At 41.2% G+C, this 133,569-nt stretch overlaps 5 protein-coding genes across 5 annotated transcripts in view; 2 read left to right on the top strand and 3 right to left on the bottom strand.

Annotated features, from left to right (window-relative positions):
- Positions 1 to 1,353: 1,353 nt before the first annotated feature.
- On the bottom strand, positions 1,354 to 3,170 carry LOC133971005 (uncharacterized). The gene is made up of 2 exons (XM_062408176.1): positions 3,131 to 3,170; positions 1,354 to 2,980 (listed from the first exon to the last, which is right to left on the bottom strand). Exons 1-2 carry the CDS (start codon positions 3,168 to 3,170, stop codon positions 2,049 to 2,051), a joined length of 972 nt encoding a protein of 323 aa, XP_062264160.1. The 3' UTR covers positions 1,354 to 2,048.
- Positions 3,171 to 9,883: 6,713 nt separating this feature from the next.
- On the top strand, positions 9,884 to 11,374 carry LOC133971003 (cilia- and flagella-associated protein 45-like). Its single transcript, XM_062408170.1, has one exon. The coding sequence runs from the start codon at positions 9,884 to 9,886 to the stop codon at positions 11,372 to 11,374; it is 1,491 nt and encodes a 496-aa protein (XP_062264154.1).
- Positions 11,375 to 38,917: 27,543 nt separating this feature from the next.
- LOC133971593 (transmembrane ascorbate-dependent reductase CYB561) lies at positions 38,918 to 46,404 on the top strand. The gene is made up of 6 exons (XM_062409012.1): positions 38,918 to 38,991; positions 39,865 to 40,072; positions 43,889 to 43,987; positions 44,085 to 44,188; positions 44,594 to 44,751; positions 44,884 to 46,404. Exons 2-6 carry the CDS (start codon positions 39,868 to 39,870, stop codon positions 45,074 to 45,076), a joined length of 759 nt encoding a protein of 252 aa, XP_062264996.1. The 5' UTR covers positions 38,918 to 38,991; positions 39,865 to 39,867; the 3' UTR covers positions 45,077 to 46,404.
- Positions 46,405 to 50,607: 4,203 nt separating this feature from the next.
- On the bottom strand, positions 50,608 to 111,994 carry LOC133970827 (protein TANC2-like). Its single transcript, XM_062407886.1, has 28 exons — positions 111,745 to 111,994; positions 94,504 to 94,608; positions 94,227 to 94,334; positions 84,501 to 84,640; positions 83,803 to 83,971; positions 83,371 to 83,700; positions 82,004 to 82,129; positions 81,656 to 81,922; positions 81,039 to 81,178; positions 80,488 to 80,719; positions 80,223 to 80,395; positions 79,386 to 79,466; positions 79,103 to 79,303; positions 78,779 to 78,913; positions 77,892 to 78,197; positions 76,535 to 76,657; positions 75,777 to 75,914; positions 75,540 to 75,638; positions 74,983 to 75,174; positions 74,494 to 74,587; positions 73,592 to 73,725; positions 73,366 to 73,489; positions 72,953 to 73,128; positions 72,676 to 72,808; positions 57,248 to 57,339; positions 56,980 to 57,114; positions 56,666 to 56,766; positions 50,608 to 53,856 (listed from the first exon to the last, which is right to left on the bottom strand). The coding sequence occupies exons 2-28, from the start codon at positions 94,559 to 94,561 to the stop codon at positions 51,990 to 51,992; spliced, it is 5,874 nt and encodes a 1,957-aa protein (XP_062263870.1). The 5' UTR covers positions 94,562 to 94,608; positions 111,745 to 111,994; the 3' UTR covers positions 50,608 to 51,989.
- Positions 111,995 to 124,489: 12,495 nt separating this feature from the next.
- The window catches only part of rarab (retinoic acid receptor, alpha b), a 17,382-nt gene continuing 8,302 nt past the window's right edge, over positions 124,490 to 133,569 (bottom strand). The window contains exons 2-9 of the mRNA XM_062408251.1: positions 131,816 to 131,970; positions 131,256 to 131,397; positions 130,172 to 130,332; positions 129,827 to 130,003; positions 129,469 to 129,673; positions 129,261 to 129,328; positions 128,268 to 128,358; positions 124,490 to 127,541 (exon numbers count right to left, since the gene is read on the bottom strand). Coding sequence (XP_062264235.1) covers positions 127,300 to 127,541; positions 128,268 to 128,358; positions 129,261 to 129,328; positions 129,469 to 129,673; positions 129,827 to 130,003; positions 130,172 to 130,332; positions 131,256 to 131,397; positions 131,816 to 131,970 — 1,241 coding nt within the window. The 3' untranslated portion in view covers positions 124,490 to 127,299. The remainder of the gene's footprint in view (positions 127,542 to 128,267; positions 128,359 to 129,260; positions 129,329 to 129,468; positions 129,674 to 129,826; positions 130,004 to 130,171; positions 130,333 to 131,255; positions 131,398 to 131,815; positions 131,971 to 133,569) is intronic.

Below are 133,569 nucleotides of genomic sequence, written 5' to 3'. Positions count from 1 at the left end.
AAGTCTTTTTATAGTACTTTAAAATATCCAGAAATTACCTACTTGAAGCTACAAATGTGTGACTTTTATTTAGTGAAATCTCTTCATTGATACAGTAAAAATGCTATTCATAATAATGACACAGGTAAGACGATATATACTTCTTCTGAAAATAATCCAATACATTTTACTTTCAATTATGCATTTTTATAGGCTCCAAGTCAACAGTTTATTTTGAAAAACGGACGTAGGCCCACATGTGTTCTTCCTCTAACTTCGAGTACTCAGCTGCCATTCCCTGTCTTGGCGTTTACCATAAATGTCAGTATATGAGTGCAGTAGAATTTCTGTGTCGGCTGATTTGACCACAAAGACGCGAGTGTCGGTTGGCTTGATCGCAGTCGCTGACTGGTGTCCTCCGCTGCGCCGAATCTGTTCTCCGTCTCTTCCGCCTTCTGTTCAAGTTTCTCCATCCTTTGCTTTAGATCCGTTACCGATGTTTCCAGTCTAGACAGCAAGGCTTTGGTGTCGGTAAACGATTCCTGATTTTCTTTCCTTAATTCTTTCAGTTCTCGAAGTATCTCTGCCATGTTCATTGCTTCAACTCCTCCACTAGCTTCAATTGGGGCAACGTTAGACAGCGGCCCTTTTTTACCTTTTGACTCTTCTTGACATTTTTGCTGCTTCCCTGCGTTTTCTTGTATCTCTGGAGGTGCTCATGTCTTCCACTAGGACTAAACTTAACCCATTAATCATCTGAATATTATAATAATCTCGCAAACAGCGAAGCCACACCGAAACAAACACCTAGCTACATATAATAACAATGCTTGATCTCAGTCACACCAAGCTGAAATGTTAGCAACCAATATATACTATGCTCCATTATTTGTAAATTATTAAACAAATACAGCATATTAAGATATTATTCAATGCTTAAATCCTAATATTCATCATTGTGTTAGGTTTAGGTGAATGAAGATGGACCCAGGATGCAGAGGTTGTAACAAAAAGAGTATTTAATAAAAAAAAGACAATAACCAAACAAACACTACGGGGTGACAGTGAAGACAAGAACTACTCTGATGAAGTAAAAGCTGAGCAGCAAGGCGCACAGGGAACACGGAGGATAAGGACAGGAAAGCTTGACGAGACAGCGAGACACGAAAACCCATAAATGACCACGAGTGAAACGAGTACAACAACCAGTACGAACCGACAAAAGGCAATGGGGAACACAGAAGCTTAAATAGAGACACAGGGAAGGCCGGGGTAATAAGCCACGGGTGCAACACATGAGGGCAGGGGAAGACAATCACCAAGACAGGTAGTGACAGACCCGAGAATCTGGAACAACACACAAGGAATCAATCAATCAATCAATCAAATTTTATTTGTATAGCCCATATTCACAAATTACAATTCATCTCATAGGGCTTTAACAGGGTGTGACATCCTCTGTCCTTAACCCTCAGCAAGAGTAAGGAAAAACTACAAAAAACCCTTTTAACAGGGTAAAAATATGTAGAAACCTCAGAGAGAGCCACATGTGAGGGATCCCTCTCCCAGGACGGACAGAAGTGCAATAGATGCCACGTGCAGGAGAACATCAGCAATAATCAAAGTCTCTAGCAGCATTGATGAAGCACAGTCCATGCTCAGCAACCATCTAGACCACGATCCACCATCCAGACCAGACGCCACTTCAGTCCTCAGTCACCGTCCACCGCCGCCCACCAGGAGGACCCATCACAAGCCACCACTGCGGTCCTGGTCCACCGCCCGTGCCCAATGCCAACGCGACACAGGGTCCGCCACCAGCACCACGATCAGCCCACATGACTCAGAATCCGCCACACTGGATCCAACACCGCGACCCCCGGTGCGCGATCCACAAACCGTAATCCATGGTGCGGCCACAGAGGCCCTGGATCTGCGGGTGATAAAGCAAAGGGATTCCGGGGAAGGGGGATAGGGATGGAGAAGAGGAAGGAGAAGCTGGAAAGAGAAGCTCCGTGTGTCATGTGTCATAAAATAGAACAAGTAACGTTCTGGCGCACTAATTAGCTCTAACTATAAGCTTTATCAAAAAGAAAGGTTTTGAGCCTACTTTTAAACGAACAGATGGTGACTGCCTCCCGAACTGAAAGTGGTAGATTATTCCACAGCCGAGGGGCTTGATGGCTAAAAGCTCTGGCTCCTACTCTACTTTTAGAGAATTTAGGGACGACAAGTAGGCTTGAATTCTGGGAGCGGAGTGCTCTAGTGGGTTTATAAGGTATTAACAGCTCTTTAAGGTATAAAGGCGCTATATTATTAAGGGCCTTGAAGGTGAGGAGGAGAATTTTAAATTCTATTCTAGATTTAACTGGAAGCCAGTGTAGCGATGCTAATATTGGAGAAATGTGCTCTCTTCTCTTTGTTCTCGTCAGGACACGTGCTGCAGCATTTTGGACAAGCTGTAGAGTCTTTAACGACTTCCTGCTGGAGCCTGATAATAATGAATTACAATAGTCCAGTCTCGATGTAACAAAGGCGTGGACTAGTTTTTCTGCATCTTTTTGTGAAAGGACATGTCTAATTTTTGAAATATTACGCAAGTGGAAAAAAGCGGTCCTAGAAATTTGTTTTAAGTGACTATTAAAGGATAAATCAGGATCGAAGATCACTCCCAAGTTCCTGACTGTTTCATTGGAAGCAAGGGCAATGTCGTCTAGCGCAGCTATATCATTAGATAATGCATCTCTAAGGTGTTTGGGGCCAAGTATTATAACCTCTGTTTTGTCTGAGTTTAATAAGAGAAAATTGCGGGTCATCCAGGTTTTTATGTCCTTGAGACATGTTCGAAGTTTAGTTAATTGATTACTTTGTTCAGGTTTTATTGACAAATATAACTGGGTGTCATCCGCATAGCAGTGGAAATTTACCGAGTGTGTCCTGATAATGTTTCCTAGTGGAAGCATATATAATGAGAATAAAATTGGGCCGAGCACAGAGTAGTCTCACAGGAAAGCGAGACTACAAAGTAAAACAGGAAACACAAAACACAAAGAGACCGAAATCTACAAACTAAGGTGACAGAACGTCACAGTCACCCCCCCCCCCCCCCCCCCCTTCATGTACTGGATCCCAGACGATCCAAAACGTGAACCGAGACAGGAAGGAGGAGGGGGGAACTGGAGGAGGGACATCGGGACGTGCCCAGGGTCTCGGGCCGATGGCTCCGTGGCCGCTCAGGGACAGAGTAAAGAGTCTCGTGCTGACAGCACCGTGGCTGCCTAGGAACCGGGAACAAGAGCTCCGACGGGCGGCGCTGTGGCCGCTCAAGGACAGAGTTCTGAGGCTCGGGAGGGCGGCCACGACGCCGCTTAAGGTCAGAGTGCTGAGGCTCAGGAGGGCGGCAACGTGGCCGCTCAAAGGCAGAGTGCTGAGGCTCGGGAGGGCGGCCACGGCGCCACTCAAGGTCAGAGTTCTGAGGCTCGGGAGGGCGACGCCGTGGTCGCTCAAGGGCAGAGTTCTGAGGATCTGGAGGACGGCACCGTGGCCGCTCAAGGGCAGCTCAAAAGGGCTCAGGCCTCTGCCCTGGACGTGGAGCAGGATCCGTAGTCGCAGCCAGAGCAGGGCTCAGAATCTGCACTGCGAGGACCTCCGACACCTGAACAGGAGGGACCTCAGCGGGGACTCTTCGGCGCGGGACAAGGACTGGAGCAGACTGCGCAGGGGCCTCTGACGCCTGAACAGGAGGGACGTCAGCCTGGATATACACAGACATCACCTGCACACTTTTTTTTATACTTACAGCATATGCTCAATCAGCCCTGCTGTTTAAACAGGGAGTTTCCCTGTATTCTGGTTATATTCTACTTCTTGAAATTGCTATAAAATAATATCAGGGCTCTAAGGCTGTTGTTCTTTTGTGTTGTATTAATGCCCGTGTTTCCATAGGCCTAATAGTGCGTGCGTGGCTGTGCGCAACATTATATAACACATCCAGGGTTTGTGGGGGTCGCCAGTCTCTGGCACCGTTATTTAGGGGGTCGCGGGCTGAAAAGTTTGGGAACCCCTGCCTTAATAAAAGCATGTGTTAATGTCTGTGTTGGCTCAAGAGAGAAATGGTCGCACTCTGGAAACATCTAACATCTGCTGGCCAACACAAAGCAGCGGCAATACACTCAAACATACCAAAATAAGACTCAATCTCAGACTCATGGAACACAAGTACCAAATAAATATTATTACTGACTGTGGAGGCGAGGGGGCTAAATTTGGGGAATTATCCAATTGAGGTTGTGCTACGATAAAAAATACTAACCAGCTTATTGGTTGCTTCTAATGCTAATATATATCAGAATGGACTACATGTGACGAAGGTGTATTATGTAATTAGCAGATTTCCGTTTGTTGCGTTTTTGCTACATCAGGCAGTAATGGCTGGAAATGAATACTGTTTTATTTAGGTTCAACTGCAAATAAAATCGAATTCCTGTGCATATACTTCAAATGTTTAAGTCTCATTATATAATTGTAAATCTGATGTTTGGTTCATTGAATATTTATAATATATACAATAATGTATAATACCTAGGGACTACGGATGAAAATTAGATTATAGCTAACTCTGGTACTGCTAAGGAGCTGTGCATTGTTCCTATCAAATAAAATAAAAATAAATATAACTATGCAGAAATACAGTCGATGTACAACCTTATGTGCAGAGTAAGTGTGCAACATGTGCAAAACAAAATAAAAATATAATGCTGGGATATAAAAGCAATTTCTGCCCTTTGTTGTTTGCCAGAACTAAATGGACGCATCAACTTTCTACGGGGCGAGCTGGTGGACTTCAAATAGGATTCCACCTGTCAAAAGTGATGACAGCTGTCTCAGTGACAATATCGATGAATTATGCCTAATGTCGCTAATTTGCCTCATACCTAAATGTATATCTATTGTATGCTATATTGAAATTAACAATCTCCACTTAATTTAGCATCTGCATGACAGCAAAAAACAATTGGAAAGCTAGTCTGCTTTGTGTGTGATTAAGTTTATGTGTGGTCATAATGTTAAAAAGCAACGCTTCCGTCTCTAGCTGTTTGTAGGAGAGCCCTGTGGCAAGGTCTCCTGCCACACTGACATTAAATAAGGCAGTAGAATGCGCTATTAACAGAGTACCAGCAGAGGTGCATCAGAATTCAAATCCAGCTCTTACTCACGCATCTTAAAAGCAGTCTCTGTCTCCAACTTTCACAACTCTAACTTCCTCCGGAGCTGAAGATCTCGCTCTCGCTCTTCCCTGTCTAATGAAGCGAGGCAGACCTTTAATCGAGCATCAAACCTAGAGCCAGAAGATGACTCCACAGACAAGGGATAGAACTTTGGCAAGGTGCCTGGGTTGGCTCCCGCTCCACTGCTCTGTCCAGCCGGATTAAAACGCACAGGCTGCTGCTAGGTCGTCTCCTTGTCCGGAGATACCGCTGCCACAGCCGCAGCCTCCGAGCCAGGAGACTCTCCAGGTGCCGGTAATTGAGAACACCAGTACGACACAAACTATTTCGTAGAACAGCTTTGAGTTCCCCTTTAGCAAGCAATCTCGAAACAGGGATACTACAAAACACCGTAATCTGCCGCAAATCCCTCTTTTTACACTTATCGAACTGAGTCAGAGAGGGATTAGCCATAAACTCCCCAAAAAGCAAGGGCTGCCGTACTGATCCTATAAAAAACACACAGCAAAACTAACCAACAGCTGGCAATGTTGCTAATGCTACAGCTAAGTCAACGCTTTTAGTCAAATTATCTCACCAGCCACAAACAACTTACACCTACCAGTGACTATCGTGATACATATCAGTGTTTCCCCTACCGTTCTACTAGGGGGGCGCCCCGCCCCGCCAACGGCACCTCCCGCCCCCCCTGGAAGATCAACTTAATTATTTATTTTATTTTTTATTTTGTAATAAAGCGCCAGATCGCCAGAGGAATGTTATGTCTGTCTACATAACATTCAGAGAGCATGCGTTTAGATGTCTGCTCTCTGTATCGCGCACGATGGAGTTCCATCCAGATGGGCGCACACACTGACACGTGCGCGCCCACACAGGTGAGCAACCTCCCACCAGCGGACAGAGAGCATCTGAGAACATGTCTCATGAACCACCTGAGAAGCAGCTAAAAACATCCGCGTTTTTTAGACGCTCGCAGGTTTATGATGGTAACAGCCACTCTCCCGCGAGTAGCAGCCGAAGGAGCTCTCCTGCTCCGGGTCCAAGTGCAGAGAAGAGCCCAAGTGCTGCACGCCCTGACAGGATTTGACCCACTTTGGCTGTTAGAGGGGAAATACTCCCCCTGGCTATACAAGACTGATCTCGGTAAGACGGCGAAGCGCAGCATGGCGAAATTCTCAAGCGCGCAGGCGCCTGGCTGTTAAAACGGGACGCGCATTTCTCAACGCCATTTAGCCCGCGATTCTGCTTTCTCCGCTTGTTGTATTTAACCATGAACGCACCATGCCTCCCCTCCATTGTTGCCAACTCCTCAGAAGGGAAAGTAGCTATTGGCTCTCCTAAAAGTCGCTGAGTGACGCCATCGCCTAATTTGCATAATGTAATGGTCGCTGTAGGCCATACAAAAAGTGAGAAAAAAATCACCTTAAATATGTTTAGAACTACAAATAAGCTTTATTCTACAGAAGAGTATTACATTCACTAAACTAAAAAATAATTCTGTTTTTCTGTTATAATTATCTCTGAAATTCCGAGATAAATTCCCAATGAACAAAAAATAAAAAATGAATGCAATACGCTTCCGTATTCTTCTGTTGATTCTTTTTTTTTATCTTGCCATTTAAATATGCCATCACTTCTCAAAATAACTTCATGACATTAATGCTGTATCTAGACCCACATATATAAATTAATTTTTTCCTGTATTATTAAATGTTAGAATAATAAATTGAATCAAAAGGCTGTTATGTTGGGTGGAACTGCTAGCTCTACGTCCAGCCCTCCTCCTTTATCCGGGCTTGGGACCAGCAAAATGATTCAAAAGAGACACTCTGGCAGAGCTAGTCTCCATAACACCAGAAAAAGTCGCTAGAGTTGTCGCTAGTATTTTTTCGCCATAAGAATTTAAAAAGTCGCCAGATTTAGCGACAAAGTTGCTAAATTGGCAACAATGCTCCCCTCGCAACCTCAGCCTGAACCCTTATTAACCCTGCTGCGTCTATTCATAATAGCAACAACATAAACCATATCGATGTTTTAAGAATCTGGTTAGGAAAGGGATGACATTACCAAGCAACACTTTAATCTATCACTGCTTAATCTATTCTCATCTGATCATTGTTCAAAACCGGCAAATCTTACGTGAAAAGATCTGTAATATAGATGGAAGTTTCAAAACGGTAACTTAACACAAACGAGGGTTATGGCGAAGTGCTCGATTCTAACTAGACCTGTTTGATTGCTGTGGTAACAGTGATTTCAGGTGGTAGAGAAGTCGTTCAGCTAGTAGGATCTCGACTTTCTTCTTCTTTCACTTCATGCGCATGCTCCATGTTGCTTTACATCGATTTGAACCACTCTGCTCCAGCGTTCCTGTGTTTTATTGACAGGACTTCGTGATAATTCTAGTTTAGTTCAATGTACAGTTCAAAATCATTAAAAGAAACACATTAACATCATGATTCCTTTAAGTTTTTGCGTCCGTGACTACTACCCCCGTCGCCCCCCCCTCCAAAGCTGTAAACCTAGGGGAAACACTGCATATTGATACCAGATGCCACACACACACAACCAGCAAACATTTGCATTAAGGCTGGTCTTAACAATAAACAACAAATTTCCCCAGATCCTAACTAATCAATCAAATTGTATTTGTATATTCACAAATCACAATTTGTCTCATAGGGCTTTAACATGTTGAGACATCCTCTGTCCTTAACCCTCAACAAGAATAAGGAAAAACTACTAAAAACCCTTTTAACAGGGTAAAAATATGTAGAAGGGTTAGAGAGAGCCACATGTGAGGGATCCTTCTCCCAGGACGGACAGACGAGCAATAGATGTCAAGTGCAGGAAAACGTCGTCAAGATAAAGGTTTTAGCAGCATTGATGAGGTTAAACATTTTGAAGGATAACTTCAATTCTATATATCAACCAGTCCTGATGCAATCATAGTCTATGGTCAGCAGCCAGCAAGATTATGATCCATCGTCAAGATCGGATCCACTATATCTAATAACTAATCAAAACGTTACCCCACTTTAACCCTGATCAGTGGCCAAAACCCTGAAACGCCAATACCCTTCGGGGATTTATCCCTACCCAGGATTATTCCCAAAACAAAAAAGGCAAAATAGTAACCGAGTACCCGAAAGAAAGACTGACTCGATCATTCAACATCCAGATGTCAACACTTACCGCCCCCGGAAACAATCTCAACACAAAGAAAACACGCTTATCAATTACTCGATCAGCTCTTTCGATCCCAGAGGAGCCCGAATGTTTTATGTTCCCTGATTAAAGCCCAGGGGCTGAGGGGAGTAACAATATAAAAAACCCAAGGAAAAAGCCTCTTGGACAATGAAAATAGTAACAATTAACTGAAAACAACTTTCTAAAAGGAAAGCCAAACTGACTAACAGCAGAAACAATTTCACTCAAAAGTAGGGATTGCGAAATGATGTTTCATGAAGCATTGACGCTTTCCATCCAATTGGTTCACTCGTGGGCCGAAGCTTCATGGTGCTTCATTTGCTCTACTGTGCCATCAAGTGGACAATAAATGTAAAACAGGCAGAGTGATTATAATGACACCATGGCTTTGGTTTGTGAAGCTTTGAATTGAATAAATGAATGAATGAAGCTGGGGAACAGAGAAAGGTAACAGCAAGTTTCCTGTCCTTCCCAATACTTTAGGTACTACGCTAGTAATTATTACTATGTGCATACCTTATTAGGAGAGATCAGCTCAAAAATGTTCCCAGACAGGGGAAAATCACCTCTTTCTTGCTGGTTCCATCGATAAAAAAGATAAACTTGAATAGATTGCAAACAAACACACAATAAAGTCCCAAGTCCACAATATGTGTGTGTGTGTGTGGGGGGGGGGGGGATCCATTGCGTTTCCCTGCTCCCAACACTCCCAACTTTAAAGCTGCCAATTGAACCACTGGGACTGGCTGTCTCCTTCTCGCTGCCTCTTAACCGCCATAGCCTTAATGGTGATTTAGGCCAGCCGTGTACACAGTGAACATAGAGATAGCAAAGAGAAAACATCAAACGGGATTTAACAGACATCTTTAAGATTTATTTTAAGTTTGTTTAGTGATGAGATGAATGCCACAAAAGTGATCACTATAATCACTATATTCCACTATATATATATAGCAACAAACTTAACTTTAGTTAGCAACAGGAAATCACCAGCCCAAATGGGAATCTTAAAGGAATTGTTATTCAGTTCAAATTAATTATATTCAGTTTATTTGTATGGTGCCAAATCGCAACATAAATAGTATGCATCACATAGAATAGTAAGGTTGACATGAGTAAGATCATTTGTTGAAAATGATTATTTTACTAATAACATTTTAAATAATCTATAAAAAAATTGTTTGACATCACAGGCGCCAAAATCAAATTATGTCTTTAGCAGAAAAGGCCTGATATTAATTATAATAAGACAAAGACAATGAAATGAGATGAGGTCATAGGCGTAAAACATTGGAGGTCAAGATCAAAAGAATGTGATAATAGTATAAAGCCATGATCAAAGGATTGACTATTTTATACTGCCAAAACCAACCCCACCATCACAAGGAAACTCCATGTTACAGTGCTCTCCACCATATAACACCCTTGTGATAGACAAAAAGCTCCATCAAGCTAAAAGAGCCGCCATGGCCAATAGTAATATAAAAGGAGCCTACTATCTTTCATCTGATGAGTATAGGATGTTCATCTCAACTGCCGAGGTTCTTACTGAGGAGAAGGAGGAGGCCTCAACTGAGGTTTATCAGAAGGGGCAAGAGAAACGTGATGCAGAAAAAATAACCCTCCAATTGGAGTGGGACAAGTTCTTGAAGATGGAGCAAGAGAGAGAAATTGCACAACTCAACATGAGGAAGAAAGAAAAAGCAAAAGCTGCAAAGAAAAAGAAGTGCCCATTGGAGCATGCCAAGGACTTGAGAATGGAAGACGAGTCAGAAATTCAAGAGTTCAACAGGCAGATTGTGAGTGCTATGTATTTCCCCATTCAAAAAGCCCAGCTGAGGGAAATTGAACAGATAAAGGCAAAGTTGTTAAAGGAGAAAAAGGATATGGACTCCATGCTTTATGCTGAGCACCAAAAGAACTGTAAGAGATTGGAAGAGAAAGATGAAAAGTACAGACAGAATGCTATCAAAGCAGCACAAGAAATTCAAAACCAAATCCAGCAAAATCTTGAGGTGAAGAAACTGAAAGACAACATGAAAAAGCTGGAGGCACAACAGGTGAAAGAAACTCTGGTGAAAATGACACAGGAAGACTTTACGGAACTACAGACGAAGAGGGAGAATGCACAGCGTTTTTTTCAGGAAAGCATGCAATCTAATAATGAAACCATACAGGCCCGGGAGCAGAAAAGAATGGGGGACAAGCTGGCTGAAAAGAATAAGCTGCAGAGTATGCAAAAAGAACTAGAGAGGGATGCTAAGTATGAAGAAGAGCAGACACGAATAAGGAAGGAAAAAGATTTTGAGTTGACAAAGATGTGGGGCCAGCAAAAAAAGAATATAGATAATTTGGCAGAGAAGCAGATACTTCGTGCACAGAACATTCAAAACGCTACAGCGATAGAATGGAGGAGAAAAGAGAAAGAGCTGTCTGAAAAGAGAGCAAAGGAAGAAGCAATGCTCAGAGAGGCTCGCTCTGAACAGATTCGCTGCAATGAGCACTGCTGTACACATGAGATTGGCCGGCAGAAAGAGGAATTTGACATATGTCTTGAAAAGCTATTGGAAGGAATCAAAGAAGAGAAGCAGAAGGAGAGGAAGCAGCATGAGGAAATGCAGCTTTGCTTAGAATGCCTCAAAGAACAGATAACGGAGCGTGAGCTCTTGGCTGAAGCCAAGCACAGACTGGAAATAGAGGACATCAATCGGATGATGGAAGAAAGGGAGCAGAGATCTATGTGCATTACTGAGTACAAAGAGAGGAAGCTAAGGGAAATTAGGGCTGCACGCCTCCCTGATCAATACATTTTTGGTTTAGCAAGTAAAGCAGGAGTCTCAGTAGAGAAGTGTCTGGAATGTCATGAAGGTACCAACAAGGACATGCCAACCTTCTTTCCACACATTGTCAAAGCAGCCGACAAACACTTACAAGCTGCATTGAATTCAACTGGATGAGGGTCTTGACAACAGACCTTAGGAATAATTATTGATGACCCCCAACTCCCCCTTTTCCTGCCTTGTCGCCCCACATTTCTCTTTTCTTTACCTTTGATTCATGATATGATTACCTTACTACCATAAACAGTAGATTTTCCTAGAAGTCTATTCAGTTTGGGTTACATGTGTGGGTTTACCCCAGGTGCTCTGGTGTGTCCCACGGTCAAATAAAGTTCAAATAAATAAGCAAAGAAAAATGTCAAATTATTCATTCATTAAAAACCAGTTGCATGTTCATTTCATTTATTAATACTAATGCAAGTTGGTGAGGCTACAAATCAGTTTTTGAAAAATATGCTTGTATAATAATAACTCAAATAATAAATATTTTCACCAATTTAAAGAAGAATAAATATAATCCAATTAAAGAGCAGAGTTCTAATACACTTTAACTCAGATCGTGTTTCATCTTAAATGAAAAGCACAAACTATGTTACAAGCCCCTCTGTTTACACCCTTTTTTGAATACCATATCAACACTTTAACTTTTAAATTCAGGGAAGACAGGTTTTTATTTTTGTTTTGTTTAATACATTATCTTAACATCAATACTTTGTTAAGCTCTACTTTTTTTTTTTTTTTCATAAAAGAAAAGTGTGGCAGAATGACTTATTTAATTTGTTTTGATCTGTTCAGCTGTCGACTCTGAAACTGTTGGTTGAATCTCATCTTTCTTACATTTCTCCTTTGTATGTGATACCTGTTTTACCCCAGGGCAGTTTGATGTCGAAAGCTTCTGAATTATCGTGTATAGAAGCAATTGGATCTTTCCAGCAGATAGTCTTGTTGAAGTCGATGTTTGAAGAGAGGAGACGCGGACCCAGTACTTACAAGTATAATGTTTATTACACAAGAGTATTACAGGTCAGGACGAGTTTCTAGAAAACTCGGAGATAACACACAGGCCGAATAGTGAAAATCCGCCTTGACTCTGCAAGGTAAGGCGTTTTATAGGGGAGTTGTTTACCACAAACCTAGAGATTTAATGACGTCACACAACCGGGCCTTCTGCCTAAATTTGGGAATGTGTCGTACCTTAAGATTTAAGGACCCGCTGAAAACCATCTCTCCTCTCATTATTCCATAGGCAGTTCAAGGATAGTTCAGACAAGGAGAAACACACTGAACACATCTGGAGAAAATACTTAAAGGCTTTGAACTTAAGATTCAAGGAGCCTTAAGATATTAACATGTCATTATGATCTATACTTATGCTAGAGAAACTCAGAAGCTGAATATTAACTTACCAATTATGGTTTGTAACTGTGCTATGGATATCTATTAGCTAAAGGAATACATTACATATTTCCCCCCTTCGAGACTTAATAAAGTCTCGAAAACTTACAGGTGTATAATTCGAATAATAAATCAACTGTGTGTAGGAGTGAGAGTGAAAAACCTGTCAGGCAGCTATCTTTCCTGAAAATCCATCAAACAATATAGACAGGAAAATTCTCTCACAGTCCCTCTGCCTCGGGCGACCATACATAGTATTCCTACACCACTGAAATTAGGAATCTTAACAAATTGTGTAAGGAAATGACTTTAAGCAAATACATATGGAACTCTCAGCAAATAAACACAAAATAATGTCCAAGGTCAGGCTGGTCGACCCATCGATCCCTCCAATGGACCTTTTCCTGCCTAACACCACTGTCCCTAACCAGCACGAAAAAGACAACATCTGAGGTCCCAGTATATTTACCTAATAACAGAAAATATCATTTTCCATGTAATTAACACACAGAATATAATTCACTTTCAATAATACTCATGCAATATATATTCAAGAGAAAACACAAAATATAGAACACTGCAGTCTCTCAGCTGCATTGACTCCCAGTTGTAGTATTGATGACGTGTTGAATCTGGATATTGTATCGTTGTTCAGAGTCCTTCAGTCCATTGGTGTTGTTCATGTTTGAAGTGTCCGAATCCATTCAACACATCGGAGTCCCTGAACATTCACCACTCTCATAGTTGTCTTCCCCCAATATGTTCTAGAATGAAAGAGAAGAAAAGAAAACCAGTATCTTTGCATACAAAACAGATACACATCAATACAGATTAACACTCTATAAGTAAATGTGAAATTATAAGTCACATTAATCCATTTCCCCCCTGGAAACACATCACTAATGTAATGAGAAACTTTGAACTTGCTAAAAGATTTTAAGTATTTGGAACAAATGAAGCACACTGTTGTGCTGCGACGTTGACAACTTAGAAATCTTGGATAAATCACAAATCATGTCATCCTCCTTTCTTTCTTTCACTGATGTTTCTTCAATATTCTCCTCCACCATAGTCTGTCCAGCTGTTGCAATCACAGGCAAACTGTCCACAAAACATTCTTCTAAATGCTGTTTAAAATTTGGATCGAACCTTCCTCTCCAGGTTTGCGCTTGATCAAAAGCTGACTCTTGGTAGGAGATGACTGGAGCCAGCGATGGTGGCTGGAACGATTGGAGCTGAACCTGGTTCAGCTGTGATTGTAGTAATGATTGATCCAGTGAAGCCTGATTCTGTAGAACTAGAGCTTGTTTATTAATTTTCTTATTATCCACCAGTTGTATTTGATGGAGTTTTCTAAGAACCTCTTGGTCTTGTTGTTTCTGATCATGCTCCTTTGTCCTATCCAGCACCACATGATGGGCTATATGATCTGTATAAAAACCTTTTTCCATGCTTCCCAGACCAACCCCCTCTGCCAGTTGGCTCCTCACTGTTAGGGGCAACCCCTTCTGTATTTTGGCTCTCAAAATTGACTGCTCCATTTGATTTAAATCGGGGTCATTTCCTGTGACATTTCTCCAAACTTGATGAGCTCTTGAAACATAGGCTCTCTGGTTTTCTTCCTGTCCCAGTGGTTCAATAAGAATGTTTTCAGGATGTAAGTTATTCGGAAAGGTCTCTTTCAGCGCTCTACACCATTGGCAAGTTGCTCTCCCACCATGGTCTCTTCCAACTTCGAAATCCAAGAATGTGCTCCATCTTGAAATATGGGTAACTTCTCAATTATGCTTGACATATCTGTATTCTGCCAAGGCTTATACTCCAAATTCTGCCCTCGGACGACCACAGGAAACATTTTCTTGAGTGTCAACTGTTTTCTTGGGTTTAGAGCAGGGGTCAGCAACCTTTTTCACAGCAAGTGCCAATGTGACATTTTTTTGTCAATTAGTGTGCCATATCAACATTATTTTTAACATTAGGTTTTATTATTGAACAACATTCATATATCAAACAGACATGACATTTTTTTCTATGCATATTGGCTATATATATATCAACACTTTAAATAATCTCTCTCATTAGGACAATAGGTTTGTCATTAACCCCACCAACCACAATCATGAGAATTGAGAATTTCCCCAGCCCATAACAGATTGCACTGACACCATTTCAAATCACTATGGCAGCAAGTATTGCATTGGAATTGTCCAAATTGGACAAAAGCAAATCAAACATAAATAACAGTAAAAGGTCTATACAAGAATGTGACCTCATGAAAAAACCAACAGCTGATTCAGAGAAAAAGAGGGGCACAACAGAAACATATGCAAACAAGTGTAGGCCCTGCAACAAATACAATGATGCCTATCAATCAGTGTGAGCCCTGATATATAATATCAGGGATCTGATATTATGTTATATTATAACAAAGTGTTTATATTTTTAAACACTTTATATTCAAACACTTTATAAGAGGCCACCATGTTTTTTTTACAGTAGCCCAGACTGGACAAAATAAACATATTTTGAGTTGCTATGCCAACTGAAGCTACCATAGGTCTGTCATTAACCCCACCAACCACACTCATATTCAGAATTTCCCCACCCAATAACAGATTGCACTTACACCATTTCAAAACATTGCTTTCAGTAAGTATTGCATTGGAAATTTCCAAAGTGGACAAAAGCAGATCAAACATAAATAACAGTACTAGGGCTATACAAGAATGTTACCTCATGAAAAAATCAACCGCTGAGTCAGAGAAAAAGAGGGGCACAACAGAAACATATGAAAACAAGTGTAGGCCCTGCAACAAATACAATAATGCCTATCAATCAGTGTGAGCCCTGACCTTGCTTTCCTTTGCTGAGCTCCATTATCTGGGGGATGTAGTTAGTGACTTTAAGTTGCACACATGCACTTCGGAGTGGTCCGTGGTCAAACGACTGCGGGAGGGGCTGAGCACACTCTTCATGTGTGAGAATATCTGCTCACACAGATACGTTGACCCGAAGACTGTCAGTAAAGCCAGTGCAACGTTCCGGAGACATTTGAACTTCTCCGTTAAAGATGTCCAGCAGGTGAAGATGAAGGTTCCGTGATCTTGCGCTGCTGTGGTTTCCAGCTGTTTCCGTAGCTCTGCAAACTTAGTCACCCACAGTGTTGAACTCCTCAGCTCAATCAGCTGCATTTCCATGCCCTCTGTATCCAACCAGTCTATCAGAGATAAATCAAATTCCTGTCCATGAAAGTTTTCAGGCTTGATCAAGAAAGAAAAAATAGGTCCATACTTCTGAAAGTCCCCAAACCGTGTTGTGAACTCCAGCCTGATCTCGCTCATGCATTTGCATATTTCAGCGGTATCGATGCTGCGCTGCGATGACAACTCCCTTACGTGTCTGAAGTAGCGGAAAGTGGAGTTATTAACGTCACTTGCAAATATTGCTAACTTGCCGACAAAAGCTGTCCATGTGTCGAACATGTCCAAAACAGTTTGCCCTGCACCTTGCAGCCGGAGATTGAGCTCGTTGAGATGTCCCGTAATATCCGTGAGAAACATGAGTTTCACAACCCACTTCTCGTCCTCAAGCTCTGGGTAGTCCTGGCCCTTCTCAGCCAGGAAGGCCTTGATGGCATCAAAGCAGCCAACAAACCGCTCCAAAACTTTTCCGCAGCTTAGCCAGCGAATCGCGGAATAGAGAGGGATGTCTCTGTGCGCGCAGTCCATTTCCTCGAGCAGCGACTGGAACTGTCGGTGCGTCAGTGAGGATCGCTTAACTATAAAATTAATAATTTTTGCCACCGTAGCCATTACCTCATTTAGATCTGACTTTAACATCTTTGCACAGAGATTTTCTTGGTGTATAATGCAGTGGAGTTTCATGATGGGGTGACCGACTTTTTCTTCAATTAGTCTGACTGCTCCTCTCTGTTTCCCGACCATGGCGGGGGCGCCATCTGTTGTTATCGCAAAAATCTTGCCGATGTCAATCCCTCGCTCCTCAAAATGTTCCATAAACACTCTGGATATGTCCTCACCTTTAGTTGTTTCGGCAAGTGGCTTTAGGCAGCAGAGTTCCTCTCTTACAGTCGAATCGCAGTATTTTGCCATGACTGCCAAGCGCGGTACATCGTTCACATCCACGCTCTCATCAAGTGCAACAGTAAACACCACGGCATGTTTTAACCCAGCTTTTTGCTGCGCCCAGACATTTTCTGCCATTTCTTCGATGCGTCGCTCAACACTTCGAGCTGATATGAGGATGTCTCTGATTCTTGATTTAATTGTCTCTTGGTTTGGTAGTCCTTCAAACAGAACCTCTGAGCTGGAGAGGAAAGCCTCCTTTATATATTCACCATCAGTAAATGGTTTTCCATGCTTCGCAATGCAGTGAGCAATGCGAAAGCTTGCTTCGGTCCCATGGTTTTTGGCGGTGGCAAATATTTTCAGAGAGTTGGCCTGCTTCCCATACCTGGACACAGCACGATGGATTCTCCCTTGTCTGCCGGGTCTTTTAAAAGTTTTTTCGTGCTTGGTCTCAAAGTGGCGCTTAACGCTGGACGTTCGGCAAACCACGTTTTCTAAACAAAAAGTGCATACAGCACGGTCCTTATTCAAAACGAAACCATAGTCTTCTTCCCATGAGGGCTGAAATGCCCGGGCCTTCAGTTTTTTAGACACGGGAAATGCCATCGCCATTACACCTGACTACGCACTTCGCAGAGATTCGTGCGGGAAAATGCTGGAGGCTTCTTCTTCTTATTTAATGGCGATTGGCATCCAGCCAATGGTGCAATACTGGCACCTAGCGGCTGGGAGGTATTAATACAGGCGGCGTGATGGAGAAACCTATGAAGATGTCTTTAATAGGAAAACGACTGCGTGCCAATGATTATGGCTCCGCGTGCCAATGATGGCACACGTGCCTACGGTTGCCGACCCCTGGTTTAGAGTATTTTTCATGACTAATAGTTTAGAGCCTTCTTTCTGCAGCTTTTCCCTCTGGGTCTGCAACTCCTTTACCTGTTTCTTCAGTGTTATTTGTCTTTTTGTTTGTCTCGTATTGTCTATGTCCCTAGCTTTCTTATCGTTTGCAGCTTTGATCAATTTCTGTCCCTCATTTTCAAACAACTGGAGAATGTCAAGCTCCAATTGTCTCTTTCTACTGCGTTTTTGCCCCTTTTTACCCCTCTTTTGCTCAGCCTTGTAAGGAGACACAAGTACTCGCACTATTCTGATTACATCTGGGTTCATAGTCCCCTCTACCGGCCATGGTCGGTCAATTTTAGGCCAGCGTTGATGCCATTTCTTTGATATCTTTGAAACGTTAGCGATGTCTTTAACTAAAGGATTATTTTTCTGTACCACATCAACAGGAGTAATTGGTTTTGGACTTTGAGTGTCCTTTTTCCACATAGTAGCAGCTTACTCTTGTTCCCCTTATTGTAAATTAAAGAATGATTGCTAAAATTGAAAGCTACTGAAAGCTGTTTGATATTTTTCGTTTAAACCAATTAACCAATCAGTCGTCAATCAATTAATTAATCAATTCAAAAATCAATCAAATCAATCAATCACTTAACCACTGTTGTGCAATAGTACGTAAAAAATGTTACCATAGAATGGTGTGCCTTTAGGCACTCAATAAATGTGGTTATCAAAATACAATATAAAACATTAATATCTAAAATATTAATATTAAATCATAACTTAATTGGTTAAAGTTCTCGCGGGGCACCACCCTTCATAGAAGGGAAAAGATAGCCAATTCATTGATTAAGATCAGTCTCATTTAGATCTAGTTCAATTAGAAATCTCAATATTTTACCATTAAAGATTATACAATGAACAATGAAGGTTATGGAGTTCTTAACAGTGTGACGGTTGGCAAAATTCACTTATGCAATATTAATGACAGAACATTTGTGAAAGAAGAACATTTATTATGAACATAATAAAGTATAAAAACACAAATTACTAAACAATCAAACTGACTAACAAGGAGGTGTGTGAGTGTGTGTGTGAATGTAAATTAGCATGCTTTAAAGAATGGTCCCTAAGATAAGAGCCCCCCCCTTCTTCTGAGGTTGCTTTACGGCAGTGTTAATTTCGTTGACGAAGACGATGACGGAATATATTCGTTAACGACCCTTTTTTCCATGACGAAGACGAGACGAAGACGTAACGAAAACGAATCTTTGAAAATAAAAACTATGACGAAATCTATTTTAATTTTTGTTGAGGAGACGAGACGAAAATGTTGGTGGATGACTAAGTCACAATAATTTTAAAACATCATCGTATCAGGCCATCATGAAGTATCAGGAGCGGGCGAGTGAGTGTGTCTGTGTGTGTCTGTGTGTGTGTGCGCCCCAGATAGAGCTCCACCCCCCGCCCCGCGCACTCGCTTAGAGAGACACAGTGAAAGCAGAGCGCGTTCTCGTGGAGCAGCCTCTCAGTGACCGACTGCTTCTTAACTATGGAAACAGTGAAAACACAGAGTTTCTCTGGTCTCAGCTGATCTGAGACCAGCGCTGCAGCTTTTTGATCAAAGCAGAAGCTGCAGTTGGTTTGTACCGATGTTCAGTTTCTGTGTTCGCCTCCAGTCTGACCTGCTCTCCCTTTTTGTTTTCACATTTAAAACTAAATATATATTTTTAAGCTATTAGGTTGCAGCTATATGTTTTTATAGAAAAGGAGTTTAATGTGGCTATTAAAGCTGACTAAAACTAGACTAAAACAAAGAAGGATAAAAATGACTAAATGTGACTAAAACTAGACTAAAATGGAATTCGTTTTCGTCGACTAAAACTAGACTAAAATGGAATTTGTTTTAGTCGACTAAAACTAGACTAAAACTAAGATCTAAAATGCATTTTCGTCAAAAGACTAAGACTAAATCAAAAATAGCTGCCAAAATTAACACTGCTTTACGGCCGTTGCTTTACGGCTGAGGGGGAAGGTTTAACTAGGTGAGATACTATGCGTGTCTGTGTGGATGTTAATCAGATAATGATAGTCAGGGACAAAGCCTGTGGCGAGCTTAACTATTAACCTTCAATTAACTTATGCCTACAACGTCACAGCATATATCAAACTTGTAAACACACCGAATGGAGTAAACGGTCTTGCTTAGCATGTATAATTATTAAGCCCAGATTATGTTACCAGTCTGAGGGAAAGAGGAAAAGAAAGTTGCTGTTCAGTTTGAAGTTCTGTGACGTCTCCTGGCTTTGTGGTCGTAGAGTTCTGCATTCGTGATTCTGTCGAGCCGTGTGCTCAGATGCTGGTTGAAGTTTTCCTGCAGGACATCGCGTCACTACGAGGAGTTTTGTAGAGCTTGAAGGGCGAGGAGATTTCCTTGAGAAGGGTGAGCTGGGAGCTGCAACTCTGACCTCCGGTTGTGGGTTGGATAGAGAAGGAAGTTGGATCAGAGCTTGAGCAGCCTTCCGCCCTCGGAGAGATGGAAGAAGAGAGGCTGTAGCAGCCTTCCGCCCTCGGGAGGATTGGAGAAAGAGAGGCTGGACAGCCTGCTGGCCTTCGAAGGATTGTAGAAAGAGGAAGATCTAGGGGAGACCTCTCCTTATATTGGCCCCGGTGACCTCACAGGTCTTGGACCAGAGTGACCAATAGGAGTTGACCCTGGTGGTTCTTGACACCTTTGTGTGACATTTTTCAGACCCCAGGACATACAGCATCCTGTTACATCCTCTGGGAGACTGAGTTCCTTGACTTTCTAAGATCAATGCAACCTGTGGCATCTTGGGGGATTGAGTCCACTCCAGCACATGCGGCATGTTTCTTTCAAGTTTGACTTAGAGGAGGCCTGTGGTTTGCACAAAAACCATGTCCCAACACCACCATATCAATCAATTCATAAATCAATTAAATCATAAAATCAATCAATCACGTGGTAAAGCCACTAATTCACCACAGCCAATAAAAAATAAAAAGTCGATTCAACAACTGCGAAGGAAACAAAAACAACACAAAAGTCCCCTTCTAATATTTGACAACAAGATCACGCACTCCCACAAGTGACTGGATGTCACCAACTGTGCTCTTAATTGCAGCAAGACAATCACCAAATATTCCTCTAAAAATTTCAAACAGTCACAATATTGAATCTCCAACACAGCCCCGATCAGAATAAACCACGCTCAAACAGTAAAACTTGCATTTGCAACTCTCAGTGGAGTTTAAACCAAACAATGCTATTCCGTTAATTAATTAAATGCTTTAACTGGTCAGTCTGTTGCCAATCCTCATATCTTGTTTTGACTGACTACAGCATGTAGTCTTTCATGTATGTGTATACAGATGAATGTGCTCAATTTATATTCTTATAATAGCACATAAATGAAAACAGTTTAAAATGTGTATCAGCAATAATAGCTTTACATGAGAACACATACAGATATATAAAATTCTGGTTTTTACTAAAGAGTTTGTGGATAAAACTGTACCGGCCTTGTTCAAACTGAAGACAGGGGCTGCACATGCAGTTGTCAGCAAGCCTCAGTCGGTGATGCACCGGGCAGTTGCCTTCTCGTCTCTCTACCTCAATTCCCACTCATGGTAAGGGAAAAGAAACAAACCATGATTTAGTATCTTATGAGCGATTCAATATGATTTGCACACACTTGCACACGTTATCTGCCAGCACACTTCTTTTTATTTTATTTTTTCAAATACCAGTTATAATTGCATACACCGCATCATCAATGTAAAATTTAGTTTATTTCATTCTTATAAAACTTTAAAGTTCTCAATAGTTTATTATTTATTCACGGCTGTACCAATAACTCAACAGTTTATTCGTAATGCAGTTTAACTGTTGGATTTTCATGTGCGGTCTGTGCACCGCACATGTGCCAATCCCAGTGAGGAAAAACAGACATGTTAATTTATAATTCATTTATATCAGCCCGTAGTGTAGAATATGGACACATTTAGTAAAAACATATCGGCAGTCAATAATCAATGTAAACAATTTCCTCACGTTATCACCTTAAAATAAATTCTGACTTATCTCTCCTCCTATCAAACTATCATTATCTAGTATATCAAGTTTAAAATGTCAAGTTAAACCCAATGTGTTCCCAAATTAAACCCTTAACTAAGTATTGTCGAATTTTAGTGAAAACCAAATGAGACAAAAAGTTCAAAAAGTTTACCACAAATAAACAAATAAACACATTAAAGAATTGTTTTTTTAAAACTCCTTTCTGTAAATGGCAGAGAGGAGACCTTGAAAGTTCCTCTTCATGCTTAGAGGATGTATACTCCCCCCTTTCTGATGCTTTCTCTCAGGAGAGCCGAGGAGAGGTCCGAGGAAAAACTCCTTTCAGTCCCTGCTCCCCCTCAGTGACACCCCTTTCAAGTCAAGCAAGAATCATATACTTCCCAATTTAAAACAGGAAAAACTCCACTCAGACCCTGTTCCCCTTCAGGGACTCCCCGTTCAATTGTCAAAGCTCCTTTTACACTTAAACAAATGTTAAAGTTGCCTTATCACTTTAAACAACTCTCTCTCCTCTGTTTTGAGAGTCTAATATGATCTCTATTGCAAATAGCATACATGTAGTTCCCATTATTTGTTTAAAGGAGTTCATAATTCTATGAACTCCTTTAAACAAACTTTTGCTCCAATAGGAGAGGTGCAGCGGGATATTCATGTAGACACAAAGACCCACACGCACCACAGCACTGAGGGCAAGCTCCCCCAGACAAACGCACACCAAACCTCACAGCACTTGGAAACACTGCAAACCGGTGTGGGAATGAAAGTTGTAGTTATATTAATTTAAGTCCTCCTAATGAGGCTCATAATTTTCTTACGTCTGCTATAAGGTCAGCTCATGAAAGATGTGGATATAAAAATGTAGTCCTCGATTGAGGTTCATCGTTTGATAACGTCACTTTGATGACCACTAGTTCGAGAGTCCCCTTAGTAGGAGCTCATTGTGTAATTACGAGGCTCATCATTTTTTCAGTCCTCTCATATATATATCAGTTACATCTATTCAATTCCCGACCGGGAGACAACAAAATACACACACACATCCAAAAAACACTGCTAACTGTTAAACCCTTTCCCCTTCGCAAAAATAAAGTCAAATTTAGCACGGATCATCTCTTCAGACATCAACACAACAAGAAACATCCCCAAAAACAGGTTTTTCTTAACAGTGTGACCACAGCAGACACAGAACAGCAACAATGAACAGCCAGCATTCAGTCAAAATGAGAAATGCTCACCGCATGAGGCTGTTGGAGGTGCAGCAGGTCACAGCTCGTCTCTGTCGTGACGCCAATCTATCGTATCTTTCCCGCAGTAGTGTCTTGTTGAAGTCGGTGTTCGAAGAGAGGAGACGCGGACCCAGTACTTACAAGTATAATGTTTATTACACAAGAGTATTATAGGTCAGGACGAGTTTCTAGAAAACTCGGAGATATCACAAAGGCCGAATAGTGAAAATCCGCCTTGACTCTGCAAGGTAAGGCGTTTTATAGGGGAGTTGTTTACCACAAACCTAGAGATTTAATGACGTCACACAACCGGGCCTTCTGCCTAAATTTGGGAATGTGTCGTACCTTAAGATTTAAGGACCCGTTGAAAACCATCTCTCCTCTCATTATTCCATAGGCAGTTCAAGGATAGTTCAGACAAGGAGAAACACACTGAACACATCTGGAGATAATACTTAAAGGCTTGAACTTAAGATTCAAGGCGCCTTAAGATATTAACATGTCATTATGATCTTTACTTATGCTATAGAAACTCAGAAGCTGAATATTAACTTACCATTTATGGTTTGTAACTGTGCTATGGATATCTATTAGCTAAAGGAATACACTACAACACCAACAGAACATACAGCCGATAAAGCAGGAACACAATATTCTTTACTCCAATGAAAACACCACTGACCTACAATCTGTCAGCTGTGTCAAGGCTGGTCAAGAAATGAACATTTTGCTTAGCAACTATCAGAGGAGGGGCGTGACTGGGAGTGGCTCCGTGTCACTTCCTGGATTCCATGACCAAGAGGCGTGGGACTAAGCCTGCGCACTATCGAGGAAGAACCAAGGAAGACGTCCCCTCATTATTGACCAATCCTGTTCTCTCTACTGTTAGTAGTGTGTTGGGTAACCATTGCTTTGCTGTTCATAACTTCCATCACTTTCTAAATAAATACTTGAATTAGACCAAACCGGCTCTGACCGATTTGATTTTTGAAACATTTATTCTCTAAATTTATACAAAACTACTGTCAATGTTTCAATGGATATGTACAGTATGTTTCAGAACAATACTAAAACCTACCTAGAAAGTAATATTAAATATTAAAACACCCTCAACAACAGAACATATTACATCATTAAAACTCCTCGTCCGCGGTGCCTCACGGCGTCGCAGTTGCGGGGGCTTTCCTTCTCTTGGGCTGCGGGGCGGTGTCCGTCGGCGGTGCGGAAGGCGGGGACCGCGTGTCGGTCGAGACGGGACGCTACGCTGGGGGAACACTCCGTTTGCGCGGGGGGGGGGGAACTGTTGGTATGAATGTAAATAATAAAGTAACTTGTAATCTAACTAAGTTACTTTTAAAATCAAGTAATCTGTAGTAAGTAACTGTGGCAACACTGGTTAGCGGCTCCTCTAAAAGCCAGTGTAGATAGTTTGTAGGTTCCAGCCTTTTCCATTTAAAAAGGTTCCATGTCTTAAAAAGTGACTGATAAAAGGAGATTATCCCTACAGTTAAAAAGCTTAAAATCCATTAAGAACAGTGGCATGTCTAAAACCAGCTCATTTGTCCCCCTAAGGATGCTGCTTGTCACTTGTCTCCAAACAACATCCTGTGGACCTGCAAGATACTTCTGAAAAAACTGTAATCTAAAAGTGGATATTCTACTACATATACATATACACACTAGGGCTCCCAGTGTAACCTGTCCCAAAAAAAGTATGTTAAAGTGGCTTGTTGTTTCTGTACTAATCCTTTCGGTGGTTCCAAGCATGCAAGCCGATGCAACAGAGCAGAAGCCACCAGGTTATTTATAATCAATGTTCTGCCTCTGTATGATAATTGTGGTTTCAGCCATTTCCACTTGTTGAGCCTCCCTTGCATTTTCTTAGCCACACCCTCCCAGTTCTTCTGAACTATGGACCCATTGCGGACATAAACCCCCAGGTATTTGAGACCGACTCTCCTCCACATCAACCCCCCTGGCAGACTGGGTAGACCCTCTTCCCACCTTCCAACTGCCAGCGCTCCACTTTTCCCCCAGTTCACTCTAGCAACTGACATGGTTTTAAAATCACTGACAATTTAATGTCCGTCAGTTTTTTTACAAAGACGATGATGTCGGATGCATATGCTGATAAAATGTAGCTTTTTCAAAAATCATCTAAAATCAACCCTTCAATATTAGCTCTTAGCTCTTATCTTGCTTAGCATGGGTTCAATAGAAAGTGCGTATAACATCCCTGAGAGCGAGCAGCCCTGTCTCACCCCCCTGTATACTTTAAAAGGTGCACTCAGGCCTCCATTGATCTTCAGTACACTCTCAATGTCCTGATACAACACCTTGATCATAGCTATGAGACATGGGTTGAGGCCAAACCTCGCTAGAGTCTTCCAGAGGTAAAGGTGCTCAAAGCGGTCAAAAGCCTTTTCCTGGTCCAGAGAAATGAGACCAGTTTTTATGCCTAATGAATTAGAGAAGTCCACAATATCCAGAATTAAGGACACATTGTCCAGGATAGACCTACCAGGCACACAGTAAGTCTGGTCTTGATGAATCACTTCCTCCATCAACTCCCTCAGACGGTTTGCCAGCGCTTTGGACAGTATCTTGTAGTCCGTGCATAGCAGTGACACCGGACGCCAGTTCTTGATCTCCTGAAGGTCTCCTTTCTTTGGCAGGAGAGTTATCACTGCCCTCCTGCAGCTTATCGGCAGCACCAAGTCTCTAAAACTCTCCCTAAAAAGAGTTAAAAGATCTTCCCCCATCTCGTTCCAGAACTCCTTAAAAAACTCTACTGGAATGCCGTCGATGCCCGGTGCCTTTCCTCCCGCCCTGCTCTGCAGGGCCGAGTAGAGTTCCTCCATCGACAGGGGGCTGTCCAACCCAGTATTCACGTCTTGAGGGACTTCGGGCAGCTCTTCACAGAAGGATTCATACAGGGAATTGTTCTCAGTGTATTCACTTTTGTATAGGTCTTTGTAAAAACTCAAGGCTCTCTTCCGGATATCCTTGCTGTCGCTGAGTTCCTCTCCTTCAGGAGATCGCAGAGTGTGGATGATTCTGTTGTGTATGTTCTTCTTTTCCAGTCCAAATTAGAATTTAGTCGGTGCATCCATGAGCGCTGCCGTCTGGAACCGTGACCTGACCAGCGCCCCCTGAGCCTTCGTGCCCAGTAGGTCTGTAAGAGCAGATTTTTTAGACTTGAGATCTTTAATATAATTGTGATTTCCAGTGGAATCTGTTAAATCCAGCACCACCACAATTTCCGTCTCTAGATCCTCCATAGATCTGGTAATGTCTCTTGTAACATTGAGGGTATACTGTTGACCGAGCTGCTTTATCACAACCTTACCACTGTCCCACCACAGTTTTAAAGAAAGAAAATCATTTTTTCTTTCTTTAAAACCGCTCCAAAAAAAACGGTTGGAGGGGAGCGGGTACGGTGATCGGCAGCAGCTACTCTGGACGCGTGTCGGTCTCTTCTCGCGGAGGAACGACGACCTCAGTATTCAATTGGCTCAGGCACCGAAATGAAGCACCGAAATCTGCGTTGCATTTCGGTCCAGGTAGGTACCGGTTGTATTGGAACCGCGGCCATATTGGAACCGGTTCTCGGTACCCAACACTAGTGAAGGCCCACGGTGGGTGTTGACAGGATGTGATTTCTGCCCAGTGCTCTGAATGTCAAAGGGAAGAAATGCAATGAAGCGCGGGTAAAAGGCGGAAGTAACTATTGGCACACAAAACAGGTCAATCTGAGGAGGGCTTTTTTAGACAGGGTAAAAAGGTTGTTGTATTTTGACCAAAATATGTTACAAACATTTCATTAAGGCCCCAAGGAACCATATCAACTGTGATAAAAAGGGCATATTATGTCTCCGTTAAATAAAGTTTAGTTAAATCAAAGATTGTTTCATGAATCTGATTCAATTTGGGCTCATTAAAAGATAAGAGTAATAAAGGGCTGAAATAATTTTAAATATTGCTTTTTAATACATTTAGAAACTATATTACAAACTATATGTATTAAATGTACTGTGTTGGGCCATGGAGTTGTCAGGCCTGGACTAGAATGAGGACTCAGATGCAGAGAAGTTCACGTACAGCACACTTTATTGCGTTCAGATCCTCTATGATGAGTGACAACTTACTTGGCCATGAAACACTTACTAAATCTTTCTAGGACCTGGCAAAATAAGCACTAGGAAAAGAACAAGGTTTATAAACATAAGTCGCTCCCGAAGGATGATAAACAAAAGGCTTGAGTAATAAAACAAAAGCGCTCCCGAGGGAGGAAAAACCAAGCTATGAAAAAAGGACAAAAGAAAAGGCTCACCTAAACAGGAGGCTCATCAAACTAACTAGAACTCACTAAACATAAATCGCTCCAAAAGGGAGGAAGAAGAACAGATTACCAAAGAACACAAAACGAAGCTAAACTAGAAACACTTTAACAAACAAAAAATCACTCTCAAAGAGGATACCGAAAACAACTTACGTGGTGTAGAAAAGATCAAGGCAAAACACGACTATGGCTATGGGCAAGCGCTTAGATGCACGAACAAGAACGAAACACTTCGGCACAAGACAAAGGGGAGACGCAGACTATAAGCACATGAGGGTGAAGGGAACAGGTGGAAACAATCCGGAATCAGTGACACATGAGGAAGGGCAAGTGACCTGAAACGAGAGGAGAGTTAGGATTTCAAAATAAAACAGGAAGTTAAGAGACAGAAACCCCAAGACAAGACAACCCTCACCGCGGTGTGACAGGAGTGTCATTTTGTGTAATTTTGGTTGGTGGTGTGCCCCAGGATTTTGCAAATGTAAAAAATGTGCCGCGGCTCAATAAAGGTTGAAAATCACTGCTCTAAATAATCCTGTTTTTCATCAGTCTCACAATTATAAAGAAAGTGGTTCAAACAGGCTCCTGGCTCCGCCCCTTTATCAGGATTCATGCCCAAATTTGATGAGTTTGAGGAAAAATCAATTTTTAGTTTTGTGGTGTAATTCTCCTAAAAACAATCAAACAAATGATAAGGAGTCAAAACAAAAGACCAAAAACATTTATTTACGAAATAATCATAAAATCATGTCACATAATAATTCATTATGCATGTTAAAACCACATTAATATCATGTATAAGACACGAGTCACGTGGTGTTACCACAGCCTCATAGGCTCAACACCAAGACGTCCAACATAGTTCAGAGGGTAACAGCAAAAAGAAAATATATTTATTGCAGAAAAGACAACAACTTCAACAAGAAGCCGGCAAAATGGACAAAAGAAGGAAAAGCCAACATACCAACCCACAAAGGGTCATAGGATCTGAGAATCCTCCTTCCATCTAAATCAACATCAGAACTAAAGCTCACAGAAATAAAGCTGCGAAAACTGGACACATCAGAAAAGACACAACATAATACTCTTGCTCTAAAGGTCATGGTGTACAAACTGCTGCTGCTGCAACCGGGGATGGAAAGAGAGAGACTTCCTGTTCCCTCCTAAATACTTTCAACCAATCACAGTGCACCTGAGGAGAAAAGAAAACAGGACACCATGAGGAGAAAGGAAATGTACGGGTGTATTCCTCTTTATTTAAAAGTGTGGTCTTTTAGTTTGAGAGCTGGACTTGCACGTTCTGATTTTGTAGTGTTTTTACTCAAAACCCTGTGCTTGCACTCACACAGCTCCTGCTGGTGCTTAGATTTGCTCACCATGTGCTCAAAATCTGCGCTTGCACGCAGATATTTTGTTGCTTACAGATTTCCTGTAATTAATAACTACACACTATGGTTTCTGTAAAACTCTCTTGTATGGATGTTCTCTGAAGTCGTCCAACTTGGTTCTGTTTGTCCAAGTGGCTCTGACCTGTGGCTTCACACCAGGCCTTCCTGCTCCTCTGTGTCTTCTGTCTGTGCTGCAGAAGCGACGTCGTCATGCTCAGGACAGTTGTGTGACTGATGAGGGAGAGATGATAAATATTAAGCCTCATTCAAAACTGTTATAGTTGCGCAACCTGTCCATTCGTTTGTTTGTTCATCAGCAGGATTACACAAAAACTGATGAACTGATTTCCACAAAACTTGGAGGAAGGACGGGACATGGGCATTTTTTTTCTTTTGTATTTATATAGCACTTTTCTAGTCTTGATGACCACTCAAAGCACTTTACAGTACAGTTTTACATTCACCCATACATTCATACAAAAACAAAAACAAACACAACATTTGACCATATGAACTTCATAACACTGAAACTAGTATTTGAAGAAGACAGTAAAAGAGCAGAGGGTGAACTGATGGATTTGTGTTGTTTTACCTCGTCCACAGAGTCCAAACAAGCACTGGAACCAGCACGACCACCAGAGAGTACCTAATGGCATTCATGACTTTCACTGACTTCCCTAGACAACAGCCGGGAGACATGAGCAGTGTGGTTAGACTGATGACTCAGTTTGACAGGTGATGCTGTTGGACAGTCAGTATTGTCCATGTGCAATATGATGGGCTTGATATACAGCTGTGACACATCTGGAAATCCTGAGTATTGGTGGTTTAAAGTTCTGATACAATGAAAAGGAGGCGGGTGGGGGGGGGGGGGGGGGGTGTAGGCTGTAAAGGTCAGAGTGCTAAAATCACCAGTCAGATGTAAGGTGGTGTTACTTCGTCCTTGTGTGTTCTGGGCCTCATACTGATACTTTCCACCATGGTCAGCTGTGATATAAGTGATGGTGAAAGCTGTATGGATGTTTTAACAGATGCTGGGTAGATTCCTCTTTGTGCTGCTAATGGTCTGACTGTGAATATTTATGGGGCAGACGTCAAACAACCCATTTCTGCACATTTAAAATGTAAAGGACAAAGAATGGGACAGATTCAATATCTCTTCACTTAATAACCTGTGTTTCACTCACGTGTCACAGTAATAAAGATATTTGCTGAACTCCTTCCCAGCTCATTCTCAGCTGTGCAGTAATACTCTCCAGAGTCTAAGGAGCGGATGGAGCTGAGGACAAATTGTGTCCCTTCACTGAGACGTTGAACTTGTTTATCTCCACTTCTCTTGTACCAGGTGTATTTAGCTGCTGGGTTAGCATCACTGCTGCAGGTCAGAGTCACCGAGCTGCCCTCCATGATCTCACCAGAGAGACTCACTGACACAGAGGGAGGCTTTGGAGCATCTGAAGGATAGTCTGCATTAACACACAGGAGGAGAATACAATCAAAACACTTTCTGTATTATTTTTGTTAAAGTTTAATTTAAATTATTTCCACATTATTGTAGCTTCATGAGGCGTAAACTCACCCAATGTAGGAGACGGGAAACGCTCCTGTCCCTCTATAGCACAGTGATAGCTGTCTTCAGCATCAAAGTTTCGGAGGTGAAAGTATTTTTTCCGTCCAACAGGTTTATTGTTATTGTACCAAACGTAGGAAAGATGATCAGGGAGCAGACACCTGCTGTTACAGGTAAGCTCTGTCCAGGTAGAATATGGATTGGCTGTTGATCTCCTCACATGTACATTGAGCTGAGGGTCTGTGAACAAACATGTGATTTTATTTTTAAATACACACAAACATTTCAAACTTACTCTAATGTAAATGTTACCTGTGACAGACAGAGTGACTCCAGCTGAACCAGTTAAACTCCCTCCAGGTAGGTTTGTTACGAACCTGAACTTGTAAACAGCTGAGTCGCTCTCTCTCTCAGGTTAGAGATTCTCAGAGTGCACTTCTTCTTTTCACAGAGATTCTCCACACGACCTGAATACTCCGGATCAGTCCTTAGATCAACGTAAATCCTCTTACTCTCTTTAACGAACCAGAACGTTTCCTGAACTGTACTATCAAGGTTCTTCCACCAGGATGGGTATGTGTAGGTACAGCTAATGTCCACTGTTGATCCTCTGACAGCACAGATCTCAGTAGAAGTGTAACTCACACCCCAGCGATTCAGACCCCTTACCACTGTAACACAGAGCACATCAGAGGATCAGCAAATTAACTTAACATTTATACAACTAACTCCATGTATTTTCCCTGGTGAATCACCAGTCGGCAAGTTTTAAATTTAAGATGATGACAATGCCAAAATGAGGTAACTTTCAGTTCACATAAAACACAGGGAAGTTCCCTTTAGACTTCAGAGTGAGGGAGAAACACATTGTTGGAGGTGAGGAACATGAGGGACCTTGTATAAGTTGCTCTTATAATGGAGCAAACGGGCCAATATGGAGGAAATGATCTGGTCCATGTCCTTCCCACTAACATGGAGGAGACAGTATGTATGTTCTATACTGCAGCCAGCCACCAGGGGGCGATCTCAATGCTTTGGCTTCACTTCTGGGGAGCAGTCATGTCTTCCATCTTTATTTACACATGCAGTATACTAGTGCTAGTACTACACTAGTTTGTCAGTACGGACAGTAGTATCCCAGAAGTTCAATGTGCCATGCAGAAAAAGTAATTTAAAGACGCTTGAAATTATGGTTCCATGCATTATCTCAAATAGTCCAGCAGATGGTGCTGTTAGTGAAATACTGTAGATTAAACTCACAGATTGATGGAGTGCGGAAATCCTCGTGTCCTTAAACAGCACAGAAAACTCTGTCTGCAGATTGAAAATAACCTGAATAAGATGCTCTTTCAATCTCCTTCTGTTGATTCTTGTACCAGACGTAGTTCAGATGATCAGGAAGATGACAACTGCTCTGACACCTGAGCTCTGCATCGTTGTAAGAGTTATACTTTGCTGATGTGCTCAGCTGCACATGCAAATCTGTGTGTGAGAATAAGGGATTCATTTTAGTCCAAACTTACAACACACACATGCATATAAAAGTGTAGAGATACACTCAAGTGAACCAAACAAGATGTAGGAAATAAATGAATGAATGCTCAGATGTAAATGTTACCTGTGACAGACAGAGTGACTCCAGCTGAACCAGTAAATCTCCCAGTAGGTTGGTTTGTTGAGAACATGAACTTGTACACAGTCGCTCTCTGTCAGGTTAGAGATTGTCAGAGTGCACATGTTGATTTCACAGAGATACTCCACACAACCTGAATACTCTGGATCAGTCCTTAGATCAACGTGAATCCCATTACTCTCTTTGATGAACCAGAACGTTTCCTGAACTGTTGTATCATGGTTATTAAATGTGGATGGGTATGTGTAGGTACAGGTAATGTCCACTGTGGATCTTCTGAGGGTACAGATCTCAGTAGAAGTGTAACTGACATCCCAGCCATTCTCACACTGTACCACTGTAACACAGAGAATCAGATTCAAAACGACACCAGAGAGCACTTAGTTTACTTTTTACTTTCTGTAGAAAAGAAACACATTTCCATGAGCAGCATTCCATAGCATTTCAACTAATGACTCCACACACTGCTGACAATTTCTGCATCAAGGAGAGGAACTCAGTCATGAGGATAATAATAATTATTATTATAATATTAATAATATTAATATTATTAATAATAACATGTTTCAGACTCTGTAATATTTTGAGCTCCTGACGATAGAAACTTCTAAACAAAGATACATAATAATACTGATGATAATTCCTTCATAGGTTTTCTTTCTGCATCACTTTACAGGTGGTGATCTGACAATGAATGAATGGTTCATTTATATCTTTACTTTCTCACTTCAGGTGAATCAGAAGTCTGAGTGTTAAATAGAGTGACAACATGAATGTAGGCGTAAAGTACCTGTCACAGTGAGAAGAAGGACAACAAATCCACTCGCTGCTGCAGTTACACTCATAGTAGCTGCTGCTCTTGTCTGTGACTTCAAACAAGAAAAAACGTCCACAGATAAATAATGTCCAAGAGATGAAACTCAGTCACAATTAAAGACACGTCTACCTCCAACACAGAAGAGTCTGAGAATAAAGACAGATTCTGTAAGAGAAAGATACATTTTAACTATTAAACACAACCAACTTCCTTCCCCTTCACCAGTAAATGCATGCTGAGCGCGATGGTGTTAGATTAAACCTAAAACAAGGAAGTAACCTGTGGTTTGTTCTACATTTTACAGAGTGTGAAAAACGACTTTAGTGGCACCAAACCTGAATCCTCCTCAACTTAAGCTCTAAGCAGTGTTGAACAGGCCAGCTCCCCACTTCGATCCAGCCAGTTGACCCAGCAGTTTACTCTTCTCAACAGTCCGACACTGCACGATTGAGAAAGATGCTAATTCCGGCGTGGAGTGTGCAGCTGTGTACCTGCTTCCTGTGTCCACTATGTGGCAGCGGAGAACACACCCTGCATGCACTATGCTGCTGTATATCAAGAGGAGAACACAACATGAACATTCCTTGTAAACCGAAGAGTAATTAACACAAGGGTTAGCTCCACTATCCAGTAGGGGGCACAATGACTGCGACTGAATATGAACGATTTAAAAAACACTTGCACCAGTGTGAGAAGAACTACCAAGAATGACAGGCACCATCTTTGAGAAAAAGGTATTTGATATGTTTACAGGCATGTTTAAGTTTGGTCTTTGTGCCTTTGAAGAGGCCGGGTTAATGACAAATACTGCGGCCAGCCACCAGGAGGTGACAGATATCATTTGGCTTCACTTTGGGGGGTCGCTGTCATGTTGTCCATCTTTATATTCAATATCAAACGTGAAGTATAGTGAAGTTAAGACGTTGCAAATTTGAGGTAAAACAAATTCCTATTTCATGGTGAAACACCATAGTTTGATATCACACCATTGAAAAGTGAATATATAACATGAAGCTTTTCTGTGGTCCTGGATGAACGGGTTTCACTTCTGCAACAATCTCATGTCAGACCTTCAAAATGTACTGATTATTAGCAATAAACTTGTTGACCTCGTTTTTATGTCAAGTGCTTCATGATTCTCAGCTGACAACCTCAAAAGTACTTTAAATATAATTATGTCATGATTCTTCTTTAGATGTTTAAATAGGACAAACCTATATATTTGTTGACTTGTGTACCTACCATTTTCCAAAATATTGTTGTTGAAACCCCCCTCCAGAAAATGATTATTGGTCACTCCCATTGATTGATGTAAAATATTTTAGCGGTTCTAATGTTAGTTACAACTAATTATAATTTATAATATTCAGAAGTTAATCCTATCATTAACCTCAATAAGCGAAGTGATGAAAATGTTCACATGTGGAGCTGCTCACCCTGTTGCACTTTCAAATCGAACAGCACTGTACTCAGCCTCTTCAGAATCAGAATCAGAATCAGGTTTATTGGCCAAGTAAGTTTTCACAAACAGGGAATTTGACTCGGTAAAGTGGCTCTCAGGTGCTTACACAGAATACACATCACAAAAACAAACATAACAAAACAAAACAAAACAATACAAACAGTCCGAACAGTGCGACGGTCTAAGAAAAGAAGTGCAGGTGTGCATATTACAATTATCCAGTGAGGGTCTCATCTCATTTTTGTCCGCTTATCCGGGGTCGGGTCGCGGGGGGAGCAGCTCAAGCCGGGGGCCCCAGACTTCCCTTTCCCGGGCCAGATTGACAAACTCTGACGGGGGGATCCCGAGGCGTTCCCAGGCCAGTGTTGAGATATAATCTCTCCACCTAGTTCTGGGTCTTCCCCGAGGTCTCCTCCCCACTGGACGTGCCTGAAACACCTCCCAAGGAAGGCGCCCAGTGGGCATCCTTACCAGATGCCCGAACCACCTCAGCTGACTCCTTTCTAAGTAAAGGAGCAGCGGCTCTAATCCGAGTTCCTCACGGATGGCTGAGCTTCTCACCCTATCCCTAAGGGAGACGCCAGCCACCCTTCTGAGAAAACTCATCTCGGCCGCTTGTACCCGCGATCTCGTCCTTTCGGTCATCACCCAGCCCTCATGACCATAGGTGAGGATAGGAACGAAGATCGACCGGTAGATCGAGAGCTTTGCCTTGCGGCTCAGCTCTCTTTTCGTTACAACGGTGCGGTAATGCGAACGCAATACCGCCCCCGCTGCTCCGATTCTCCGGCCAATCTCACGCTCCATAGTACCCTCACTCGCGAACAAGACCCCAAGGTACTTGAACTCCTTCACTTGGGCTAAGGACTCATTACTCATTACCCTCCAGTGAGGGTGAAATAAGTAAACATAATTAAATATAATTATAATATATATTATATTATATATAATATAATTCCGAGAACTTCCTTGTCTTTCTCGGTTTCTCTCTAGGGTTGAACTCGAGACAGAGAGGGAGAGAGAACCAATCAATCAATCAATCAAATTGTATTTGTATAGCCCATATTCACAAATTACAATTCATCTCATAGGGCTTCAACATGGTGTGACATCCTCAGCAAGAGTAAGGAAAAACTACTAAAAACCCTTTTAACAGGGTAAAAATACCTAGAAACCTCAGAGAGAGCCACATGTGAGGGATCCCTCTCCCAGGAAGGACAGAAATGCAATAGATGCCACGAGAAGGAGAGAGAGACAGAGAGATTGATTGATTTTTTAAACCTTATTTTCAAAACTTGTACAAAAACGGCGCCAACGTTTCACTGGTTATGTACAGTACGTTTCGGGACAAGACTAAAACCTACCTATAAAGTAAAATTAAATATTAAAACATCCTCAACAACAGAACATATTACATCATTAAAACTCCACTGTTTGATGAAGCCATCCATGTCCTTCATTTCTTTAAAAAACGTAAAATCTACCCAGACTCTTGCTTTCAGCGGCGAGATAAAAACAGGAAGAGCTTCTTGTCCTGTCCTGTCCTCCACTTTATTCTTCCTGCTGCTGTAAATTTACATTTTAGCTTCTCCTACAATCCAATTTAAAAGTTTCCATTTGCACTCATTTGTTTTCCTATACCATACTCCAAAAATGAAGGCCTTCTTACTCCATGCCTTCCCAAACTGTTTAAAAACGGAAACAGAGTCTTTCGCAATCATAAAAAAGCATGAAAAACTGTCTCTGCCTCTCCATAAAATGAGCAATTTTACATGACTGTTGGGTTGAGGATGGATATAAAACTGTTAAACGCAATGGCTCCGTGTAAAATCCTCCATTGCAGGTCACCACTCCTCTTCCTTAAAGGTGGTTTGTATAAAACCCTCCACACTGGTTTGACATGGCTGTCCAGATCCAGTCTCCTCCTCCACACCGTGTCAGGCCTCACATCCAGCTTGCTTCTATTCAGGGTTAAAACACAGCATTCATAGATGGCTCTTCCTTTTGCTGTGTACAGGTCAACTTGTTTCCAGTCCTGAGAGCCCATCCAGATTTGGGTTAAAACCTAGCTCCGGAAAAGGGTCGCTGTTGTCAGGGGTTTCCGCTCCATCAGAACAATCCTTCAGCATATTCACCTCCTCGTCCGTGAGTCTTTTAATCCATTTGTTTAAAATACGTTCTGTCTGTCGCCTGGACCTCTGCCCGATGAGGGTCACCACCGCCGGGATGTCTGTTAGTCCAGGACCTGCTGCATCGACGATCGCCCTCAGGGTCACAGCTCCGGCGGTGCACAGCATGCTGGTGAGGCCTGGTTTGGAGCTGCTCTGGACATCCAGCCTGGCTCCATTGATCAGCGGCTCTTCTAAAAGCCAGTGTAGAGAGTTTGTAGGTTCCAGCCTTTTCCATTTAAAAAGCTTCCATGTCTTAAAAGTGACTGATAAAAAGAAGATAATCCATACAGTTTAAAAAGCTTAAAATCCATTAAGAACAGTGGCATGTCTAAAACCAGCCCAGTTGCCCCCCTCAGGATGCTGCTTGTCACTTGTCTCCAAAAAACATCCTGTGGAACTACAAGATACTTCTGAAAAAACTGTAATCTAAAAGTGGATATTTTACCCTGAATGTGCACCAACCCTTGCCCCCCTCCTCCTTTGGTAAAAACAACACACACTGGGGCACCCAGTTTTACCTATCCCAAAAGAAGTCTGTTAAAATGGCTTGTAGTTTCTGTATGGTTCCAAGCATGCAAGCCGATGCCACAGAGCAGAAGCTAGCAGGTTATTAATAATCATTGTTCTGCCTCTGTAGGATAATTGTGGTTTCAGCCATTTCCACTTGCTGAGCCTCCCTTGCATTTTCTCGGCCACACCCTCCCAGTTCTTCTGGACCATGGACTCATTGCCGACATAAACCCCCAGGTATTTGAGACCGTCTCTTCTCCACATCAGACCGTCTCTTCTCCACATCAGACTGGGTAGACCCCCTTCCCACCTTCCAACTGCCAGCGCTTCACTTTCCCCCCAGTTCACTCTAGCAGCTGACATGGTTTTAAAATCATTGACAATTTTTCCAAGTTCCTGGACGTCCTCCTGATTTTTTACAAAAACGATAATGTCGTCCGCATATGCTGATAAAATGTGACTTTCTTTAAAATCACTTAAAATCAACCCTTCAATATTTGCTCTTATCTTCTTTAGCATGGGTTCAATAGAAAGTGCGTATAACATCCCTGAGAGCGAGCAGCCCTGTCTCACCCCCCTGTATACTTTAAAAGGTGCACTCAGGCCTCCATTGATCTTCAGTACACTCTCAATGTCCTGATACAAAGCCTTGATCATCGCTATGAGACCTGGGCTGAGGCCAAACCTCTCCAGGGTCTTCCAGAGGTACAGGTGCTCAACCCTGTCAAAAGCCTTTTCCTGGTCCAGAGAAATGAGACCAGTTTTTATTCCTAATGAACTAGAGAAGTCCACAATATCACGAATCAAGGACACATTGTCCAGGATAGACCTACCAGGCACACAGTAAGTCTGGTCCTGATGTATCACTTCATCCATCACCTCCCTCAGACGGTTTGCCAGCACTTTGGACAGTATCTGGTAGTCTGTGCATAGCAGCGACACCGGACGCCAGTTCTTGATCTCCTGAAGGTCTCCTTTCTTTGGCAGGAGAGTTATCACTGCCCTCCTGCAGCTTATCGGCAGCACCAAGTCTCTAAAACTCTCATTAAAAAGAGTTAAAAGATCTTCCCCCATCTCGATCCAGAACTCCTTAAAAAACTCTACTGGAATGCCATCGATGCCCGGGGCCTTTCCCCCCGCCCAGGGCAGAGTAGAGTTCCTCCATCGACAGGGGGCCATCCAACCCAGTATTCACGTGTTGAGGGACTTCGGGCAGCTCTTCACAGAAGGATTCTGAGAACAATTCACCAATTGTTCTCGGTGTATTCACTTTTGTATAGGTCTTTGCAAAAACTCAAGGCTCTCTTCCGGATATCCTTGCTGTCACTGAGTTCCTCTCCTTCAGGAGATCGCAGAGTGTGGATGATTCTGCTGTGTACGTTCTTCTTTTCCAGTCCAAATTAGAATTTAGTCGGTGCATCCATGAGCGCTGCTCATGCATGAATCAATTCAATTTGTGGTCATTAAAAGATAAGAGTAATAAAGGGCTGAAATAATTTTAAATAGTGCTTTTTAATACATTTAGAAACTATATTACTAACTATATGTATTAAATGTACTGTGTTGGGCCATGGAGTCTAATTTTGTGTAATTTTGGTTGGTGATGTGCCCCAGGATTTTGTAAATGTAAAAAATGTGCCGCGATTCAAAAAAGGTTGAAAATCACTGCTCTAAATGACCCTACTACTCCTCTAATGAGAAGCCGTGATTCATCGACAGACACTCCAGTCTTCCTTCTCCTCCTCCTTTTCCTCTTGAAATCTCCTCCTCCCCCACCCCTCTCCGCTGTTGTCAAGGCAACAAACCTTTAAACTGGATCTGTTAGTCATCAGAAACTCCACCTATTGTCATGTTAATTTGACGTTTGCCCACATCACGACTCCATTTCAGATCAAAAAATATTATAACATTATACTATTTTGGCTTGGGAAAATATTGTATATAAGATATAAGATGTATTTGTTTCATATCTTATAATATAATATAACCACTCAACAATTATAATGATGACGGTGTTGGTAGAGGTGGTGGTCATTGTTGATTAAGTTGTTTTCCAATGCCGGCACATGGGTTGGGCTTGTTCGGAAGGGCATTCAAAACACACACAGACACACAACACACCCACATCCAGTCAGAGGGAGGAGGCGGATCAAGACTCCAGGACTTCCTCAGTGGAGCGTAGCACTCAGCGCAGTGAGTATTTAACACCATCCGCTCTTTGTTATTCCTGCAGATTTTCCCACATGCGCATTGTGTTTTAATGTTAATGTCCCTGTCGTCTGAGCACATTTGAAATGCGCTCGTTGGAGTGAGAGTGTAATAGCGCCGGGCCATGGCGGGTCCTTACAGCGGGATGTAACAGGTGTGGGCGCTGAGACATCACATCAACCTGTAATTGCAACGTCAGGCTGTGGAAAACCCTGTAGTTATGGCGGTGTGTCACTGACGTGTGTTGGGCTGATTATTCTCTTCATTGCGGTTATGATAGTAGCTCCTCTGCGACAATGTGGCCGCAATTCCTGCCATGTCTTCGTAGGTTTATACTGTTTAAACTCCTCGAGACAAGAAATGTATCGTTAAAACAAAGTAAAAAATACGCTTTATATGTTGAAATATATGGTCTGTGATTCTTTATACATCGCTAAACTGTCAACAGTATGTAAACAAGTCAACATTATTTCCACCTGAACCAACAACATCTCAATGCGAAAAATGTGAATGTATTTATATTATGGTCTATAGTCTATAAACAAGATTAACCCATTAAATAACTGCATACTAATACAAACAGGGGAAAAGTGCAAGGTTAAATAAGTGCATGGACTATTACTGTTCCTGCATTTGTGCAGTTATCTATGTTACAGTAAAATAAATTTAAATATACTTATGCCCACAAAGACTGACATGAATCAAACTGCTGCAACAGTATAGAAGAGACAATATACCTATTCACCATAGCTTGATTTTTCTACCTCTGCTCTCTAATTGAATCAATTTAGATTAATTTCAGCAAATGATACAGCCCAAGGCATCAGTTGCACTGCTCTTTCTGTTTCTCTCCCTCAGATCATGGATGATTCTGCTCCATTTCCTGGTCACTCTATGTTTGGGTGGCTGGTGGGAGCATCACAGGTTCTGGGTCTGGCATCTGTGGTGCTGACCGGTGTGTGGATGGGTCATTACCATGGCGGCTTTGCTTGGGATGGCTCAGCCCAGGAGTTCAACCTGCACCCTCTTTGCATGGTGCTGGGTATGGTCTTCCTGCAAGGCGACGGTGAGTCCACATGCGTCACTCAACAGATTGAGATTTCCACCCTGAAAGTGCGGATTTGATTTATTGTCAATTGTAGGTTGCTTTTTAATAAACTTTGTTTTCATCAGCCAGTTATTTGCATGCTTACGTGACATTTCTGTGATGACGAGCAAGTGGTTGAGGCGGCGGTGCACAATTTGTTAGCTTTTAGTGGATTTTTCATCATTCTGGACAAGTTGAGCTCTCGACTTGTTTATGGCACTTCTTGTAAAGTTAGGGAATAACCAACGTTTTTATGATCCATATGATCAGTAGCTGATGGCTTATGACAGCTGAGCACAGGACTCTGTGTCCTGCATGAACTAATGCGATGCTTCATATGTCTAATACTTCAATGTTGTTGAAACAGGAGCTTTACTGATCTCTCAAAATGTATCATAAAGACTAAGGTGTTGGTCTTTAAGATGCTTCACCAAGTTTGTTGTTGTGTCACCACTTTGTCACATTGTTTGCTTATCAACATCCTTAGCCTTTTACTGGTCGTTTGCCTCTTGAGCAAAATAGTTCAAAACAGCCATTGAGGTTTATAATGTTCGCCTAAAACTAGTTGGAAGGCCCTTCAGCAGCAGCAGCACTTGCCATGTCATGTTAATTTTATGCTGGCAAGACCAGCTCAGTATTGTGAACTTTAAGGAGCGTTCATGGGTTCAGCTGCTTGTGAGGGGAGGCGTTGTGAGCCTACCTGTCTGCAGTGGTGCCGTGTGGCGTCAAATGGGGAAGGCAAAGTCGAATCTGTTGGTATCCATCTTTATATAGTCTGGACCGAATTAAGAATTTGAATTACACACTAAATACAAAATTCCATTTTAGGTAGTTCTTATCACATTGATCAAATGCTATTTCTTCTGATAAGTCTGGTTTTAATGCGTTTTTTTACTCTATAAAAGAGGGGTGAATCCAAATAGGCTTATCTCTTTGGTTGGTTGTGACGTTTAACCTGTAATTCATTCATTCAAAATCATCCTGTACAGACTTTGAATGTAAAATGCATATCTCATGGTAATCCATCCATGTTAAGATTATTAAAATGTTTAATTATGGACCAATGATGAACTATACTTTCATTCCCAGAGCTACACCACTGGCATAGCTATTGTACATTAAAATAAATCCTTGCAGGTGGGGAGCCTTTCCATCTACCTTGCACAAGGCTGACACCATTAATACCTTCAGAAAAACGCACATGATCTTGAGTAAAGCTCGTAATCCTGGTTTTAAAAGTCATTTCTAGATAACATCCTGGGTGAAACAGGAAGTATGCCAGCAAAATGTTGATGCTATTTTAGTGTGTGTGTGTGTGTGTGTGTGTGTGTGTGTGTGTGTGTGTGTGTGTGTGTGTGTGTGTGTGTGTGTGTGTGTGTGTGTGTGTGTGTGTGTGTGTGTGTGTGTGTGTGTGTGTGTGTGTGTGTGTGTGTGTGTGTGTGTGTGTGTGTGTGTGTGTGTGTGTGTGTGTGTGTGTGTGTGTTTGTTTTTGCTCTGTGCGCCTCAGGCATTATGTTACTGACGTGATGTATTAGGCTAACACTGCCCAGACAGTCATTATCCCCACCCAGATAAAGTCTGATTTACACAGAAAGAAGAATGGTTGTGATCACGAAATGTTCTGTGTTTGCTGACATTTCCAGTCAAGCTTTGACAGCAAGACCCTGTTCAGGGAATTGATTCACAAGCACAGAAAACTGAGCAGCGTTTAACAAGGGTGCACTCATGCAATTATCGAAGTTATACGATAGTTGTGTCAACAATTAAAATACAAAATATAAACAGTAGTTACAAGTATTTAATTAAGCTAAGCCATTAGACATACCAAACAAGAGGGCAGGCAAAAATAGATATAAGTAAATTATTGTAAATAAACATGCAATACTTATAGGGACCTATTAAAGAAAAAATATATATATATATATAAATGGAGTAAAGACTATTATAAAGTGTAAAAACTTGCTTTATATACAGTTAGAACATATAGTTGAATAGATTGCAGAAACGGAAACCAAACCCTGATTATGTCGTAAGTCTCTGAAATACAGACAGAGTGAGATAACAGTTCCCCCCCCCCCCCCCCCCTCTTTGGTTTTGTACCTGCGGCCCTATGTACTTTTGCTAATGAGAGTAACCACATTAGCTCAACTGGTTCAATGGAGCAGCTGTCTGTTACAGCACAAGATTACATTAGCGCAATAAAAGCAAAGGTCAGCTGGACATTAGAAGGAGACTGGGGAAAACGGTAAATAAGAGAGGGAAACACCCCGGGGACAGAGTCTTCAGTCAGAGACACATCCCTCACTGTTAATCCAATGTGATATCTTCTTTTGTTGTCTCAGGTCATGTGCACAGAAATTGTTGAAACATTCACCAGTGCTTTCGGTTTGTCTTTGCTCAACCTTCACACTTGTACTTGTATGTATGAGTCATGCTTCTACTCACTGTGTAAACAGCATATGGTAACTGTGCAAAGCAGCTTAGTGATAATGTTACAAAGTCCTTTGCTCTGGTAGCCAAAATAAAATGCTCAAACATGCACAATTAGCAATTAGAGTGTAGAGTTCAATGTTTTGATCCAGTAGAAGAAAAATACATTGGTAGACTTTTGGTTAAATTATGCATGTGCAGATGCTCACAGTAAAGTAGTATTAGCTTTACAACTCCGTTGCAGTAATCATGACGTTTTTTTATCTCTAACATTTTGATGTGTCTCACACTTTAACTAACAAGTTCATAGACATTTGTTTTTAAATTTTAACAATTTGAAATATGAATTGAATTATGTGTGTTGCTGCAATGTTTCAAGATGTTACAAGATTTCAAATGTTTGTCCTCATACTCTCATATTTTATATGACAGTAAACAGTATATAATCAAACCAGCGTTATCAAATTTCTTTAAACTACTGCTTACTATTGAGGAGTTTTGACCATCCTTACACATTACTGTATATGTGACTATATATATATTAAGTATATAATGTATATTACACTATATCTGTGCAGGATAATAGTGCCTGTCTAAATTCGCAGATACTCCCTTCTCTCTCTAAGCAGTACCAAGGTCAGGTTATAGATAAAGGCCAAACCAACAGTACATTTTAGCGTCTACGCTTAAGGACTCTCCTTTCTAGCTCAGATGGGCCAGACAGATAGACACCAACCTTAAGGGACCCATCGTATGACCATTTTACCACAGTTGAAATGGTTCCTTGGGGTCTTAATGAAATGTCTGTAACATATTTTGGTCAAAATACCACAATGATCATTTAAAACAGCACCTTTTTACCCTGTCTAAAACAACCCTCCTCAGATTGACCTGTTTTGAGAGCCCTACCCCCCTCTCAACCCCCCCCCCCACACCACCACCCGCACCCGCCCCCACTCTAACCCCTCCTCCCTCCTTCATGAGGTAAAAGCGCCCCGATTTTTTGCTATTCATTACCTCTGTAGAAAAAGGCTACTAGAGACGAAGATACAATCTTGCAACCCTATCGCATTTAACCAGAGTCAGGTGGGCCGAAGCCTGGCTGCGAGAGTATCGCGGTAGTTCCTTTTTCCAGAGTTTTTGGGACGGAAGACATGCCAGATACCCAAATTAACGTGTACAAGCAATACAAAAGTGGAATATTCATAATATGTCCCCTCTAACCCTCACCGACTTTAACTATTTTGCGTATTTCACCACATCTTCAGACAGATATTTTGTGTATATTCAGTAGTATGTAATGAATTTAGTAATTTTCATTATTATATTTATTGTATAAGATGTTCTCTCTTTATCTCTCTCCAGCCATTCTGGTTTACAGAGTATTTCGCAATGAGTCGAAGAGAAATGTAAAGGTTCTTCATGGCATCATTCACCTGCTTGCTCTTATCATCAGCATCATAGGTGAGATATATAACCAAATTATAAGCCTTTTTCTAACACCAGAAAATATCTCCTTATGCGATTGTGTAACTTCTTGTGTATTTGTGTGTGTGTGTAGGTTTTGCAGCTGTGTTTGATTTCCACAAAGCAGCAAAGATCCCAGACATGTACTCTCTTCACAGCTGGTGTGGCATGGCCACCATAGTCCTGTTCTGCTTGCAGGTATACACACACAGATGAACTGAATTATTAGCCTTACCCTAAGCATCATAACTAAATGTCAAACTCTACAAAGACTTGACCCTCAAACAGACATTTACTTACCATAGCCTTTGTGTCTGCTCCAATCTGTCTGGATCCATTGGCAGAACTCATCAGATGGTTTTTAATTTGGGCAACATTCTGAATAAATATGATCTGAAAAAGTTCAGCATTTCCAGAAACATAACAGCAATCATGCCACAATCAAAGTCACTGAGATCACAGTTGTTCTCCATTCTAATGTGAAAATTAAAGCTGCTGACCTGCTGGATTTTCTACATTGCACTGCTGCTGTATGATTCCTATAAAGTTCTCTCTGAATTTGTAATGAGGATTATAACTTTAAAACTCATGTTTTTTTCCTAGTGGGTGATGGGTTTGCTGTTCTTCCTTTTTCCGGTTGCGTCGTTATGGTTACGTGCCGCATACCTACCAATCCACATGTTCTGTGGTCTGGTTCTGGTAGTTATGGCCATAGGGACCAGTATGCTTGGCATCACAGAGAAACTCCTCTTCAGCATCATGTACGTGTGCTTTTGACTGTACTACTGTATTTTACATTAAACTGATATATCTATGTTTATATTTTGTATCTATTTTGTACATCTGTCTCTGACTCTATCTTCTGAATCCCTTTTCTCTCTTTCTCTGCCCAGGCCAACTTACCCTCTGTTTTCCCCAGAGGGGATGCTGGCCAACAGTTTGGGGATCCTGCTGCTGTGTTTTGGGGTGCTGCTCTGTTACCTGGTTTCCAAGGAAGAGTTCAGACGCCCACCTAACCCAGAAGAAGAGTCCCTATCTGTGCACTTCAAGACCCTGACAGAGGGGGGGTCACCCAACACACCCTGATCTCTGGGTTTAACATTCGACGCCTCCAGCGCATAGTTTATGTGAAGTCAATAAAAATATGGACAGGAAGCTTTAACAAGGATCTCTTCTGATCTTGCGTATTACTTAACGATCCATCAACTTTCATCCAAAAAGTACCTGTTTCTTTAATTAGGATGAGTATAGTAAAAACCTATAGTACATGTAGCAGGCAGTCCAATCACGGTTCTTGTTGTCTTCACTTGGCATCTCCATAGCTGCTGTCATCTCAACATGTGGACGCAAGGGGCAACGTCCCTTTGTACCTGCAGTGGTTAACTGCCTAAGGCAAAAGTAATCGAACTCCTACAATATCAATGGCTTCCCACACAGTTCTATGCTGTTGTAAAGCTGAGGCTCAAACCCAGCCCACGCTATTTTTGTTAACTATTGTCTTGACTGAATGTGCCTGTTACTGCCAAATGACTTGTTTGCCAGGTGAAAGCAAGCAGTGGCTACACTCTGTCTATTTATCTCCCCCTACAGGCACCAAGAGAGAACATTTCTCAGTAAATTATGCTTGAAACCATATCGCTCTAACCTGAATAGAGAACAAAGAAAGGGTTAGAACATAAACCGAAGCTGATATACCATCTGGAGCTAGCAGAACTCTCTGCTACATAAGTCTACCACTACTCCAATAGTCCTGCATCCTGACCAGAATCAAGAGATTCCTGATCCTTAGTTTACTGAACTCTGCTTTGGCTTGTCCCCTTCAGTTTAGTGTTGATGCAAATTCTAAAAAGTGTAGCTGTTTATGGCTTTTTGACTTGATTTCAGGAATCAGCCCTTGTGCCTAGAGCAATGCTTTTATAGAGCGTTGGCCAGTCTCCAATAGTGAATGCTGTTTTTATCTAAGTCTTAATATTGTAATTTTTTAATAGGAAATTACACAAGGAATGTCTATTTGTTTCATCAATATTGTATTAAACAGTAAATTGAATATGTGCCTTCAGAAGTGTGCAATTGTTGAGAATCACTGTATTTGGCCGCAGACGATAACACTACTCAAATACGACTAGAATCGGTTCTACACATCCTATGAAGTATTTCCATTTTTCATTCTATACAGCTACATCCCAATGGGTATTACTTTACTCCTACTTTATGTTTATGAAAGCTTTACTTGTGGCTTCACAGCATTTTTAGCATTTTCTGCCAGCCTCCTACAGTAAAATGTCCAGGGCAGCTGACTCTGGCCTTCAGAGCATGTCTCCTGGGATATACTCTCATATACACTCAATGATTACCTGTAGACTTGTCATATTGTCGTTGTAAAATCTCTAAATAAAGTGTATGTGTTCGTGAAACAGTGTATAATGAAGTCTAGTCTTGTTCCTAAACATTCTCTGATACTGGGTGTCTCTTGCTGGGTGACCCCACAGGCTGCTGCAGCTGAGCTGGAGAACATGGGTAATATGGTCAAATTAGGTGTGTAGCACCATCCAGTGGTTACTGCGTAGACTACCTACAGAGGATAATGGAAAGTCAAGAACAGCATCCTGTCATTGTTATATGTGCCACATTTTTATGCGCAAACTTCTTTGTAATCGTCTAAAGAACCAGGAATTGTTTTTTTTTAATAATGACAATAACACAGTCAGGAGATTCTGCACTGTATAAACCAAATATGAACTCTGCCCTATAATACAGTTTTTCTCAGTTGTTAACACACAAAAAGCTATAATTCGGCACAATTTGCACAACCTTAACTTCATGTACCAATCGCTCGACCCAATTTGGCACTACTTCACACTCCCTTATCTGCATTAGACTCTGACTTTCATTCTTTACACTCTGATGTCAATTACACATCACCTTGTTGTCAAAACACTACACACAATGTTCAGTTGTTGCACACACTTCTCAAGTAAAATCTCAAAGCATCAACCTACAACACACAAATACTCAAATCTCTAAACATTCAGGTCTGTTGAGCAATTTCACCTCATTTACACAGCCGAACAGAAGACTGAAATTGTAGATATGGTTCGTACGAACAACTCAATCACACTGAATAAAAACTAGTATCCTGGCTGACCATGCTACATTTAGAAACGTCCAGACCGTCAGCCTCTCTACATTGGACCGTATTCTTCATAGGATGGCCATGGGGATGAAACAAGTGTTCAGGGTCCCATTTGAACGGACACAGGCATGAAGGTTTGTGCTTGTAAGTACCAACATTCAGCACTGACACATGCATGTATTGTACCTGTAATCCAATATTGTTCCTTTTCTACAGTGTCTCACTGTAGCCCACTGTGTTGACCTCTCTGTGTCCATACTGTAACTTGCATTCTCATGCTGTCTCAGTCAGCGGATCCAGGAGCATGACACAGCTCATGTGTTGTACCAGTACATCTCCATTGATGAGGTGGGACTCAACCTGGTGAAGAGGAGGCGACGTCATGCCCACCTAGGGGCCTATAACGCTGCCCGTCTCCTCGTCTTCCTGGATGGCCTGCATGACCTGCTGGTCAGGTGGTACCAGCAGTGGGTTAGATAGATGACCCACAGCGGATCCATCACGTTGTCATCTGGGACAATGTGAGCTTCCACCGGGCTGCTCAAGTGCGTGAGTGGTTCCAGGACCACCCCCATTTCTCCGTTCTATACCTTCCACCTTATTCTCCTTTCCTGAATCCCATTGAGGAATTATTTTCAGCTTGGAGGTGGAAGGTATATGAACGGAACCCACAGGACCGAGTCTCACTGCTCACGGCCATGGAGGAGGCTTGTGACGACGTGAGTGTCGAGGCCTGTCAGCATTTTGTGTGTGAGGTTTTTAGTTTTCTGTGTGCAGTTTTGAGAAAGCCGTTATTGTTTTGAAAAATGCGTGTTAGCAATTGTGAAAAACTGTAATTTTTGTGAAAGGGGGGGGGGGGGCGGTTGAGCAGGCCGGTTTACTGTACCGTTCTCTGTGTGTACCGAAATAAACCTTTTTATTCTATATATTTGTGTGTTGTTTTATGTTTGACTATGAAAAAAGTAGGCCTACACTGAGACATTTACAAAAGGAGAAATGGCTCATTCTCCAGAGTCATGTCATTCATATGGTGTGTTCCATTTTGATGATTGTGTTTTCAGTTTTGCACTTCAATGTGCTGTAAATGCTTCGTAGTGTGCAAGCAAATGCTTAGTTGTGTGTACTCAATGAGTGGTATGTGTGTGTCATTTGAAAAAATGGCTGTGTGTACCAAATGAAAACACGAGTTCAATTTTGTGAACAGGTAAGAGATTTGATTGCAAAGAGTGATCTTGCAAAGGGAGTGTCAGGTTTAGCATGTGTGTGAGGTTTTCAGTTTTGTGTGTGCAGTTTTGAGAAAGCCGTTATTGTTTTGAAAAACGTGTGTTAACAATTGTGAAAAACTGTAATAACAATAATATACATTAAAACATTTTTAAATGACTTAAATGACTGAAATAAACAGAAGGCACCCGGCCCACCGGGTATAATAATAGATTCCTCTCCTGGCTGTCCTGATGGTTAGGTCAGGTTTAGGTGGACATTGCACTGTTGGTTTGGAGAAAGGCTCCATTAATTCATTTAGGTACCTCCAAAGTACAAGGTTCTTTCCAGTGGGTAATTAGAAGTAATGTTTTACTTTCCCTGGTGCACCACTATACCAAGGTGTTACAGACAAACTATTTAAAAATTCAAACTAACCACTAAAAGCAAACTTACCCTGACAGAACTTTACATGAAACATAAATAGAAATTGGAACACAAGGTGAACTATTTACAAAACTCAACAATAAAGCACACTCCTGTTCCTCGCTGTTAAGGTGGGGGAATTGAACAAATAACCCTAAATTGGTTAGACAGACATGTCACTCATGCTGAATAGAAAGTCTTCATTATTAATCAGTGTCCTCTTGTCTGGCCCTCATTCTAATTCTGTTCCATGTCAAGACTTTGCTAGTGATGTGTTCAATTATATAATAGTTACCTTAATGTTGCACAATGGTTGACATTGATAAATATATTCAGTTCAAATTCAAAACCTTAAAAGAAATCTACAAAACTAACCCAGGTTGAATTCAGTGGATTTCACTAAATATGGCACAAGGTAAAAAGCGCTATGTTAGCAAATGTAGATGTATGAGTGAATGTAGTTTAACCAAAAGAAAATCACAAAGACCTATAATGACAACTAGATACTTACCAGTGGTCCACTGCATGATGGTGACAAAACCTACATATTTTAATGAAAATGCATAAAACAGAGAAGGCATCAATGAGAAGGTTCAAGGGTTGATATTAACAAATGTGGTGTGCTTTTTAATACTCATATTAAATATTCATTTATGTAAGGTAGAGCATACATATAAAGACATGTATATGCTGAGCATAGGGAAATGTGAATGTATCTGGGGTAACCACATGTAACATTCAAGTCAAGCTCAATTATTCCCCCTTTCAATCCCGAGAGATACAATTACACATCTGCCTTTCATTCCGCAATATCCCTCTATAATTCTAGGAGTCAACCTTTTCACATGAAACGATTAAACACATTTTAAATGCTTAATATTTATGTACATGCTGATGTAACAGTCCTGGGTTTAAAATATGACCTTACACACAGTGACATATTACACATGTAACACGACTAACAGGGACCACTGACCCTGCTATGTTCTAACGTGGTGTTTGAAACTTGAGACCCCTTAGGTTGGGGATGAAATCCTACATATAAAGCACAACACATTGTTTTAATGACTCCTGAGCAGAGAAAGATAAAAGGGCAGTGGTCATAGAGACTGACAAAGAGGTTAAAAGTCATAGGTTGCATCGGCACTAGCAACACTGGCAGAATATTGCTGATTCATTGGAAACGTAAAGTTCAATTTACAAAAAAAAAAAAAAAAGGCATTTGTGTGCATAAAATACAAAAAAACCTCAAAGTTTAGTCCCATTTTCTGAATATAGTTTATCGGTCATAACCTCTTGAAAACTAGCACTGATTGACTGTTCACTTCTTCCTCTTGTTACTGTTTCTACACATGCCAAGCTTTCCATTCTCTCAAAGCAGATAATCAATCAGTTGTCTTTAAATAATTGTTTAAACAATGGTTTATTGATCTTAGACAAAGGTAACCTCATGCAGGCTTCCCAGTTTTTGTCATCAACTGTTTATTATGCGATGTGAAATGTGAAACTGAAAATATGCCATACAAGAAAATGCTGTGGGTGTGTTTTTTGGGGGATTTTTTTTGGAATGTGAATAATGTATATGGGACTTAAAATGCAACTGATGGCTACATACATGATAAAGTGACCTTTGATATCTAATTAGTTCAACTTTCAATCCATTCAAGAGGCCAAAAACATTTTGGTCAAAGGCCTAAAGCCAAAAGCACTTTTAGCTTTAATGGACTCTATGAGTGAGAAAAAAAATGATGTCCTTTGATTACAGCTTACACTACAGCAGATAAATGCATTGCACATCAAGCCATTCCTTGCTTTTTTGTTTTTAAAAGGCTAAAATAAAGAGACATCACAAGACTTCAAATGTGGAGGATTGATTTTACTACAGCTCCATTCGCACTTGTTTCAATGTGTAAAGAGAAATCCAGACATAGATAGGACATGTTTTGCCAAGTTAGATGAGCAATGACTGGACAATCACTGTTCAAGGAATTACTGAGAGTAGGAGGGGCCATTCGGCACTTCATGGGAATTGTAAGTACTGTTTCCATGGCAATGCACATCAAGTCCCTGGTAAATCAGTTTGGGAATGATGTCACCACAGAATATAAAAAACCTTCATGATAAAAACAAAATAAAAAAATAGTAGTGGCATACGAAGAATCCTAAAGGCATTGTTTCAGGTTCATCTTTGTAGATGAATTCTATCGTACTCCAGCAAGAAGAGATCTTAACCCATAACTGAACAAAACTGTACTTTAATGTTGCTTCTTTTTTTTTGTCTCCTGGAAACATTCCTTTGTTCTTAGTGAAAATTACTCCAAAAGATAAAACAACAAATCCTAATTGAAACACTCATCATATAGGTTAACGCAGACATAACTTAAAAAAGATAAATATCACTTACTTTTGTTTTATAAACGGTAAGTCAGTGCTCATACAATGACAGCATAATCCTAGTTTCTCAAACTATGGCTTAGGTCGGGGTCACTGACCAACATCTGCCTGGGACAAGTTCTAGAGCATGGATGTGTCCAGGTTTCCAGTCATTGTGTCATTTAAGCGCTTCAAACTTGAAATGCAAATCTTCATTAATGGCGTCAATAGCAAAGTGGCGCTTTTTTGTCTCTCCTGTCTGACCTTAACCAGCTGGGGTTTCATACATAAACTTTGCAGAGAAACTCCAGAGCAGTGTGATATGGACTTCCAGAAACATAGGTTAGCCAGAGATAACCAGGGAAAGAATGAGGAATTTTTTCAGTCTTTTTTTTGTTAACAATTTCCATAATCTTGCTTTTCTTCATTATGCTTTGTTACGTCAGTACAGAACAAAAGTTTAATTTCCTTCCAAGTCTGATGTTTTCCTCCCTCCCTTTGTACTTGTTCTTGTCTTTGACTGGTTAACAATGCAACAGATCATGTTTGTATGTTAACAACCTGCAAATAAGCCTAACAGAATAAGAAATGCTTTACATGAAGTGCTCATCTTTCTGAAACAATCTGACAAGTATACATACTTCTTGCAGCAGCGGACCTGGGTGTGTATGGCCCAAAACGATTACTGTATTCCCTAATTTAGTACCAACAGCAAATATGAAAAACACACCAAACTTCTAAATTAGTGTCAAGCATAGCCCAACCTTACATATTCCATATCTTCTGTGAATCTTGGAATGTTTCTGTACAATCTTGATTGACCCTCTTCTTCCCTTGTGTCTGACTTAACATTTAAACTTTTCTCTATACATTGGACTCAACAAAGGGTCTTTTTGGTTTGACAGGAGAGGTAGGTCCCATCTTTCTCTCATCTGGTCTGTCTGAGCAGCTATGAATAACTGGCAGTGTTCGGGCCAGCTTTACGTCCAGGTATGAGGGATTGTGACTAGCAACCTGCATCGAGCTCTCACTTTGGGAACCGCTACTTGGCAGCACCTCATAGTAATCGAGGTGGTTGTGACCATTGTGGGCATTGTTGTTGCTGCGGTTGTGGTAGGCAATGGAGGAGGGCTGTGGTTGACTGAAGCCTCCTTGGTTGGGTAGGGTTTTACCAGGTGGGGTAACCACTGTGTCCACTGAAGACACAGCCCAGGAGCGCGAGGGGCTCAGACAGGATGACGAATTAGAAGGAGCTTGTTGCTGATACTGCTGCTGCACCCTCACTGTCTTGTCAATAACACCCATAAAAGGAGTGCTCCTTGACGACCGACCTCCCTCCCCAGGATAAGTCCCACCTCCTGTCATACATATTTCTGACTGGGGAGAGATCAGAAAGAGATCATCATGATAACCACTAATCCCTCCAATAGAGGCAAGATCTGAAGGTAAATCCATGTGCTGTGTGGAGGCTGAGGTCCTGAAGCCTGATCCATGATTAGCTGTCTGGCCACCAGCGAGGCTGCTGCTGGTGGTGGGGAAACAGATACTGACACTCTGGTTGAGAGGCCTGGAGGAGGAGACAGTGGATGAGGTTGGATGGGTGCTAAGTGGACGTCGCAGTCCACCCTGATCATGGTACTGATAATCATGCAATGATGGAAGGTTTTCAGGCGGTCCCATTGTTGCCTCTGTAACTTCCATGGGGTAGGAAGCTGCTTTGGATTGGTTGCGGCTGAACTGACGGGCCTGGGTGAACCGGTTGTTCCCCACCATTTCCCCTCCTGCCCCTCTCCCAAAGCCAGATACAGGTCTCAACTGGCAAGTCAAGCCGACATCTAAATCATCATGTGGATATGAAGCTACATAATTAAGACCAGCATGGACCTGCAGGCTAGGCCTGACATTTAGGAGACTGGAGCAAATTCCGTCACCCAGTTCATCCAATTCTCGAGGCAGATATGCAAACTGTGAGTAAGCTGAACTTCCCAAAACCATGCTGGAGTGGGTTGACGAACTAGGCTGACTGGTTCTAACAACCTGGGCTTTGGCTGGTTGAAGCCATTGGCCTTGTGCCGTGTTTTGCTTCTGAAGTGATCCCTGATCAGAAATAAAGTGGTATTGCTGCACTCCCTGTTTCTGGTCTGAGTGATGGAGAGCTAAGTAGGACTGCGGATATTGTTGCACACCAATCCCTGACAATGCAGAGATACTTTCTGACATTGGGCTGGCTTGATGGGAGGAGGGAGAACTGAAATCGTGAAGGGAGGATGAAGGAGGATGAGGAGCAGAATGACAGGCTGAAGAGGAAGGAGAGTGGATGGGACTTGGGAGGTGATGATACAGGTGAGTAGGGGAGAGGGAGGAGGGTGATGACATCGCAGGCCGACAGTGAATGTCAATACTTTGAACCACAGGTGGAGGGTGGAAGGAGGAGTGTGGAGGGGGATCTCCTTCACTGTCAACCCTCTCGTCTTCCTTCTCTTCTTCCTCCTCTTCCTCTGGAAGCCCCTCCTTGTCATGCACCTGCAGACAACCTGAATCTCTGCACCTGGCCTCGTTGATGGACACATTATGTTCATAAGCATAGTGTGATGAAGGACGGGGAGACTCTTGTTGTTGAGAATCCTGCCGACACTCTTCCCTGACCCGGGACAGCAAACGCTGGATCTCCCGATTAGATGGACACAGATGGCTGGCCTCAATTAGGTCCTCCAGGGCTGCATGAAATTGTCTGAATGATGACAGAGAGCAAAAGCGGAGTGAGAAAAGTTATTCAAGAAGATTAACAAAAAGACAGTGTGCTTTCATTATAAATGCAGAGAATTTTGGGAGCCCAAACTTTTCGTTGTAGTCACTTGGTAACAAAAGGTAATGAGGGAATTCCTTATATTTCTGATTGAATATCTGATCCTGTTCCAACTCAATATTCAGTCCAACAGTCCTTCAACTAAATGGTTCATTCAAGTTGTGTTGAATCCAAAAGAGTAAGAAAACTAAATCCTCCTTGTTCTGTTACCTTGTGAAATGTTCAAAGTGTACTAAAATGATTCATAACACTTGGGCATGATCACAACAGACCACACCCACCTCTGATCATGGGTTTTCTCAGAAGTACAACAGAGTTTCCAGTGTATGTTCTGGCCAGTAAGTAGCTTGTTAGGTACACGGCTTAATACTAATTGAATTGCCTAAGCTTAACCTGCCACCTAGACTAAGTTTAAGTATTAGGGGAGAGCGGGGCAATGTGAGACATGGGGTTATGTCAGACACCCCTGTATCTAGGCAAAGGTACAGATTTGTGGTCATGTGACCATTAAGTTTTCAAGCCCCTCCCATTCCACCTTGCCATGAAGCAGAAGTTGGTGCTAGTGCTGTGGTAAAATTATGTTTTTTCACAAAAATGTGTTTCTTGCATGTAAAAGGATTTTTTTTTGCTTTGAACTTAATCCATTGTTTTCTACCTGAATCAAATTGATTCAGGTAGAAAAACTTATATCTTAAATGAAATTCGAACATATAAAACCATGTAATTGATGCTAGCTGAAGATTAGCCTTAATTGCTAAGAGATGTTGTGTTTTCTAATATGTTGGCTGTGGGGTAAAGTGAGCAATGAAGCACAAGTTAAGTTTAGTCTTAAACATATTTTAGTGTTATATTACATTACATACGTCTTTTTTTTTAATGTCATAAACATTGTAGAAAAACCATCATGCCAAGAAACTACACGAGGAAGACAACCTTGGGCCAAACACCCCTCGCAGAGATGGAGAGTGCAGGCGCTGAGGTCATGCAAGGAGAGAAGTCCTTCGGAAAAGCTGGAAGGGATGGAAATATTGACAAGACAACCCTCAAAAGATTCATAAAGAAAAAAGAGAAAGGGGAAGTAAAATCAGTAGCCTTGGGTGCAGTAGCTGAGGCAAATAGAATATTCACAGATGAGATGGAGGAGGAGCTTGCCAAACACTTGAAACAACTAGCTGACCAGTTCCATGGCCTTGCTCCGGTTAAGTGCCGTGAACTGGCATTTGAATACGCAGAGAAAAACAATATCCCTGTCCCTGCCAATTGGACAGAGAAACAATGTGCAGGTGAGCTAGGGTGTGCAAGCGATCACATGAATCATAATAATCATAAATGTGCTTAATTGACCAATCCCCATGATTCTGTTACTAGTCCGATATTAATTTTGCAATGTGTGGTTGTCAATCCAGCTGTCAGGATTTTAACTAATACAAGTGTTGTTATGGTAGTTTTAAAGTGGAAAAGTAAGTGGAACACTTTACCCCCTTGATTTCTCTGGTCTGTCTCACTTTACCCCTTAGCTGGGGTAAAGTGAGACACAAGACCACTTTTTTTAAAACAATCATATTTCCACTGCCCTTTGTCCTGAAGACATTCTGATCATTTCCATTGTTAGGAAACATCCTGAATTAAAGGGAAATATGTAAATTCTACTGATATGTCATTTGAGCTCACCTAGAGGGGAGCAAATGTAAAAAATGTCTTGCATTACCACGCTCTCCCCTAAAAAAAGGAAAGCTAAATATGAGAGCACATAGCCTCTCTGCAAATGTATTAGCTCTCTGTAGTGCCTTGCTATGGCAACACCTTGAAACTGGCTATGCTAAGCTACGTAAGTCGAGTTAACATACAGCAATAAAGAATTGGTTTGGTACTTGTATGGGAGATACTTGGTATTTGTGGCCAGGTAGGATGTAGACACGTACTGGTGCCAGTGGTCCAACCCAAAGTTATTGGTCAAAAAGAAGAGCTGTATAAATATGTGCATGAATAGGTGGATGTGAGTTGTACTTTGAGCAATTGCTGAGACACAAAACCGCTTATAAATATAGGCTATTTACTATTCCATTTAACATTATGAGCCAGCAAGGACCACTTTTTCTTTCTCTGGATGTAAGGACAGGAGTTGTGAAACTAGTGGATACCAATCCACGGAAGTCTGACGTTATATAAAGACTCTTTGACAGTACATATTTCAGTCTCCTTACTTAAAGGAATAGTTAAAAAAATGCTAATTCACTCATTTTCAACTCAGCCCTATGGAGATGGAGGGATGGGTGAAATGTTTGAATGTTGGAGAGTTTTAGAGTTATACGGGAGTAGTGGCAGCCAAATCCAATAGAACTGAAGATATTACTGAGCTTTCTAAAAAAAACATTAACCTGCCTCCATACCGCTCCTATGGTGTCATCTAAGTGACGGCAAACCCAGACATTCATATTCGACTTGAAACAACGTAATTTACACCGTGTTTTAAGCCAAATAGTCCACCAGAAGTGGCAAAGCTAGCAGACGTTAGCATTTCCAACAGTCCCTGAATGCACCTCGTATGATAATATCAACAGACATTTAGGCTTTAAAACATGGTGTAAATCATTTGTTTTTTATTAGTTTTTTTGTTGTCTTTGAACCACTTATATGCATTTTTACAAAAAAAACTAATACATTTAACAGTTCATGATTTGCTAAGGGTCAGGTCACTCCATTCAGGACCTTGTTCTTTTGCTGCTATAATTACCTGCGGCTGCGTTTGGCCCGGGCTCTGGCATAAAAGGCCTCATAGGATTGAGCTTTCAGTTCTAGTGCTTTGGTAGCAAACTCCTCAGCAAGGTCAAAATCCTGAAATAAGAAAGAGTAATCTGTTCAAGATGGATGGCAGAAAATTGAGAGCGATGTGTTTAATAAAAACATAACAATCATTAAACTTAAACATGTCATGGGTTCGAATGAAATTTTAAGTTATATTTATTCAATGGAGTCAATGGATTGTGATGTGTTTCCTACAATGCTAGGAAACACATTAGTGTTGTAGAGAGATAGAAAGCGACCCACATTCATCTTCCGGCGGCACCGTGACAGGTTGAGCAGCACACACACTCTCAGCTGTCTGAATGTCTTTAGCTCGTCTCCTGGAAACTTCTGAAGTGCTGCCTGATAGGACTGAGCAGCTTCTCGCACTTTACCTTGCTACAAATGTACAAAGACATACACACATGCATAGTGTACTTCTGAATCATGAAATTATATTTGCAGTGTCTATTACACACAGTATCAAATAAACTTTTGTGTGTTTAAGTTTGAGTTTGGTTGTGTATTTTACCTTGTACAGTTTGTCTCCTTCCTGAATCAGTTTAGTGAGCAGAACCATTAGGATGTCCGGTTTAGATGTTGCCATGGCCCAGGTTGCTGGCCCTACACACAGACACACACAGACACACAGACACACACACAGACACACACACACACACACACACACACACACACACACACACGTACACACACACACACACACACACACACACACACACACACACACACACACACACACACACACACACACACACATTAATGCTAGCAAGTACCTTTCATTTTATCTACATTTTCAAAAACCTTTTATTGAAAACCCAATTCAGGTATTTTGGGTTTATTTCCCTCTGTGAAAAAGGTGGCTGGAAAATACTGCATGAGTTGTTTGTGCAGAAGAATTGGTGGTTTGTAACTTGTCAAGCATTTATTTATATTTTATATTTAAAATGCAGCTGAAAATGTTTTGACCAATCACAAATGTGTGACAATTTAATGAAAATAAATAAATAGGGACTTCCGGCGTTGACACTGGCGCGCACGGCCGCATAAACAACACCTCCCGGCCGGTCGGAGTTTATTCCCCAATTTTACTTCGAATAACTTTTGAAATTGGTGCTCAATAATGATGGAAGGGGAAAAACACAAGAAGAGCAAGGGAAAGTGTAACCAGTAAACAGAATTTACTCGGGTTGTGATAGCAATTTACTATCGATCCAGTTTTATTTAACATTTGCTGAACTGAAATGCATCTTACTTGATCACAATGTAGGTCAGGAACAACATAAAACAGTAAACCTTAAATCACATGGAAATGTAATTCAATTAGAATAAGAAAAAAAAACTAAAACAATATATATTTCCCTTTTTTTTTTTAGACAGTTAACCAAATACTTAAATATCTGAACAACACCTTATTATTCAGTACAAAAATACCTGAAGGACTGTCTCTTTCTCAGTCCATGAAAACAAAATTAATACCGAACGGTCTTCTTATAAAACATAGAACAAATCTTGAAGTGTCCTTATATTGTCTTTAGCAACAAAAAAAACAAACAAATAAAGTAAAGTGCTGGCCAGCAATAATATTATAGAGCTCTATATGTGTGTGGTGGTTTAGTAGTTTGCCTGCAATCCTCAGGATATTCAGAAGATGACGACGGCTCCTCACGAACTCACGAGCCACAGGAAAGCACTCAGGAAACAGCGGCAGCGTCTCGTCAATGTTCATTCACTCGGCAGAGTTCCTTGCAAACGATCTTCTTGTGAATAAACGTTGCTGACGGACGACCGAATATTATCCAAAGAAAACCCAATACTTTGTACGGTAAGTATTTCACTCAAAATACTTTTAACAAGTTAAACTCCGAAATGAAACAGCAGGAGAATCACAGCTTGACCACACGTTGCTTGCAGGCATTGAAGAAGAGATCTACCCGCGAAAAACTTCGTCTCCAAGGTAACAATAACACACACCGTAAAACAGCAGTCATAAAGCTGCCGCAACATAAAGTGGTCGTAACCCTTAAAGAGACACACACCAAAAACAGTGATAATACAGAAAAGCATTAACTGACTGAAAATATATCTGGGTTACATCCTCCCCCACTTAAAATGTGACGTCCCCGTCACTACCTATGGCTAGAGACTGAACTAACCCTGCAATTTGCTGCTGCAAGGACAATAAGAAACCATAAAACAGTGTCTGCTGTGTAGGGGGACTTAAGATGTGATGTTTACAATGGGCTTTGCGACCAACTTGGTAGTCACTAAGATAAGCTGGTGGTACCTTTGTTCTCTGAGGCCTAGCCTGGGACGGGCCTGGACTAATTACAGTCTCAGTGTCTGACAAATCATGCTGATCTGACATGAATTCAGGGGCATCAGGATTTAAGGGATTTTGAGACTGAGAGGTACTCTGTTCAGGGGTTTCAAGGCTCGTGTTCTGAGTTTCCAAGTCTTGATCCACTTCCATTGAAGACAGATCATCCTCAATATCTCCCTCATCAGTCACCTCAGGAACTTGAGTCGGGATTGCCTGCACAACAGTACTCACAGGATCCGCTTCTAAGGTTACAGGTAAGAACCCACAGGGAAGAAGCATATCTCGATGCAAAACCCGCTCTCTGCCCTCACCATTATCGGGCCTGACAACATACACAGGGATACTCTCATCCGGCTGTTTGGCAACAACATAAACAGTATATTCCCATTTGTCAGAGATTTTGTGCTTCTTTCTGAGACTCAGATTCCTCACAAGGACTCGATCCCCTACCTCTAAAGGCAAGGCGGTCACCTTAGCATCCCAGCGCCTTTTGTTCAACAACTGCCGTTTTTTAGCATTTCTTGACGCTAGCTCATATGCGTGTCTGAGTCTTTTCTTTAGGTCTCGCACATATTGTGTGTGTGTTTTGGGGTTGTGACCCTGAGGGCTGATGCCAAAACAGAGGTCAATGGGGAGACGCGGCTCTCTGCCAAACATAAGTAGGAAAGGGGCTTCGCCAGTCACATCGTTCCGTGTACAATTGTATGCATGTACAAGGGGCTTGACATATTTCCTCCATTCCTCCTTCTTTTTGTCCTCCAGCGTTCCCAAGAGATCGAGCAGAGTCCTGTTGAATCGTAACTGGATTCCCTCTCGGGTGGTAGGGTGTTGTGCGAGACTTGGCGATTCCAGCATGCTTACAAAGTTCTGCTACAACTTCTGACTCAAAACAGGCTCCTTGATCACTATGCAGCCTGCGTGGAAAACCATAGTGACAAATGAAGTTTTCCCATAACACTGTGGCAACAGTCTGGGCTGTCTGGTCTCTAGTCGTATATGCCTGTGCATATTTTGTAAAGTGATCAGTTATGACCAGTATGTTTCTAGTGTCTATTGAGTCAGGTTCAATTGTCAGAAAATCCATACAGACTAACTCAAGGGGACCACTGACTTTGATGTTGAGTTTGGATGCCTTTTGCACCTTAGATTTTCGTCTGACACATCTTTCACATCTTTTGCACTTTGACTCAATGTATTTCGCCATCTTCGGCCAGTAGAACCTTGCTCTAGCTAGTTCCAAAGTTCTTTCGATACCCATGTGGCCTGTCTCATCATGAATACCTTGGAAGGCTCGTTCTCTGTGACTACTGGGTATGACAAGTTGATGAAACGCTTCACCTCTTTGGTTGAGAACCTTGCGGCATAACACTCCATCCTTCAAGAGTAGTTTTGATCTCTCACGTAAGAGTTGAGCAACCTCTGGCTCCACAGACGTTTTATCACATACCTCAGTGTCCGGCTGCTCTTCCAGTATACAAATAACTTGTGCCAATGCTGCGTCTTCCCTCTGCAACTGATGCCAGTCCTCCATAGACATTTCTGGCAGAGCTGATTGTCCTGGCCCAGGCACTGGATCTTCCAGATCATCAGGGACCGCACTTTCATGACACAAGAGAGTTTCCACTGCAGGTATGACACTATCCGGATCCTGATTGTCTTGTGAAACTGCATGAACATTGACACCGTGGCGCATACAAAGAGTGCTCACTGTCTCCCCATCCAAAACCTGGAACTCCTCAAGTGAGAGGCTAGCGCGATCTAGCATACCGGAGATTCTCTGGTCCATCTCTCGAGACTCATCATCGTCTTCGGATGGTTCATGAGGCCTCCTCGAGAGCCCATCAGCATCGATATTCAGCACACCAGATTTGTAATGGATGTCAGAGTTGAACAATGATAGAGAAGCAAGCCATCTGTGGCTCGCAGCATCTAACTTTGCACTTGTCAACACGTATGTCAGAGGATTATTATCCGTTAGCACTTTGAAGTTAGCCCCGTACAAATAGTCATGAAACTTTTCACTGACCGCCCATTTAAGGGCGAGAAATTCTAACTTATGCACAGGGTAGTTTTTCTCACTTTTAGAGAGACCACGACTGGCGTATGCTACCACTCGGGTTTGGCCATCTTGGACCTGATACAGGGCTGCACCTAAACCGGTCATACTGGCGTCAGTGTTGAGCACATATGGGAGCTGCCAGTTGGAAAACGCAAGCACAGGGGCAGATGTTAATTTCTCAATAATGAGCTCAAATGCTGCTTGGCAATCAGCGGTCCATAATGCACCAAGTGGATATGACTGTTTTCTTGGCCAGGAGTTAGGGCCTTTGTGCCTGGGCGCTAGATCACCTTTCAACAAATCATTTAGTGGCCTAACAACCCTGGCATACTCTCTCACAAATCTTCGGTAATACCCTGTGAAACCTAAAAATGACCGAAGCTCTTTGGCTGTTTGAGGCCGGGGCCATTCTTTTACAGCAGCAACTTTATCAGGATCGGGTTGGATTCCCTCAGCAGATATCACATGCCCTAGGTATTTCACAGAGGTCTGGAGGAATTTGCATTTGGAAGGGGACAGTTTGAGGCCAAAATCAGAGACGCGTTTGAGAACCTTCATTAATCTCTCCTCATGTTCCTCCAAAGAGCTAGAGAATATTATGAGATCGTCGAGGAAAGCAACAACCTCTTGGAGGTTGATACCTTGCATCACCTTCTCCATGGTTCGCTGGAAGGTTGCTGGAGAGTTGGTCAGGCCTTGGGGCATTCTCCGAAATTGCCATGTTCCAAAGGGTGTTGTGAATGCTGTCTTTGGCCGATCAGAGGGTTCAACCTCCACCTGATAGTACCCACTCTTTAGATCAAGTACAGTGAACCATTTTGAGCCTGACAGCAGGGAGAATGTCTCCTCTATACAGGGTAATGGGTAGGCATCTTTTTTAGTCAAGTTGTTCAGTCTGCGGTAATCCACCACCATTCGCAGATCTCCGTTCTTTTTTCGGACAAGAACAATTGGAGAGGCGTAGGGGCTATGTGATTCCTCTATGATGCCTATGGCCAAAAGGTCTTGGAGATGCCTTTTTAAGTCATTGAAGTCGGCAGGTGAGACACGTCGAGTTCGCTCTTTGAATGGTACATGAGGGTCAAGCTCTATGCGATGAGTGACTCCTGCAATGTTACCAACATCTAGATCATGTCTAGAAAACGCATCTGGCACTTCTTTGTTTATTCTAGTCTGTATGTGCTCCCTTAGTTCTGGTGCTATGGGGCTGTCGCTGAAATCAGGATAAAAGATTTCAGCTGCTGAATTGATCTTTTCATTTTGTGACACCGACAGAGCATTTGTCTGTGGAAGGGCAACATCTGACTGTTTGTTCTGGTCAAAGTGTGAAACGGGCACTGCCCAGTCAATGGGAGAGCACTCAGCAATGACTGTTTTTGGGTATAAGGTGATGTCTCGCTAAGAAATATTTTTGACACCAAGCTTAAATTTATTGTGGGATTGAGGCTTTACATCCACTATCTGGTCATAGACGATCAGACCTCCTGGCGTGTGTATTTCCTCCGTACCACCCACAAGAGCTTGGAACTCACCTTTACCAGGTTTATTGTGACAGATGCCCTTTAAAGTACAAAGCTGTATGGGTACTTTGCTGCTGAGCCTTACACGCAGAACTTTGGCGTCTTTTGTTTGGGAGTCAGTCCGGTTGTCACACTCTGCATAAGCCATTAGCCAGCTGGCCTGGATAGGAAGGGTTTCTGGGAACTTAGTTCCGCCTTGCTTAATGCAGTCTTGGATCATTGGACGCAGGACATTAGTACCTACAAGCCAAGAATGATTGTCATTGTATGACTGATCTGGGCTTACTAAAGCTAGGATGTGAAAACATTGGTTTGTGCCACATTTATCTTTAGGGAACTGCACATCCACTTCAACATAGCCCAAATATGGAACCTTTTGTCCCGCTGCACCTTCAATGTTTAGGGCATCTTTAATAGAGAATAACTGTCGGTGGGAAAGGTAACGGGAATAAAATGAGTGGGATATGATTGTTACTTGCGACCCTGTGTCAATTATGCAATTGCATTGGACTCCATCTAACCATGCTTCACTATCACAAGGCTCTCCAACAAGTCCTGCTGGAATCTGAATAGTTGCTGATGCATTTGAGGGTTCATGCATGCACTGGCTCAAAACAGGGGAACTAGTTTGATGTCTCTCACAAAGTTTCTTCTGCACAAGCACAGCATTAGTTTGGTTTGTGCATTGCGGCATCATATGTGACTCCTCTCCACAATTGTAACAAAACCTGCCTGCTCCAATGAGATTTCCTGTGGGCACGGCTTGGAGTGGTGGAGCTGTATTGCTGCCTTTTGCTTTCGGTGAGAACTTTCGTCCTGCTCTATCATATCTGGGGGGATTGGCATTTTGAGTAGTGACACTTTGCTTTAGCTCAGCCTCTAACAGTCTGATTCTCTCCTCAAGCTGCTCCCTAGTGTTAGCATCGCACACTGCTAGGACTTTGTTGCTAGGGGGCTCAGACTCATCAGTAGTTAGGTGTGTCTTAGTATGAACTTTGGTTGTGCTCCCAGCAGTATGTCTCTTTTTTCTCATTTCCTTTAGCTGACTTTCTTTCTCATAATTTCTTATTTTGAACAGCAACTCTGAGAAAGTGGGCGTGCTCTGGGAGGGGTCATTGAGTTGTTCTTTTAGGTGCAATGTGGTTATCATACTGTCTTCCCAGCAACCTCTTAGGAACTGCTTTAAAAGTTGAGAATCACCATTTTGTTTAGCCACACCTTTATTTTCAACTACTTCCTGTAACAGAGTTTGGAGTCGACGCAGGTAGTCGGATGCTTTCTCCCCACTGTCCTGATAGGTCTCTAAGAACTGAATATACAGCTCCTCACCTCCTGTAACGTTACCATAAGCCTTGTCTAGTTCATGGAGATAGTCACTTGGTGGGGCTTGGGCTCCAATAGAGAAAGCCACATTTAAAGCAGGGGTATGAAGGCTATCAAGAAGCATACGTCGCTGCTGTGCCTCTGACAGGCTGGAGTCATTTATTACTTGCTTAGCTCTTAGCCGCCACACTTTGTAATCCACCTCTGTGGAAGGTTTAGGAGAGTTTCCAGAGAATGGACGCAGTTCTCTTGCAGGTGGAATGAACACCAGGGAGTCGTGTTTTACAATATGTTCCACTATTACTCTCTGAACATCTGCAGAGAGGGGGTCAACAAGCAGAGTGTCATTAGGGGCCTGTCTTGGACTGGATGAATAGCTATCAGCACTGAAGACAACCGGTCTTGGATTAGGGGTAGACTGTGCTTTAAATGCCGGGGCTTCAAGAGCAGATGCTGGGGTAGAGGTTACTGGGCTCTTGTCACTATCCCCTTTTCCAGAAATATGATTCACTGCTACTTGATTCAAAGTAATGGGGCTCATGTTGTATGTTAGAGCTAACTCATTTACCTGCTCTCTGAAATTGACTGTCATGTCATGAATAGCACGAGCAAGAGGCACTACATCATCTGTTGGTGGCTTACTGACTGACTTAGGTGGACAGTATTCCTCTATCTGCATAACCTCCCAATATGAGTCATCAGCTGGATGCTCGCGGTCTAGAAGCATTGGAGTTAAAGTCTCGCTAAACTGACACAGAATGGTATTTGGAAGGCTGTCAATGTGATGCACTCCAACAACATCATCTAGTAATGCAAAAACCCTTTTTACATCTTCCAGTTTAACCTTAGCTGGGACACCCTTAAGCATAACTGTGCGCTCTGGGTCAAAACCATACATGTCACAAAACTCCATTTTGTTTTCTCAATTAACCCAACCTTAGAATTTTCAGATGATTATACTTTAAAGAGTTTTTTTTATATTTAAGATCAAGTAGACAGACTTCAGTCCCTATTCGGGCGCCAATTTTTATCTGTAACCAATAAACAGAATTTACTCGGGTTGTGATAGCAATTTACTATCGATCCAGTTTTATTTAACATTTGCTGAACTGAAATGCATCTTACTTGATCACAATGTAGGTCAGGAACAACATAAAACAGTAAACCTTAAATCACATGGAAATGTAATTCAATTAGAATAAGAAAAAAAAACTAAAACAATATATATTTCCCTTTTTTTTTTTAGGCAGTTAACCAAATACTTAAATATCTGAACAACACCTTATTATTCAAAAATACCTGAAGGACTGTTACTCGTCATCTTTAATTAAATGTCTCTTTCTCAGTCCATGAAAACAAAATTAATACCGAACGGTCTTCTTATAAAACATAGAACAAATCTTGAAGTGTCCTTATATTGTCTTTAGCAACAAAAAAAAAACAACAAATAAAGTAAAGTGCTGGCCAGCAATAATATTATAGAGCTCTATATGTGTGTGGTGGTTTAGTAGTTTGCCTGCAATCCTCAGGATATTCAGAAGATGACGACGGCTCCTCACAAACTCACGAGCCAAAGGAAAGCACTCAGGAAACAGCGGCAGCGTCTCGTCAATGTTCATTCACTCGGCAGAGTTCCTTGCAAACGATCTTCTTGTGAATAAACGTTGCTGACGGACGACCGAATATTATCCAAAGAAAACCCAATACTTTGTACGGTAAGTATTTCACTCAAAATACTTTTAACAAGTTAAACTCCGAAATGAAACAGCAGGAGAATCACAGCTTGACCACACGTTGCTTGCAGGCATTGAAGAAGAGATCTACCCGCGAAAAACTTCGTCTCCAAGGTAACAATAACACACACCGTAAAACAGCAGTCATAAAGCTGCCGCAACATAAAGTGGTCGTAACCCTTAAAGAGACACACACCAAAAACAGTGATAATACAGAAAAGCATTAACTGACTGAAAATATATCTGGGTTACAAAAGCCATACGGAAAAGTGGATAAAGCTTGTAAAACAGCGACCGAAGGGGCCGCCACGGACGAACACCGAGAGTGTCATGGCGGACGCAGCCTAAACACCGAGCTAACACTAGCTGCGGAGGACATGGAAGGTAACACCGCCGCCAGACGTGAAGACTTAAGAAATATGGTCATGGAGATGAAGTCCGAATTGGGCAACTTCCGAAACGGAATCAGAGAAGATTTGAAAAATGAGCTAACTGACATACGAGAGGAAATTCAACAGAAGCTGGGCGAAGTGGTAGCCGACCTCAAAGCCACAACTGACAGAGTGGGTGAAGCAGAGACGCGCGTAGCCGACCTGGAAGAGTGTCACGCTGACTTCATGGAGGTGCTGAGCAGGTCACTACAAACTCAGGAACGTTTACAGGTGAAGCTTACGGATTTGGAAGCTCGCTCGAGGCGTAACAATGTTCGCATTTATGGCATCCCAGAGGGGACCGAGGGAAACAACATCCAGCAGTTTATTGTTAATTTCATTAAAAAAGAGTTGGAGCCCCTCGCCGAAACAGTACTTGGTATACAGCGAGGCCACAGAGCTCTCGGCCCCAAGCCACCCAATGATGCGCAGCCCATGTCGGTGATTGCATACTTCCAGGAGTTTAAAACTAAAGAACTGGTGTTACACTCTGCATGGAAGAAGAAGATCTACCACAGCGACAGGCGGATCTACTTCGACCACGATTACCCTGCTGAAACTTTGGCAAAGAGGAAGGAGTATGCGCAAATAAGGAGAATTCTTCGGGAAAAAGGAATACGATTCCAAACACCACCGCCAGCCAAGCTACGAGTCTTTTTCGACGGTGGGCCGATAACTTACGGGAGCGCGGCAGATGCGGCACGGGACTTAAAGACCAGGGGAATCTCCGTCGAGTTGGAGAAGCCTGCTGATGAGTTTGAGATCCCGGAGAAGACGAGGAGGACCTGGCAGCGAGCAGGGACTACACCCAACCGACAGACCCGCCATGAGCGGATTAAGGAGAAGCTGCGAGGTTTTCAGCGCCCAAAATAGAGAGATGGGGACGGGGGGTAACGGACTGGCACACGTCTGCTCATATTAAACGGCAAAGAATTGGGTAAGCAAGATTACTGCCCAGTTATGGACATTTATTAATGTCATTAGTTGTAAGGAATGGAACTGTATGCCCTTGATGTGCCTGCGTGGGGGCTGTCTGTTGCTTCCCCTTCAACCTCATCCATCCTACTAAGAGGAATTTATTTTTCCTATAAACAATATAAGATCATTTTATTATTTTTCATTTGAATTACATTGGCTCGCCCTTAGCTTATAGAGTGAATATAGTTGACCGAATATGGGTAAGGGATCTGCTAACACACCAAGTGCACAAAATACACTCATTAAGTAGGGGTATTATAGTTTGCACTGAAGGGGGGCCCTGGGGGTTAACTAGACTACTCCCCCCACCAAAAGAAGTGGTTTTCTACTTCCAAATGGAGGTCTACCTGAGTTTTGTGATATGTTTGTTTGTTTTGTCTTGTATTCACGAGTTGAGTTCATTCTATGGTTCAAGAATAGTTCAAGTTTGGTCACTAATGGTACATAACTCTTATGTTAACAGTGGATTAAATGCAATGTCAGGAATATAGGGTATTTACCCTAAATGTAAATGGTCTACACAATCCAATAAAGAGGGGTAAGGTAATTGCAAAGATGAAAAAGGAAAAGCTGCATGTAATGTTCTGGCAGGAGACTCATCTTAACTACACAGAACATGAAAAGTTAAAAAAACTAGGGTTTAAAAATACTTTTCATTCATCTTATAAGAAAGGGAAAAGGAGAGGGGTGGCGATACTGATTTCAAACAGAGTAAATTTCAAACTGGTCTCTAAATTCTGTGACGCTGAGGGTCGATATGTCTTTGTTAAAGGATATCTTGACCAGAAAGAAGTCCCATTAGTCAATGTGTATATTCCTCCAGGGCAGGATAATTCTTGTATTAGGGAAATTTTTGATCTGATAGCTTCTGAGGCCTCTGGTGTTTTGATATGTGGAGGGGATTGGAACATATCAGATCACTCAGCTGTTTATTTAACTATGCATCTGGATAATAAAAAGAAAAACATGCTTTGGCGACTTAATACAAGCATCTATCTGAATTAGAAGAGAATCTTAAAGTTTTAGAGAGGGAACACATTGAAAGTAAGGAACCCAATATTCTAGATCAAATAAGAAACGTCAGAAAAGAAATAAACAAACTATGTGAGGAAGAATTAGAGAAAAGAGCCAAATTTGCAAAGCAGAGATATTATGAGAATGGACCAAGGGCCCTGAAGCTTCTGGGATGGAGGTTAAGGAAACAACAAGCAGACAGCTCCATATATGAAATCAGGGACCCTGAAACTAAAAAAGTATGCCATAAGTTAGAGGATATTGAACTTATTTTTGAAAATTACTATAGAGACTTGTATAAGGAACCAAATACAACTAGCCCTCAGGAAATAAATTCATTCCTGGAGTCATTGGATCTACCCTCTATAGGTGAAGAACAGAATAAAGCCCTGATGGCAGAGATTACTATGGAGGAAATAGGGAAAGCAATCACTAGATTAAAAGCTAATAAAGCGCCGGGTACGGACGGCTTCCCAGCCGAGTGGTACAAGGCCTTTAAGCAGGGCCGGCCCTAGCACATTTGGCGCTCTAGGCAAGCTTCACTCCTGGCGCCCCCCCCCCTCACACGAAAACTTATTACAAAATTATTTCTTTCTTCGTCGAAGTTGCTTGGACACACACACTCTAACCATAAGCCTCAATGTGCTAGCATGTTCTGACAACACCAAGGAGGTTCGTACCTCAATTTTTGCCTGATTTTACCCTAATGTTAGATTCATTTTTTTTAAATTAATCTAATTAAAGTATATCTGTAGAATACAGCATGAATGCAGCAGCAGTAACGACACGGAGCATTCAGTTCCACATCCAGACTGCATCTTATTCAAATTAAACACAATTTCAAGCACAAGCATTTCTTTGAGTGTAACTGCATTTTTAAGTGCATATAACATACATTCAATTATTATGGTGTCTCTTTCCTCCAAACATCTTTATATACATCATCACTCATAAAGAAATATAAACATTTACAATATAGACCTATTGAACATTAGCTTATAACTGGTCTTTATAAGGCACAATAACAATACATGAATTACAGAGTCTGTGTGTGTCGGAGCTGAACTACACACTGTAAAGTAAACAATATACTATCGCGACCCGCCTGCAAGACGACGTGCAGGTAAAATAAACACCTATACAGGCGAATGTAGCCACGCCCACCTAGTGCGTGAGTGTCTCCCCTCACTGTCCAGCGGAGTTTCTAAGTTTTACCAGTCAACACGTCTCAAAGACACCCGTGGTGATCAAGCGAGGCTTTAGGAGCTAACGTAGGTGACTCTCACCCACTACTACCCTGTAGAATACAGGATGGAAGCAGCAGCAGGAACGACACGGAGCATTCAGTTCCTCATCCAGACTGCACCTGTCAGTACGGGGTGCAACTGGTCCCGTGCCAAACGTTCCACCTGAGTGCTGCTGTCATTTACTGATTTCTCTAATGAAACTACTTAAATTACTGTCAGAGTAATTAAATAAAATATTTTTGGCCATACCACATAGAGAAGGGGGCGCCAAAAACTCTGCCTTTTTTATTTTATTTTATTTTTTGCTCTGCGCAGTTTTTGGCGCCCCCCTCTGAATGGCGCCCTAGGCAACCGCCTATGTCGCCTGTAGGAAAGACAGGCGCCCTGCCTTTAAGGATCAAATAGTGCCTATGCTTTTTGAATTATACAATTAACAATTATTTCGGTTATTCCTAAGGAGGGAAAGGATAGACTAGAATGTGGCGCATATAGACCGATTTCTGTACTCAATATAGACTACAAATTGTATGCGTCAATATTAGTAAAAAGGTTGGAGCATATAATAATAGAACTAGTGGATCCAGACCAAACTGGCTTTGTGCGTGAAAGACAGACACAAGATAATATTAGACGGGTGCTACACGTTATTGACCATGTGAATAAGGAGAATATCGGAGCCACATTGATTAGCTTAGATGCGGAAAAGGCGTTTGATTCGGTTTGCTGGAAATATCTGTACTTGGTGTTGAGAAGATTTGGTTTTAAGGAAGATTTTATTAACTGTATCAGAACTCTATACTGCTCACCAAATGCCAGAATAAAGATTAATGGACACCTCTCTCAGGTTGTCAACTTGGAGAGAGGCTGCCGCCAAGGCTGCCCCCTCAGCCCCGCCCTCTTTGCTTTATTTATAGAGCCCCTGGCACAGTTAATCAGGGATGATGAGGTGATAAGAGGAGTCATGATTAGAGGTTCAGAGCAGAAGATTTGTCTATATGCAGATGATGTTTTGCTCTTTATTACGACACCAGAGGTCAGCATTCCCAGACTGATGTCCTCGCTAAAAGATTTTGGAACTTACTCTGGATATAAATTAAACGTGCAAAAAACGCAAACTCTAGGTTATAACTACACCCCTCAGAAAGACATGCTAAATAGATTTGGTTTCAAATGGAACTCCCTAGACATTAAGTATCTGGGAATTCAAATACCTAAAGACATTTCCAAAATATATGATCGCAATTATGGCCCCATAAGTAAAAACATCAAGGCAGATATCGACAGGTGGTCCCAACTGCCCTTAGAAATGCATAATAGAAAAGAAACGATAAAAATGAATGTACTCTCCCGACTCTTGTACCTCTTTCAATCCTTGCCGGCTGTAGTACCACTGCAACAATTTAATGAATGGGATAAGTGGATATCAAGATTCATATGGGGTGGTAGAAGACCAAGAATTCAATTCAAAACACTGCAACTTACCAAAGAAAAAGGGGGTAGATCATTACCATGTTTGACAGACTACTACAAGGCGGCGCAATTAAGACCACTAGCATGCTGCTGTAACCCAGTGTATATAGCAAAATGGAAAGATTTGGAAACTTCACACCTAGATATACCGTTACAATCCATATTGGGTTGCAGAATCTTGTACGAGCAACATGTTAAAAGTTTAAATCAATGGACAAAAGTTCCTCTTAGAATCTGGTTTAAGGAATGTGGATCACCACTATTTGAAAGACGGTCTAGACTGCTGAGATGGGTTGCTTTTGACCCGGACTTTAAGCCGGCGGGGATTGATGGGAGGTTTAGATATTGGCATAGAATTGGCATCACTTCTTACTGTTCAATTTCATCAAAGGGAGAACTGGATAGTTTTCAGAAAATGTCAGAGATGTATGGTTTAGAAAAGCTGGATTTTTTCAGGTATTTACAAACCAGGTCCTATTTTAATGATGAGATTAAATCAAAGGATAAATGTGGTGTCAATTTAATGGACATATTTATATGTGCTCTGTGCAGTCCACTTCCACCAGCTCAGGCCTTTGGAGGGATTTCTGTTGGCGTAATCTGTTTAGATACTTCATAACCCCCAAATTAAAACATGCACAAACAGGTGAGGCAGGAACGGGTCTATGTTGGAGGAAATGCGGAGAACAGCTGGCAGATCATTTCCACATTTTTTGGAGCTGCCCAGCCATTGGGCCATACTGGCAGGTGGTAATACAAGTAATAAAGACTGTTTTTGGAGATGGATTTGACTGTTCCTTTTCTACAGTCTATCTGGGCAACATCGCAGCTCACCTATTGGTGCAGGACAAATATTTGGTAAAGATACTGTTAGCAGCCAGCAAGAAAGCTGTAACGCGAAAATGGCTACAGGCCGAACCTCCAACAGAGACCGACTGGACAGATATTGTAACTGATATTCAACATATGGAGAGAATGACTTTTTCGCTGAATCTACGGTTTGATACATTTTTGTGGTATTGGGAAAAATGGATTGTGTTTGTGACCTCACAGGATCATCACTGATCTTCTACTGTGTAAAATGACATTTACTTCCATCAGTGTACCAACAGTTTATAATGTATAAGTGACCAACTTTCTGTTCCCTGTATGTATGTATGTATGTTTCAATGTATCTTTGCTTCTTTAAAAATAAAGTATAAAAAAAAAGAAAATAAATAAATAGTTATTAACCTACTTAGTCCCTTCCTGATTTCAACTGAAGCTATGCAACGTGAAAAATACAAATAGAAATGTTCTTGAATGTGACACATTAAGAAAATAAGAATCCCGAAAAGTCTAATCTGATGCACGTTTATTATGTTCACGTCCTGGTTTCAACAACCTTCGTTTCTGCATGCAACCACTAACGGAAACCCGTCAATGTAGTCACTAGGAGATTCTAAACCTACAAAAACAGTGCATTTTACAAGAAAATTGATTGCTGAAGAAAAATAACCACAAATTAACACCTTTGTCTTCCAAAAGAGTAGGAATGCAGACTATCCACATTTTAGGGGGAACTTTCTCCTTTTGAATTAACAGTCATATGTAATGTCACTGTGCGAGTAAAACATGTTTTGGTGGTAAAAGAAAACATAAGTGTTTTTTAAATTCATGTTAAAATAAGGTGCACTTATAATAAAAAAATAAGAGTGATTTTAATTATTTAAAACATTACAGTAGCACTTAATAATTCTTTAATTGTTCATATTTCTAGGTTTCATATACCTCGTGAGTGTGGGGTTAAATTGATACAAACAAAAATAATCATAGGGATTATAAACACTGAGTCATGTTCATACCTATCTTGGCTCCCTTTTTGAGCAGAGCGATGACAGCCGAAGTGTTTCTGCAGCCGACCGCTCGGTCAAGAGGACGCATCCCACTGCAATCCACGTGTTCCACTAATGCGCCATGATCCACCAGGTACTGCACCTAACACAGGAGAGAAAGCAAACAGGTTTCGCTCAGCTACATTTACTTTTGCAGACTCTGCAGGACAGGTAAAGCAGGGACTGCCACACTTTAGCTTGGCAGGTATTCTGTATATGTAATGTCAACTGCTTCTGATTCACACACCACTTCTGGGTCACCACGGAACGCAGCGAGATCCAGAGGTGTTCGTCCACTGCGGTCAGCATGAGTTGTGGCTGCACCTCTCTCCACCAGCTCTCTGACCAAGGGGAGCTGGCCTTTGAGACATGCCCAGCTCAGTGCTGTTAACCCCTCTCTGTCACTCTGGTCCAGAGAGGCTCCTAGAAACAGAGAGATATAAAGAGATTCATCTCTGTGAACATCAAGCTTAGAGATAATGTTGAGGTCAGATGACTGCAGAAGGATTCAACCCCTAACTGATTAAACTGTGTGAATTAATCCAGTTATTCAGCCACTATAGCACAGGCGTAGAGGGTTTTGCTTTCTCTGGTGAAAATAAAAAAAATATTTTCCATTTCCAGCCATTGTTGTTGTTATGGTATGGTGCGGTTGGTTACCATGTTCAAGCAGCAGCTGTGCGGATGGCATATGTCCCTCGGAGGCTGCCGTCATTAGAGCTGTTCGACCCTGTTGGTCAATCAAGTTCACATCCACCCCATGATTCAGTAGCAACTCCACCACCTGACAACGAGACAGAGAGAGAAAGGCACTCAACATTCAAACAGCAGGAATCAAAATAGACCTTATTCTTTGTGTGCTTGGGGGGGGGGGGGGGGGGCATACCTTCCAGTGGCCATATCTCACGGCACTGAAGAGCGGAGCCACACCTCGCCTGTTGCCTTGCTCAGCAGCAGCACCCTGCTCCAACAACTGCCTGCACACAGGCAGCCTGCCACTTCCTGCTGCTGCTGTTAGAGCTGAAAACAGAGATGTGGGGAAATAAGAACTGCCGGAATTGGCTATGCTAGTGGACGTATCAATGCGAACGGGAACCCCGCACGTTCCCTTGGGTGAGGGTGTGTGTGGTCTTCCACTGTGTCTGCAACAGCATGAACCCGCCTCAGAGGAGGCTATCAGAGGGTTTTTAGGCTAAGAACATGGTGTAAATTACGCCGTTTCAAGCCAAATATGAATGTCGGGTTAGGGTTAGGGGACACTTGAATGACACCACACAAGCAATATGGAGGCATGTTGTATTTTTTTTCTGCTGTTATTATACATCTGAAGGAGGGGTTCCATTTACGTCAGTTGTATTGAATTTGGCTGCAGCGCTGTTTACCCCTGAGACTCCAAAGGTGTTTTGTTGACTCAAACACTTCCCCTACCCCCCCATCGGCATAGTGGTGAGCAGATAATGAACTTTCCTTTAAAGGAGTTTTGTAGTTTTGAGTAGTTTCTCACGAAACAATGAGATTGGTTTCAGATTGTGGAGGCAGAGGACGTGGAACTCTGGCCAACACAGGTTCTACCTGATCTCTATTTTCAATATGGCCTTAATATGGTTCAACAGACAGTTCTGCCATGCAATGACAGTGCATATGTCTGCAATAAGAGACAAGAGAAAGCACTAGTCCTTCTATTAAAAATTATTTTATGCAGAAATATTTTATAATAAAACAAAAACACAAATGTAGGGTGCAGTTTTTAAAGTAAATTTTGTACAGTTGCATTAGGTTTTGTAGTACCTGTTTCTCCCCAAAGAGTGTCAGATGTGTTAATCTCAGGTCTCTCCTCTTCTTCCTCATCTTCCTCTGGAAGATCTAGTAGATACGACACCATCTACACACACACACACATACAAACACACACACACCACACACGTAGACACACACAGATACATAATTAATGGGTTTATATGGATTCTTGTTGTAGAATTGTTGAGTGTCTGTCTCTCTGTTTAAGTTTGATTAATATGTTCATATTTTACAAATACATCTATTTATTTACATGCATATTTGAGTCACACACATCAATACTATCTTTCTGAGGACAAGTTTTTGTGACTTTTAGGCCTTGTGGAGTGAGGACATTTAGGGAGGTCCTCAATTAATCACACAAAGGGCTGTTTAAGGGCGTGTTGGTGTGCGTGCATGTGTTTGACATCTGTGTGGCACAGGTACTGACACACATTCCTAGGGCTGTATAAGGGTGTGTGTTTGTGAATGTGTGTTTACCTCTGTGTGGCCCATGCTGGCTGCTGCAATCAGAGCTTGCTGCACTGCATGGGTCTTGCTTACTCCCCGCTGGCCACAGCAGGAAGTGCAGCTCCAGTCCGCACGCTTCAACAGGAAGTCCAGCACCTTGAGGTGGCCTCGCTGAGCAGCGTGCACCAACACACACTGACCTGAGCTGTCCACATGACCCACCTGAATACACAGAAAGACAAAGGCTTGTGTAGAATATTCTTTTTTGCTAAGGAAGGTTTCCAACTGAGAGAAATGAGCCGGCATGAAGACAGACAGGGATGAAGTAGAGCTTTTCGGAGCATCAAATGTGACTGGAGCCAGCTCTTGAGAATCAAAGTTGAAAAGTTGAGGACGGTCACACACGACTAGCAAGAATTTTGGCTGAAGCATAGATCCATTTGTAGAATACATGAAATAAGCAGTCAATGGCTGAATATTTCCACCTCAACACACCTGTTAACAAATGCCAGTCTGACAAAAATGTATTCAAACAGCCAGACTTTATGTCACAAAATAAATGTAGTAGGCCCAATGGTAGATTATACCTTAGCTCTGTGCTGACTCAGCATTATGACAATGTCCATATGTCCAGCAGCAGCAGCAAATCCCAGTGCAGTCAAACCATCATGTGACTGAGAATCCACCTAGAAATACATCACAGAGGCTACAAGTTTGCACTACAATGTAAAAAAGTTCTATCATGTTTCTTGAGGGTTAGGTTTATCTTTCTATTTAGTCTCAAATAACCATAAAACAAAATCAGAAAAACATTTTTTTTTTACCTGAGCTCCATGATCGAGCAGCAGTGCCACGGCATCTGTGTGGCCCAGATGGGAGTGCACACACAAAAGAGGGGCGTTGTTAAGGACGCCACTATGGTAATCCACATCAGCTCCACCCATGATCAGCAACCGGCTCACCTGGAAAGGTAGACAGGGAAGTGACAACCTGCTTTTGTGTATCTGTATGTGTTTGTGTTTTACCTTACGTTTTGAGGACCTAAATACGTTAGCAAAGTCACATTATGGGAATTTGTCTTCTTTAAGGGGATAAAAAGCAAGTCCCCATAACATAAATAATGACATTTTAAGGCGAAGAATATGTGAATGATAGGTTAAGGTTTGCTTTAGGTTAAAGTAGGGGTATGGGTTAGGCAAGTAGTAACTTTGGTTAAGGTTAGAGTAAGTCTATCCTAAGACAGTTTAAAGCAAAGTCATTAATTTGTCTCTCAACATGCTATACATGTCTGTCAGTGATGATTGAAAACATGTGAAAATAATGGGAACTATGTAGGACTCAATGTGAGGTTTGATTGTTTTTACAGCATTCCTTTGGTCCTGATTTTTAGGAGTCTGAAAAGTGGCTTCTGCTTCTACTTTTATATATTGGTGATGTTTTAAAGCAACCAAATATGCCTTGTTGGTTGATAACATATTGCTTTGTGGTGTGAAGTACTCAAAAATACATTTTTAATTACTTTACAGTCCTACAGTCAAAGGAAATCAAGAAATGATTGTGTGTGTGTGTGTGTGTGTCTTACCTTGATGTTCGGGGTGTAGAGGTTGCGAAGAGATGACAGAGTAGGGCTCAGGTTGTCTGTGCTGTAGGTAAGCCACAGCCCCTGTAGAACTGAGGAGGAAATCCCAAGCTTCTTACTTAGACCCTGGAGACAGAATAGATTGTTGTCTCCGTCAATTTGGTGATTCTGGTATCAATAGGAATTAAATACATACACAATAAATGCACAGTAACAATGTTTAACATGTAAATGAGGTTGTCCACAGTGTGCTCACTTCTAATTGAGCCGCTGTTGATAACAAACTGAAATTATGTTTCCAGAGGTTCCTTCCTGTGTGCGAGCATGAGGTTTACCAATGTGGGATCAAACATTTCCTTTTCATGAAACAACGAGATCGACTTTTATGGTATTTTTAACTAAGCATTGCTCATATCCGTGTTTGCTTGTTTACTAGTTAGTGACCTCTTCATAGCCTTTGTTGGCATTTTATTCAAGCTGTATATCATATTGCTGCATATCAATTTTTTCTTCATTATGTTTAGGTCTCTGGCTTTACATTTTAAGTGTGTTGTATTAAGATTGTGTTGCCTCTACACTATCCATAAACATGTTCCTCTTCAGAAGAAGGCTATTTGATATGTATCTTTGCCAAGGAGGTTCTGCTATCATCCACGTTTTTCTGTGTTCGTTAGCAGGATAACACACAATTATGACGGGTTACCACAAAACTTGGTGTAAGGATGTAGTGTGGGTCAGGAAAGACACCATTAAATATTATTGCAGATCCATTTCGAGATAGGGCAAATTTCAACACATCATGTCTTCCACATGGCACAGACAGGGAATTTTTGTAAAAACAACATAGTCAAACATGGAAAACAGTGAGCACGACACCGAACAGGGTACTTCTGAACAGGATTGGAAGTTTGTTAAGTTAAGACAAATCTTCTACTTAAAAAAGCAGCTTTTTCTGTTGCAAATGCATTTATGAAAAGTCTGAGACAATCAGAAAAACACATTAACACTCTAAACTGGTCCCAACAACAGACTCAAAACACCACCAATAGTTTTTCATCACCAACACAAGTATGATGACCAACAGTGTAGAGAGTCTACAATTGAAAGCCACAGCACAGTGGTACCTCATACTCAGATGTAAGAGGATTTTGACTAACACTCAAAAAAACAGCTGTTGTTAGAACTTAACATTTTCAGAGACGTGGACCAGATTAACACTGTCAAGTAGAGAAAGAAGTAACAAGCAATGGCTACTATTATCTGAATATAAAAATAATCACTACAAGGAGATTAGATTTTTTTTTCAGCCCTGCTGAAGAAGTGTCTTTTCGTAATTCAATGTGCGTTTGTGTGCACTAACCTTGTAGATATGAGCCTTCAGGATGTGATGTCCCAGCTCCAGAGTTTGCTGTCGATTCAACTTCCCTTCTTGTCTGCAGAGCCAGAAGGCCAAAAGAGTGTGACCACTCCTGGGGTCACAGAGGAACCTGTCGTCCTGCCCCTCCTCCCTCCAAACCAGCCACTCTCTAAAGGAGGCATGGTTCAGCATCCAGCTTCCGTCGCTCCGCCTCAGGAGAAACGACGAGAGCTGCTCCAGACGCTGGGAAAACTCGTCCCACTGCAGCGTTCCTCCAGTCAGAGCGGCAGAGTTCACTACCTCAAACAGCTGGAGGAGAACAGGGGAGGAACAGTCATATTTCCAGTTTATTGTTTCATATCAGTATGTTAAATATATAACAACAATACAAAACAAAGTAGATATCACAGTTTCCGGCTTAGGACACACAAAATATAATGCTGAATGAAAGTATGTGGGAAGTGAACTCCACAACCAGATGAACACACACCAGGTTCACCAGCTGCCTTTGCCTCCTCTCTCCAGGGTCATTTTGACATTTGACGTCAGACAGGACCTGTATTTTCAACGTGATTTGATTGGCTAGAATCTGCTCTTGAATATTCACATAAATGAGATCGAACTAGCTGCTGCCTGCCCTGCTGCATGAGACATGATGTCAGACTCTCAGTACGATGTGGTAAAATAAAAAATAAACAGGTTATCAAAATGATAGATCCATAGTTTGAATGTGTGTGGGAATGAGAGAATAGCAAAACTGAAACGTACAGAGCTTTGAGTGATCATCGAGGCTAGAAAAGAGCTATGTTAATACAGACCATTTGCAGACCATCTAGCACAAAAACACACGCACAGGCACACACACACACACACACATTAATGGTGTTTACCTGCTGGTCGGTCAGTGGGTGCAGTGATGCCACAGTGATGTTAAGCAACGGCAGAACTCTCTGAAAAGACGAATGGGTGGGAAACCGCATGTTGAGCTGCAGCAGGTACACCTCTGCTAGACTGACAGGAACCACCTACCAACACACAGGCACATGTGTTCAGAAAAAAAATGTCATCATTTTTCCTCACAGAAATAATTCAGTCACTATAATCATGTATCACTACACGACCAACTGAAGTATCAAATGAGTGGTAAATCATCTTTAACGTCATCTTCCTTGACTTTGATCCGGTTTCACCCTCCCTTCCAGCCTCTTACTCACTTTGAAGCTGGAGCTCTTCAGAACCAGGTATCCACCCTCTATCAGGTCCAGTGTCAGTTTCAAGTAGAGGTATGAGCCTTTGCTCAGGCTCTTAAGGTGGCTGATCAGTTTGGTGAGTGCCGCGTTGTCAAAGCGGCCATTACTCAGCGACACGTTGCTCTGGATCTCGCTGCTGCTATGGATACGCTGCATCAGGTAACCCTAACAAAAAAACGACGTAATGAGGACCAGATAGATGGGTAGAAAGACAGACAGACACGCAGACAGTTTGTGTGCATTTTACCTGCAGGTCTTGATCTATAGCATTGCTCTCCTCCATCTTGTCCAGGGAGATGCGATGAAAAGGTAGAGAACAAGTGATGTCCTGAAGGAATAAATAGATAGATAGATTTTGTCAGCAAAGTCACCTCCGTGTGGTGTTGGTATATTGGTGCGTCAGACAGATGTTATTTCAAGCTTAAATGTGCTTTATGAAAGGTTTTACTATTGCTACATTACCAAAGTTATCATTAATAGCTGATAAAGTTTGAATGTAAAAGTACCCTTGCACCTTTGTTCTGTTGTTTATGTAGTGTAATGTGTAGCTTAGCATCTAGATCCAGTCTCACACTGTGGTAAAATAATAACTGTTCTGAACATATGAGCTTTTCGGTCTGCTACATTTTGCTAACATACGTTTTGAGCAAGTAAAGCTAACATTTGTATCTCTATTAGAGTAAACAAATAGTTGAATCAATTTCTTACACTTTTGCTAGTTGATTTGTGTTTAGTTTATTGCTCGTGTTATGCTTTAGTTTGGGAAGAGGTTAAAGAAACACCATGCAAACTCATAAGAAACCATGTATCACTCTTTCCTCAGCCATTTATATACCGCTTCATTCCATGGAGATATACAAAGCTTGACCAGGGTCTTGATTTTGATTGTTGTTTGTTTGACCTTCTTTCAGAAAGGTTGTTTGTCAAACTAGATTTAGAAGGTTTCAGAAGGGACTTTGGTGATTATGAAGGCTGCTGGGATAAACATTCTATTGTGAAAATAATAGAGCTGAATAAAAAAGGTGTTTGTGTGTGTGTGTGTGTGTGTGTGTGTGTGTGTGTGTGTGTGTGTTTCTGTGAATACCTGTTGACTGGTCCTGACAGTGGTGATGATCTTCAACCAGGGAGGAAATTTTGGGACGTTTTGGGACAGGAAGGAAGTCAGTGTGTTGCCGTAGTCTGGCCGGTGGAATTCTGCCTCATTTAACCCATCAATCAATACAATAAGCCCTGCCCCTTCCACGTGCAACTTCCTCTCTGAAAAAAACAATTTGGACCAGGTCAGATTAAATACAGTCCCTCGTTTAACAGGAAAGAAGTTAGCAGTATACAGTAGAATCTGTGTGCACCTCTGTGGAGAGCTTCGAGTGGTTCCAGTATTCCTCTCTGGAGGGCAGAGCTTGGATCCTGAATGCAGGAGCGTAGACTGAGCGTGCTCTGTAGCTGTGGCGACCGGTGCAGTAGCTCCTGATAGGCCAGCAGTTGAGGTGCATGACTTAGCATTGCCGCCATGTTGTGGACAAACTCCGGAACCAGACAAGTGTAACTGTTGTCAGCCTGACAGAAATGATATGAGACTACCTGCAGAGGGAATGTTGGAATAATGGAAGGGTTTTTGGATGACCAGTTTGTTTACTGATCTTTCCTGGCCACTGAAGTTTTAGTTAGAGAAAAACTGCGACGGAACCTCCTCCTCTCAGAAATACCTATCAATGATCTGAATATCTTAAATTTATTTATCTAGGCCGGCAGTAGGGCTCCGGCTAATTGGCCAAATATATTGATAACACATTAAGGGTATTATGCAGCTAAGTTGAGGGACTGAATTATCTTATTATTATTCCATGACAGCTTTCTGGGTTATAAAGTTGACCAACAGTGAGTAAAGTGGAAATATGACCTGTCCTGCAAGTTTCCTCAGGGCTTCCTCCTGTCTCCTCTTCATCTCTGGAGTTCCTGGACAGCTTCCTCCTCCTCCTTCATCTCCTCTTCCTCCTCCTCTTCCCAGGGAATCGTTGGAGAGAGAAACAGGTGCAACATCTGGATGGAGGGTGCATGGAAAAATGTTCTTCATTTTAAATGTCAGTGAAGATGTAAACACAACCGTCTTTCTCTTGCAGATGTTTTCTGGAAGGTTGGGTTCTGCATGATGACTCAGCTGGTTCTTACAAGCTGAATAGGATTCTCCTCATGACTGGAATAACTCACTGGGGCACTGCTGGAAAGCATCTAATTTGGACTCCAGCCCAAATTCCACAAAATCCACTTCAAGTTCATGAGGAAAAGCAGTGATATAAAATTGATCAATTAATAACGCATGATTCAAAGTAAAACAAATTATAACTGTAAAAAAAGGTTAACTGTTGATAAGTGATTGCAAAAGAGAAAAATAATTGCATATGTAAAATTGAAAGAGAATTGCTTTGGCCTCATTCTGCAATAAAATGGAGGTTGTGTACAGGCTTTTATTTGATTTTGAATCTTTGTCTCGCTAATATTATGGATGTCTCTGCTTACGCTTTGGAGTGCTCAGGCGCCGAGCAGCAGGAGGCCACATTCGGTTTCCATGACAACTGAGCGCCACCAGTCTGGCAATGATGGCTGTTTTGCCGAAGCCCATGTTGCCGAAGATCACCACGCCCCGACTGGTTGACAGGTCATCACTGCAGAGATAGGCATGTACTTCCTGAAAGAGCCACTCCCTGCCAGTGAACAGCCAATCAGATGAGAGACCGGGAACCTCAAAGTGCAGGGGCTTCAGGCTGAGAGAGGGAGTAAAACGAACTGCAGGGGAAGAGAGTATTGTTATACTGCTTGTTAAAATGAATGTTGTGTTTGTGTTTGAGAGCATGTGCTTGTGTTTACCTCTGTGGTCCTGTTGACTACGACTCCCAGAATTCTGTCTGGGCATTCTGAGGGATGTCCTTGAAGGGATTTGTCTCTGCTGCTCATCCAGATACGCCAGATCCTCAAGGTGGGCAGAACTAGTGGCTGCAGATAGAAATTTATGAAAAATAAAGTAAAGAAAAGGTTAAAGGATTTAAAAATAACTGTTTCCCAGGAATATATCTTCTACTGATTTCTCATCATATAGGAAATGTGATTTTAACCATAGAATTGTTAGATATAATGATGTTGATTTTACTTGTGTAATGTTTAATTCCATAGGATACACTGTTTCTGAGGTGGGAAAACACACTGCCAATCGTCTGATCTCTCTGATGGCGCTATAGGAAAACTGAATCAAGATGATCATGAGACATTATTACAGATCATTTCACTCTATAAACATACATAGTTTTTCCAGTAAAATTAAAGCAGGAGAGATCTTCTGGGAAATCCTAGGATCTCGGTTCTCACCACTGAATTTTGGTAAGAATTATCAAATCAGAGTTCTTATTAGTCTGTTCCCTGTGCTGCAAACGCTGAGTAGAAGCTAAATTATTAGCCGAACAGTATCCTGAGTGGGAGCGATGACTTCCTGTTTTTGCTGCTACTCACTGGGCAACCTCGTAGTGACATGGTGCCTGCATGTACATATTGTGAAGTAAGGGGAGTTTATCTTATCTTAGTGCTGTAACGGAAATCTACAGAGCCACTGCATGAACAAAAAAAAACACACAATAAGAATACAACCACAAACATAACCCAGTATTTAAAACAACACTGAAATAAATAAGTAATTTAGACTTGTGGTTAAGTTCAAATTATTAAAGACGATTCATTATGATGTCCCTTTTCTTCCAGGTTACTGCAGTCTAACTATCACTCCCACTGCTACAAAGCGGATTTGAAAGCGAACAAAGCGACGATGAATGGAGCTTTCTCGACTTCACACAAAACAATATGGAAACATACCGAGAGCTTGATCCAGTCAATCCATTTACCGATCTCTAGCACCACAGAACATGACAGTGTTGGCTGTGCCTCATGTCCTGTGTGTATGTGCTGTATGTGTGTGTTTTGAGATGTTTTACTATGTATGTTATTTATATGGTCATAAAGTTCTTATGGTGTTATTCTGAACTGCAGTGATGGAAAAGAAAGTAAGCCATCAAGACTGACAAAATAATAATGAGGAAGAAGATTGAATGAAAGTTGAGCACACTTATTGTGTAGTTAATGTGTGAACTGTCCTGTTTTAAACCCAGAGCGGAAACATAATTATTATGGAAGATCTCCTAGCACACATCAAAACATGTTAAAACACATTATCAAATTTAACATTTTACCAGCAACTGAATTGGGGCGGGGCATGAGGTAGACAGGTATGGAGTGGGTGGAGCCCAAAGACCGTGCAGCGACAGTGCCTCGGTCTGGGTGGAGTTTGTTGAGGCTGTAAGTGGAGGCGGCAATGTTGTCGTCCACCCTGTATAGATGGCTGTCGTTAACACTTTCCACGGCCACCATACAGGACGAGGAGGTGGAGACCACCACCGGCCGGCCACCTGCCGGCCAGAGGTGGAGGCTGCTCCCATGGTAACCATCTCCTGGGTATTTGGTGCTGCTGTACTGCTCTGCTGCTGAATCTGAACAGCTAGCAGAATAGCTGGTCAGCGTGGCTGTTAGAGCAAAGGGAAGACAGAAAAAGTGAATAATTTAAAAGTATAAACTACTAACTTTCTCTGACTTAAAAAATAAAAAGTGTGTACACAGTATCTCACCTATGATGCCACTGTCTCTGCTTTCCAGTGTTGAGGTGGGGGAGGTGACAGAGGCATTGTTGGAGGAGACATGCTTGTTATCGCTGTTGCCTTCTCCTCCAGCAGGGGGCTGCAGTGTGGAGCAGGGGGAGGTGCTGCTACTGGCCAGACTGGAGGAAGGAGAGATCCTCTGTGGGAAAGACACCAGAATGTATCCTCAATTTCTCATGTTTATGAAACGAAAATTGATAGCAACAATAAAAAACAAATCAAATATACAAAACATTTATTCAAAAAATTTTGTAAAAGTTTAAAGTTAAGTGTTCAGCTGCTTTCAGACATGCACTAAACCCTAGAGATCCTGCAGATATTATCCAGAGGGGCAGAACACAGCAAGATATAGCTTTGATGACGTTTTTTTAACAGTCTGACGCGAAAATAAAAAAACTAAAGGAAAACCAATATCTGGGGACTTTTTAACCAAAATTTGGTTGCAGTTAATTCAAGTCTTTAATGTCCATAATATTTAAAAATATTTAAGAGTGGGCAAAACAAAAAAATGCGATTGACTAAGGTATCTCTGTCACCCCAACAATTTGATTATTATTTACAAATACTAAAATAAACTTTATTGTTCTTTGTGTTATCCAAGAATGCTGTATATTTTTAAGACGTATACAATATGTGAAGGGGAGAATCAAATAACAGAAACAGTTCACCTGTGCATCGTCCTGGGCTAGGTAAGGGGACCCCGGCTCTCCACTGATTATCTTGTCCCCCAGCAGGAAGCCCAACCTGGTCATCAGAGCATCAGCTGCCTCGTCCACTGAGGGAGGAGGTCCCAACTCTTCGTCCTCACCTGGATAGTGAAACAAAAGCCAAAAGATTGCATTAGGATTCATTCATCAATCCAATAATTGCACCTTACAATTTATCCTTTGAGGGTCACAGAGGGGCTAGATCTAATCCCAGCTGCCATTGAGCGAGAAGCGGTGCACACCCTGGACAGCTCACCAGTGTATAATTGGGAAGACATACAGTGATAAACAACTTTTCAGACTCACATTCAAACAACGTCTCCAAATAACCTAACCCCCATCTGCAAGTCTTTAGATTTAGGGAGGAAGCCCAGTGCCCTAAGAAAGCACACGGGCACATGGAGAGCAGAAACTCCACAAGGAAAAGACCCTGGTCGGACCAGGATTCTTGCTGTGAGGCGACAGTGCTCCACCATCGTGCCGCTTGTCTGAACCAAAAACTGCTTCATTCTGTTTTGTGCTTGCACAAAGAAACAGCCCAGGAGCAGTGGGCGATCCCATGAGGTTATTCTCATATGGTGGCTGCAGGTCATGTGACGGACATTGGCCCAAAAGAGACATTTTGCACACAGAGTCAATACAAAAGCAACAGTTGTTATTGAAAGTCACAATCACTTCATCGTGGATTTTCCATGGTATCCATGTGCACAAGAAGCCAAACATGTAAAATGCCACATATTTTCCTTAATAATGTTTTAAAAGAAACACTCCTCATACTATGCAAAGCAGACACTATTTATTACATATACTATTTTTTACTATATTTTGTTGATAGCAATCTACAATTTGGTCTCTTAAACTTACAATAATAATGAATGTATCCACCAACCACTCAGTGGAACTTTGATTACAACAATGACAAAAGCCCCTTTTAAGCGGATATGATTGCAAGCAGATGAAGAACAACAATTGCATTCACTTGTATTGTTGTCCACTTGATTTTATCTAAATATCCACTCCACAACTCCTGAGGGAAAGATCCGTCTATGTAGGTGCTGAAAGCTCCACTATTCAAGATTCAGTAGGTAGTGTTTGGTGATCACTTTACTTTCTACAAAGCAATATCATTAAGTGTACATTTTAATTTGTTAAAATATGTCATTCATGACCAAATATTTGCAAAACTGAAGACATTTATATCAGCCTCAGTTGAGTACATATATCAGCATGTTAGTATTGATTTGTTTAAAGTCTGAAGTGTAACAAAAGGATTACCTTATGATCTCCTTGACACCAGAGCACACATACTCACAGTGCCAGTGGTTTGTTATCAGGAATGCTAACAGAGGTTTCACGTTTGTGCAGAGAGGCACATCAAAATCAGATTTCATAAGGTTACTATGGTGCAAGTTTACAGCGTTTTCCCACTGTGTTCACATGGATGTGTTGGAAAAGTCACAGACACCAGCACAACACGGAATATCAGATTAAGATTAAGATCCATTTATTCATCCCAAACACATGCACAGACATGCAAAGACATGCAAAGGCACACTCATGCAGGTAGGGAAATTTAATCTCTGCTTTCGACCCATCTGGTGCAGGACACACAGAGCAGTGAGCGACCATGTACGGCGCTCGGGGAGCAGATGTTGGGAGAGTAAGGTGCCTTGCTCAGGGGCACTAGACAGGGTAGGGAGACTCTTGGATTTTTGGACAGATCAATCCAGGTTCGTCTTTTGTTGTCTCTCAGTGGAGTCGAAACAGAGATGAACCAGAGACCTTCTCTGCCCATAGTCCAAGTCTATAGTCTGCCACTAGAACACCGCCTCTCCTCATTATCATTATACCATGGTGGACGGGACATAAAATGACAATCTTTGGTTTTCAACTTCCAGGAGACTGACAAAACTAGACATCTGTAACCATAATAAGTGTTGGCGGCCAACTGACCAGCAAAAGCAAATAAGCAAAATATCTCTTTAATATGAGCTTTGCCAGTGTATGACTCTCCAGTGTAGCCTCACTGTCAAGTTACATTAAGGTCAAACACAAACTGAGCCACATAAATTACCAATTGACCAACCTAGCAAGTAATCCAAGTCATCCAGCAGTGACTGCTGTCTCGGTCTATGTTACATTGTCCTAGTGACCTGGAGCCCCTAATCCACACACACCATGAAACTGGATTAGTCCAGTCAGGAAATGGGAAATAAAGCTGTCCTATCAGAGGAGATTATGGAAAAAATAGCAAACACATCACAAGAGAAGTAAAAATGCATTCATATAAAGATTATGACATGATTACAATACAAAGTGCACTTGGAAGACTCACCGTGTGTGTGTGCACAAGCATGTGCAAGTGTGTAAAACAGTATATTAATATATATATATATATATATAATATATTCACTAGCATGACCTTAATATGCCAAGAGGACTTTGCAACTATAAATTCATGCTCTAACCTAACCACAATTCACATCTTCCCCATTACTCAGACGGACTGGCCTATGGTCCCCTTGAGGTCCTGACAATATGGAAAATGTCCTAAAGAGGGAACAAAACAAGCCTACATACACACACACAGCGACATGCACACACAAACACACACACACACACACGCACGCACGCACGCACGCACGCACGCACGCACACACAAGAATGTAAGCCACAGCCTGAGAACTCATACTCTATGTCTTTCTCTGACAGTCTGTAATTATGGCTATAAATTGTGGACTAAATACTAGAGGAGCATCGCAGACTGAAATTAAAACCAAGCAAACACAAAGCTAACTGGAAATACACTGTGTGTGTGGATGTGTCTGTATGTGAGCATGCGCTCACGCTCATATATGCATATGTGTGTGGTCAGTCAATGACAGGGTTTGTGAGTTGTTTTTAGAAGAAAAGAAATGGAAAGATCAGATACATAAAACAGACTTTTTCCATTTCTATCATTGACTACTAAAGCTTCTGTCAGTGCCTTGTTCCTGTCTTTTTTCCATCCTTTGTCAATTCATTCCTTCTTTCTGACTTTACAACTTCTTTATTCTCTTGCTCCCAGTCTCATTAAATGTTTTGCTTCCTTACTTATTTCTTTGTTTCTGAAAACTTTTCTTTCAGTGTTCCTCTATCTGAAGAATAATGCTTTTTCTGCGATACTGTACGGCACAGGCTGGATGCTTCACCTGAAATCGCATCTACTACTGATAACATCAGACAAATTACCCCATTAGAAAAATGCTATGGTAGGTCTATAGTTGAATAACATTCACTATGAGTTATATTATTACAGGCCTGGGATGTGTGATAATTTATATAACACTTGCTGACAGCTCATAAATAATAGTATTGATTCTACACCTCCCAGCTGGGTCTGTGTCAGTTGTGCAATCGCTAAAATCTGTCATAATTCACCAACCGCAGAAGAATTGCAATATTGTGTTCCTGATTACAATGGCTTATTTAATTATAATGGCTCTGTGTTCTCAAAGTGGCACTCCATCAATACTTAACAGTTCTTCAGCAACTTCAATATTTTAGCAAAATGTAGTCCTCTTTAAACTTTAGGTGTGACCCTTGATAGGAGGGGGCATAAAGGGGTGGAGCCCAATTAAAATATTATAAAGGGAATTGGGAAGTTTCAGTCACGATATTTTGGAATCTGCTGCATTGGTTTTGACAATCCTTTTCAAATATGCCATTTGTGAGTCCCCTCACCTTATAAAAATTAGATAAAAAAAATAAGTCATTGAATCTGGAAAAAGTGTAGGCCAGAGCTTAATCGCTTTACTGAAAGACACCAGCCCCTTAATAAAGACACGAAGACACTTCATTCTTCTCCAGGTAGAATTCTGTTTTGTCTGCTGATAACTTCACTCTCACCTTCCTCCTCTCTTCGTCCTCCCCTCTGTGCTTCATTGATGGGAGGAGCCACCCAATTTCGTCGCAGCTCAGTGCTGTCCTCACTGGACAGACAACAGCAAACATATAACAGCAAACGCCGCAGGAGGGAGGAGGCGTGGTTGACGACATCCGCTTCCATGACACCTCTGCCACAACTGCAGCCATGCAGCAGCCTCCATGGGCGACGGTGGTTGGAGGACCGCTCATGCCGACACCACTTGGTTCTAGAGCAGGCACATGGTTTCAAAATAGCAGCTGTGCAGTCCATAGCTAGCTAGAAGCAAGGTTCTGATTGCTTCACAGTGCTTCCATGGAGAGGGCAGAGTCAACTGAGTTAATTTCCGTGGCACTGGATGCACATTGAAACATCGCTGCCTAGTCCTCTTCCCTTTGGTCCTGAGCTCCTCCTTCTCCAGAGTACACAAAAGAGAGAGGGACAGAACGATGAGGGAGGTAGGAATGGAGAGATAAGAGGGGGGAGAGACTCTCCGGAAAAAGTAAAAACACTCAAGTCCACTCTAACGCCAACTTCTGAAGCAGAATGACTGCGGTTTTTCAATACACAGAAGAGTTAAACATATGAAAAGTGGTAAAAGCCAAACTTTTCATTTCAACAGTGAATGCACTGATGTAACTTCCAATAAAACTGGAAAGCACATGCTCTTCAACAGCAACTCACACAGCAGATCTGGACAATGTATTTCACTGGCTGCTATCCTTTTCAGCCCCCTAAAAAGCAGTCCTTTTCATTCACAGGTAGCGCCTCCTCCAAACTAGAGCAAAGAACCAGAAGAACAATTGAAGCATGACGTTGAAAGAAGAAGAGAGGACGTCCTCTTCGGTAAGGAAAGCAACAAGTAAGGTTTCCATTTGTTAGAGAAGTTTTTCTTTCAACTGCAGAGCCTCCATATCTGCTCGGAAAGGCGACCTCCCCCGTCTGAACCTCCTCCCTCCTCCAACCAACACACACACACACTCAGAGTGAAATAGAGGGACTGCAGGAGGAGCCGAGTGGAGAGAGTACATGTCAAGAAATGTGGGCTAAGTTAAACAACACAGCTCGATCTTCTGTCTTGTAACAGAAAAAAAGCACAGCCAAAAAGAGAAAGACTGAGGGAAGATTCAGATAAGAAAGAAACACTGCGGCCAAAGTGAGACTCCAGTTTTGGAAGAACAAAAGAGTGTCTGAACACAGTCATGGACTATTATAATCCACTTCAGCCCCAAAAATGTGAAAAATGTAGAAAGAGGTCCTAGATAGAAGATTTTGAATTGAACATCAGTACATTTTTAAATATTTAGATGATTATTAAATGTAGAGAGGGATATCCTCCACTGGATGTGAATATAACCAAATGTCTTTCTAACATTCCTTTCCTAAGTCTGAGGAATTAAATATATCTCTGTTTTGAAAGGCACCCTCTGGCTGTAACAGCATCTAAAGCTAGCCAACATGACTCCTCTGTTTGCCAAACCACTATTCATATTCATTTTTAAATCAATATAATAACTTCAAATTACCATGAAAATGCAACAATGTACAATCATTGGCACCATTTTGCTGCTACAGCTTATGAACAATGCAGTTACAGGGCCAGATACACAGGATTGGTGGAGACCAAACACAAAGCTAAAAGTTTGAGTGAGATTAATGTTTTGCTAATTATTGCCTTTACTAGCAAAATCCCCATAAACTAAAGGCCAAATTATAGTCGGGTTGCACGCACGCATGCACGCAAGACACGCAACACGCCCCTTTTGAGCCCTCTGGCGGCTTGCGTGTGTCCGACAATTTTTCTAAAGGCCTAATTATAGTCCTGCGACTGCAACCGCGGAAGGCCACGCAGCTGCATCGACGGACTCGTTTTGGTTTATACTTCTCTAACGTGCTGCACGTGTTGCAACGCAATTCACCGCCAGAAACATAGGCGGAGTAACGTTTTTTTTCAAAGACAAAACACAACAAGAAAAGACGTCTTCTTCTTCGTCGACTGTTTATTTACATCGCCACTCCGGCTCCTCATAGCCTATTTTGGGCGGACAAATCGGCCAGTCAGTGACGGGTTATATAAGTGGTCATACTTTCGGATCTCTTCTGCCAAGTGCTCTTCTATTTGGTCCATATTCGTTCTTCTAAATCTTCCGTGATTTCCGCGTATTGTGGGGCATGAAACCGGAAACTAGACTCCGGACGGGATGTAGTAAGCAGACCAATCACAAGCCTTGAGGGCTGCGTGAGGCTCGCGTCGCTTTGTCGTGTAGTTAGAAAAATTGTCGGACGCACGCAAGCCGCCAGAGGGCTTGAAAGGGGCGTGTTGCGTGTCTTGCGTGCATGCGTGCGTGCCTGCAACCCGACTATAATTTGGCCTTAACTACACGACAAAGCGACGCGAGCCTCACGCAGCCCGCAAGGCTTGTGATTGGTCTGCTTACTACTTCCCGTCCGGAGTCTAGTTTCCGGTTTCATGCCCCACAATCACGGAAGATTTAGAAGAACGAATATGGACCAAATAGAAGAGCACTTGGCAGAAGAGATCCGAAAGTATGACCACTTATATAACCCGTCACTGACTGGCCGATTTGTCCGCCAGAAATAGGCTATGAGGAGCCGGAGTGGCGATGTAAATAAACATTCGACGAAGAAGAAGACGTCTCTTCTTTGTGTATTTTGTCTTTGAAAAAAAACGTTACTCTGCCTATGGTTCTGGCGGTGAATTGCGTTGCAACACGCGCAGCACGTTAGAGAAGTATAAACCAAAACGAGTCCGTCGATGCAGCTGCGTGGCCTTCCGCGGTTGCAGTCACAGGACTATAATTAGGCCTTAAGATATGCTAGTCTTAACTTGGAGGAGTTCAGCTTGTTTTTCTTCATTATGAAAATTTGCTAATGCCTCGTTTTATTATGTGTTGAATAAGAAACTGAAGTCAGTTCATTAAAAGTAGATCTTTTTAAATCACAGGTAATGGTGGATCTAGTAGATTTAGCTTAAGTTAAGCTAAGGCTATCTCACCAGCTTTACAGATTAGTACTGAATGGTCTGCAGTTACTGCATTTTTACAGTTGTAGCTCATTTTTCAGTGAGTGCATTTGAAAGCTGTTTTAACATAAATGTACATTACTATGACATAAGAGTTTACATGAACCAGATGTCATCAATCAATTTTCTCAAATATATTCTTGGAATTGAAATTAGAGCTTGTGTAATGACAATTTTGTAATACTGACTTTAATAAGCTGCCTTGTTTTTTGTTGTTTTGTTGTTTTGACAGAAAGCACAGAAAATAAAATGAGTCAGGAGGCTCCACATGGTAATGTTTAGACAAAGTGTTTCAAATCAGCCCCCAGGAGGAGGAAGAGGAGGAGAAAAAGGAGGAGCAGGAGAGGAGAGCGTTGCAGGAGGTTGGGTTACATTTCTGCATTTTCTCTCTCACTAAGGCACCTAGGGATGATCAAATGTAGGGTCATAGGTCAACCCCCTCGCTGGTGCCAGACACAGTGTAACAGGTCACAGCTGCGTGTGTGTGTGTGTGTGTGTGTGTGTGTGTGTGTGTGTGTGTGTTTGTGTGTGTGGTAAAGGGAGAAAATTAGAAACTATTTGAATGCTTGTTATGGTTTCTTCTTGGTTCCGTTCTCCCTTTCAATCAGAACCTAGACTCCATTGGGTGGATATTCTTTTGAGGCTTATGGCACAACTAGCACATAAAACAATGACGCCACAACCAACAAAGAATCTTTACAGACTGTATCTCTTAAACTTTTCTTATTGTGACCACTATATCAAATAAATATATTCTTTGAGGTTCAAACTGTTACACATCTTTAAAGTGTGTTTGAGGTCTGTTTACTCCACAGTTAGTTCTATTTCATTAATGAAACGTCGCATAGTGACTGTTGAGCACTTTTAAGGCTGTGTGGCTTGCTGTGGCTCAGAAGGAAGAGCAGGTCGTCCATTAACTGGTTTGATCCCTGGCTCCTCCGGTCAGCCTGCCAAAGTGTCCTTGGGCAAGATACTGATCCAAAAATCCTACAGCTGTGCTGACAATGTATGCATGGTGTGTGGAAGTAAAAGGCGCAGCTTATAATAGTGCTGTATGAATGTGTGTGTGAATGGGTGAATGTGGCTTGAAGTGCTTTGAGTGGTCGACAAGAAGAGAAAAGAATCATATAAATAAAGCCATATAACCTTTTCTCTGTTTGGTTTAATGTGTCTGAACAAATAACAAACAATTATATATAAGTTAATAAGATATTTTAACATGACAAAAAAACATTAATTGCACAGTTTAATGCAAGATAAAATAAATCAAAATAAGGTATTCTAGGGTACTGGCAAAAGCAAGTTTCTTGAAAATATTCAGACCCTGTGTCTCAGAGGGTACAGCAGGTCCTTTTCTAACCAGGACAGCGGTTTGAACCCAGTTTTCCCATTCCGAATGCAGAAATGTCCTTGGTCAAAATACTGAACCTCAAATTGTGCAGTTGTGCCCCTCTAATAGAAAAAGTGCTGCCTATTGATGTACTATGAATGTGTGTGTGAATGGCCAAAACCTGTACTGCGATGCACTTTGAATTGTAATCAAGACTAGAAAAGTGCTATGGGATACAGATATATAAGTATACCGAGCACAAAAATATGATGACTGGAGTTTTTGTCAACAAAGCAATTTGTCAAATAAATAACTAGAATAGGAGAATTAGAAAAAAACTGATGGCGAGCTAAAAGAAGTTGCTACTTGCACATTTGTCAATACATTCATGATGTTGCTCAGACAATACAAATTAGCACATTATTGTGCAATAACAATATTAATAAGCATCTTTAATCCAGGAAATTACACCAAAAATTATTACATACACATTTTCAGCGTTGTTGGTCTGGTAGGAATATTCAAACTACAGGATGGATTACGAGGAAACTTGAAGGGAGGATGTGTATTAGGTCAGCAAAGAACCAATTAACCTTTGGTGCCTATCTGGAACAATGGGTAGTTTCAGGAATTTATTTTCTCTTTCCTTAACAATCCGAGATAGGGCGTTTTTCATAATTTTTGTGATATGTTAATCCATCATACATAAGCAGTGTTGGTCAAGTTACTTCTAAAAAGTAATTAGTTACAGTTACAAATTACTTCTCCCAAAAAGTAATTGAGGTTTTGTTTAAATACACTTATAATACGCAAACTTTTTGTGTCGAATTCGTTTATATTTATATTTATTTAATTAGGGGTTAGACCGATAACAAGGTCATCGGTCCAACCAGGGATCTTTCGTTTATAATAACTTGGTCGGGCAGCGCGCAAGGTACACAGCGGGTCGAGTCCGCCCGTGTCCTTAAAATTAAAAGCGTAGAGCATTTCCCCAGGGGTTTGAACAGGGTGATTTGTTACAACCGCACGCTTCATTCAACCAAATTGTAGTAACGTGCCACTTTACATTATCAATAACGATAACGGCGTTGTAACGATGACAAAAGTAATTAATTAGATTACTCCGTTACTGAAAAAGAACTCCGTTAGTAACGCCGTTATACTTAAACGCCGTTACTCCCAACACTGTACATAAGTGACTGGTATTTTTGAGTGTGTGTAATTTTTTGCAGATCTGATTAAAAATCTGGATCTAGTGAATGTAAATGTTAAATATTTTGACGTGTTTGTGTTGTTTGAATGTACTTTCCAGTATATTCCTGTATTTGACTTAGGATAGATGTCATTATAGTGTATGTGACTGAATCACACAGAATATCTTCGTAGGTACAGTACACAAATATTCCCTACCACTTCTTTTGCCCAGCCGGAGGTTGAGGAGGGGGGAGGAGGGAAGAGAACGAGTGAACCCCTCCATCATCCTGATCTCGGACCCCTCTGACTCAATGCTGCTGCCCCCTGTTGAAGACAAGAGCAAAATATATTGTATGATATAATGGAAAGCACTAAAACAACATATCAGCAACGAGTAGATATCAAAACTGAGAAAAATGCACTAAGTAAAAAGAACATGCAGCTTTTAGCATGTAAGTGTACACAAAATATACAATGACGCAGAAGTACTGACCATTGTTGTTTTTGCGGATTTTGCCTCCCAGCAGCATCTTCAGGCTGTTTCGGAACATGACTGCTCACAACAACAGGTCACACACAGACCTCTTGTCACGTCTCCCTGGAAAAAGAGAGGGAGAGGGTAAGTGATATACATACACACACAGTCATTATAACCCTGACTCTCCTAATTATTACTCCGATGATTAACAGAAACAATTCTATTTGCTGCTGTAGTTCACTCCAGCACAGTAGTCATCAGCCTCCTTCCAAATGGACTATATTTTAGTATTGTTCAATCATCAACAATAAAATGTTGGAAATCTGAACAGATTTTATACCCTTGAATATATTATTCTTGCTCCTTGTCTAAACCTCCTGCCATCAAACCAACATGCATTTTTGAAAGAACCCCTGAAATATTATTATGACACCATGGTCGGAAACAACCTAACCCATACAGTTGCAATCAGAAATATTCAACCCCCTCACCTCAATAGACATTATAGTGATGTGGATGACAGATAATGACAATAAATGACAAAAAAACCTCATCAAACAACAAAAGATATTTATTGATGCATATTTTAGTTATTTTGACAACAGAAGTTGACTTAACTTTGAAGTTCAAATGAAAAATGTAACTGTTTCAACACATGTGCATGTGCAGTATTATTCAACCCCCCAGCTTCAGTACTTTGTGGCGCATCCTCTAGCTTTTATAACTTCTAAAAAATGTTTTCTGTAAGTGCGGACAAGCTTCTTACACCTCTCGATTGGAATCTTTGCCCATTTTTCAAGTGCAAAAGCCTCTAGATCAGTGATGTTTGATGGCTTCCATGCTGCAACTGCCTGTTTTAAAACCCACCAAAGATTTTCAATCAAATGTGAATCTGGTGACTGTGAATGCCACTCCAGGACGTTCCAGGATCTTTTTCTCATCCAAGCTTTGGTGGACTTGGAGATTTTGCTTTGGATCATTGTCTTAATGGAAAGTCCAATGATCACCAAGGTTTAATTTGTCAACAGAAGGAATCACATTCCTCTTTAAAATGGCCTGGTATTTCTGTGATCTTAATCTTTGACCAACCTCCATGCTGGACTGTGGGGATGGTATTCTTCTGATCATAAGCCTGTCCTTTCACACGCCAGACATATCGCTGGTCCATACGTCCAAACAGTTCCAGTTTGGTTTCATCAGTCCATAGAACTGTCACCCAAAACTCTGTAAGCCTATCCAAATTCCTCCTGGCATATTCTAGTCGACTTTTGATGTTGCTTGTGGTCAAGAGCTGAGTGCATCTTGGAGCCGTCCATTAAGTCCTTTATTATTCAGTGCACGTCTTATAGTTGCCACTGCAGCACTTATACCAGCCTTCATCAGGTCATCCTGTAGGTGTCTTGCAGTCACACAGGGGTTTATCTGAGTTGTTCTGACTAAGTTGCTGAGGGTCCTTGATGAAATGTTGGGCTTTCTTCCGAGGCCAGGCAGCTTTGAAGATGCTCCATCAGTTGTAAACTTCCTTGTAATGTTCCCAATTGTGTCTCTTGTAATATAATTTTTTGGGGAAATCTTCTTCTACCCAAGGCCTTTCAGGTGTGATGAAATAATCTACTCTCTCAGCTTTTGTGGAAGCTCCTTTGTCTTTCCCATGATTGCAACTCACCTTGAATACCTTCATGGGTGGGGTTTATATATGCATCACAGCTGAAGCAAATGAAGGATCAGTATAGAGTTCCCAAAGGCTTAATAATATTTCAACTCAACTTTAAGACAAAAAAAACTGTCAGACAGCTTTAAAAAGAACAATATTATATAGGGGTTGAATAATTGTGACATGGCCATCTTAACAAAATATATTGCTACACACAAATACTACATCATGCATTTTCCGTGTTGATTTTCTTTATCACTCAACTCATAAAGAAGGCATCCAAAGCAGAATTTTGATCAAAGAACAAGATTCTGTCAACTCTAATTGATAAATCCTTAAAATCTTTGGGGGGGTTGAATATTTCTGATTGCAACTGTAAGTGCTTTGCTTTGGTTTGATGTATGCCCCACATATCCCTTTTGTCTGGGGCCCCCAAAGTTGTGTGATGTTAATGGGTGACACAACAGATGACACAAATTCTCAAACTTGACGAACCAAAAGAGATATAACTTATTGATCAGTGAGCTTTAGAGGCTTGATTTAAGATGAAGAATTATTTTAAAGGCATTAGTTTTTCTCTGTAAAAAACAGAGAGCTTGTGAGGGTGGGATATGGAGACTTTCAGATCAAAAGTCACAAAATATATAATGGACAGCACTGCCAATTAAATCCCACCAGGTGTTCGCATTTAAAGCTGCCCGAGCAAACCCTAACCTCTGTCGCCCTCTGTCGACCATTGCTAATTATAGCATCATGGTTATTACCTCTGTATGAGTCTGCACATGCCCTCCGGAGCACCTCGTAGTGAATGCCTACTGCGTTATTAAAACAAAAAAAGATGTGTGGACGTAATAAATAAAGGGAAACACTATCTCAGTTCCCAAAAAGCTAAACACCTGTATGAATTACTTCCACCCTGTTGAATTCAGATAAACGACTGTGACATTCACACTGACCACAGACCCCTGACGATCCACCAGCCTTAGAGGGGAACAGGTCAATGGATGTTGCCGTAGCCCCAGCACACGGCTTTGAAAAATTTGGACCTGAATGAGAACACCCACAAAGACATAGGCTGTGTCTGATATTACCCAGACATCATTATATAGCCATTTTCAGGTGCTGTGCGAATGATAAGTGTGCACATCACAAACTGGGACAAACAAGTTAATTTCTACATTCAAAGATGGCCATTTAAAAAGCGAATTACTTAAAAATGGCAATACTATGTGTAAAATAAACATAACAAAATTATTTTGGGATTTTCCAAAATCAGAAGTTGTTGTACATCAAAATCGTGCAGGCAAAATGTGCAGAGTAATATCCTAAAGCATTTTTGTCTTCTTTTTCCGATAAGCTCACTATATAGTTCTCTATATAGAAGTCACTTTATAGTGGTTAGTGATATCAGTGAGTGATTTTGGACACATCAATGCTCTTGGTGGACTATAGCCTGGCCTTCAACTCAATCCAACCTCCAAAGCTTTATGAGAACCTGGCCGACCTCTGTATACCCACATCGATCTGTGACTGGATACTATAGCCTTTCTAACAGACAGACCACAGGTGGTGAGGCTGGGTAACAGGATGTCAGCTGAACACATGCTAAGCACAGGAGCCCCGAGGATGCTGTCTGAATACTAAACTGTATGGACATCACTACACATCCACCCTGGACCACAAGCTCATATTCCAGTTTGCAAATGACACAACATCCTGAGACTTATTGACAACTATAATGAGGCCACATACCGACAGCGAGATCATTATCACATACCGACAGCTACGTCATTCTTCACACAGACAGCTCAGTCTGTGTGAAGAATTATGTAGCTGATAAAACTAAGCAGCTCGTCTGCACTCAAGGAAATTAGCTCCCTGTTTTCAGCCTATAACCATCAATGAGAGTAAGGTGTTGTGGGTGGATGGTATGGTTGGACGATACGGCTAAAAAATGTATCAAGATAAGATTATTCATGTCAATTGGGAATGATAATTATCTAAATAAAGGTCACATTACTACTTATTTCAAATTTAAAGACTGAACCTTGGTCCTCATTCAAGGTTGTTGTTATAAACTCTTTTTTATGGTCTGAGATAGACCAAGACTGGATAAACAGCTAAAAACTTTACAAATCGGAAGCTGATCATGTGCTTGCAGTGCTTTACACAATGCATACGCATTATATAAATATATTGGGGCAGTTGTAGCTTAGGGGGTAGTCCAGCTAATCCTGATCCCCAAATTGCCCCTGATGGCTGCACAGTTGCACTTTATGAATGTGTGTGCCTGTGTGAATGGTAAAAAAAGCACATTGAGGGGTCATCAAGACTAGGAAAGCCATACTTCACTTATTTGATTTTTGTTATATTGCTGTTGATTCTTTTTTTTTCATCCAGCCCTAGTGGATGACCTTAAGTCTGTGGCATTACGGGGGCGCCCTTAGCTCAGTTGGTAGGGCGTCCCCCCCATGGGCCTAGGCCAGCAGCGGACCCGGGTTCGATTCCAGCCCGCGGTCGTTCTCTGCATGTCACTCCCCTCTCTGCCCCATTTCAACTCTGTTGCTCTACACTATCAATAAAAGCATAAAAATGCCAAAAAAAAAAAAAAAAAAAAAGTCTGTGGCATTACATATATCCTTGAATCTGAGCTGGTCACCTAACACCACGATCACGGACAAAAGAGCTCAGCAGCAGCTTCATTTCATAAGGACAGCTGATAAAAGGTGGTACTGAGCTGTCAGTCCCTCTTCAGGCCCGCAGAGGACTTGCTGAGAGCATCCTGACCAGAGGGATCACATTTTTTTTCTCGAACTTTACAGAGCTCTGGTCCTCTTTCCTTAGACACTACGTACTCTAACCATTGCAAGAACAAAGGATGCCCACTCTCAAAGATGCCCATCACGCAGGACACTCTCTGTTAAGGTGATGGAACACAGGCTAAAGACTGTGCAGAGAATATCAGCACGTTATGAGCCAGATTCAGTGGCAGCAGCATTCAGACTGGATGCTAAGGACATCCAGGCCGGTATGAAGTACACTCACTCCCCCTCAATCTCAAAGAGAGTTTGGTTTCCTCGTACACCAACACAGACAGTATTTGTGAGGAGGACAGAGGGTGATATGGTATAATTCCCAGACAAATGAGTTAAAACAATTATCAAGAAAACTAGAAAGGAAGTGGCGCTCCAGCAACAATGTTGAAAACCTCATAGACTGGAAGAATAGTGTTAAAGAATATAAAAAGGCTCTCCACAAAGCAAGAGCCGCCTACTATTCAAAACTAATAGAAGAGAATAAAAATAACCCCAGGTTTCTCTTCAGCACTGTAGCCAGGCTGACAGAGAGTCACACCTCCACCGAACCCAGTATTCCTCCATCCCTAAATAGCAATATCTTTATGACCTTTTTTAATGATAAAATTCAAACTATTAGAAATAAAATCAACCATCTCCTGCCCTCAATTGGCACTAATACCCTCCCAACAACAGAGATCTCAGAAACGGCTGAGAATCCTACCCATTACTTAGACAGCTTCTCTCTGATCACCCGTGATCAGTTTACCAAATTAATCTCAGGTTCTAAACCAACAACCTGTATCTTAGATCCCATTCCTACCAAATTACTTAAAGACAATCTGCCCCTAATTGATAGTTCGTTACTTAACATTATCAATCTGTCATTATCATCAGGTTATGTACCACAGACTTTTAAAATAGCTGTCATCAAACCCCTACTCAAAAAACCCACCCTAGACCCAGAGGTTTTAGCCAATTACAGACCAATATCTAACCTCTCCTTCATTTCTAAAATCTTAGAAAAAGTGGTAGCCAATCAGCTGTGTGAGTTTCTCCAGGAAAATAATATATATGAAGACTTTCAATCGGGGTTTAGAGCCAATCACAGTACAGAGACAGCCTTGGCAAAAGTCACTAATGACCTTTTAATAGCCTCAGATCAGGGACTTGTGTCTGTCCTCGTTCTGTTAGATCTCAGTGCAGCATTCGACACAATTGACCATCAAATTTTATTACAAAGACTAAAACAGTTAATTAACATTAATGGAACCGCCCTTAACTGGTTTAAATCGTATTTTTCTGATCGCTCCCAATTTGTGCAAATTAATGATGAATCATCTGTGCGCACCAAAGTTAATCATGGTGTTCCACAGGGCTCTGTGCTCGGCCCAATTTTATTCTCATTATATATGCTTCCACTAGGAAACATTATCAGGACACACTCGGTAAATTTCCACTGCTATGCGGATGACACCCAGTTATATTTGTCAATAAAACCTGAACAAAGTAATCAATTAACTAAACTTCGAACATGTCTTAAGGACATAAAAACCTGGATGACCCGCAATTTTCTCTTATTAAACTCAGACAAAACAGAGGTTATAATACTTGGCCCCAAACACCTTAGAGATGCATTATCTAATGATATAGCTGCGCTAGACGACATTGCCCTTGCTTCCAATGAAACAGTCAGGAACTTGGGAGTGATCTTCGATCCTGATTTATCCTTTAATAGTCACTTAAAACAAATTTCTAGGACCGCTTTTTTCCACTTGCGTAATATTTCAAAAATTAGACATGTCCTTTCACAAAAAGATGCAGAAAAACTAGTCCACGCCTTTGTTACATCGAGACTGGACTATTGTAATTCATTATTATCAGGCTCCAGCAGGAAGTCGTTAAAGACTCTACAGCTTGTCCAAAATGCCGCAGCACGTGTCCTGACGAGAACAAAGAGAAGAGAGCACATTTCTCCAATATTAGCATCGCTACACTGGCTTCCAGTTAAATCTAGAATAGAATTTAAAATTCTCCTCCTCACCTTCAAGGCCCTTAATAATATAGCGCCTTTATACCTTAAAGAGCTGTTAATACCTTATAAACCCACTAGAGCACTCCGCTCCCAGAATTCAAGCCTACTTGTCGTCCCTAAATTCTCTAAAAGTAGAGTAGGAGCCAGAGCTTTTAGCCATCAAGCCCCTCGGCTGTGGAATAATCTACCACTTTCAGTTCGGGAGGCAGTCACCATCTGTTCGTTTAAAAGTAGGCTCAAAACCTTCCTTTTTGATAAAGCTTATAGTTAGAGCTAATTAGTGCGCCAGAACATTACTTGTTCTATTTTATGACACATGACACACGGAGCTTCTCTTTCCAGCTTCTCCTTCCTCTTCTCCATCCCTATCCCCCTTCCCCGGAATCCCTTTGATTTATCACCCGCAGATCCAGGGCCTCTGTGGCCGCACCATGGATTACGGTTTGTGGATCGCGCACCGGGGGTCGCGGTGTTGGATCCAGTGTGGCGGATTCTGAGTCATGTGGGCTGATCGTGGTGCTGGTGGCGGACCCTGTGTCGCGTTGGCATTGGGCACGGGCGGTGGACCAGGACCGCAGTGGTGGCTTGTGATGGGTCCTCCTGGTGGGCGGCGGTGGACGGTGACTGAGGACTGAAGTGGCGTCTGGTCTGGATGGTGGATCGTGGTCTAGATGGTTGCTGAGCATGGACTGTGCTTCATCAATGCTGCTAGAGACTTTGATTATTGATGATGTTCTCCTGCACGTGGCATCTATTGCACTTCTGTCCGTCCTGGGAGAGGGATCCCTCACATGTGGCTCTCTCTGAGGTTTCTACATATTTTTACCCTGTTAAAAGGGTTTTTTGTAGTTTTTCCTTACTCTTGCTGAGGGTTAAGGACAGAGGATGTCACACCCTGTTAAAGCCCTATGAGATGAATTGTAATTTGTGAATATGGGCTATACAAATAAAATTTGATTGATTGATTGATTGATTGATAGATAGTTTGTTGACGAATATAAACTGAACCGTCTGCAGCTCAACATCAGAAAACAAATGAGCTGGTGCAGGACTCCTCGAGAACCAGGACTCCTCCTTTTGTCTCTCTCCATCACAGACGAGTTGGTGGAGATTGTGTGAGAGTTTAAATACCTGGGTGTCTATAGTAAACTGGACTGGACCAGGAACTGTAAAGATCCCTAAAGGAAAGGCCACTTTTTCTGAATCTGAAGTTACCATTTTCTGTTTTCAGCTTGACAGAAAAAAATTCACTAGTTGCAAAAGAGGATGTTGGAAGACAAAAAAGGATATGCAACTATGTCATTTGCTTTGTCACCTTCCTTTTATATAGTAGCTTGTGTTAAGGTTTGGGGAAGGAGATGGGCCCAGGATAAAGAAGTTATAATGAAAAAAGGTATTTAATATAAAAAGAGTCCTTAAACAACACAAAAAACAAAACAGGAACACTAACAAGTAACACTGGTGACAAGGCGCACGGAGAACAAGGAAGCTCCAGACGGGAAAGCTGGTCGAGACAGCAGGACAAGAAAAACCATATCTCACGACGTGTGGAAACGAGTAAGAGAAACAACTAACGAACCGACACCCGACAAAGGGAAACACAGAGGCTTAAATACACAGAAGGAAGGCAGGGGCAATTACACACAGGTGAAACACATGCGGATTGGGGACGACAATCAAAGACAGGAAGTGACGCACCGAGAAGCTGGAACAAGACACAGGGAAATCGTGGCTACAAAATAATAACAGGAAACAGAAAACACAAAAAGACAGAAATCCATAAACATAAATGTCCGCGTGTCACAGGTTGGTCTCAGAACCCTACCCATTTATCATATGACAGGCGGTTACATCTTTGCTCATGGGAATAGAATGTATTATATGATAGGCGGTCACGTCTTTAAGAAATTGTATTCTATTCTTCCATCAACTCTTATATAATTTATACTTACTGTGCCTTTAAGTAAGGATTAGTTTCTCTATTTAATGGAACTTTGCTCATGCTTATCTTATTCTCATTTCTATTGATATCTACAAATAGGCACTGGTTCTGCATTACTCTGTATACACTTAGTATATTGATTTTATTTAAAATACACTTATACTTTTATTTTTATCTTTACTTATATTTTAGACTTAATTCTTTATTGTTTTTGTCACTGCATTCTAATTCCCCTCTGAACTTATAAAGTCTTATCTCATCTTAGCATATGTCGAATGGACCCTCTGCATGTAGTCCGAGAAAGAGAGATTGTCCCTGGTGGTTAGAAAGAGACTCAGACTCACTGTGGCTCTTTCAGACCTGGTATTAGATCACACAAGTGGTCAGTGTTAAATGTGTGCTTAATAATCATCATTTTTCCCTACATTTCCTGTGTGTGTTTGTGTGTATGTGTGTGTCAGATAAGCCACTGTTGACAGTAAACAACACTTCATTAAGTGTTAAAACTACTTCTCGAAGAAATACATAGAATAGTTTTTCATAAAAATAAATAAACATTATTTCGTTCTACAACCAGACTCAGCAGCAGATGTCTCAAACTTGAATGACTGAAGTAACTGCATGGCTCATCAGGAATAAGCATAATCCTTGTCTGAGAAAGGGTCACACAAAAGCTTCTGGCTGCAGCAGCCATATGTTGTGTTATTTCTTTGATGTTACGTACACACAGCAGTAGCTAGCTTAGATTTGCATGTCTGTCAATGTGCTAATCATTGATGACAAGCATTCAGTCACACACACACACGCACAGTCTCTAAATAGTGATATTTTTTTTAAAAAAAGGCACTGGACACATTAGACAGTGGCTGATAAAAATTTTGTATAAATTTGTTTCTGGTTCAGTGCAAAGAAAGGAGAAGAGAGAGAGAGAGAGAGAGAGAGAGAGAGAGAGAGAGAGAGAGAGAGAGAGAGAGAGAGAGAGAGAGAGAGTGAATGACATACTTCATTACTGATGTTATTGTAGTATTCATTACTTTATTTTGTCTTTTCTTTTCCATAATAATGTAGCAAACTGTTACATTATTGTGTGTAATTTTACTTAATTGTTTTCACCATAATTGTGATTATTCATTGAACAGGTACAAAAAAATACAATGAACAATTAGGACCCAGTACAGGTTGCAGTACAAGGTTTGAGATCAAAATAAAATACATAATAACAAAAAGGTGGAATTTTAATTAAATAAAAAAAGGAAGATTTGAAGAAACAGGAAAGAGCAAACAAACCAAAAACTATGTTTAACTATGTAACTAATCATGGGTCCACAAATAGATTCAGTTTTCCAGAAGATCCCATCAAGTAGTACGTAACTCTCCCTAAATTTGGGAGGTTCTTAAACCTTAGAGATGCTTAAAGGGTAAAAATACTTTCTCTCAAACAGTATTATTAGTTGTGCTAACAAAGATACAAATGCAATAATATTATTTGTTATCCTCCCAATTGAAATCCTCAGTGAGGTGTTTGAAAATGGGTGACCAGTAATCCTGTAAGCGAGGACAAGACCAAAACATCTGTGTCATGTTTGCTGGTGACATGTGACATCTATCATTGAAGTTGGATTATATTTTGGAGAGTTTAGAGTTGGCAGGTAAAGATAAATTTGCTGAGTTAATCTTCCCAATAATGTGTTACTTTTAAAAGATAAACCATATCAACTTCATTGCTATTCCCAAAGCAAGGAGGCTCGCACACACACACACACACACATATACAGTATATATATACGATATTTAATACTGAAATTGTAGTACTGTCTGTAAAAGGTACAGTTTAGATAATAAAGTTATGTGTTCTTGTACAAAAAAAGGAAAAATACATAGAAAAAGAAAGGGAGATATGATCTGAATCACTCTGATGCCAGTAAATGTGACTCAGGGGTGATGTGGTGAGAAGCTCATTCATTTGAGTGTGTGTCCATATGTGTGAAAGAGAACGAGAGATAAGTGTTGTGTTTGCATGTTTCTCTCCCTCTCACACACACACACACACACACACACACACACAAACACACAAGCACACATATGGAGGACCATACGTGACATAAGTAAAAATAAATAAATAAATAAATGTATAAATAAATACAGAAATAAATAAATAAATGAATAAATAAAAATGGAAATAAATAAATAAATACAGAAATAAATAAATAAATATGTTAATACCAAAAGAAATGTCAAAAGAAATGTCTTAAATATATTTTAACATTTATTTTTTCCCTGATACATTTCCTTTGCATTTGCAGTGTCCTTATGCTAATGAGAAAGGCGGGCCTAACCGCAGTCTCATGCAGGATTGGTCACAGGAGTGTAATGATCCAGCCCTACTACTTCTGCCTTTCAATGCTGGTGTCCAGTAGCTGTTTGCAGCGTTGAGCCAGTTCACACTTAAAATGAACTAGTTCAAGTTCAGAGGGTTAGTTAAGGTTATTTTTTATTGGGATGATTTAGCTGTCAGTAGTCCTGACTGTGAGCGTCACGTCTCGTGTTGTACTGAGCACAAGGAGCGAGCCGAGAGGAGGAGGAGGAAACAGAAACTCCAGCTCGGTACAAACCACCTGCAGCTTCTGCTGTGATCATGAAGCCGCTGATCTCTGAGCAGATGTGACCAGAGAAACTCTGTGTTTCCACTGTTTCCACTGTTCCACAGAGTCACTAACTGGCTGTTTCACGGTGAAGAGCTCAATCTCAGTCACTGCCCGTGTCTCTGAGCGAGTGTGTGGCACAGCGCAGGGGCTGTGTGTGTGTTAAGCTCAGTTGACCAATCCTGCTCGAGACTGAGGTTAGGCCCGCCTTTCTCATTCGCATAAGGACACTGAAATCGAAAAATAAAAGTTGGAATAAATGTGGAAATAAATAAATAAATATGGAAATAAATGCAGAATTAAATAAATCAATGTCTTAAACTTATTTCCACATTTATTTATTTATTTCCACTTTTATTGCAACTTTTATTTATTTCCACATTTATTTATTTCCACATTTCAGTGTCCTTATGCTAATGAGAAAGGCGGGCCTAACCTCAGTCTCGAGCAGGATTGGTCAACTGAGCTACACACACACACAGCCCCTGCGCTCCGTCACACACTCGCTCAGAGACACGGGCAGTGACTGAGATTGAGCTCTTCACCGTGCAACAGCCAGTTAGTGACTCTGTGGAACAGTGGAAACAGTGGAAACACAGAGCTTCTCTGGTCCCATCTGCTCAGAGATCAGCGGCTTCATGATCACAGCAGAGGCGGCAGGTGGTTTGTAACGAGCTGGAGTTTCTGTTTCCTCCTCCTCTCGGCTCGCTCCTTGTGCTCATTACAACACGAGACGTGACGCTCACAGTCAGGACTACTGACACCTAAATCATCCAAATAAAAAATAACCTTAACTAACCCTCTGAACTTGAACTAGTTCATTTTAAGTGTGAACTGGCTCAACGCTGCAAACAGCTACTGGACACCAGCATTGAAAGGCAGAAGTAGTAGGGCTGGATCATTACACTCCTGTGACCAATCCTGCATGAGACTGCGGTTAGGCCCGCCTTTCTCATTAGCATAAGGACACTGCAAATGCAAAGGAAATGTATCAGGGAAAAAATAAATGTTAAAATATATTTAAGACATTTCTTTTGACATTTCTTTTGGTATTAACATATTTATTTATTTATTTCTGTATTTATTTATTTATTTCCATTTTTATTTATTCATTTATTTATTTATTTCTGTATTTATTTATACATTTATTTATTTATTTATTTTTACTTATGTCATGTATGGTCCTCCATACACACACACACACACCATCTGTTATCGGTTACTTCTCCATCTGACCTCCTCCAACTTTTTCTGTCTCAAGCACACAAGAATTTTGTTTGATACCGACACAAGTAACTAATAACAACAAGTTTGGATAACCATACATGTAGGTCTTAGCTTGATGCTAATGTTAGCAGAGCAACAGAATGCTAAAAACGAATTCCTCATATTAACAAATAACATGCTGTTTGCTTTCCAGTTACCAATTCTAAAAGCACCTACGACCAAACACTTCACACATCTGTCCAGTAGAACATCCAGTTCACAACAGTCATGTTGTAAGGTCTTTGTTGACCTTAACTTGTTAATTACAGACAGACAAATCAATCGGGGAATAATTCTGTATCCTTATATTTGTGTGGCATTGACAAAGTAAAATTATTAAACCCCATACAGTGCAGTCATTATTAAGAAGTGATGCCAACTGGAGGTCACAATCATGCTAGCATATCTACAGAGAGAAAGTAGCCCCATTGTAAATCCACACACTGTTTAAGTATTCTCAACTGACATTCTAACCAATCAGGCTACAATTATATGCAAATGTAACTTGTTTTGAATGTATTCAGTTACATTTACAAATTCTCCTCTTACACTTCACTGCTTATATTACATTAAAAAACATATTTTAACTATTGCAAAAAACAAACTAAAAAAAATTCTGAAGTTTACGATAAAACATTTGTATTTTGTTTTGCAAGAACAAACTGACCCCTGCAGTGTCCAGACCCAGCGCTTAATCAACCAAGCCGATATATAAACATTTATTATTGCAGATGCAGCATATTCATATCTGCTTATATGCCAGATAAAATATTGAAAGAAACTGAATCACAGAAATGCCACAGATGTGTGTGTCACCATTCGAATGCTTGGCCACCAGAGACTATCGATGAGAACATTTCTACATGGTAAATATATTTGTAATACACAGTAGTAGTTATGTGTTGTGTAAAGAAATTTGTACCATCCCATTACATCAGATATGCCTCAATATAGGCCAAACTAAGGAAGAAACAAGTTGATTAACATGACTAATATATATATGGCTTGTGTAAAATCAGGTTGACAGTTTGGACTTTTCTGATACATTCATGGTGCACAAGGGGATGGCTCCAAGTTGATTTGGTTGTTACCTGTCTTAGGGACACGGTTGAGAACGAACATCAGCATACACGTTTTTCAATAATGCAAATGACTTGTTGCTGATGCAAAATCAATTAAAATGATCCAACCTGTGCTACCTGTTCCCTGGTAATATTTTGTGTTTGTCTAAGTGTGTTTGTTTTCATTTCTCAAACAACTTGACTAGTTTCTTCTGATGTTCCAAGGCAGCTTCGCCCTTCATGCTGCCTCTACGTTAGGTCAACCTAGCATTTGCACTGACTGATTGCCCCCTTCTTCAGCACCTCAAAGGGATTTCCGTTTTTAACAACCACACAGGTGAGTGCAGCTTCCGATAAGTCGAGGACATCAACAGCATCATTCACACAATTTATTCTGAAGCACACCCCACCTACGCACACACTAAACAAAGAGCATTTGCCCAGAATCATTTTGCTATGCTAGGTTTGGTTGTGTGTTAGCAATAGTGGAAACTCATACACACACACAAACACACACACACACACACACATACTCACACTCTTATCTTTCTTCCCCAGAGAAGTCAATCCTGACTTCCTGCAATCGCTCAGGTCTCCCTCAGCTTGCCTACATACAGGAAGGGAGTGTGTGAGTGTGTGCACAGGCTTGTGTGTGTGTGTTCGTAGCCTCAAAAACAAAGAAGAACTTCCTGGAGATAAACAAACAAAGGGCTAACTGACATGCTTACCTTTTCCCCTTTCCTCTTTCTATAAACGATTATCACTTATACACTTTTGTCATTTAAAGCTTGTCTTATGTGACAAGCCTGGCATCCAGTTGCTTGTCCACCATCTTTACTAATGTAAAATCTACATCTGACAAACCTGATATAATCCTCATGTAATTGTACGTATTTACTGGACTATCTGCTGCTCACCTCTGATTGCCCCAAAATTCTTTTCAAAAATACATCTCAGCAAATCCAACTATTGTTTATGATATGCTCATATTAGCCGATGGTCTATACTCTACTCAACTTGAATCAGTTCATTTTTTCACAAACTAATACCTTGAAATTATCAATGTAATTGGCAATTAGCAGATTAAACAGTCACAAAAATAATCATTAAAAACCTCAATAAGAAAATGTGTTCAAGGGTTATTTAATACATCTGCCTCCTAGCTTATTAAAACTTTGAAAGTCCAAAAAAGTTAGCATCTGACTGATGCTTACAGATTATAGTATATATATTTCTATATTTATGTGTTTGTAACCTTCACTACCACAAAGAGAGTATGGCAACTAAACTGCTTGGGACTGCAAACTGCTAAAGGACAGGCTAAAAAATGTATTCACACACAAATTATTCACACTATTGAAAGATCAAAAGAACATCAAGGACACGGGCCAGGTGGTCCACACTCACTCGTCCTTGCAATATAGAATATGATACCAGTACACTAAATCATGTGCTTTCCATTTCCAAGAACACAGGAAGCAAAAGTGATAAATTGCGCTCATACAAAAGGCACTGCATTACCATGCACTGGTATCATGGATTATTTTTCTAATAGTTATCGCGAGTTTTTAATAGATATCCTGCTTATGAACTCAAATTTAGTGTACTGGGTTTAAGATGAGACCAGAGGGAGTCTGCTAGGCAGGTTTGAGAAAATATTTTGAAGATTTGGCAAGAATGTGCTGGAGTTATTATGGAATTTATAAAACATTAAAAAAACTACAGCGAAAATGCACAGTACATTTCCTGGCAGTGTTTTGTACACTTTTAATTAGAACTAATGATGCCGAATGAGTGATCACATTAAACTAATGACTGACATGGTGGGGGGCAGTGTTAAACCCAGACTACGAACTACAGGTTAGGCAGATTAACATGAGATGACAGCCACTGGAAAAGAAGCCAGAGAGATGCATCTTGCTCAGAGCAATGTTTCTGCATTCGAATAGCTGCTATAGCAAGATGCAAAAGTAGCTAGCTAGATACAATAATATATTATAGCTCGACAAATAAAGAATTATGTAGCTATTTAGATTTTTTCTGAGTCTGTTACTATTGGCTGCTAATGTCCAGACTTGCTTTCATCCATTCTGATGTGTTTTCTGGTAGTTTCCCAGAAAGTGTGTTTTTGGTTATAGGCATCAGTGTAACTGGATTTCATTTACACATGTTTTATTTATTTTTAAGTCCAATTTCAGATGTATTTGAGAACACTTTTATGTCTAGTTATGATATAAAAGTGACTTTGATATGAGAAGGTATACTTCAATTGCTGAATAGTTTGTCTGTATTTTTGCTGTGGTTCTTAAGCCCTATAATTATATGAAAACATATTGGAGGTAGCCTGTGAGAATCTAGGATAATAAATGGGGTCATGGCATCTGGGTTCTATCCACTGTTATAGCTGACCCTGAGACCTTCTACCCATCTACTTCCTATTCCTGCTCTATCTTTTCTGGCACCCTCCATCCCATCCACAAAAAACAAGTGCTCCTTGCCTTGACTGCCTACCCCTGGTCGCACACCATTCCTGAAAAGCCTGTCCGATCAAGGATATCAACTACTCATTTCATCCTCTGTTAGCTACAGGATGGTAAAGCACACCTACATCATTTTTATCTGATTTAATTATCAAAATTGATCTGCAAGGCACATTCAACATTCATGGCTCAAAGTCATACTCCCTCCCTCACGTCCTGTCTCTCTCTAGATACATTTTTTCCTGATGCATATAGATGTCATTAAGAATGTTTATTTTCATGTTATGATATGAAAATATCATGATATATCATATCATGAGCCTTCAACATCAGCAGCAGCATATGGTCTTCAGGGGTCCTGAACCACATTGCCTCCCTTTATATACAAATGCTTTGAACAAACACTAAAAGGAGCCATATTTAGCATTTTGGGGCATTATCTAAAACACCTTAACCAAACAAATGTCCAAACTGTATTCAAACTCCCACCTTCAGCAGACCTCCTCAAATGTTCACTTTTCATCCAGCTTCGTCTCCTAGACCCACATGATCCAGTTGGATGGATCGATGCAGGTAGGTAAGTTAGTAGGTATAGGTAGGTAGGTAGGTAGGTAGGTAGGTAGGTAGGTATAGGTAAGTAGGTAATACCATCACCAAAGATTCCTCGTTCAGAAAAAAACGATGTTAATTAAATAATTTCTGTTTCAACTACTGTTCTCTACCAGTTGGATCAAACACACACCAAGCAGAGTAAAACCAACTGGAAATGGAATCATGTCCAACATGCAGGAGAAAGTAAATAATTAAAATAATTAACAAACACATTCACAGAGTTCATATGTCCAAGTCGTTCCCATCTTAAAACCCATTTTGTACCTTTGGACTTCTCTTTGCTCCTCCATTACAGCCTCAGCAGTGACCTGGTGTCTAACTGGTAAGCCACAGTTTGTGTTTTACATGTTGAGGTTGTAACATCATCATAGCACAGTGTAGATGTGCTTCTGTGCTAATGAAGTAGGATTTACACTGTCACTACAACATCTCTGCAGTGACTCAGAGTCCAGTAGATTATTACATGATTTCATCCATTACCAGGGGCCATGCTACAACCACTACTAAACAACAACAATGATAATGAGTGAAATTGTTATTGTTTATCATTATTAAATCATTATCAATATTAGGTTGTTGTTTTTTACACGGCTGTGCTGGTGGGAGAGGTGAGGACACACACACAGTCACACACACACACACACACACGCACACCGACACATGCACACGCACATCGCACACCAGCCATCTTACTACAATATACATCTCCACTTCCTTTGCTCACAGGGACACAGGGACACACACACACACGGACACGCACTGAGCTTACCGTGAGTGTTTGTTTCCCCGCAGACCCGCGGCGGTGAGGATAATGTGAGGCCGGCAGATAATAGGCTGGGGTCGGGTTAATATCAGACCCTCGGCCGCTCCTTTGTAAATCTCCGGTGCAAACCAGCGGGGTCGTTGTGCGTGCGGCAGATTCTCCATTCATTACCGTTCAATCGTGTTCATGTGTGTCTGTGTCTCTGCTGATGTGCTGACCATTATTAACCGTCACACGAGCAGAGCAGCTCCGGGGGCACGAGCCTCCTCCTCCGGTAGCTGATGCATTATTCACGAGAGGGGCGTGGCCAGGAAGCGCAGTGTGCGTGTGTGCGCGCGCGACAGACAACAACAGGATCCCCGGCGACAGTTGAGCCAGCAGCTGTCATGATGAGGAGGAGGACATCTAGTGGTCAAAGGCTAACGTGCACCGGTGCTTTCCACAGCAAGGGTCTCAGCTCAGAGGCCACAAGTGACCCACTGAAGATTAAAGAAATCAAATCACATTGACTCATGGTAAGAGTGACTTGGAGAAAGGTGGGTTAAAGGGATAATTCACCGGAAAATAAAATTCCCTCACTATCTTCTCACCTCTATGCCGATGGAGGGGTGGTTGAAGTGTTTGAGTTTACAAACACTTAAGTAGTATCAGGGTTGAACAGCGTTTCAGCCCAACCCAATACAATTAAAGTAAATGGTTATGCCTTATTCAAACGTAAAAAAACAACAGAAAAAAAAACATGCCTCCATACTGGTCCTTTGGTGTCATCCAAGTATGAGTGTAAGTCCGACATTTAAATGACTCTAAACAAGGTCATTTACACCATGTTTTTAGCCTAAATTTCCTCTGATATCTGCACAAGCTCTCGCCCAAGGACACGTGCAGGGTGCCAGGTAGCATCGATACTATCGCTAACGCCGTTACTTCCGGTAGGGGACATTTAGTTTAAAAACATGATGTAAAGGATGCCGTTTCGAGTAGAATTTTAATGTCGAGGCTTGAAGACATATAGAGGCTTTTTATAATTTTTTTCTGTTGTTTTTTTCTGTTTGAAGGAATCCCCTGTCAATTGTATTGGATTTGGCTGCAATGCTGTTTACCCCTGAGACTCAAAAAGTGTTTTGTGGACTCAAACACCTCATCCCCCGTGAGAGTGGATTTTCATTTTTTCATTAATTATCCCCTCTAAGACAGATATTATCATATGGGGTAATAAATACAATTCCTGTCTGCTTTCTGTCTTTTTAACTACTTGTGGTTTCACTCTGAAGAATTGTTGCTGACTGTGTAACCTTCTGCAGAGCTAATAATTAAAACTCAAAGACAACTCCGATCTTAGATTTCACATCTTGAGATAAATTTCCATTAGAAACTTGCCGTCACGAAAAGGGTCCCTTGTAAGATCGTCTGGATCCGAGAAGACTTCGGTGGTTGGCCTTCCGGAGAGAAAAATCTTCTGCCTCTACTGACATTGAAGAGACGAGAGGACCGAAGTGAATGGGTCACTGTTTAGAGGATTCTCAAATAGAAAATCAAACAGACATAACAAATAACACGTTTATGGTTTTATTTGGAACAGGTGTATTAGTCATTGTCTCTGGATTATTGTTTTTATTGATGTTTATCTAACCCATCCTCAAGGCAATCATCCTAGTGGAGGGCATTTTTCCTGTTTTGCCAGAGAAAGAAACAAGGATTTGTGGTGACGTCCGCGTCTTAAATTGAGTGATCAGGCGTAATTGTTGATGTTCACGATTCAATAAACTTAATTAATAAGGATGGTCCACCAGGGAATTTAGGAACTCCCGGACCAAGAGAGTCCTAGTGTGGACGCCTGCTTTCCTCCTCCCCAACGACAAAACCCTCCTCAATATGATGCTGTGACAAGACCAGACTCCACCAACCGACGAAGAGTCAGTCGCAAGAACTGTCACTGCTTAGTGAAATACAGAAAGTAAGGGAGGGGCAGGCGGAGAAAAGATGACTTGCCTACCCACAGAGGACCAGATGAAGAAGGGAAGTAAGACACACACAGATAAATGCTCATGCAATGAAGAATAGCTTGCTGTACTAACCACACAAACACAGACACACATGAGTCCTCTTCACCTCCTTTCCTAATGTCACAAACCACACATGAGCAGCTGTTTGTATATCAGTAGCATTTTCCAAAAAGTGATTTGCTCTCCATGTCACGCTCTCTTGTCACCCCCTTTTCTGATTTTTTGCACACTGATCCATTGCGCTGCACCTCACATCTGACAGACACACAAGATCTCATTTATCAATCTCTGTTTTTGCCTTTTCCCGATTATGCTCTGAATGTGTCGAATATTTTTTGGTCTGGTTCCAGAAGTGCTGCTGCTGTCTCACTCACTGACCAACAGATGGCACTGTTGCACGTCTCGATTTCCAGCCATCACATCTCGCTTTCCTAGTCCCATGATGACCAGTGGCATGATTTGGGCCCATTTGTCAGATCATGCAAGTCTGCCGTTGATTGGCAACCTACTACCATGCCTGACGTAGTGTAATAACCCAGTCTGAGTGCATTTGATCTAAATGTTTCTCCAACCTTCTGTTCTCCAGCCACACGCTAAATCTTATGCCATGTTGTCCAGCCCTTCTGATGTTTCTCCTTTACTTTCAGATTTGCCTGTCCGCACTCCACTGTTTCCTGTTAAGAAAATCAGAGACAGAGGTCAACCTACTGAGGGGGGATTTGTGCAGGATTTGAAGGCTATGAATGACGCTGTAATTGCTCGATCGCCTATTGTTGCCAAACCGTCCGCTGCTTTGCCAAATTCTGCTTGAAACATCGTGGTTTTCAGGGGGTTTTTCCGCTTCCGGACGACGGGGGAGAAAACAACTTTGTTGCTGAAATTCAAGTCCAGTGTTCTCCACGACCAGAGCTTTCTCACGGACCTATTTCTAACTCTGACTTGACTCTGTATGTAGATTGACCCTGTCACTGGTACTAACTGTGTTAGTTTCTCTGTTTGTTCAGATAATGATGTTCTCCTCTCGAGTTCTCAGCCCTGGCAGCAGAGCTTATTGCAATCAGGGAAGCATGCAAACACTCACAGTCTACACTGACTCCAGATATGCATTCGGTGTAACTCGTGATTTTGGCGCTCTTTGGCAACACAGAAACTTCCTCACATCTTCTAGTAAAAAGATGGCACATCACAGTCTCATCACAGATCTTCTGTCTGACATTTTGCTCCCAAAGACTGTTGCTGTATGCACATGTACTGCACATACATGTGCTACGGATGTGGTGTCTCGGAAGAATCCCAAGGCTGATGCTGCTGCTAAAGTTGCGGCTCACCTACCACTTCCTCTTTCAAACTAAATGCTATCACACTCATATCTGACAAGTCACTTCCTTTTTTTTCATACACAAACAGTATTTATCATTTCTGATATGTCCTCCTATCTCTCTGCAGTACAGTCCACTGTCACTCCTCCTGAGATCTCCCAATGGAAGACCTCTGGTGCTATGTTCCGAACTGGTTTGTGGTATGGTCCTGACAACAAACCCAGTTTGCCAAAACATTTCTTTCCTCATTATGCAAAGTTAGCTTACGGCAAAGATCATACATCTAAAATGTGGATGTTATCTATGATCACAGAACATTGGTTTACGAAAGGTTTCTCCACCTATGCTCAATAATACTGTCAGGCATGCGTAATCTGCGCTACACACAATGTCAGCAGGCCAGTGGCTGTAACCAGCCAGGCAGCACACCGACCACCTACTCGACCTTTTGATCATCTGATGATGGACTTTATAGAGCTATCACCATCAAAAGGTAAATCTCACTGTTTAGTGATGGTCGACATATGGTCAAATCCTAAGATAAATTTCCACTACATTACCTTCTTATATAAATTCTCTTAAAAAATTTGAGAGTAGCTGAGAAAACACACACACAAACAAAAACACACAAACATGAGTTAGAAATGCTAGAAATATGCAAAGGCTATTGGACTTATTCTACAGTAATATACATCATTTTATGTTGTAGATTGTGAAAAAGTGTTATTCTTAGAGATTTTTACAAACAAGAAGTAATTTCATAGGTGCAATGTTGGATAATACCGATACCGATTAAACTTTACAAAGAGAAATGAAAAATAAATGCTTATCTGCACTTTCTATCCTGTTTTTTAAATTTTAAAGATCTTTCTGGAAGTGTTGTTTTGCAAACTGCATTGTGGCACTATACTGCCCCATCCATCCTGCAAGTTTGGTGGAAATAGGTATAGTCTTTTTTTCATATGAAATTAAACCAACAAACAGACAGGGAACCTTGTCAAAACAATGTTGAAATCCAAATCGCCCCTTCTTTCAACTCAAACTCATACAAATTTGAATAATCATTCCTTTACTTATTCAAGAGTGTCCGTTTCATTTGAGAGTAGACCTTATTGATTTCACATTTAGATTTCATAATGCTTACACACAAAACCCTACATTCGCCCTCAAATAGCCCCTGCTTGTGCTCAAACTGTGCACTTGCACTCAAATATTCTCTGCTTGGACACATTTATTGTGCCCCATCTCCCATTCTTCCCGATTTTGATCTGCTCTTGGATTTTGTCTTCTCCATATAACAAATACATAAATGAACCGAAAGCAAAGATATTCACTTTCTGCATCCACTGGCTTGCTCAAACTACATCCGCTGGCTTGCTCCAACTGGCTCTTCTTGTACTCCACTCGTCCAAAGTTCTCATAGAGCTGCTCCACCTCATCCTCAGGGTCTTCAAAGTGATTCCTGACAGCCACTGGAACAGGAGCAGGGAAAGAGGAGCCATGAATATGAGAGCCCACTATATTTCACATAGTTATTTGCACAATCAAGAACACATATATATAGATATTTAAATGTGTCTTAAATGTGTGTTGGCAGAACCCTCATCTCACTCATCTCACTCATCGTCATCCGCTTATCCGGGGTCAGGTCGCGGGGGGAGCAGCTCAAGCAGGGGGCCCCAGACTTCCCTTTCCCGGGCCACATTGACCAGCTCTGACGGGGGGATCCCGAGGCGTTCCCAGGCCAGTGTTAATCTCTCCACCTAGTCCTGGGTCTTCCCCGAGGTCTCCTCCCCACTGGACGTGCCTGGAAAACCTCCCAAGGGAGGCGCCCAGTGGGCATCCTTACCAGATGCCCGAACCACCTCAGCTGACTCCTTTCTAAGTAAAGGAGCAGCGGCTCTAATCCGAGTTCCTCACGGATGACTGAGCTTCTCACCCTATCCCTAAGGGAGACGCCAGCCACCCTTCTGAGAAAACTCATCTCGGCCGCTTGTACCCGCGATCTCGTCCTTTCGGTCATCACCCAGCCCTCATGACCATAGGTGAGGATAGGAACGAAGATCGACCGGTAGATCGAGAGCTTTGCCTTGCGGCTCAGCTCTCTTTTCGTTACAACGGTGTGGTAAAGCGAACGCAATACCGCCCCCGCTGCTCCGATTCTCCGGCCAATCTCACGCTCCATAGTACCCTCACTCGCGAACAAGACCCCGAGGTACTTGAACTCCTTCACTTGGGCTAAGGACTCATTTCCTACCCGGAGTAAGCAATCCATCGGTTTCCTGCTAAGAGTCATGGCCTCAGATTTAGCGGTGCTGATCCTCATCCCAGCCGCTTCACACTCGGCCGCCAGCCGATCCGTGTTGGCAGAACCAAAGAATAAAATAGGTGTGGATTAGTAGTGGTGTGATTTTGGCTAAAAACACTGGATCAGTTATTAAAAACAACAAATTGATCTTTTGAATTGCTTGATAGACTAGAATGGCACTCGGTAGAGCGCATACCACTGCCACAACGAAAACATACCATGATTGTTTAGTTCTAATAGAAGAAATATAAAAGAATATAAAAAACTGGATGTCATTGGCTCTTCCGGGATCACATTCATCCTGCAAGTTTGGTGGAAATAGGTATAGCAGTTTTTGCATACGAAATTAAACCAACAAACAGACAGGGAACCTTGTCAAAACAACCTTGAAATCCCAATTGCCCCTTCTTTCAACTCAACCTCATAAAAATGAGAAAAAAAAAATCCTTTACTTATTAAAGAGTGTCCGTTTCATTTGAGAGCAGGACTTACTGATTTCACATTTAGATTTCATAATGCTTACACACAAAACCCTACATTCGCCCTCAAATAGCCCCTGCTTGTGCTCAAACTGTGCACTTGCACTCAGAGATGTTCTGCTTAGACACATTTCCTGTGCCCATCTCCCGTTCTTCCCGATTTTGATCTGCTCTTGAATTTTGTCTTCCCCATATAAGAAATACCGAAATCAACCGAAAGCAAATATATTCACTCTCAGCATCCACTGGCTTGCTCCAACTGCATCCAATGGCTTGCTCCAACTGCCTCTTCTTGCACTCCACTCGTTCAAAGTTCTCATAGAGCTGCTCCACCTCATCCTCAGGGTCTTCAAAGTGATTCCTGACAGCCACTGGAACAGGAGCAGGGAAAAAGGATCGGCCATGAATATGAGAGCTAACTAGATATCACATAGTTATTTGTACAGTCAGGGACACAGATACTGAGATATTTAAGTGTGACTTGAAAGTAGGCTAAATAAATTATAATGGTTTCACATAATGTAAAGTGTGTCCTGGTGAGCACATACATTGAGGGACTCCAGGTGGCATCGCTTGTGGTCTTCTCTTGCAGATCAGACAGATCGCCACCTGGACCAGCAGGAGCAGCACCAGGCTCCCAGTAGCTACCGTGGAGACCAGCAGCAACAAAGACACTAGGAGAGAAAATATTGACTGTGACGTGTCTTTTTCTGTGTATTTATTTTCCCTATTAAAGATACAGTCCTGCAAGCTTCTTTTTTTTGTATTGCACATGCAAATAGACACAACACAAGCCAACGGAGAACACATTTTCATCAATTTGACAAGACGTGCTCGGAAAAAAGAAATTGCACTGCAAATACTCACAACACAATGGAAGTGTTTCTAGGGGACACTCAAAAGTGACAACAATCCTGTTTTCACTTTTCTTATCTTTTTTAATCTAAAATCATATCTTTTTTTGTAACATGCCATAAGTAAGTGATGGTTAAATGTCTCCTGTTTTATACAGGAAACCTTGGTTGAATCGAAGGCAGACAGAAATGACCTTGTCATTGTACGTATAGTCTATTACAAATAAAGTGCACTCAAGCACTGCCAACTAGCAAGCAGTACATGGTTGCAAATGTAATAGTTGCATGCTGTTAGAGATACTGTATGTTGCATGGAAGAATGTCCATATGTTGACTTTTTGGTAGATTGCAGAGCACTGGGGGGAACACAGTCCCTAACTCTTCATAAGAAAGCATCAAACTTGACAACAAACTGCTCAGTAGGATCTGGGAGGATGATATAGGGTGTACGAGTGTGTGCTTTTACATACAGTTGGTTCATGAGGAACCAGCATATAATCCTATGAAGACAATTAGACCATGAGATAAACCAAAAGGCATGGCAAAATGTGCCATATGTCTGCTGGTATTTAACCAAATGATAGTCATTTCTAAGGTCAAGTAGGAGTGTAGGGAAATGGTAGCATTTTTAAGATACATAAAAGCAAGACAATGAGTTGACAATAGAACCTGTATTTTTACTTGGATGTAAGAAAGTTCTATAAATGCTCAAGAGTGTTGGCTTCTTTGGTGCAAGCTGCTAACAAGCTTTGGAAGCATTTTTTATGGTAGCCTCTTCTTGGGGTTCAGAGAGTGACCTCGGCAATGTGCATGAAGGGATGTCGATGCTGTGAGCAATGTGATTGGAAAAGAAACCAACAGGGAATTTGAAGTTTACAAGTGTCCCCTGGCAGTGGCCTCGCGATGGCATGGGTCCGATCAGGAACTGATGATACCCATGATGAGAACTACGGTTCCAAACAAGACCTGGAGATGGTTGCTCTCTGGATATCACTAAAATATGACCCTGCTTCTTCCTTCTTCTGTCTTTGAGACGGTTGTTGATGCCCACAACTAGTCTGCATATATTAATAGTATACTCATTCTTAAAGAAGTTGGCAAGTCTGTGGAGGTATCCATGAAAGAAAGTGTCTTAAGATCCAGAACTCAAAAGGGGTTTCCGGCCTCTACCACAAAAAAGGATTGACACCCCCACCTGGTAACTTTTGTCTCATCTTGTGCTCTTTTGGAGAAATGGTTTATAAGGATGATATTAGGTAACCAAAATAGTCCAGAAGGGAAAGAAGACGTGTGGAACACAGAGACTCGCAAAGAGAGCAGCTACGTGAGAATTTTAATGTATCTATTGGCAATGGACTGGCTTTGTCAGGATATTGCAACCCTGTGTGTGTGTGCTCCTGAACCTTGCACACACACAAACACACACAAAAACACACACACACACATAACTTAGATTACAAGTTACTTTATTAGTTATATTCAGCAGCTGCCGACAACACCCCCGCCACCTCAACATAAAAATGACAACCGGTTTTGCCAACACTCATTTCATTAGAAACCGCTGGAGGGTGCCCCCGCGCGAACAGAGGGTTCCCCCAGCGGGCGCCGTAGCTGAGGTGATCCGCGAGAAGGGCCCGAAACGCGCCCAGAGTCGCTACTGCCGACCGCCGTACCCTCCTTCCGCACCGGTGACGGACACCACCCCGCTGCCCCGCGGACGAGGACCATGAACTTGCGCGGGGGCAAATGAGGTCATGAACTGTAGCGGCAGTGTTTGTGGAGAGTAAGATAAATCTTGAGAGGGTCCACAAAGGTGAGGCATTCTTAAAGAAGTCGCCAGAGAAACAAGGATGAATGCTCGAGTAATGCTGTTCTTTTCTACTGTTAGTTAACTATATCAGCTTCAAAGAGGAAATTATGTCTATGCTGTTGTAACATCTTATCAACAAGGTTGTTAATCCAGAAGTCGTGGAAGACCTAAATGCCGACGGAGAACTTCAGGTTCACAGTTTCAGTCTCTAACTCTAACACTAAATCTAAAACAAATGGCTCGTTGTAATATTTAAAATATAACTAAATATAGCTAACCCTAATTGTGTCCCTAAGCTGAAGCTTAAGAAAAACTTTGCACTTAAACCTCTGTCCTCGATATTTATTACAGATCTGTATAGGGGGATTTCCACCAATCAATGTATACGTGATGTTTATTCAGATTTCTGAGAAGGTATGTTACTATTAAATAGTTTTAGTTTGGAGACAGTTGAGTATACTAGGGTGGTAGAATATCATTGTGAGACAGTTTTTTTTCTCAGTGAATTATCCGTGCATATCCAATTTATGTATTTATAATATTGGATCATGCCTATAGGACAACAAAAGCATCTTCAGACATTTAACACAGATCACACTCATGGACAAACTTTCATATTTCTCATTTCCATTTTCAGTCCAAAAAAACCTCTGGCAGGTCAGACCTAAGGATTACATTTGGATTATATACATGAATTTTATAATAAATAATAAATAAATTAAAAATTCTGAACAATCCTGTAGAAAAAACTGCAACATTATCTGTTTCACATTAAGCGATTGTTACTCACCAATAGAGAGTCTAAGTAGGAGCTTCAACATCCTGATTATCGCAGATAAAGTATCTGAGCTCATAAACAAAGAGTGGCTGCAGAGCAGAGTGGCCCCAGCAGCGTGCGCTTTCTTACTTTAACTGTGAGCAAGACTTTCACAGCCCAAGCAACGTAATATTGATTGTGGTGTAGTGGACACATGTGATAAGACACAATTCACCAAAGACTGTTACATTGGTTTACACTGATTGAATGCACTATGTGGTTTGCACGCTTACACACCCTGCAAGGAGCTGTGGGGTTACCAGGGTAACAAGAGCACTGGGAGTGGTTAAAAACGAATGTTCTCTACAGCTGTGAAATGTTTGTGAAATAAAACGCACACTAAGGGTTGCATAAAAATGAGAGATCCCCTGACTATTTCATCCCATCGACTCCTACAGTGGCATGTTTCTTAATAACCAACGAGATGTTTCTGCTGTCTTGCAGCTGTGTAGTTGACGTCTCTATATCCAACAACTTCTGTTTCTGACATTGAGACATTTGATTGGCCAGTATCCGTTAGCTTGACACTATCTGGCATTTTTCATGTGAACACTGTTGTCATGTTGGTTTGTCAATGAGATAATTTCTGATGATTTTGATGGAGGGAGGACCTTAGGACCGATTCCATTTGGGGTCCGATCTAAAGGAATCACAGTGAATTTGGAGTTCTATTTGTCTGAAGTCTGGTTGATGTTGTTTGAAAATGGGCTTTGCAAATTTCTGCAGTCTCTGAGTGAACAGAACGCTCTATAGGCTCATCTAAGTACGACATGTGCATGTATTACTGTAATGTGTACCTTACCTTGAATTGAGCAACCACCACATTTAGTTTTATTTCTGACAAAGCTGTGATCATGTACTGTATAATGTAACATGGGGGGGGGGGGGGGTACACATGATCTAGTACTTTGTCACTTGCTAACTTCTCAGTTTAGTGAAAATGAGGTAATGAACTGTAGCGGCAGTTTTTGTGGAGAGTAAGATAAATCTTGACAGGGTCCACAAAGGTGCGGCATTAATAAACAGGTCACCAGAGACACAATTCCAATTGTGTTCCTTCGCTTAAGTTTAAGAAAAACGTCGCACTTACACTGTCCACTGTGGTCTGTAGATATAGATTCTGAGAACAACCACAAAGTTAAGAATATTTGATCAGATCCTCTATTTGATTTCCTCATTTTAAAAGCCATTTACCCTTCATTTTTTTGTATCTATATATTTCAAATATTTCAAATTTAATCAGTGAGGATTACAGTGATACGCGTATAGATAAGACTCTCCTATGTTGTTTCTAACAATGTGACTTTTGTAAGATAAAGTCGATGCTATAATAGACAGCACATTTCACAGCGAACACCGAGAGCAGACATGATGCAGGACATCAGAATTAAATCCCCTTTATTTAACTCCCGGTATTTTTAGACTGCTTTGAGTGAGTTTTACCTCACCATAAATTGATATCACACCTAGACTACTGTAACTCCCTCCTGGCAGGTCTACCTGCTACTTCCATCCGACCTTGCAGCTCATCCAGAATGCAGCAGCTCAACTGGTTTTTAACCAACCTAAATTCACTCACACTACCCCGCTCCCTTCACTGGCTACCAGTGGTTGCCCGCATCCGGCTCAAAACACTATTACTTGCGTACCATGCTGTGAACGGATCAGGTCCAGTCTACATCCAGGACTTGGTCAAATGTTACACCCCAGCTCGTTCACTACGCTTTGCTTTAGCTAATCGGCTCGTTGCTCTTTCACTGCGAGCTAAACACTCATCAAAATCACGACTGTTTGCTGTCCTTGCTCCTAAATGGTGGAATGAGCTCCCCATCGACATCCAGACATCTGAAAGTTTACACATCTTCCGCCGAAAACTAAAAACAAACCTCTTCCGATTTTATCTTGAATAAGTTATCTTTATCTTTAAGTAGCGCTTAAATGGCGTATAGCGTAGTATAGCACTTATAGCACTAATGAGACAGAGCCTCCCTGACCTTGAATCAAAAATATCAATCGTCGATCATTTAAATTGATAAACGGCTCAGACAGAAACCCAATGACAGCGAGTTGACTGGTAAGAGTCACCAACTGGACGTATCTGCACTGGAAACAAAAAAACATTTCAAAATGTTTAAACCAATTCCGCCTCCTCAGCCATGACTACCTCCAGTTTTTTTTCTTGTCACTGCAAGACAGACACATGACGTCAGTCGTCCTCCATGTTGGTTTTTCTTCTGAAGCCACACTCCAGTTCAGAAGGTGGCAGTAATGTACCTAAAAGTTGTTCGCCTAATGTCAGAAAAAAAAAATTGCACTTAACCCTCTGTAAATAGTTAGTAAAAAATATATATTTCACTGCACGTCGTACTTTGGATCGTTGCTGTAAGTGACAAATAAGATTCAAATTCAAATACAAATGCAATGAGGGTCATGATGTGTTACCCCTATACTTTTTATTTTTGGCATGTCTGTATCTTCAGAAGTTATATCGAGAGGGCACATGATTTCTAAACAAGCTCTTGGACATCTATCCTCAATGTTTATTACATATCTGTTTAGGGGTATTTCCACCAATCAATGTGCACATGATATTTATTGAGATATGATTCTGGTTAATAGTTTTAACTTGGAGACAGTTTTGATTGAGTATAACAGGGTGGTGGAATATCATTGTGAAACTGTTTTTTTCCTTAGTGAATTATCTGTGCATATCAAATTTATGTATTTATATTGGATCACGCCTATAGGAAAACAAAAGCATCTTTAGACATTTAACAGTTTCTGTAAGATTTGAAGTTTCTGGAATCTGCACTATGTAATTGTTTTCAAATAACGGCTAGTGTATGTTCTGGCCAAAGATTGAACATCAGTAAAATTGTGTCTGTAGTCTCATGTTTTTAAAATCGGTGAAGAGATGAAAATCCTCTTGTGTGCCACAGCCATAACCCTATAACAGTGGTGTTTATTACCAGAGGGGACATTTGTGACGAATGTTTGCATTTCAGGTGTCATGGTTTGCTTTGTATTAATTCAAATTTTACAATTTCTTATGCTTCATATTGCTGAAGTAATTTCGAATACCGAAGCTTGATCTGAAAACAACCCCAAACAAACCTTGAAGTACACTGAATGATGTGAAGGTACAAGAACATAGAGAAACATTTGCCTGAAGAAATTATGCAATTTTTACTTTAGATTTCTAAAAGGTAATTCAGTCAACGTTTAATATTATTTGTGCCTGATGTGCCTGTGAAGAGAAAGAAAGAAGTACAATTTCGACAACAAAATGGAGGTGACAGTGATGGAGGAAGACGTCTTCATTGCTTAAGTGTGGAAAAACTGAATACACAAATGTACATTTAGGAAAATAACTTTCCATCTCAGTTCAACAACTACTTTCACAGCTTTTTTATATACAATATATTATTATACATAATGATTCTACATTTATGAGGAGATCCACTAATAATAAACACATGTAAGAATAAAATTACTCAAAAGACGGACAGAGACCAGACATTGGCAGAGGTTACAAGGAAACAACTGTAATTAAATACTGGGTGGACCAGCAGATTGCTCAGGTAAATCCTTACGCTGACGATGCTACAGAACTACACAGCTTGTGTTTCACTCAGGGGTCCTGGTTTTAGTGCTTATTGTGTAGATCTTAAGTGTGAGAGTCTGCCCCCCCCCCCCACTAAAATTTGGTTTACTTGCCTAGGTTTACGTTTTTGCTATTTGATCCGATACACACCCACAACTGGGTAAAGCAGCTATTTGAAATAACTCCAGACAAATATATAAAATGTATGTCTTGAGGGATTTTTTCTTTCAGACTCTGGGAAAGTGGGGGACACAATAAAACAATCTTAAAACTACAGCATCTCTGAAGTGAAAGGTAGGGTTTTCACTTCACTACACTGAAAATCCTCTTCACATACTGACAGCCATTAAAAAAGTTTGCGGCTCTTGCAGGAAAAAAAAAAAAAAAAGAGAAAAATTTAATTAATTTGGTCCGAATGAAATGAACTAAAACCATTTGTGATCATTCACGTGTCTTCAGCCATGGAGAAATAGAAATAGGTTGAAAGTTAGCAAGCGAGTCACAGAGTGTCAGCTTCTAGCAGGTGTCATTCAAGTGGCTTTAACAAGAGGGGCTGGACTACATTTGTTGCAAGTGTAGCCTACTCTTGCTAGCTTTTCCAGGATTACCAACCCTTGCTTTAACCACATTACACACACTGCGTCTGTTGTACATGATATCCTCTTGATATCTTTTTTTTTTTTTCAAACTCCAATACACTGTTACATTTGTAAACTAAACTAAAACCATCTCCATCCAAAGAAATATTTTAGCTTCGTATCAGAAACAATCACCGCCCATACTAACACATCTTAAAGTATTTATCAAAATGACTAACCTCAGGCCTGCACTACAAAGCGAGTTCAACATACCCAGGATATCTCTCAGATATCCAACTTAACTTAACTTAACCTGACAATTGCAGTCAGGCTAAGCAGTCGCACAACTGTATATTGATATCAGTATACAAATGCATAGTGTGGTTTGTAAACAAGTGAAAAATTAAATCATAATAAGCTGTGCACCAAATAGGACAATAGAAATTAGACTAAAGAAAAGATATTGCTATTAATGTGTAAAAGTGCATACAGTGTATTGCTGATCTTCTCTGCATCATCCACAGTGAACAGGTTAGAAGCAAAGAAACGTGGATCAATGCAGACAGTCTGTGTTACTGAGCACACTGCTCCTACGAGTCAGTCTCCTCGTGATTTACCTCGATAAGAAGTGAACTAGATTTGTAGGACTGAAAACTCTGAATAGAACCTGAAGTTACCCCGATTATCGCAAAAACTGTTTCATAGTATAGGGCCCTGGCATGTTCATGCCTGTGTAAACAGGAAGCAGACTGTCAACTCTGAAAATACCAAGAATCAGGAACAAAAACTGCAAAAAGTTTAATGAGGGGTCTCTGCTTGGACCAACAACAAAGTGGATAATTTACTATGAGGGTTATAATCGATTGCAAATGGTTATCCATGCTGTGTTAAATGCTGGTAGTTGAATCGTAACCAATAAAACCCAATCAGGAAGCCGATGAGGGTGACTGTCATTGCTTGCTAAAGTCTCTACAAAAATGTAACTCCAGTTTTCAAAATTGAAACGTTTCTAAAAGTCTCAGCAAAAGTGGTGTTTGAACTCAAATGCATCAGTGTGGACGTAGCCTGCACCGACATGAGGTGCAAGTCACATGCGACTGCTTAAAGAAGATTTTGCTCACAGCAGATACAAACCTTCCCTGAGAAGTGGTTTAAGAGACTCTAAAGAACGATTTGTTGAGATCATTTTGTGAGGATTTGTTTTTGTTCATTTGAATTGTTGCTGCTGAATCTGACTGCCTGTAACATCATTAGCCCAAATGATGTGCCTGAGCAATACACTCCGATGCTGGTATTAACCACCGGCAGCACCTGCCTGCTTTTATGATAAAACCACAAGGTTGAGAAAACTGCCACCATGCCTCGGTTATGGACAAGCATTTGTCTGAGTGTGTGATTGTGTAAGATATATCATCAGTCTGTCCATACAGTATATACACAATCCTTCATTAAGGTTCACACAGTCTGAAAAATACTTAACATTTCAGGTATTATAAAATTATTTAAAAAAAAAAAAAAAAATACATCAGATTTTTTGCACTGTATGTATGAAGTGGATGTCTGGACATCAAATCAGTCCTCACATCACGGTTCTCCTGCTTCACTTTGCTTCTCTCCCTTTGAAGTTTATAGGTTCAGAAGTCCATTCTGTTCTCTCCTCCATATTATCTGTTATCTGGTGCAATATGATTCTGCTTTCATTCCCTGTGTGTGTGCCATGTGCACTCCCCCCCACTGCAGTGTGGAGCAGATGTGCTGAGTGCAGAATTCAGTCGGACGGTGAGGGGAACTATGGGGAAGAGGGTGCAGGGCTTGGGCTGGGAGAGGCGACTGATTTGGGTGACGGACTTGCATGGCAGCTCCTGATGTCTGTTTCATCCCCCTGACGGCCTTCTGCTATACCCTTTCCTCCACCTTTCTCTCCCCCGACTCCGTGCCCCTCCAGACCCTCAGAGTTCTCCAGCATCTCCTTGATGAGAGGAGGCATGGAGCCAGGAATCTCCATTTTCAGAGCGATCACTCGCTCCGCCCCTTAAAGAGAAAATGACATCAGGTTATCACAGCAATTCATTATGAAGGAGCTTTCCTTCACTGACTGAAAATGTAATTATTATTATGCAATTTCTTTTCATTATTAAATATGTAAATCTTATTGAACTAAAAGATTCATTCTTCTTATCGTTTCGCATGCATCCTATGTGTTTAATACAGTGCGAACACATTCAGAGGAAATGTTACGACCCTTAGAAAAATGATTGAAAACAAAAAAGGATAATAAATTACACTGGTGAAAAAAGGGTTCTGGTTTGCTGTTTTTGTAGATGATTGTTAGTTCACCATAATCTAATCAAGCACTTTCTGCAGGGAAGTTTCACATTAAAACCTTAATTGCTAAACTCCTGCGTCACTGAAGACAGTGAATCAGTGATATGGGATTGAAAAAGAGGAAATTATTTGTTAATTCAAAAGTCTTATATTTCGGGTTCAAATGAAAAACTCAGACTTCTAATGACCGTCTTTGTATTAAATGTAATAATGTTGTGGAATTTACATCATAATGACTATCATGATCATGGGGGGACTGCAGGGTCCGCAAAAAACACTTAAAATTGTTAGTCATAAAACAGAAAGGCTACTCAATAAAACACAATGTCGCAAATATAGAACTGACTTTAATGTCAACATTTTAAACCTAAAAGTCCTGTTATAGAATTTGACAATATCTGTAACATGCATCAGCATCTGTGTGCGTCTCACCCTTCACACTGATGCTCCGGAGGTCAGTTATCTTCATCAGAATTTTGGGGAACATTGAGGGTTTATCAGGCCTCCTCCTCCTCACATAGATCTGCACACACATAAAGATGTGGAGGAAATTATTTCATGACACTTTAGCTTTTAGTGTGGCCTCATAATGTTTCCTCAAATTTCAGCATCAACAGATTATGATGATTCCTGTTTTGAATTATTTTGCTGTATTTGAGTTTTAAATCAGAATCCTTTTTTTTAAACTCTTGTTTAATTTATTTACTAAGACTCCTCTTACAGTTGCAACGTCACTGCTAAATAACTTTAATATAGAATAAATATTACATGAAAATGGATTTATATATTATATATGTGAGTAGCATTTTATAATTCTGCTACTTATGATAAACAACGTGAATAACCGTTGCCATTTCTTAACAGATAAAACTGTAGATCATCTAAATTTTCACGATAAAGACCAATAATAATAATAATAATAAGCATTGTGGATGAATCAAAGGCTGATACATAATGGAATTCATTGTCTACAAACTATTAAAAACACATCAGTGAACCACATTGTTTCACACTGGGTGATATGTTCCATTATCATCATGACCACCCACAGTGTAGTGTACTTTGAATCCCTTCATACATCGTCCTGCTGTCAGAAATACTTTGGATGCGGATCAATACACTCGAGAAAAAAGTCCCCCAAAAAAAGCTATTTCCCCAGGTAACCTTTGTTAAAAAATGACAAACTGAGTCTATAAATAGTAAATATATATAGGAAATAATGTGCCCAGGCTGAGTTATTCTTAGTTTCTATCCTTGGACAGAAGATATATTTATTATAACAACCCAAGACTTCAGTTAGCTACTATAATCACAACTTTTCTGTGCATGTACATATTATACAGAAAAGCACATTTACGATGTAAGCAAAAATGTAATATATCGAAAGTAACATGGTTGTATAATGATAAGAATCAGATGTCAAACCTTTAAGGCTTCTAACAAAGGCTCCTGAAGAACATCCACCCTTTCTGGTTCCTCCAGATCCTGACGATCTGCATGCGCAACACAAAAACAAATCATAAAACAAACAAGCACAAACACTTAGAAATAACATCAAGCAGCTTAGCATTTTCCCATGATCTTCTTTTATTAATTATTATATTTCATATTCCTGAGGAGTAAAGTGCAGTACCTCCACAGAGCAGGCATATGGCGCTGAGCAATCCCGTCTCTGCATCGTCCATCTCCAGCGGCAGCAGCTGGGCGGCGAAGGAGAATACAAAGTCTGTGAAAGGTCCGAACCCAGCGTTGTGCATCTGGGTACGGTTCAGAGTCAAACCGTCAGAGAAAGTCATCGTGTCCTGGTCTGGGGTGTAGCGGGTGCAGATCCTCAGAATCTAGGAAAAGGGGATGACATGGGAAAAGCATAACTAAAATACCTTTTATACATAACTCTGCTGTGCCACAACTGTTCATTTTCCCAAGTGTGGTAGTGATCTCTGTCTTTGTTAAAGCTGTTACACTCTGATTGAAAACAGTATCAAACTCACCAGTATGTCGAGGCAGGCGGCTTTGAGCAGGGTGATCTGATCAGCGATGGTGAGCGTTGTGAAGCCTGGCAGCTGCTTGGCAAACTCCACTGTCTTAATGATGCATTTGGTGGACAGTTCACTGAACTTGTCCCAAAGACTGACATCCAGCGAAACACGGTGCTCTGCGCTGTTGTTCTGTAGATAGGGGTCAGGTGATGGATAGAAGGCAGAAAATGTCTTTATAGTTTAGTCTGTACAATCAATTAGTTAGTTGTTCTGAGTTTTCGATTCATATACACTTGGGTTCATTGAATGAGGTAATTCATATGTTGATAAAATGCTGTGCTGTGTCTGTTTGATTACCGTGGTGTATTTTCCCAGCTGACAGAGGGAGGGAAAGGTTTCCTTATGGGCCTGAAGCACTCGCCCAATCATCTGCTCTGTGTCTGCTGACAGAACGTAGATCTCCACCTCCCCCTGCCTCTTCTCCTCCTTCTTCTTTTTCGTTCTGTCATTTCGCACTACTGATGTTGGGAGGTAACATATACATATCTTATCAATTTGGGCAGGAATTCGATTCAAGGACCAGAGGGTTGCTTTGTCAAGTCTTCTCATTAAAAAGGTTTCACTCGTAATTGGGAGCACGACACACATTGACAGAACAGTTTAATAATCAGGCCTGCAAACTCACATGGAATGAAAAGGGTTTCTAACAAAGGGTAGCCAAACATTTGCTATCATACCCGCCACATTATGGAATTTTCTCCTCATTAGTAGACAGACTAAGTCCTTAGCTTCTTTTGGCTCTTTATTTACATCTCTAGAAGCTAATAGATCCGGCTCTTGTATACACATTTATCATTTATTTTTAGCCCACCTTATAATTCTGTAAATTTTCTCAGGGTATGTCATTCTGTTTTGTAAAGGAAAATTTACTTGGCACACATCACAGAGGACCAGACAGACTGTGGATCTTCTATTGTGCATAAACAAAAACACTAAGTGTAAGTCAAATAAAATTGTTTCTGCACTTAGTTCTCCTTTCCTAACTACTTACAGATTCCCCTTCACATCTTCTGGCGTCCTTTCCTAACCCTTGACCTCAATGGAAAGTATCAGGAGGTCAAGGAGTAGTGGTTAGGAAAGGAGATTATTTTGACTCTCTGAACGCACACTTTTTTTTGTAAATTAATGCTGGCAGGTTTTGAGGGGAAAGTTTTACCTGTACACATCCACTAGGAGGAGACAAATATCAAGCATAAAACACTTCACTGAGCTGCTGGTGAAGAGGTTGAACTGTAAAGCTTACCCAGTTTCAAGTGTTCTACTATCGGGTCCCTACATATTAAGTATATACATCTGTAGATAAATGTCCCTAAAACATTTTGCATTTCTCACATTCACTCTGAGAGAGTGGATGTGTTCACTTTTTATTTAGTGTACTCACACTCCTTGGACATGCCAACATCGAGACATTTCTGTAGTCTGCAGGACTGACAGCGGTTCCTCGTCACCTTGTTTATGACACAGACTTTGTCTCTGTGGCAGGTGTACAGCATGTTCTTCTGGATGCTTCTCCGAAAGAAACCCTGCACAAAGAAATGGGGGCAAAGAATGGAACCCAGCAGCAGGGGAACAGAAGACATTGTACACAGAATAATAATCCTCTAATTGAGCTAAGAGTGACTGATATGTTTTGTTGGAGCACAAGTCGTAAATACAAACTGCATGCACTGATTATGCGTGTTTGAAAGTGTTTGTGTGTGTGTGTGTGTGTGTGTGGAATTAGATAAACCTAAGAGGCTTACAGACAAAGGGCATGACCTCTTCCATGACACATTAAGCTAATTATCTGTAGTCTCATGCTCTTTGTATTCATTCTTTATTTAGGTTCTCTAGCTGTAGCTTTCATCTATTCGTGTACAGTTTAACCAGAAGAGGGGCTGTAGTTGGTACATGTTGTGCTGGTAAGTTTAACCAAAGCGTACTGTATGTTTAGCTGCCTACCTTGCAACCCTCACAGGCACTGACTCCATAGTGGTATCCTGAAGATTTGTCCTGACAAACAAAGCAGGGCTTGTAGATGCGGGGTGGAGGTGGAGGTGAGTGGGGGCTGGGGACAAGCAGGTCCTCCCCTGAACTCGTGCTCTCAGTCTCTATAGCTGCAGGGACAGGCAGAGGGGAAACACACAGATATGCATTCAGTCATAGTGGCATTTAAGTGCATTCTCGCTCCTAAATCCATGCTCTTCAATTTGCCTTCAGGGTTTAGAAAATATTATTCTATTCATTTATCTGAAATAATTACGCCCCCTTCTTTTGGTATCCTCCATATGATAGTGGTACAATACTGGAATAGAGCTGGCTCCGGTGCAGGCAGAATAACCAGTAAAACAAAAGCATTTACAATGGTAGCTATAGGCATGGCCGTTATACAAGTTACCAAAGTCACCAACTACCAAAACCAAATTAGCAGAAATAACCTTTCGGCATCAGAGAGTGGACCATCCTGTTCCTAGTCTTCACCTTACATTGACTAACCTAAACCAGATGGCATTTAGAAAAATAACTTTTCTAGTCATATTGACCACTCAAAGCACTTTACAGTACAAGTCACATTCACATTGTCACCCTCCAAAATGAACGGTGAGTCATATCAAATCAATTAGTACATTTCTATGAACTTCAATATCAGTTTTATATGAACTAATGCAAATTTATCTAAGTCCTGCTGCCCTTTTGTTTTTTCTAAATTAATGCACAGCAGTATATTGAGGTACTGACAGAAAGACAATGCATCATATTTTTTCTGATGCCATGATTCTGGCCAAGAATTGACAATGTATTTTTCATTTACGTGACATGGTGAGATATGAAAGAAGGTAAAATAATGACAATATTAGAAAATCCAGTCTAATCTAACTCTAGCAATACAAGTCAGTCATTGCTGTGTATCAGGACAAAATAAAATCTGCACAATGGAAGAGAACCTTGTACTATAGACCTGCAAACAATCCATGCAATGTTCAATTTTGTCAGGGCAAAAAGCTGTTGATTTTATTCCACATTCTATCATTGAATGTTGTATTCTGTGGCTGCATAATTTGCAAAAGAGAATATTTAGAAGCTCTTCCACCAGAACTAGAAAGCTGGCTACTGTCCATCAGACTTCATTCAAGGTCATAACAATCTTCTGTATAATGTGGATTTTTATATCCAGCAGATGTTACATGCAGATTGTGTTTTTCTGTGCTTGTCCTCCTTGAATCCAGACAATAGGTTTAAATTTCCTTCATGACTTTTTAAAATATATTTTGACATTAAATAAGCTACACTTAGCTGCATCCACCTATTTAAAACCAACAAGCCCTGACAATCAAATGTGCAAAGCAATAAACTTGGAATGTATTTTTCAGTGAGGTATATCTGCAGGCAAAGGAGACATGTCCCATTGTCTGGAGATGCTGCTGATAGACATGTTCTGATGAGATGATTAAGATACCTGGACTTTTCTCAGCAGCCGATACAGAGTACTGATCCAATACCAGTGCATTTAAAAAAAAAAATGAAAGTCATAGAACTTAACATCATAATGAAACTGAGGTATTTTTATACAGTACACATAGCAGTTTAACTTGTGGGTCTTTCCAATGTGAAATATTGCCAATTTGCTGACATTTCGACCCAAGCTAACGCTACACTACAAAAAAGTGGTTGACAAGAGCAACTGCTGTTTTGGAACAAGAAAAATATATATATTT

The sequence above is a fragment of the Platichthys flesus genome, chromosome 16, assembly GCF_949316205.1.
Source record: "Platichthys flesus chromosome 16, fPlaFle2.1, whole genome shotgun sequence".
Classification (NCBI taxonomy): Eukaryota; Metazoa; Chordata; class Actinopteri; order Pleuronectiformes; family Pleuronectidae; genus Platichthys; species Platichthys flesus.
The sequence above is the reverse complement of the archived record's forward strand: the minus strand, read 5'-3'. Positions and strand labels throughout refer to the sequence as shown.

Excerpts from the sequence above, each read along its gene's own strand:
- LOC133971003 (XM_062408170.1), top strand. The coding sequence starts at position 9,884 with ATGGCCAATAGTAATATAAAAGGAGCCTACTATCTTTCATCTGATGAG.
- LOC133971005 (XM_062408176.1), bottom strand. The coding sequence starts at position 3,170 with ATGTCCCTCCTCCAGTTCCCCCCTCCTCCTTCCTGTCTCG. Across the intron at positions 2,981-3,130 it reads CCCTCCTCCTTCCTGTCTCG|ACTACTCTGTGCTCGGCCCA; the intron begins GTTCACGTTTTG and ends CTTTCCTGTGAG.
- LOC133971593 (XM_062409012.1), top strand. The coding sequence starts at position 39,868 with ATGGATGATTCTGCTCCATTTCCTGGTCACTCTATGTTTGGGTGGCTG. Across the intron at positions 43,988-44,084 it reads TCTTATCATCAGCATCATAG|GTTTTGCAGCTGTGTTTGAT; the intron begins GTGAGATATATA and ends GTGTGTGTGTAG. Across the intron at positions 44,752-44,883 it reads AAACTCCTCTTCAGCATCAT|GCCAACTTACCCTCTGTTTT; the intron begins GTACGTGTGCTT and ends TTCTCTGCCCAG.
- LOC133970827 (XM_062407886.1), bottom strand. The coding sequence starts at position 94,561 with ATGTTCCGAAACAGCCTGAAGATGCTGCTGGGAGGCAAAATCCGCAAA. Across the intron at positions 79,467-80,222 it reads CTGTCAGGACCAGTCAACAG|GACATCACTTGTTCTCTACC; the intron begins GTATTCACAGAA and ends TTATTCCTTCAG. Across the intron at positions 72,809-72,952 it reads TCCGTGGTGACCCAGAAGTG|GTGCAGTACCTGGTGGATCA; the intron begins GTGTGTGAATCA and ends CTCCTGTGTTAG.